We start from the raw sequence: 144179 nt of genomic DNA, 5'->3' as shown, positions 1-144179 counted from the left end.
AATATTTAGTAACTTGTTCTTAACCCAAAGAAATGACTTATATGCCACATATCTCACAATCTTGTCTATCATGCAGGAAACGGCCCATCTGTAGACAACTGCACCAATAATAGATGAAATAGAATGACTCAAAATCCAAAACAGCTTCATTCTGCTTCCTAATCTGAGCAGGAATAAATCATACAAGCAATCGAGTCCCACATTGGGCGCCAAAAAATAAAAATGTGTCAGTGTGAGCTGAAATTTCCCCCGCCTCCTCCACCGACAATAACCAGGCTAGCCCAGTCTGGAAGCAAATGAAAGCTGTATTTACAAAGCAGAATCTACAATCTACGATGAAATGCAATGAATATGTACAAATATACAAAATTCACAACATTTACAAATATATACAATCAACAGAAAAGCAGAACCAATCTCCCTTTGCTTCCGCCCAAAGGGGACCCTTCCCAAAGGGGCCTCCCTCTCCCAGGAGCTTCCCCCCCAGACCCCTCTTGGACAGAAAGCAGAGCTAGTTATAGCTGAAAGTTGTTAACTTAGCTGCCAAGGTCAGTACGTGTTATCTTCAGCCAGAAGAGAAGAAGAATACAGCAGCCAGACAGCCCAGCAACTGCCCCACTGCAGAATGCAGAATGTGCAGAGTGCCTACTTTGTTTTGGGTAATAGTTCTTAAACATTTCTATCTATCCAATGGAAGTGTTTAGAACAATCTGTATTTTGCTTTCTTACACCCAATAGCGACTTATTTACATTCTTTCACTTTCTCTGTTTTGAACTTTGCAAGGAAAAATTAAAAAGACAGTTTCAAACCATCACACAAATAATAGACTACAAAGGCATTGATGTTGTTTTTTGTCTTCCTTTAACCTAGACAATTTATCTCATCATGTTGATTACAAAGAAAACTGTTTCACACTATTCATTATCTCTTCCCTAAAATCCTTCTTCCCCACAGCATTCTGAAGAGAATATGTACTCATCTTGCACTTTCCTGGTTTTATTTAGTATTTCTTGTAGTAGGAAATACCTGAGAGATCTATTAATCTTCATGCTTCATTGGACAAGCTGAACCAGACTTGAGATCAAAAAGATGTTTCCAGAGATGATGTGACATTAAGTTCAGCTCAGTTACTGTCATTTATTTATTGATCTTTTCTGAATCACAATACCACAAAATAACACACTTTAAGGAAATAGGATACCTATTCTGAGGTGCCTGAGTGATACTATTCTTAAATTATAGGGTAGGCTTCTTAATACAGATATTTGATTAGTTTGTTATAAATATTGAAGGCAATGCCTCTTTATATCAGATTCTTCTAGTAAATTGTCAATTTTATTAACTGTTCATTGCTTCCCAAGTTGGTATAAGCTAAAAGTTGATTTAATGAGGACAATCATGTTAAAGGTGTGGTCTGATGAGTCATTTAGCTGAGGCCAAAATGAAAACATCTCCCAGACTAAAAATACTTCAGTGAGATAGCTGTCTGTGACATGTCTGCTTTTAGCCGAAAAGAAAAATCGTGACTGTAAAAGGCTATTTCTGGTTGCAAAGCTTTTGATTTAGAAATTTCTACTATTTAGTAAGGCACTGAAGTCTGAAGTGATCTTTAGATTTCTACTTGGAGGGTTGTAGAAATGACAAAGACTTTTCTGAGAAGGCTATATTGAACTCCAGGAGGAAGTTAGCACAATTTGTGGCAAACAAGGTTAGGAGACTGGTGGATATCTTTGATGATGAGAGAAAAAGCAAGTATTACATTAATGTTCAAATAAGTCCAAAAGAATGGTCCAGGTAACTACAGACCAATCAGTCTCAGTTCACTTTTTGGGAAAATCATTAAATAAGTCCTCTTGGAACACATTTTGGACCACAGGAAAGAGGCTGAGTAATCTTAATCCTTGGAGGTGTTCAAAACCATTTTAGAAAACAGCCTCCCTCAGCCTGGTATGACCTCACATTTGAGCCTACTTTCAAAAAGAGGTTGGCCTAAATGATCTGCATTCTAGTCTGAATTACTCTAGGATCCTATGATACTGTCTTACAAATTTGATATAAAGGAAAAGGGACAATATAATGATCATGGTCCAGTAATGGAATGGTTTCCAGAGAGGTTGTTAAATCTCTGCCAGAAGTTTACTGGACAAGGATGTAAGAACATGATCTATTTTAAAGGTAACCTCACTTTTGTCAAGGAGTTGGATGAGATAGATTTCCAGATGTTACTTCTACCATGAATTATTGTATGAACTCATGATTTCAAAGTAGATGAAATATATCTAAACCATTAAAACTCCTACTGTATTATGGGGGAAAAAAGTATAAAACTAATATTCCAAAAACTCTAGATCAGCATCAAACTAATTCTGGAAATGTTAGAAGTTTTAATATGTTTTCCAGCACCAAATTTTCTCAAATGTTTATAGTTTCTATGGATGTATAAGTTGCTAAAGTGCAGGACAGCTCAAGACTAGTTCATGATTCAGTCCAAGAGACTCAATGAAAACTGTTTTACCTCAGCATGAGCAACTCCAGCTGACAGGCATTTTAAGGAAATAAGCATTGGAAGAGGTTTATAAACAAAGCTCAGAGGCAAAGATCACACAATGAATTACTTATCTTCCTTGTACTTCTGTCATTAAGAAGGGAGAAAGAGATGCAACTTCCCTCTCAGGATTCAGACAATCTTCTGGAGAATTATCTGCATGAAAGCTTTTTGGCTATCCCACAGAGAAATAATACCTTCTAAATACCTATTGAAGCTGCACTTTATATAAAATATCTGGAGTCTAAAGAAAGCATGGAGGAGGATCAGAAAGCTCACTAATTAATGATTACAGTGACACTTGAAAGTGGGGAGATAGTGTCTCTGAGCTTTGACATAAAAGCTGTTCTAGGAAAAAGAAGTTTGAATCTTCATCAGGACAGGTAAGGAATAATTACAAAGATAACTTGTTGCTCTGACCACTAGATTCTTGTATGAACTTGCAATACTAGTGATGTTTTTCAAAAAATGAATTTTTGCCATTTTCTAAAGAAACAGGTTTGGTATTAATATTCAAGAAAGGATTTTAGGCACAAGGATTTTACACAAAGGAGGAGAGCAGATGAAATAACCTTTGGAGGAAAGTGGAACACTAATATCTTAAGGCTTGTAATTTCTCATATGTGAATCTTAGGGAGATACCTACTTGGTATTAATTTTCTTAATTAGTTTCCTGAGATTTTTTTATTGTTGTTTTATGGTTTTGGCTTTTAGTTTTTGTCTTCTTTCACCCCACCTTTCACTCATATGTATGCTTCCAACAGCATAGATTACGTATTTGCATGAACCACTGTGATGGTTTTAAAAACTGTCTTTTTAATTTTTCTTCTCAAAGTTCAAGCAGAGAAAGGTTAGAGAGTGTAAATAAGTCACTATTGGGTGTAATAAAAATAAATAATAGTAATATTTATGTATAACTAAAATATGCTTATATATATGCTTATATAAATAAAAGCAAAATAATGATTGTTCTAAACATTTCCATTGGAGAGGTAGAAATGTTTAAGAATCTCTACTCAAAACAAGGTTGGAGAGTTGGGCAGTTCGCAGCTTGCTCAGCTTCTGTCTGGCTGCTGCCTCTTCTTTTCTGGCTGAAGATAACACACCTGCATACTGACTTTGACGAGCTAAGTCTAACAGCCTCTCTGCTTCTTAACTCTCTGCCTTCTGCCAGGGGGCTCTTGGGAGTCCTTCTGGTGGGGGTGGGGAGAGGCCCCTTGGCAAAGGCTCCTTGGGGGAAGCAAAGGGAGCTTGGTTGTCCTTTTTCTGTGGATTGTACATATTTGTAAATATTGTGAATTGTGTATATTTGTACATATTCATTGCGTTTCATCATAGATTGTAGATTTGCTTATAAATACAGCTTTCATTTGCTTCCAGACTGAGCTAGCCTGGTTATTGCTGGTGTGGGACAGGGATTTCAGCTCTCTCACTGTTAAAACCACTTATTGAAAATTTTAGAAATCATTAAAAATTTGTCATATATACGGCAATAATTTTCATCACGAATAATTGTAAGCTTGCTTCTCTATGTCACAGAAGTAAAAATTACTTAGCTAACAATCTCCTTACATTACCTTCTGGAAAAAACTTTCCTTTCCTCTTCTAACACCCCTTTATTTTGTATAACTGAAATAAACTAAATTTTATTGTTCATGCTTCAGATCTGAGGAAAGACTTGGATACTGGAAGCTTGTCCATATTGGGTTTTTTTTTTTTTATTTTTATTTTTTTTAGTATCTGTTATCTATTTGACAAATTACCATATCTTTGCCTTCTGATCTTGTCTAACTTGCATGTCTGGGAACATCAGTGCAACACTATCATTGCAGCCACTCCCATGGAAGAAGCTGCATCCTTAGTGCAGGGCTAGATATTCACCCAAGGCCAGGATCTGAGGAGTCAGATATGACTTTTAGCATAACTACAGCTAAGCAGATAATTCAGAAGTCAGATTTTTCCTAGCTAAGCCTTTTTAGTGACAAATAAGTATTTAATCAGATGGCAGTTTTTGCATTTCAAACTTGACTAGTGCTTCTTTCTGTACATCTTCATTTTAATTGACAAATTTGTCATCTTTCCAGTTACTAATAACTGAGAATTAGTGATCTTTAATTTTTACAGTCTAAAAAGATAATAAGACACTGGCTATATATTTAGTACTATAGCTTCTTTTTTTTACTACCTTCTCTTACTTGTAGCTTAGGGATAATCCTTTAAAAAGAGGGTTTAGAGAACTTTTTTGATAGGAAGCTTGTAGCACAGCACACAGTTTTATGTTTCGTTTCTTTATTTGAAATTTTTGCTCATGTCTAGGCTATTTAAAATTGGAGATATTCTGGCTGGATATGTATACTAAATGGATATATGCTTCTTTTCTCTGACTGGAAGTATGAGCATTCATGATTTCAAAGGTAAAATTAACCTTTAAAATGCAGTGTACAAATTTCACTGCACTTGAAGTATTTCAAGAGTTATAAGCTGTTTGATTATCCCAACAACAGAAGAAATCCAAACTGTTGTGAATACATTAGACTTATTTCTAAGATTATATATTAATTCTCATTAACGTTCATTATTATTAATTCTATTAGTTCTGTTTTTTATTCTATTGTAAGAGGTTTTTTGCTAGTCTTTGACAGGTGTTCACAGGATTTTCTAAGTTTGATGCTCATATTCTTCCTGCTTAGTGGTAGCTATCTGATCAAGTAATATCTCCCGCTATAGTCAGTATCTTCTTGACAACAATTGAATCCCTTTAAAATATAAAATCATCCTCTTGAGTAGGTAAGCATAACTTCTAATTTTATCAATTATCTGAAGTATGTAATCTTGCCTGTTTCTTGCATATTTTTTCCTTAATGACTATTGCTTAGTGTATAAATGTTAATCAGACATGTATGTACACATTGTTTAAGTGTATGTTACTTTGGATATTACTATCTGTAGTCAGATCATGTAGCATTATGAATTCAAATACTATACTTGTTTCTGCATCTTCTCTGTGTAGTGCAAGTTTCCTGGTTCTCAACAGGAAATCTACATTCAGTATTTAGAAAAGTAACATACTACTGGGTTCCCATTTTGTCTTTTATCCTTCTCTGTGAATGGTTGTGGGCCTGTGTTTGTTTGTTTCATTTTGTTTTTTAAAGTCTTATTTCTTCAGCTGCATTAAAACAAGTTGATAATTCTCTTTTTGTAACCTAAATAAAATCATGATCATTGCTGGTATAATTGTTCCAACCAAACCAAACCAAACAACAGCAAAACCCAAAACCAACCAACCAACCAACCAAACAAACTTAGAGATTTTTTTACAGGATAAGTAGATATCCTTTCTGGAAATATAAATATTTGGATAACATTTCTGTGGTTCACCCTGATACACATTCAAATGTCACACCACAATTCCAGTAGGTATTTTAGTTTGTTCCTGGGAAAGCATGGTCAGGCATGAAAACTGTTCAACTGTAGAACAGTTTCATTAAGCCAAAAAAAGGTTGGATACAGAGTGTGTATTTTAGCAGCTTGGTTAAAAGCAAACAAACAAAAAAATAGAATTGTCACTTGATGACGAAAGAGTGGAGTTTTGCATTAACATATTGATTAGATGTTGAACAGATCTAAATATGACTATGATGATATTGAACTATATTTATAATATCCAGATTAGAGTGTTCATTTAAATAGGCTAGTACTTTGATACAATTCCAATTAGGAACATGAGTTATTCTGACTTCAGGAAAGTATTATTAGCTGGCCTTAGATACCCAATTATTTAATAACTTATTAATAAATGTTTTCTCTGAGGACTGATGTAGTCCCTCAAAAAAATAATAGGAAAGAATATGACTAAGGAGAATAAAAAAAATAGAAATGGATAGATTCAGATTAGATGTTAGGAAGAAATTCTTCACCATGAGGGTGCTGAGACACTGGAACAGGTTGCCCAGGGAGGTGGTAGAAACCCCATCCCTGGAGGTTTTTAAGGCCAGGCTGGATGTGGCTCTGGACAACCTGCTCTAGTGTGAGGAGTCCCTGCCCATGGCAGCAGGGTTGGAACTAGATGATCCTTGAGGTCCCTTCCAACCCTAACAATTCTATGATTCTATAATTATTCATGTGGAAACAAGAAATATAAAATTTTCATTATATGTAAAAATGTCACTCAAAGTGGTCTTTTGGGTTTTGGTGGGGTTTTTTGTTGGTGGTGTTTTTTGTGTGGGTTTTTTTCGGTTTGGTTTGGTTTTTGATTTTTTTTTTTTTTTGTAGGGGAGAAGGATTGGGGATTTCTTTTGGAGAGGAATTCCTTTTTACTTAGGATGTAAAGGTTTGACTAAAACAGAAGTTAAAGTTTGATTCAACTAAACAAATATAGAAATTCCTCTTTTAAAGCAGCAGTAATAACACTGCTTTAATCTACAAGGTGTTGGCTTATTATCTCAGGTGAAAGATTAACTCCAATTCTTCTGCTGTTTGACTGTACCTCTCTATTAGATTAGATTAGATATCCTCACATTTTCTGATGTTTGCTGCTATTTTTATTACCGGACTAGAAATCTACTTTCATTGAAAATATATTTTGAAGTTCTTTCCACAGATAAGCTTTCTCCATCTTTGAAGAAATACGAATCATCTCATCAGGTGATTTAATATGCTCAAGATGCGCTAAAAACATCTGTGATTTCATATAACCAGGATTATTTTCTTTTTGCTTAAAACACTTGATCTACTAACATACTACTATTTTTAAACTACTTATTTAAAAAAAAATCTGAGGCCATTTGAAGGTTATAATAAGAGCAAAAGCATGTAAGAAAGAAATAATTCTTGCTTATTTGTTTTCCTACATTGCAAATAGTTTTTTGTCTTCCTAGGTTCACTGAAGATCAGAGTGCAAGTGGCTTTCCTTCTCACCTCCCTGTACCTATGAAGTTCATAGGTAACCCCTCCCCAGGTTTTTCTTTATGCTTCAGTATCTCCACTGGTGTATATTAAGGTAACTCAATTTTATTATCGTGTAACAGTGTGAGAGCTGAAATCCCCGTCCCACACCAACAATAACCAGGCTAGCTCAGTCTGGAAGCAAATGAAAGCTGTATTTATAAGCAAATCTACAATCTATGATGAAATGCAATGAGTATGTACAAATATACACTATTCACAACATTTACAAATATGTACAATCAACAGAAAAGCACAACCAAACCCCCTTTGCTTCCCCCAAAGGGCCTTCCCCCAAGAGGTCTCCCCTCCAGCCAGAAGGAATCCCCCCAGACTCCCCTGGCAGAAGGCAGAGAGTTAAGAAACAGAGAGGCTGTTAGACTTAGTTTGTCAAGGTCAATGTGTTATCTTCAGCCAGAAAAGTAGAAACAGCAGACAGAAGTCCAGCAAGCAAGCTGAGACTGCCCAACTCTCCAACCTTGTTTGGAGTAGAGATTCTTAAACATTTCTACCTGGAAGTGTTTAGAACAATCAATATTTTGCTTTCTTACACTCAATAGTTATTTATTTACATTCTTTCACTTTCCCTGCTTGAACTCGTGAAGAAAAATTAAAAAGACAGTCTTGAAACCATCACATATCACAATGTATTTTTGAAAAAAATTATCTTAAAATTAAAAAGAAAGAACTTGTTAGAAAAACAATCCAGTGATGACTTACTTGTATGAAACTCTTAACCAGAGAATAAAAGTATTTGTGCCTAACAACACACATTATCAAATGGTTCAGCTATGCAGTTAGAAAAATGTAGTGAAAATCTGATAAGCCCTCCTTTTATTTTTCATGTCAAAATGTTACTTTTTAAATTAATATCTGCTTTGTGTCAAAACAAAACACCTCAATACAAGAGAGATGTCGAGGTGCTAGAGAGTGCAGATGAGGGCAACAAAGCCGGTGAGGTGCCTGAAGAATAAATCTTATGAAGAGTGACTGAAGGAGCTGGGGCTGTTTAGTTTGGAAAGAAGGAGGCTGAGGGGGCAACCTCATTGCTGTCTACAGCTACCTGAAAGGCCATTGTGGAGAGGCTGGTGCTGATCTCTTCTCACAGGTAATTAGTGATAGAACAAGAAGGAATGGCCTCAAACTGTGACTAGGTAGATTTAGACTGGACATTAGGAGATTTTTTTTCATGGAAAGAGTGGTCAGGCATTGGAATGGGCTGCCCAGGGAGGTGGTTGAATCACCAACCCTGGATGTGTTTAAAGGTCATTTAGATGTGATACTTGGGGATATCCTTTAGGGGTTAACCTTGTAGAGTAGGGTTATTGGTTGGACTTGGTGATCCTGAGGGTCTTTTCCAACATGAATGTTTCTGTGATTCTGTAATATAGAGTAAAATGGGAGATAGCTATATCAACAGTTTTTCAAATATGGCAAAATAGATTAAACCAAGTAATTGCTGTTGTTTCAATTACCTGAAAAGCATTGAGGAAACATGATCACTTGTATGGAGGAAAAACGTATGTAAAAATTCTCAGTTTTCTCAGTAGGATCTCACTGCTATCAACATCAAAGTCATATACAAACTTTCCTGGAAAAGAGAGAGAGAATTTCTTTCCTGTTTTCTAACTATTTGCTATTTTCTGCCAATATTTTTCAATGTATGTGCATGGTTTTAAAATTCATACATGTGGCTGAGTGCCAGGGAATTATTTTCTTTGTTTTGTTTCGAGATTTTTTTGAACAGAATTTATTTCCACACTGTGGGGGAATTTAAATAGTTTTTACTCTTGCAATTGATTTTCCAGCATTATTCCTTTAAACATTACTCAAATTTCTCTCCAATGTCATGAACTAAACTTGTGCTGAAATCAGTACCTGAAAACCACAGACCTTCTTTACATCTTGCATCAACTTTTAGGTCTCTCATTGTAATGATTTTATTTAGGTGTTTATTTTGGGGAAACTTTGGCACCTACTTATTAGTTAAAAGCAACCTGCATTTATGTTTAGCTTTTTACAAAACGGCAATAGAGCTGTTCAGAATTTATGTGGTTTTATTTAAATCAATTCCTCTTTTAAAATACTTTACAAGTCTTTTTCTCTGTTTACTAACTTGATTCCTTAATTTAAAAAAATCAAGTAAATAGAAACCTATACTATAAGCATCATTATGTTTGTCAAAAATATTTATGTAAATAATGGAGCTCCACAATACAGATTTTATTATTGTTAAAGAATAGTGAGCTTCTACTATATACATGAGTAATATTCTTTTTACCTCACTGATTACTTAGAAAGTTCAGATGAAAAGTTCTACTAATTAATTAACTTTACTTTACACTAAGGGCTAATATTAAAGATTTTGTTAGTGTCATATGAGACACTAGAAAGATCATATATATGATTAAGATAAAGAATACTTGCTCTTTATCTCTGTGTTTGAGGGTAATGACATTAGGAAAAATGTATAAACAATATATAAGCATGCATAAACTCATCCAAATATGTATATACATTTAAATAATTGAAGGCAATATAGCTTATTTAAAAACAAACAAAAAAACCCCAGACAAACAAATCAAAACAAAAACAAAAAAAGAGTTCTGCTCAAAAGCTGAGAAAATCATATTATGCAAAACAATCACAGACTAAATATATATCTGATCTAAATTGGTTGTACACCTAACAAAGAGATATGCATTTTTTTGATACAACTCCTGCACTGAAATTATTCCAACAAGAGATTCAGTGAACAAATATAGCTCTGACACAGATGCTTCAGACTTCTCTTATAGCAATAACATTAAGAAAAACAAAAACAAACCCTCCACTGTTTCAAATATTCTAATGACTCTGAGCTTAAATATTATGTGAGAGAAGAAGCACAGATAAGGATGATAAAGGACCTAAGCAAGAAAAGAGAAAAAAAGAGCCAAGCAAAAACATTTAGAAACCTAAAATTGACTTATAATGTGAAATATATTAAAGGAAGTATGTAATATCTATATGGAAATTCTGAATGTAAGGATAGGAAAATGCTAGAGGTCTTTTTTATATAACAACAGAAGCTTTTGTTATAACATTACCTTATCAAAAAAGTCAAAGGTTCAAAATTTCAAGTGAAGAAATAATTAAATTAGACAGACCTGTATCTAGAATAGTTAGGAAAATTCCATAACAGTTTCCATATGATAACAATTATAATAAAATAATGAAAATCATAGTAAAATCACCAGATGAATCACCACTCAAAAATGTTTAGATTATATCAAGCTTTAGAAATTGTGGGTACAGCAAAAAGTCTGTAAGGAAAATAAGACAGTCCAGGCTAGTTGTCAAGGAAACTGGAAACCAAAATCTGCAACAAAGAGTTAAAAAAAGGATTGATAAGAGAAAACTTAAAATACTTCCAAAACAAAGTAAGAAAATTAAAATAGCATAGGTCCAAACAGAACCAAACATTTGTAAATTGCAATTAAAAGTGTAAAAAAAATATATTTTTTGAAAAAGATGAAATTAAGTAAGACGTAATTCTTGATCAAAGCACTCAGCACTATACAGGAACACCATTTAGAGACCAAATTAGCAGGACCTGAAATAAAAGAGCATATTTCACTACATATTAATGTAACACTTCTGTTAAGGAATATTGTTTAATTTACAAATGATATGGCAAATATTAATAAAATATTAATAACATTTTGTGCTGGGCCTGTTTGGGCCTACCGTGACAACTTCCAAAACTATAAATTTGTGCACAAATAAACTTTACACAGGACTACAAATTTACCATTTCAGCAGATGAATTTTACTTATAGGAAAGTCAAGAACCAAACTGCTGACTTTCATCCAACTCATAGGAGAAAGTGTATATAATCTGGATGCACAGAACACACAGAAAATATTGATACAAGCACATTCACATGTAACAGGGTACAGGATACAGCTGAAAGATAGTAAGATATCTGAAGAAAGGAAAGACAGGTCACACAGATACAGTCATGGGCTTCACAGACTTACAAAGACTGCTCTTGATGTCTCTGAAAGACTATTTCTGTTGGGCAAACCATAAAGAGACAAATGGTTGAAGAGCAGACTGAAAAGGGATTCAATAAATGTTTATAAGTATATGAGGGCTAGGTGTCAAGAAGGAAGAGACAGCCTCTTCTCACTCACACTCTGTGATAGGACAAGGGCCAATGGATTTAAACTATAGCACAGGAAGTTCCAACTCAGCATGAGGAAGAACTTTCTTTACTGTAAGGGCCATGGAGCACTGGAACAGGTTCCCCAGAGAGATTATAGAGTCTCCTTCTCTCGAGACTTTCGAGACCCATCTGGATGTGCTCCTCTGCAACTTGAACAGGTCCTGCCGTGGCAAGGTGGTTGGACTCGATCTCCAGAGGATCCTTCCAACCCCTATGTGATGGTTCGAAACTGTCTTTTTAATTTTTCCTTGCAAAGTTCAAAACAGAGAAAGTGAAAGAATGTAAATAAGTCACTATTGGGTGTAAGAAAGCAAAATAACGATTGTTCTAAACACTTCCATTGGATAGATAGAAATGTTTAAGAACTATTACCCAAAACAAAGTAGGCACTCTGCACATTCTGCGTTCAGCAGTGGGGGCAGTTGCTGGGCTGTCTGGCTGCTGTTTCTTCTTCTCTTCTGGCTGAAGATAACACACTGACCTTGGCAGCTAAGTTAACAACTTTCTGCTTAACTAACTCTGCTTCTCTGTCCAGGGGGGTCTGAGGGGAAGCTCCTGGGAGAGAGAGGCCCCTTTGGGAGGGTCCCCTTGGGGGGAAGCAAAGGGAGATCGATTGTGCTTTTCTGTTGATTGTATATATTTGTAAATGTTGTGAATTTTGTATATTTGTACATATTCATTGCATTTCATCGTAGATTTTAGACTCTGCTTGTAAATACAGTTTTTCATTTGCTTCCAGACTGAGCTAGCCTGGTTATTGTTGGTAGGGGGGGGAATTTAAGCTCACACTGACACACCCTAACTTCCTGTGATCCTGTGATCCTGTGATTATTTCCACTGGAAAAAAATCAACAGAAAATTCAATGAAGCACAGAAGATCTGTGGCTGTAATTGAAACTTACATTTTTTTGGTTTAGTTTTTTATCAGGAATCTTCATGAGAGAGAGAGTAGAAACCCATTTAGATTACTTTGAGAAGTTGAACACATGCAATTTGTAAATTTCAGTTGTTTGGGTGATGGAGAGAGGGGGGCGTTGTGTGAAATGTCTATATTCTTATGAATATGTGTATGTTTCTCTGCGTTCCTTATGTTACAGACATTAAAAGGAATATTAGTATTCCTGTGCATTATGGTTGTTTAAATACTACCAGTAGTTAGATAAAATTAGCTGCAACCTAAAGGAAGACATGTTAGCCCTTCTATTTTATCATCAGTATGGAAAAAAAAAAAAAGAGGAGAGAAGGTAGGTTTGCAATTTCAAAGAATAAAATATTCCCAGAAAAAGAAGGAAACAAAAGTTGACACAGTCTTACAGAGAATTTATAGAGACTTCTTTGTGACTTGGGAAAGTCATTAAATAGCAAGTAGAGTGTAAGTCCAGTCAGGTTTTCCAATACTCACAACTTTAAAATTAAATTATGAAAGAATCGATACTTCTTAAAGGCATTTTGCACTGGAGCATGCTGAGTTTACATGTAGTGTTAGTATGCTGGAAATTAATGGAGATAATTCATCTTGTGTCACACTGTTCTTGTTCTGGCTAGATAAAGGAAATGTGAGAGAGAGGAAGCAAGAACCAAGTTGCCATACTTTAAGGACTCTTTAAAGAACTAGATAAAGAGGAAGGAGAGAGAGAAAATAATAAATAGTGATAAATAAAGTGATGGAAAAACTATCTGTGATGGGAATAAATTATCTTTGCTCTGTAGACAGTAACCAACAAACAAGACCCTATTGTATTGTAACTCTACATATGTGACTGCTAAACAAGACCCTATTGTTGTTTAACTGTATTGTAATGTAAGAACTGAAGGTTAAAGCACAACTGAAAGGTAAAGATTAGAGGAAGCAAGCAGAAAAACAGACCTCTACCCACTCTGTGAAACTGGGCTGTGTGCCACTGAAACCACAAAGGATGTAATTGGGTGGAGGGAAGGTCATTAGGTAGGTGATGAAGAGGAGGGAGGATGAAGTCACGACCCTCAGGGGTCCAGGAAGACCACCCTTCTGTCATGGTGCAAGCACAGTGGTGCTTTTTAAATTACATCATTAAGGGGCATGCTCTGCCCACGTCCTGGCACGTACTGGCTGTACATGGCAGGATGCAGGTGGTATATAATTAACTCAGAGCTATGGTATGGTGTGGTGACCGATTTCGACCAATGCTGTCATCATGAGGACACTTGTAAGTGTTGGTGCCTTGCCATCTGGGGGGCTGGACTATGCTCCACTGTGTGCTACCATATCTAGTACATGATGGCATGTGTGTAACTATTACTCATTTGCTATGCTAAGTGCTAAGTAATAAATTGCTTTTGCTGTTATAGTTAATAAATTACTTGTAACATTTTACAAGTAATAATAGCGTATATATTTTTTTCCATTGTGCCTCATTCTTTAAGAACCTTTAACTGAAACATAAAATATGCCCTGAAAGATTAAAGCAGTCAGCATTGCCTGTACTGTGTTTAGTAGATAGAAGAATGAGAAACTCAAGAAAAATCACTGAGTCTGGTGCTGTAAGCCCTGCTATATCACCTCTATACGAAATCCGATTTTCTGATACAATGGTTCAGGGACATGGATGTGATCTGGTTGGCACCTTAGTTGAAACAGAGATTTCAAAAGTATTTTATGCAGAGAAAACCCTGCACATGATGCAGTTATAAGATCATTCTGTTCCATATTTCTCATGACTTTGAATACTAATTGATGAGATTTGAGTAAATTAAGCTAAATGTCTTTCTTGTATTGCTGTGGGGGTTTTTGGTGTTATATTTGTTCTTTGTAGGGTTTTTGTTGTTTCTTTGCTTTTTTTTCTTTAACTAAATCTTTGTAGCCAATGTTAGTGTTGTAATTTTCAGAACCATTTCAGATGACCCATTACCTTTTGAAATAATCTAACTCCCTACGGCACTAGAAACGTCATATACATACGCACAAAAGAAATATCATTTTACTAATTTTTATGATGAGACAGTGACTGTTTCTCCAATTTTATATTCTGTAATTCCTTTCGCTCTTCTTCATTATTTCTTTGTCTTCCAATAAACTAAAAATTTAGGCCAATGTTCTCAATTTTCCCCTAAGGTGATTATATCTACTTACAGTTTTTTTATTTTTTTTTTTTAATATCAAAGACAAACTAAGATTAAATTGACTTATATTTGTAGCATTAAATTCTGGTATAGATTCCCAGATTCAGATCCTCTCACTGTCCAGTTGGGAAGGAGTGTGCCATAGTTTGTTACGATGCATCTACCTGAGTGTTTCAAACAAAGAAACCTAACTGTGGGATACAGGAGGAGAGAGGTAAAATTGATAATGAAAGCACTAAATATGTATCTTTGGAGAATGTAAGGTCATGAAATGATCAAAGAACATGGTATGACTTTGTGCTGGTTTGAACTTTAACTAGAGTTTAAAAGCTTGAATGGGAACAGATTGAGATTTCTCCCCCTCCTCCCCCTCCCTTTTTCTGGTAAGGTAAAACAAAAAAGGGTAGGGGAAAAGGAGAAGTAAATTCATGAAAGAAATAGTTGCTTTGGAAGTAAAAGAGGTAAATTTTTTAACAATATATGTATATAGCAATAACAGTGAGGGTTTGCATAAATAGGAAAATATACAAAACCAAGCCTGGATGGCCTTGTATTTCCCTGGATGTAAGTGGATTCAGTTCTTTAAAAAGCATGGATGCAGCTTGGAAGATAGGCCCAGACTATGTGGCCAGTACAGGAAGCAGCAAGCAGCAGATGATCTCTTGAGCAGGTGAGGCAAGGAAAGAGAGAGCAGTGAAAGATGCCTGCCCTTTTTATAGGCTTGCTGGACAGGAAGGGGGAGTGGAATAGACCACCTTTGACCCAGGGGACCCCTTCTGCTGGGAGGGAGAAAAGCAAGTCTCTCTCTGTCCACCTGGATCAAGTTTCTTTTGTCCAATTGGGGGCTGGGTTCTTACAGCACCCATGCAGGATGGGTGTAACCCAGCACAGACTTCAAAAACTTTTGTGTATTTTGCAGTTTGGATATGATGCACAAGATTCTGATATTTTGAATCTTTAACTACTGGCACAGCAAAGATATTGAGGTATATGAAGGGAAATAAAAGATTGCAGGATACCTTATAATATTTTCTTAAGTTTAAATAACGCTTAGTATCAGAGTAGAGGGGAAGGTGCTAAATGTTTCCTTGTTTGAGCTAGAATAAAAACAGTTCTGTTCAGTGATTTTACTTTTCAGTTAAGACTCTTTTAAGTAATTTCATTTTCTGAATTGAAGCAGTAAGTCTAGATGAATAGCATATCCAATTGAAACCCCAGGAAATGTAGGTAGCAGAGCATAATTATCCAAGCTGGAATCAAGCCATAGCAGCAGGAATGAGTCTAATGAAGCATACTATGGTTTTTGTTGCCTGATTCTGTGTACTCATACAAACAACAGGACATCACATGGCACTAAACATCTTGCAGCAAGGGACTGAGGACAAACTTGTGTCTGCTTTTGAAATTCAGAGGCAATTGTAGGGAAAAGGACATGAGAATTCTATATTGTTTGCTGTAAGCAGCCTGGATTTTACTATTGCATTCCCCTTAACTGTATCTCAGTAGCTTTGAGTTGTTGATAAATATTAAAAACTTCCAATGTCAGGCACTGCTTTAAACTAGTAAGGATTAATTCATCACATCTAAATTCAGCCATCTGAAGTACAGTCAAGACTTAACTTTCTCTTTATTCAGTAGAGACATCTGCCCCTCTTTCATTCCTCATTAAAGCTGAATATCTTACTAGATACTTAACCTTTAGGTGGCTAACATCAGAATAAAAGAACTACTGGCTGAGAGGCTGACCTCTCCTTAAGGCCTTGCAACCTAAATTATTAAAAAAAATGGAAAAAAACAAACCAAACAAATAAATGTCAAGAGGCCTACAGTACCAAATAACTTACTTTAAATCATCTTTGTGAGCTGCAGTAAAGGTTGGGTTACGATTGACATTGCCAACACAGTGCTTTGTATCTTGAGTGTTTCAGTTGTATTGTCCGGCGATTGAGAAAAGGGTGAGTTTCCACAGTTAATCCTTTTCAAAAGGACAGCTTCCTAATAACTTCTTTTTTGAATAATTCATCACAGTGGCAATAAAACATGCTCAGTCTGTATATGTCCTGGAAAACCACAGGCTCAGGAACAGTACTCTTCAATTACAGTGACTATTGCTTAGTATTTTCTCTTTCTCTCTCTGTCTTTATATATGTATATATATATATATATATATATATATATATATATAAATTATATATTCACTGTACAGAAGTTCATATCAAAACAAAAAACCCATGGTTTAATGTTCATCTTTGTAATATATGTTGTTCATATAGGCAGGGGCCAACAAACGGTATTTACTTGATGCTACCTGTTACTTGTTGTTTAAAATATGATCCAAGAACAAAATGAAAATGCATGCAGTTACTGCTCAGGCTGCATTTGTTGGCAAAGTTGTGTTAGATTTCACATAAGTGAAAACATTGCATATATTGTGAAGCACATGGGACAAGATTACTGATTTCATGTTTAAACTTCACACTTTAAAAATAATTAAGCTACTACCCAGTAGAAAGATGTTTAGGTTATTGACAGTTATATTAAAATGTCTTTCTGAAATGGCTGGAATATAAGAGGATGCTTTTACGGAAGAGTCATATATCCTTGCCCTCTTCTGACATTTTACTTAGGTATTTGGTTTTGCCTGCTGCCTCAGAGACAAAATACTAGGCTAGAAGGACCTTCAGTCTTACCACTGTGGTCCTTTTTATGTTCTAAAGAACTTAAACATCTTCTTCAGTTCTGACAAATTTGAAAAGTAAATGTAACTCTTCTTCTTCTGAAAGTTGCAACAAATAAAGTGAATACAACTGTAGACATTTCATATATATTTGAAATGCTTATGTGTGAAGATTAAAAAAAGAATAAGTATGACATTGGAAATGTTAAAACAAATCCTAAACAACTAATAACATAACCAATACTAAATAAATCTAAATTTTTCCCAAGAATCCTGACTTTAATTTACAAAAGTTAAAAGTCACTCCATTAGTGATCATAGTACATATACTAACACCTCTAGTTACAAAGCAACTTCTACATTACAAGGGAACTTTAATAATGTATTTTTTTTTTTTAAATCCTTTCAGGAAGGCATTTTTGTTCAATTAACTTACAAATATTCTAGAAACATAGCTCTTCTCCCTCTGTGACCTCATATATTAGGCGGTGTTAGATAAATACAGAAAGGATAAACATTCTTTGTAATTCTATAACAACAAATGAACTATGGCAGTTTCAATGTAATGATATGAGGCTCTGGAGTATTTCTTTATTTGCTTAATTGTTTAATATGAACATCTACATGATAAATTCCTTGTGCATACAGACAGAATGTGTTCAAGGAGTTTTTATGCTGCAGTCATTAGAGAATGAACATATTCATGAAATAAAAGAGTGCATTCAGTATAAATATTTTAATTATAGAACACATAAAGATGCATAATGAAGTGATATTACAAACATGGAATACATCCAAATATCATAAAATTTCATTAGCTTTAGTTTTAATAGTCATTTAAACAGAGTTATGAGAAATATTTCCTATCTTTTTATTTATTTATTGCTATAGAAATGGCTATACAAAAAAAGATAGGGCCAAAACATGGAGTCCTCAGTCATAGCTTTGACATCTGAAGTTTCTTTATTTTTTCAAATGAAATACATTAAACAGAAGGCTGGATGTTCTCAATGTCATTTACAATCAGTGAAGACAGAGGAGCAATTCAGAAGATGATTCGTGCTACTAAATTTTATTTTTTAGGTTTCCACTGGTTTCTCTGACTATTGAAAAAGCCTGAAGTAATTATGTTCCCAGTTTGTGTACTTAAGGCACATAAAAGTTCATTAATCTAAATCCCTGTATTTTTGGTGTACTTTTCTTTAACCATAGATGCCAACACATTTTTAGAAGACAAGTTACATTTTTCTTATCTGTTAAAATACCAAAAAAAATTTTTTTTAATATTTAATTTATTTTAAAAATAAGGTATTTAGGAAAAAAACAAACAATCAATGACAAGTCCTCACTGGTGTGAGCTGACAGGATTCTATATAAAGTTACTACTGAGAATGAAGCATACTGGCCTCTCACGTATTTTTAATTTTCACTACAACTATTAAAAAGATTGATGCAAAACAGAAAGAAAAAAAAAGCTATACCTAGTAATGGCTAAGTAACAGTACTGTAGAAAGGCAAAACACAGAATATTGAAATACGTTACAAAGAACATTGTCACCTGTGTAAAAATTATACTCTGTTTCTTATAAGTTACTTTGTTTGATCTAGAGCCTGAAACATGTTCTTGTTTTAGAAGCTATGTGTAACAGTAGCAAAAAATATTTAATTGCGGAGTTTGCTTTTAATTGAGATAAATAAATAAATAAATCACCACCAGATCATTAAAATAAAACCAAACCACCAACAAACCCACCCCATGAACATGATTGGGTAGAAATAGCTGACAATAAAGAGATGTTAATAACATTTTTGAAACTTTAAATCAAGGAAAACTCTTAGGTTGAGTTGATATGTAATCAAGTCATTCTTGAGTTGGGATCAGCTTCAGATTTCATCTAATTGAGACCTTTTGCCCTGACATACGCCAAATAAGATAAATCAGTTCTGAGGGACGCTGCTAACATCATTGCAAGACTACTCTGTTGTCTTTGAAAGATAAAAGTATTCTGGTGATAAGAAAAATGAAAATGTCACACATCTCAAAAAGTGGCAAGAAGGAAAATCTAGGGAAGCCAATGAACCTCATTTCAGTGCTTATTTGAGTACTCATTTCAGTAGATTCTCTGAAGAAAATTTTTAAGGAGCAGTTAGTGTAAGACACAGGAACAAACAGAATAAACACAGGAAAGGAGAGAAGGGGAAAAAAAAAAGGCTGTATTTCAGTACAAGAACATTTAACAAGGCAGCTATCCAGGAAATGAGTACTTGAAATCAGAAGATAATTACTAAACAAAAACTCATTTTGGACAAAATAATTTGATCAAACCATAAAGTATAGAATTTACATTCCATAATTATAAAAATAATTAAAATATTAAAATGTAAAATAAAGCATGGGGTTTTAAAATTTCAAAGAATGTAACATGTTATCAGTTTGAAGAGAAGGATTTATTGGAGCAAGCAATAAAGCAATAGAGACAGAGTCATCTCATTATGACAAATACCTGCAGTATTCCTCATTAGAGGAATAAAATAAAGGATGAGTTAAAGAAAAAATATAGTTAAAATATTCAGTGTATATTTAGAAAGATGAATATGTGTGGATAAGGGGAGGCAAAGGAAATTTTAATCTAAAAAAGAAAAAAGAAAAAAGGAGGAAAAATGTCTAGAGCAAGTTACATGATTTTTAAGTTAGAGAAGCACAGAAATATTGAGGAAAAAAAAGGTGGCGAAGACCAAGAAAATCATGCTGCCTGTTTTTGATAATTTCTAACATATATTCTTTCTCTTTATTTAAAGAGGTAGCCATAAACACTCAAAATTAGAAAGAGTTACCATGCACATAACTCTGGACCCATAGTTTGGCATTTCTCTAGACACGAAGAATTGCAAATGCAAAAGAATGTGCAATGCCACCTTAATTTTGTACAAACTGTATTTTTTGTCATTTAACTTTGTTTTAATGTAGAGGCCAGACAGTATATAAAATTGCTCAAGCACAGAATTAGGAATGTATTGCATTCAAGGCAAGGAATCTCACTCTCTCTGTGCTGTCAACTAGGTCAACATATGGTGCACAGAAATTAAGTGCAATGTTATTATTATTACTGTTTTCTGCTGCTTCTTGAGGCCTTTGAGTCCTACAATTAAACTTGACAATTTAGATAAAATAATTATCATTTTAACGATTGAAATGAACTATAATAATTATGTCAGATGAGTCTGTATTTCGTCTTCTGGTAATGCTGGTACTAGATAACTGTTACAGTCTTCCATCTCTAATTTGTGTTTTCAAACATGCCATCTGTTTTGTCATTGCATACACCACATACACACATTTGGCATATTTTGTTGCTTTCTGCTTCAAAGTCATTGATCTGAAAGGAGATCAAACAGGCAAAACAAAGAATCCAAGGTGAATACAATAAAGCTGTTGCAATGGTGATGGCTGCATCACCCTAATAAGCACAAGACCTTCAGATTCAAACTCTGATAATGATATTACAGCTACAGTTATGGCTTATTTATTTAACCAAGGGCAAAGTTGTTGAGACACAGTTTCATTTTCAAGAAAGGCCTGACAAGGCAGATGGCAGTAATGGCACAGGACAAATGAACTTCTTCACTAGCTGGCCAGTACAAAATACAGCACAGTTCAGGAGGACAGACTACATGCTCTTGAGGGGAAACATAAACCAACAAAATGAAATACCTAGTGAGCATTAATAAACCCATTAGTGAACATTAATAAAATAAAAACACTCACTCTTTACAGCCCCAGGAGTCAGCAGCTCCAGTCTCCGTGAACTATTTAGTGAGGCTGGAAGAATGATTTGAGGGGGAGAGCTGGGGAAAGAGTAAATCAGTAGGTACATTTTAGTTAATGGGCAAGAACTGAGTATAGCTAAGGGCTGAATCAGCTGAAGTGAAGGTTGGAATGGGTCTATGAGGAAATTAATAATTCTGTATATAGAGAGGGGTTTCAATAGCATGCAGTAAATAACATCCAGGGACACACACTGAACAATGAGGATAAAACAAATCATTGAATATTTCTGCAGTGTCCTTCGTGCCTGAAGAAGGAGGGTGTGAGGTAGAAAAAAAAAAAAAGAAGTTTATAAATGAATATGATATCAGAATTAAGCAGTATCAAGGTTGCTTGGTTCCTTATTTGGAGTTCCCATCCCAGTATATTTGTCTTCTCAGTCCTAATTGAATTTCCTTCATATTAGATCTACTGATCTCTCTTTATTTCTCCTGTCCTGTCTAGAGCCTCTCTATTGATCTCTCTTTATTTCTCCTGGCCTGTCTAGAGCCTCTTGTTTGTTCTTTCCTACTCTCTCCCTAGAGTTTGTCTCTCCTAACCTCTAACTTAGGTATATCTTCTCCTTTCTGAATCCAGCTGAGTGTGGTCCTAAGGCACTATATCCATACTTCCCAAATACTTATCCAAAATCCTATTTACTCTCTGTTCAAGAGAGAGTCAAGCAAGAAATTGCACAGAACTGATTTCATCGGTTTCATGAATGAATTCTGATCCTGCTGCACACCAACCCTTCATGATTCCTTTAGCAGAAAATGAGACATTAATGATATTACAAAACCCAGATTTTTATATTTTAATTTTTTTTTCTGGTACACTTGAAGTGTTGAGTCAAACAGTACGTTTCAGTATATTCAGAAACAATGTTTTGGCAAGGTTGCACTCTTTCTCCAATATGTCAATAATGATTATTCTAAATCAGAAAAGGAATGAAAGAGAAAAGTCTGAGATTAATCTGGGTACCTAGAGAGGTTTTGAAAAACAAAGCCTTCAAAAATAAGTCAGGACAAATCAAGAAAGCCAGCGTGTTGTTTGTTGGGGTTTTCGTTTGGTTTTTTTTTTTTTCCACTTGTAGGTTTGATATATTTTCTTTTTTTCTGAATTTACATTCTGCATAACATGTCCAAACTTTTGTGCAACAAAGGAAATATATGACATGAAAATACATTTTAAAAAACCACAAGACTTCAAAGAACACACTGGATTAGATGTTTTGTATTTTTTTTCCTCAGGGTGAAAAAAAAAATCACAAAAATATCCTTTAGGTAAAATGTAAAAATATCTTCAAATTCTCTTTATTCATTTTGCAGTGTTCCACCTAGTGAATACTATCAAGAAGTAGACATTGTTGATTTCTTTTTCACTTCTAATTCAGCCTAGTTTGTAAATTAACAGGGAATTTTTGAACTCTAACTAAAAACAAATGAATCATCTATAGTTTTGGGTTGATTTTTTGTTTTTTGGGAGATTTTTTTAGTAGCATATATATTGCTTCTAATCCTTGAAAGTTTTGCTTAATGGAATAATTTAAACTACATATATTATATCCATATTATTGCATTATGTTCTCAAACAATTTTGAAAAAGATTTCCGGATGAGGCAAACATGTTACAACTACTAAATCAAGATTGGATGTAATTCACTGCAAATACTATATCATAATTTCATTTTAATTAAAGTCTCATTTATATATGAAGTTATTATAATAACATTGATTTATAATTTATAAAAATGAGATGTAATGTCTTAGGATTGATACAAAAAAAAAAAATGGGGGGGGGAAGACGGGCTGAAGCTGGTATTGTGGCAGGGTATTTAATTGACAGACAGCTAGCTAGTCAAAGCAGCATAAACTCATCCAAAATCCATTGATCATATAAAAAGTAGCTTCAGGTCTTCCAACTTAGTGGCAGAAACCAAGAATAAAGCCATGGAAATAAGCAGTTTCATTTTATAAATGGAATTATCAACACTGCCTGTATTTCTGCCTATAGTGATGTAAACTTCAATGTGTAAAATACTGAAGTCAGATTGCTGAAAGTATGCTGCAAAGCTCCTCAGTGTGCAAAAATCACTGCTCCTAAGAATAAAAATATGAGATAAAGATAATTCCTTACTGAGAAAGTAGATGTAATTCTCAATTTGTTTACATCCATGTGAATTAACTATATACAGTTATGGTAAATTTTATAAAAGAACAAAAAATGTTCTCACTTATTTCAGTTGACATATATCACTACAACAGAAGACTTCAAAGAAAAATTATTTTTTATATTTTCCCAAAATAAATTCTTGCTGTAGTTATTTGAATCAGAATTTGAATCAAAATTAGTTGTAGAATTACTATTTCTTATCAAAAGCCCATTTTAAGAAGTTAGTATTCGGCAGTTTCTTCATAGTCCTTTACTATTTGATTGCTTATATAAAAAAGACTTGTGAGTCTGTAACATTGACTGAAACTCAAAATTATCCTCTTTTGTGAATTTAAATATTTTGTCATCCATTCAAGATGAAAATTTCACTATAGAAAAGATACAGAAATAAATTTAGGCAGATGAGGGAAGCAATAGTTTAATTTTCTAAACCACTATTCTAAGTCACTAGTGGACACTAAGCCACTGTTTGAGAAATTGTGACAGTCCAGTGAAATTCCTCATTTTTTAAAAATGTAAAAAAGAAGACCTGAGGAACTACAGGCCTGGTAGTCTCACCTCTGCAAGTGGCAAGGTCATGGAATGAATCCTTCTGGAAAATTGTAATTAAGAGGTTATTATTTTTTTATTTATGAACATATGATGATTAATTTTTATTAACCTTCAAACTTATTAATAACCATTTATCAATATTTATTGCAGATTCTAGTGCACAGTCATAAGGATATTCCATAAACTGGTACAGTGTAACAGTTTGAACCTAATCAGAAATATTATTACATAATTATTCCATTGAGAACTGAGGGTGCAATTCTGACGCTTGTCCACCAGATGGTGACTCAACAAGAGGGCTGCATCCACTAAGCAACTAAAGAGACAAAATGAGTCAGGGCAGTACAATCAAAGGGACCTTCAGAGATTTAAATCGATTTACAATCATGAGTTATGGCTCCCGGCGCTGCCGAGGTGCTGCTTATATGGCTTAATTCACAACACCATGTGAGCTACAGGCGCGGAGGGTTTAAACTGAACCGTATGTGGTGCTGAACACTGTGCACTGAAAAATACAGTGTATCGCTTGTAGCTAACCTAGTTGCTAAGCGACGCCGGACGGCTGCCGACACTGACTGGCTCCAGGAACCCCTCTGGGGCTGCAGCTGCTGTGGCCATTTGCGTGGCTGGCTCCCGGAGGCAGTCCCTTCCAGGCGTAGAGATGGGGGCTTTCTCCTCCTCCTGCAGCTGCAGGGTGAGGGGGATGAGATGTAGACTTCTGCCAGTTGGCAGGTTGCCTTGGACAGGCTCCCTTGGAGCAGTTCCTCTTGGAGCTGCTAGTGAACGTGGTGGGGGTGGCTCTTCCCCTGGCTAGCTCGGAGCTATGCGAATGCTGACAAATTCCTCTTGGCGGCTGCTTTTTTGTTTCTGAGGTTATGGGCAGTCCTTAGTATGGGACACTCAGAGGTGGTCCTGGTACTGAATCACCCTAGGTCAGCTTCTGACTTAGAAGGTTGCAGAGCGGCACAGGGAGGCGGCTCCTTTTCTCCCGTGACCTGCGGGGTCACACAGGATGTGGCCGGGCACAGTTCCTGCTTTGCGAGCTGGTACACAAAGGGTTGTGGCTCGCCGGTCTGCATTTTGTGGCTGTAGCAGACGTTTGGACTTGCTGATATTCGAGCTAGTCCTCCCCCCAACTGGATTAAAGTTTACCCTCAGGTGTTCAGTCCCTTTTAAGACGGGCTCTTTTCCTATTGGTGGGACTGACCGATTATGACACTAGGCTGTGGTGAAGAGAAGAGAGGACTCTTTGAGGGCTTCCAGGTAAACCGAAGCATGGCATCACTTCCTGGGTTGCTGGCTTCTCTCCAAACTGCAGAGGCCAGTAGTATTTAAGTGAGCAGAGCTTACTAGAAGCAACAGCAAAGAGCGTAGTAGCAAGAGCTTGGTAGCAAAGAGTGACTTGTTTACAGTTTGGGGTATACTTATACATTACTTGGGCCAACGGTCAACCTTGATGAGACCTTTTCAACCTATGACCAAGTGTGTGGCTAGAATTATGCCCAAACTTGGAATGAGCACAAGCTTAGCATGAGCACCCCATACAGGGGCCACATGGTGTTGTTTATCCCAAAGAAGGCAGGTTGGGTTGTTTACTTGGGCTGCTGGTGCCCTGGTCCTTCATTTACTTGGCTCCGGGCTGGAGCACCCACTCCAGAAAGGAATGGGAAGGGGACATGTGGCCAAAACATGTTGAGACAAGTTTTGGCAATATCTAGGGCATAATTCCAGGTGTAGGGTGCCTTCATGACAAAATGTAATAGTATGCTTGGACAATCAGAAGGTGATTGGTGACAATCAACATGGCTTCACTAAGGGTAAATTGTGCCTGATACATTTAGTAGCCTTCTGTGCTGGGGTTACAACACTGATGGATATGAGATGAGAAAATGACACAATTATGTGAAGTTGTGCAAAGTATTCAGCACTGTCCAACATGACATCCTTGTATCTAAATGGGAGAGAATGTATTTAATGGATAAACCACTTGGTAGACAAGAAATTGGCTGGATGGTCTCTCTCAAATAGTTGCAGTCAATGGCTGAATATCCAGACAGAGACCAGTGCTGAGTGGTGCTCCTCAGATGTTGGGTTTAGGATTAGTGGCATTTTATACCTTTGTTGGTGACAAGGGGAGTGGAATTGAATCTATCCTCAGCAAGTTTGCTGACAGTACCAAGCTGTGTGATGTGGCTGACAAGGTGGAGGGAAGGGATGTCATTCTAAGGGACTTTGAGGAGTTTGAGAAGTGGGCCCATGCAAACCTCACAAAGCTCAACAAGGCCAAGCCCAAGGTCCTGTAAATGGATTGGGGTAATCTCAGGCACAAATATAGGCCATGCAATGAGTGGATTGACAGCAGGCCCCTATGGAGAAAGACTTAAAGGTATTGGTGGATGAAAAACTGAGTATGATCTAGCAGAGTGCATTTGCAGCCAAGAAAGCCAACTGTTTCATGAGCTGCATCAAAAGAAGCATGACCAGCAGGTTGAGGGAGGTGATACTCCTTCACTACTCTTATGGGACAGCAGTCAGATCTGGGGCCTCCAACTTAAGGACAGGTTTATTGGAATGAGTCAGGAGGTCCGCAAAGATGATCAAGGGCCTGGAACACCTACCCTATGAGGACAGGATGATATAGTTGGGGTTGTTAAAGTCTGATATTGAATGCCTCCAGGGGCAGGGCCTCAATTACATCTCTGGGCAACATGTTCCTGTATTTTCTCTCTCATTGAAAAGAACTTCCTCCTTATGTCTAACCTAAATCTAAGCCTGCTCTAGTTTGAAACCATTGCCCATTGTCCTATTGCTGCAAGCCCTTCTAAACAGTCCTTCTTCCATTCAAAGCAAGAATGCTTCAGCAAGAGGATTTCCTTGGTCAGGAGGACTGCAATAAACACCAACCACAATGTTTTCTTTGTTGGTTTACTCCTTAATTTTTACCCATAAACTCTCACCCTGGTCATTGCTGATTTGTAAAGACAGTTTTGGGCAGTTAATCTATTGTTTTTGCATAGAGGACTCCACCCTTCTTCCTTGTCTCTCCCTCCTGAACAGTTCATAGCCATTAATTACAGGGTGCTGTCATATGATTCATCCCAGCATGTTTCAGTAATAGCAATTAGATCATAACTTTCTAGCTGCACAACAGATTCAGGCTTCTCCTGTTTCCTACCCACAGGGCATGCACTGGTGTATAGGTGCTTTAGTTGGCCTATTGACTCTATCAGCTTTTTTAGAGGAACATACTCCAAACTTCTTGAGGTATTTCACAAGTTTTTCACAGTTAAGTCCTAATACCTCAGCAGCCTTTGGCTCTTCCCTGTTCCTCAAAACTCCATCCCCTTTACCCATTAAATCTAGTTTAAAGCACTATGTATAAGCTTTTTTAGCTACTTGTCCAAGTGAATCCCATCAACTCCTAACAGACCAGCTTCTCAAAGGTAGAACCATGACCAAAAAAGCTAAAAACTGGAGAATACCACTGCCATGTAGCCAGGCATTCCTCTGTTCAATTAATATCCTCCTTTGTAAATTATACATTTAAAATAATATATATATGTTCATTATTTTTATTATTTTTTGTACTTTAAAAATATATTAGCAATAATAACTATTGTACATTAATTTGAGAGGTATCCTCAAAACCAGCATACAACATACTGAACAATTCTTAGCTATCAGTGCCAAACATCTTTTTTTAAAAAAATTAATCTTGTGAGCAGAATGTCATTTATTTAAGAAAATGGGAATTAGTCTCATGAGCACACATAAATGAAGTGGTTGTATTGCAGATGTTCAACTCTACCAGGAAATACATGATGTAAATAATGATTTGTGTAATACTACAATAAGAAATCTATGCTATAAAATCATGAGAAAATAGCAAATAAATTGAATAATGCATGAGATAGTTAAGAGGTTAAATGGAAGTTTATATAAATTGCTGGAAGGTTTCTGATTCATCAGAGGGCAATGATGAATCTAAAGGTAAATTTTTTTAATTTTTCCTTTCCCCCGACCATATTAATCAAAAATTTCACTGATCAATCTTACTTACTCTACAAAATTATTTTGTTACTAGTTACTTTCATAGCTATCAAAGACCAACAAGAGTTACTAATTTTTAAGCTAAAAAAATAAAAAGAAAGGGAAAGAAAAAGATGTTAGTAAATCATAGGTACAAAGAAATAAGAAGGAGGATATCACTGTTCCACTGAAGTGGCAGAGATTCAATTACAAAAGTGTATCTCTTTTATTATTGTTTGCTAAAAGGAAAAAAATATTTGTTTTGGTTTTTTTTTTAACTTTAAATCAGTTACGAGTTTGAAAATAATTTCACAGTTAGGATATTTTTATACTGTGTGACTATCAATGAAAAACATTTAAGAATTCAAGCAGTTATTTTGAACTCTCTGAGTTCAGAAGATTTAAATTCTTACGCAGTTCTCTTTATATGATTTCCAGTGGGTTTCCACTGCCTTTTAGAAACCGCAGATATAACTTTCTGAAGAGAAAGAAATCTTAAGTCACACCTGAGTACACACTGGAAGTCACATAATGCATTGTATGAAACTGAAGTAATAAGTATCAATTTATTGTCAAAAGATTTTTGTGGTTCAGGAAATCAGTGGGAAAATGTGGTATAAATAGCAGTATAAAAGCTGGAGCTATACAGCCCAGTTAGCATTCAGTCATGGTATAAACATCATTATAAATAGTGTGCCTAATTTCCTTCTCCAAAAACTCATTATATATCTGACATCTGAGAAACTTAGTAAGGGAAACTTTCAACATCCCCATCTATAAAGCTGCTAAATTAATTCTCTCCCAGGTCTGATTTCTGGATTTCAGACCAAGAAATGTATCCTGATGAATATATCTAACTTCCATTTTCAAATGCCATTAATGCTTATACATGGTCAAACACGTGAACATCCCACTTTAGTGCGATGTGCAGGGTACCTGATCTCTCACACTGCATAAAGAATAATTTTATCCTCGGTGATTATCTGGAGTAAGGCTGTCTTCTGATACAGATGCAGCTCTTCTGTGGAAAGAATATAGCTGCATTTAGATTTCCTGCCTTCTTCAAAACCAAGAGCTGAAATAGTCATAAAAATACTGAGATTGCTGTATCACCAATACGCCTAGCCCAGAGAAATATTCAGAAAGTTTTCTGAGTGCTTTTTTTTCTAAGAAGGGGCTGGGGGGTAAAAAAATTTTCTTTGAACAATGTTTTTGAAAAAAAATTCCAAGAGACATAGATAGGGAGAACTTTTACAACTCTTATTTTGCTATTAAAGAGCATTATATTTACCAATATGAGTTTTCTTGTGTTTAAACCCATCCCGAATAACTTTCATAGACTGAATGGTTTGCTTCTGCATTGAGTTTACGTAGCAAGGGTTTAGTAGTGGAAGAGCTACATGAATGCATTTGGTAAGAAGTTGCCAGAATCTTCTCTCCTCTCAAATGTAGCCAGTTCCAGCTCCCTCCAGAGTAGACCCACATCTGGTCAAAGCTGAGACAACCGACAACAGTGGTAACACTTCTGTGGTAACATACGTAAGAAAGAGTAAAAGCTGCTGCCAAACAGCAGCTGAGTGAGAGAAACAACTCTGCAGACAACAAAGTCAGTGAAGAATGATGGGAAGGAGATGTTCCAGGCACCACAGCAAAGATCTTCATTCAGCTTGTAGTGAAGGCAATGGTGAAGCATGTTGTTCCCCCTGTAGCCCATGGAAATCCATGGTGGAGCAGATATCCATATGTAGTCATGGAGGATGCCACCCTGCAGCAGAAAGATGCACCCAAGGAGTCTTCAACTCCATGGGGAGCTTGCACTGGAGCAGGTTCTTCTGACAAGACCTGTGGCCCCATGAGGGAACCATATTGGTGCAATGCATTCCTGAAAGATTACACTCCATAGAAAGGACCCACATTGAAGCAGTTTGTGAAGAACTGTATCTGCAGAAGGTACTGACAGTGGAAAAATTTCTGAAGGACTGTATCTTATGTGGGGGATGCCACACTGGCAAAATGGAAGAAAGTGAGGAAGAAGGACACCAGAGATACAGTGTTACAAACTGACCATAATCCCCATTCCTCATCTCCGAGGATGGAGGAGGGAGAGTTGGGAATGAAGTTAAGCCTGGGAAGAAAGGAGGGATGTGGGGGGTGGTGTGGTTTTAAGTTTATTCTTATTTCTCATTTTCTTAGTCTGATTCCATTGGTAATAAATTCATTTTCCCAAGTTGAGTCATACTTTGCCTGTGACAATAACTGGTGAGACTCTTGTGTTTGTTCTTATCTTGACCCATGACCCTTTTCTTGAATTTTCTTTTCCTCTTTCAAATAGAGTAGATTTAGATTAGATTACCCAGAGGTGGCCCAGAGAATTTGAGGATGTCCAGTTTCTAGAAGTGTTCAAGATGAGGCTGGATGGGGCTTTAAGCAACCTGATTTTTTGAAAGATGTCTGTGCCCACTGCAGGTGGTGTGGACTGATCTTTAAAAGTCTATTCCCACTCAAACCGTTCTTTGATTTTATATACAAGAAACTTAAGAAGAAATACTATAAACCAGCACATTTTTAGCATTAGCTCAATAGTTCCATAATTGCTACTTTAAATTAAATGGATTCATTGCATTCATAAAGTTACTAACCATAACTCTTTTTTTTTTTTTTCCTGTCATAATAAAGGTTTAATTTTCCCCAGGTGAGCATTACAGAGATTTGTCTCTGACCCTTTCATCCTTTGATCTTGGCAAGGGTTTCAGAGAACACTGCCCTCAGCCTTTCAGTGCTTGGTTTCTGACTAAAATGTTTAAGGAAACCAATTTTTCATTAAAAGAATGTTCTGTGATGGCACAATGAAAAAAATGTTATCTAAGTTAACACATTGTGGAAAACGTGACTTTAAACATCTTTCTGTATTTCTCAAAATAAAATCAGAAATTTCATGAGAATACAGTGGAATAAGGCAGATAGGTAAAATTCTGCAAAAAGGTATGGGTACATCAGAAATACCTGCATACAACATACAAAAGAAGCAAACCACATTTAATTTATTCACCTTAGAGAGTATAGTTTCTGGAAAATTACTGTAATATTTCACAATATCAGAACTTAAACAGACCTGATTAGAAAGCCTACACAGCTACTTTATTTCCCACACTGTGCAACTCTCGTGTCAGAATGAGAAGTTTTATGAGTCAGTCAATTTCTTTCTCTTTCCTTCTATCAAAGGACTCTTTTGTTATTAATGCAAAGAAAATGGCATGAGGAGTTACAGAAAAATTAGCCCCACAATCTTAGGCACACCTATTCATAATGAAGGTCTTTCCTGGATTAGTACTACCTCTAGCCATCTGTCTATGAGTCAATAGTCTGATTGCCTATCCTGTGCATGTAGTGCAAATTATCTACAATTTGCATCTGCTGCTTTTTCTTTTTTTTTTTTGTTTACTTACTTTTGTTTTTTTCTTTACTTAGTAAACAACCCATGACAGATGTTGCAGAAATCAGCATCAGCTTAGTTTCACAGATCTCTCTCACTGCTGTTTCTTAGAAACCATGGGAAAAGAGATGGAAAAAACCCGATTCTGTATGCCTATTGCACATACATGTGTACTAACAGAAAATCCAAAGGAAAATATTGCTGAGCATTTAATTACTTTTGACGGTAGCCAAAATTTTTTACCTCTTCTCATTTTTTTTAGGATAATTTTAATGCTGTTATAGCCTCAGTAAGAAAAAGTCAAGACAGAGGGCCTGAATATCATTTCAACATTGAACTGGGAATATGTTTAGATTATGGAGTGAAATAACTATTAAAAGTGGCTTTAAAAAAATTGAATACACACGTAGATTTCTGCTGTTCTAAGAACTGAAAGAGACCAGTCCCACTGCAGTTAACAGGGACATCTCCAACTAGATCACACAGCCCAAGGCCATGTCAAATCTGATCTTGAATGCCTCCAGGGGCAGGGCCTCAATTACATCCCTCTTACACTCTCATTCTAAAAAGCTTCCTTCATATGTCTAATCTAAATCTACCTTACTCTAGTTTAAACCATTGATCCTCCTACTATTGCTGCAAGCCCTTCTAAACGGTCCTTCCCCAGACTTCCTGTAGGTCCCCTTCAGATATTAAAATGTAGCTATAAGGTCTTCCTAGAGCCATCTCTTCTTCAGGCTAAACAACCCCGATTCTTTCAGCTTGTCTTCATAGGAGAGGTGCTCCACCCCCCTAATCATCTTTGTGACCCTCTTCTGAAACCGATTCAGCAGGTCCATGTCTGCCTTGTGTTGGGGGTCCAGAGCTGAACACAGCACTCCAGGTGAGGTCTCAGCAGACTAGAGTGGCAGAATTACCTCTGTCGAACTGCTGGCCACACTTCTCTTGATGCAGCCCAGAATACGTTTGGCCTTCAGGGCTGCAAGTATGCATCGGTGACTTGTGTCCAGCTTTTTGTCCACCAGTACCCCCAAGTCCTCTTCTGCATGGCTGCTCTCAATTCCAGCTACTTGCAGTCTGTGAATCAGTGAATAATGGAAACAATCGTTTTGTCATTATGTCATGTGGCTCTTCTCTGTGTGGGATTATGTAGGGATTTGTTAGTGAATGTAGAAGAAAATAAAATATATTTAAGAACCCTTCCTGTTAAGTTAAAAACAAGCAAACTCTTTTCAGTGTTTGCCAAAGGACAAGGAGGTGTATCTGGGCTTAATAAATCCATTAACAAACTGCTTAATACTGTTGGATATTGTCTTTGAATTAATTTGCCAGATTTTCTGTAATATTAAAAATATCACATTTTTTTCACAAACATGAATTTAGAAAATTAGTAAACCACAAAAAACTATCTCTTTGGGGGGATGGAATGACCACCAGAACCTAAGGAACAGGGTGCATCATCACTGCCCAGGGAAGTGTATGGATGTCTCAGTTGGATTCAGTTCCAGTAGCAGACAATGTTGCTATTTTAGATGCCCCAGAGTATCCATCTTGGCCCCTATATGCCACTTTAGAAGTTCAAAGGCCTTGTATCATAGTTAACAACCTGATATGGAAGTCTCTCATAGTCCAAAGTATCTGGAAAGAAAGTGGATGTGTAAATTTGGAGAATTGTATCACTTCCAGAGAGACGTATTGCTCGCTTTGATTATTATCAGGAGGTGTACTTAATGTCTGTAGAATGTAACAGAAAATGCTCAAACTCCATAACACTTCTGTCATTAATAGAAGAACATTAAAATCCTCTAGGTAACTTTAAAGCATTTTTATAATAATTTATACAGTGCTGTAGTCATTCCTATGTTGTAATGATGCTTAATGGATTATAGCTATAAAATATCGATCTAATCTAAAATTCGTTATGCATGCACTCTAAACAATTCTATGCAATTTATGTCACGATCTTCCTTGTCACTATTTATTTAAAAGAATTAATATTTTTCTGTTTGTTTCCTATGGCCACAGTATGTGCAAATTGCAACTATCGGCATTTCTTTAATTGAGAAATAGTTACTATTTCCTGAATTTTGTGTCTATGGTCTTTTGCTCATGAAAATTTTCACACAATATAGCTCTGCTTCTTAACACCTATGATAAGACTATGTATTTGTTACTCTGGCAGAACTCCCTGGAAATGTATTCATAATATTAGAGCAGTACGCTTTGTGAATTACATCAGGCTTAGTTCTCAGCCATCTCCTCCCAATTACTTCTCATGCATGGTGCTTTACCTTCAAATGAACCCTATGAAGCCACTAGTAAAAAGGCAGTAGAAACTTAAAGCATCAATTATCCATCACTACAAAGTGCTTAAATGCAACTTTAATACCTAGATAGATCATTTAGAACTGAATTTAAAGTACAGTGTGCCAAATTTAAGCAGATTGTACTATAGATTGGGAAGAAAAGACGCCAAGGATGATATTAAATGATCAGAGAGTCTGGTTAAAAATAAAAGACTTACTTAACAGAAAAAGGACATAATGCTTCTATGGGTAGAAGTGCTTTTTCAAAGACAAATATTCTAGAAGAAATCAAGACAACTAAAAGTGCTATGTATGGTCAGATATTTAGCTACATATAGAATCATGGAATTGTTTTGTTTGAAAAAAACCTTAAGGATTACTGAGTTCAACCACTGACCTGAAACCACCATAGCCATTAAACCACATCACAAATTGCTATGTTCACATATTTTCTGAACACTTTCAGGAACGGTGACTACATCACCTGTCTGAGTAGCCTATTCCACCACCTGATCACTCTTTCAGTACACAAATTTTTCCTAATATCCAACCTAAACCTACCCTGGCACAATTTGAAGCCATTTTCTCACATTCTATCACTTGTTACTAGGGAGAAGAGACACCCATCTCACTATAACTTCCTTTCAGGTATCTGTAGAGAGAGATAATGTCTCCCTTTATCTTCCTCTTCTCCAGACTGCACAATGCCAGTTTCCTTAGAAGCTTGCTTTCTAGACCATTTACCAGCTTTTTTTCCCTTTTCTGTTCATGCTTCAGTAACTCAGTGTCCTTCTTGTGAGGGGCCCAAAACTGAACACAGTATTATAGGTGTGGCTTTACCAGTGCCAAGTACAGGGGCACAATCACTTTCCTATTCCTGCTGGCAATGTTATTCCAGGGTGCCATTAACCTTCCTGGCTGCCTGACCACATTGCTGGCTCATGTTCACCCAGCTGTCAACCAACACCCCCAGGTCCTTTTTTCCTGGGCAGCTTTTCAACAACTTTCCCCCAAGCCTGCAGCATTGCGTGGGGTTGGTGTGACACAAGTACAGGACCTGGCACTTGGCTTTGTTAAACCTCATATAATTTGCCTTGACCCATCAATCCAGCCTGTCCAGATCCCTCTGCTGAGCCTTCCTACCTTCAAGCAGATGAACATTCCCCTTCACTTTAGTGTTATTTTCAAACTTACTGATGGTGTACTCAATTCTCTCATCCAGATCTTTGATAAAGATATTAAACAAGACTGGCCCCAAAACTGAGCCCTGGGGATCACCACTATTGACTTGCTGATAGCCGGTTTTAATTTCATTTTCCATCACTCCTCAAGCCTAGATATTCAGACAGTTTTTAATCCAGTGAATCATCCACCCATTCAAGCCATGAGTTTTTCCCAAAGGATGCTGTGGGAGACAATATCAAATGTTTTTCAACATCCACAGCCTTTCTCTTGTCTACCAAATGGGTCACCTTGTCATAGGAGATCAGGCTCATCAAACAGGACCTGCCCTTCATGAACCCACGCTGACTGGGTATGATCATCTGGTTGCTCTGCACATGCTGCAGAATAACACTCAAGATGATCTGATACATGACTTTCCCTGGCACTGAGGTCAGACTGATAGGACTATAGTTCCCGGGCCCTTCTTAAGACTGGCATCACATTTGCCAATCTCCAGTCAGATGGAACCTCCACACTTGGCCAGGATTGCTGGTAAATGATGGAAAGTGACTTGGTGAGCACTTTCACCAGCTTTCTCAGTACATTTGAGTGTATGCTATTGTTACAGGGTGCTCCAAACCCCTCTTCCTCCACCTCCATCAGCAGAGGTTTGAATGGGAGAAGACAAAGGTGTGAAATTGCCTTCCCCTCCCCCTGGGGGACAGGTAAAAAGGCACCCATTCATTCTACCAGGGCAGAGGTCCCTCACGTCTATTTACCCATGGGGGAAGCCATGGGATTTGGAACTGTGATTGGCTGGGTTCTTCGTGCCCATTATATGTTGGCACTGGACACATTGTCTAGAAATGTCTTAAACAGGGTGACCAGGAAGCAGTCTGCGCTCTCTCATTTTTGCACTCATTTGGATTTGCTCTGCTCTCGCTCTGGATTAGTGGCAAAATTGGAGAAATCAGTACTTGGACCTGGCTTCTCCCTGGACCTGCCTGCCCTGGGGTCCTGCTCCCTGCCTGCTTCTGGAGTCTCCCTGCCTGCTGCTGGAGTCACCCTGCCTGCCATAAACTGCAGCCTTTCTTGAGCTGTTCAGATAGTGATACTGCACAAGTTTTCCCTCGTGGCAGCCGTGTCTATGAACACTTTGATATTGGCAGGTCCCTTTTCCTTTGGATTTGTACCATGTTATCTGCAAATCGGATTACAAAACTTGCAGTTCCAGAGCCTGCCACTGAAGAGGGACCTAGGGACCATCTCCAAATTCCTGCTCCATCCTCATGAGTAAAAGCAGCATTCTCATGTTTTTTTCCCTAAGGTCCTGGCTTGCCTCTGATTTATAAGTGGGGTGAAGCTATTTTGTGGCTTAGCCTTTTCCATTTTCTGAATTCTCTGAATTGTATTAAAGTTGCCCATAAGCATCCTGGTAGAATTCATGACCGGATAGAACCTGTAAACAAATTTAATCAGTTTTGTACATATTTTGGGGTAGGGTTTTCAGCAAAAATAAAGATAACTATATTTTTATAATTCCTGCCTCATTAACTTAATAGCAATCAAAACAGCCATCCAGTCCATGTGTTACGTCTGTATACCATGAGACTTTAACAAAGAGGAAGCTGGATTATTCCCATCCTCAAATTCATTGCCTCTCTTCTGAGTACTCAGTAAATACCAAGAAATACATGAAAATTCCTCAGAACAAGAGCAGAATCAATATAAATGTTCTTTTGCATCCTCAAGGAAGCAGCAGTCTTGTATCCCCTGCTCTTCTGCTTTGCTATAATATTCAAAATAGCCACAAGCATTCCTTAGCTGTACATTTCCTCTTCCTCACTGTGCATGGCTATGCTGAGCAGTGCTAGTAAGCTTTCAGCTTTTCAATGGAAGAGGGAGGATTTAACTCCACCTGCAAGGCTATAGTAGCTTTGTTCCAGTGTCAGATTGTTCTCTGTTAACTGTTAATTCTTTCAGAAGTATTAAAACATATACTCATAAGACTGAAAAACTTGTGTGTTCATATTTTTGTGAGCAAAATGAGTTAATACAGCAGATGCTAAGTAAAAGCAGTGAAAGAAGAGGGGAAAAGTAATGCTATTATCTCCATTTTAACTTGTGTGTAAGGAAATGGAAAATCCAAATGTTCTTTTCATGAACGGTAGTTAAAAGTGGACACTTTTGATTGAATTCTGTTTCTTTTATTGGGGATGTATTAAACATAATAGAATGTGCAGGGCTGTGCCCTAAAAAAATAGTATGTGCTTTATAGATAGATCTCAGTAGGTCATCACTTTATATTTACTCTCCTGTGCTGCACAAAATTTACTCATGGAAAGAGATCTTCTGCATTTCTCAAACAATAATATTTTTTTGGATCTTCAGAAATACTTTGAAATAATTTTTCATCTTCAGCTGTAAACGCATGTAATTTAATAGGCATCAAATGGATATTTTTCTCAATTTATTCTTGTAAAAAATGAGGAATATCTTAGGGGGAAAAAAGTAAGGAAAGTAGGAATATGATTGAGAGGTTTTTTTGTTTGCAGTTGGGGTTTTTTATTTGTTTGTTTCATTTTTTTGGCTCTACTTTCCTTGTTCTTCCAGAAATCCTAGTATCAGGTACTAGCTGTAGCAATCATGCTTAGGAGTTAGGGGTGAGAGAAGCTTGTAGAATGGGTTATAAAGAGTTGAACAGCAGCTTTTCTCTATGCTTCCTCAAAAACTACACTCAAAAGAATTAGTCAATATATAATCTTATGCATATAGTTCACTAGTGCTGCTTGTTATAGTTTATGATCAAATTTATAAGCCAGAAATATTATAAAACATGAAATGGCTTATTAGATATAAAAAATATTTTTCCAAGCTAATTTGATCTGGTTCATCTGCCCAGTTGGTCATAGGTTGATTACACATGATAGGATAATAATAGTGGATTAACAGCCTAGGAGAATCAGAAACTTGGAATACAGAGGAACAAACTGGAAACTCTTATAATACAAAAACGAATGGCAGTGCTGCCTCAAGTAGCAAGATGGACTCCTCGGCTTTGCAGTGGAGTTAAGCAACAGGTAAACAGGCTATAAACTTTAGAAATAACCAGGTAAAGTAACTGAAATTACTCAAGCACCGCCGGGCTGCTAATCATCAAAACCTTTGCTGGATGAAGTGATAACCAGAAGGTGTAATTTGTAATCCAAAAGGCAGGAATAATCCAAAAGGTAAATCCCAAAATTAAAGAGAGAACACACTGCTGTGGTGAAGATCTGTGACTCAAACACACTACTGTTAGAAGAAAAGAAGCTAATTGCCCTGGAGACAGGAGCACAATCTAGGTGGTTATTTCCACTTCAAATCCCATTAACAAACAGGGTGTGGGTTTTCAAATCATCCCCTATAAATTCCCTTCTTGAACACTGAACAGCCCAATGGCAGGTCACCTACTCAAATCTAGCCAATCAGTTCAAAATGCTATATGGCAGGCAAACTGCACACGCATTCTCGAATAGGCAACTGCACGTCAGAGGCTATCTGAAATGTTTGACATGGGGCTCAGCCTCCACTCCCCAAAGGCAGCCTTAAAGGCTCCTGCCTATTGGCTCCTTGACCTCAACCTGGACGCTGCAATGGGGAGGGAAGAGAGAGGGCAGTGGCCAGACAGGGTTATCTGGTTCGTTAATGCCTCTTCCAGGACACTGATATAAACTACCAAATAAATTCAAGCTCTACACAGTGAAAATTCAAACAGAAACAAAACGTGAGATCCACTTATCTTACAAATGAGAAGGAGGGCCTTCAAGAAAGCCTCTCATCTTGTGCAACCCCATCTTAGGCAAGTGCATTTTAGAGCTCTTTCTTTGGATTTTTCCACTATATTATGAAATTTGCCTGACTGCAGATGTAATATGACATAAGCTCTTTAACAGCTCATATAAATCAGCATAGTGCCCGTGAAGAACAGTATTAATTTACACCCACTGTACTTCTAGGCAGCTGGCACAGACTGTTCTAATTTGCCATTATGATTATTTTTATTGTTATCCAAATGTCAAAAATGTGCTTAGTATTTTGAAAAACAGGAGTACACAGGGTTGTCTTTAGAAGTATACCGTCACATCACAACCAAATAGTTAACAATGATAGCACAGATTAACTTCAAAATTATGGTTTCAGGTTTTTTCCACCATGGCTTGATTTCTTAAATAGACTTTGTTTTTTTTCTGAAAAGAATATGGTAATACGTGATTAAATTAGAGATTTTAAAGGTGACACAAAGGATTATGACTTCTGTGGTAAGAAACAGGGAAAACACAGTAGCATGACTTCAAATGTTTCCTAATGTTAACATTAATCATAGAATCACTAAGGGAGCACTCAATGCAGATAATTGACAAATATATTAAACAAATCTCCTCTTTTCACTGGACAACCAAAGAACACTTTGGCTCTGTCTTCTTTACTCTCTTCTGTATACATTGAGAAGATACTTCTTCAACTTTCCCTTGTTCAAATTTTTTCTTCAGGAACCATGTCTTTTCTGCATAGCTGCATTCCAGGAGGTTAACATGGCATTATTACTCTTCAGTAGTAGGACTTGGCATTACCTTTTGTTGAATTTCATTAAATTCCTCTCTGCCTATTGCTCCAGCCTATTGAAGTCAAAATGGCAGCATCTTCTACAACCATATGTTGCACCAACTACTCTTCTTGGATTTGTATGTCATCTGTGTATTTGAAGAGGGTGTACTTGGTTTCATCATCCAGGTCATTAATGAAGAAGTCAGAAAGTATTGTTCCCGGTATCAACCCTTGACACACCATTAAAGACTGAACTCCATGTTGTCTTTATCTACTGATCATCATCACCCTTTGCAATCAGCAGTTCAAGCTCATTGTCAGTCTACCTCATTGTCCACCTATCTGGTCTACTCTTCATCAGTTTATCTATGAGTCTATTACTGGAACATATTGATAAAAGGATTACTAATGTCAAGATAACAACATCTATGGCTATCCTTTTATCCATCTGTCCATCTTACCAGCCAGCCAGCCAGCTACTACGTTTCTTGTAGAAGGCCACCAGGTTGGCCATAAATTATTTCCGCTTTTGAAATCCATGCTGATTCCTCCCAATAAATTTCTTGTTCTTCATGTGTTCAGAAATGGTTTCAATGATTATTTTCTCTATCATCTGTCAAGTGAACAAGCTGAGGCTGACTGGACTGTACCTCCCCAAATACTCCTTTCTGCTCTTCTCAATGATTAGAGTGATATTTCACAGATTCACCTATTGCATCGGATTGGAAGGGACCCTCAAAGGTCATCTTGTCCAATCCTCTTGCACTGAGCCTGGACAGCTCTAATTAGATGACAACATACAGGGTCACATCAAGTCTAATCTTAAATATCTTCATGGATGAAACCTCAATTACATTGCTGAGTGGACTCTTCCAGTATTTTACCACTCTTATTGTAAAGAACTTCCTCCTTATGTCTAACCTAAATCTAGAATCATCTTAGAATCATAGACTCATAGAATCAGTTAGGGTTGGAAGGGACCACAAGGATCATCTAGTTCCAACCCCCCTGCCATGGGCAGGGACACCTCACACTAGAGCAGGCTGGCCAGAGCCTCATCCAGCCTGGCCTTAAACACCTCCAGGGATGGGGCCCCAACCACCTACCTGGACAACCCATTCCAGGCTCTCACCACTCTCATGGTGAAGAACTTCTTCCTCATGTCCAGCCTGAATCTCTTCACTTCCAGCTTTATTCCATTCCCCCTAGTCCTATCACTACCTGATATCCTAAAAAGTCCCTCTTCAGCTTTCTTGTAGGCCCCCTTCAGATACTGGAAAGCGACAAGAAGGTCACCTCGGAGCCTTCTCTTCTCCAGACTGAACAGCCCCAACTCTTTCAGTCTGTCCTCATAGGAGAGGTGCTCCAGCCCTCTGATTATCCTGGTGGCCCTTCTCTGGACACCTTCCAGCATGTCCATATCCCTCTTGTAATAGGGGCTCCAGAACTGGACACAGTACTCCAGGTGGGGTCTCACCAGAGCTGAGTAGAGGGGGAGAATCACCTCCCTCTACCTGCTGGCCACACTTCTCTTGATGCAGCCCAGGATCTGGTTGGCTTTCTGGGCTGCAAGTGCACATTGGCAGCTCATGTTGAGCTTCTTGTCCGCTAACACCCCCAAGTCCCCCTCCTCAGGGCTGCTTTCTAGCCAGACACTGCCCAGCCTGTGTTTGTGCTTGGGACAGACTCCACCCAGATGCAGGACCTTGCACTTTGTCTTGTTGAACCTCATGAGGTTGGCTTGTGCCCACTTCTCCAGCCTGTCAAGGTTCCTCTGGACCTTGTTTCCTCTACCTTGTTCCAGGTTAAAATCATTGCCCCTCGTTCTAGCAGTACAAGCCCTTCTAAATAGTTCTTCCCTGGCTTTCCTGCAGGTCTCCTTCAGATATTGAAATGTAGCTATAAAGTTTCACCAGAGCCTTCTTTTCTCTAGACTGAACAGCCACAAATCTTTCTTTAGTTCTCAGGAGTTGTCATGACCTTGAAAAGATAACTGACAGTGTCCTCACAGTGGTATCAGGCAATTCTGTTAGTACTTGCAGGTGTCATAGGTTTATATATGTTCAGTTGTGTTAAATATTCCCTAATGTGATGCGCATCCAATGAGGGTAAGTCTATATTGTTCCAAATTTTCCCACTGGTTTCAAGGGTTTGGGGTTGTTCAATGGTGCATGAAATCCCTCAGATACATGTCTGAGAAAGGTGAATAGTCTTTATTTGGTGCTAGGAGCCACTTAGCCAAAGGCATAAAAGAACTCTAACACTATGTTTTTTCAGGGAAAAACATTTTGTTAATGCTAATTGTGTAGGATACAAAGGAGTGTTTGAACAACTAGCACTGTAAAAAAAAAATAATTAAAAAAGTCATAAGTTCTTTAAAGTGAAAATACCTGCTTGGGATCAGGGAAGATAACTTGATTTTGTCTTGGTGTAGATAGGGCTTTGCAATATCTTTATGTTAAAATAGTAACTTCCAGTTGTTATTTAGTTGTCACAGTGCACTTAGGCTGAGTAGATGTCAATAATCTAGGCATCCTTGGTTTGGCAAACTTATGCAGCTGAAACTCCAATTGCATTTATAATTTTCACATCCTTAAATGACTTAAGTAGAATTTCATTTATTTGTAGATATTAATGGGAAATTAAACATATGCATAAATAGATGATTTTTAAAAAACTATTTCTAAAGCTCTTACAGAGAGTTATTTTTGCAGAAATCAAAAAACAACACGTTGAGTGGCTTGGGTTAATGTCAAAGTACACAGTTGTGTCAGGTTACACCCATCCATGGAGGGGGCTGAAAAGAAGCCAGGCCCCAGGTGGACAGAAGAAACCTGATCCAGGTGAGCAGAGAGAAAGATTTTGTTTTCCTCCTCTGAGGGAGAGGAATCCCCTGCGTCAAAGATCTATTCCACTTCCCCTTCCTGTCCAGCAAGCCTATTTAAAGGGGTCTTTTTGTTTGTTTGTTTTTTGTTTGCTCTTTTTACCCCTGACTCTCCTGCTTGATGGAAGGGTCCCTGCTTCTCCGGCTTCCTGAGTTGCCATGTGATCTGCCTCCATGTTGCTTTGAGACTTCTAAGGACCTTATCCAAACAGAATCTATTTGCATCAAGGGAATCCAATACCAGCTGGGCCTGGTTTTGTATATTTTTCTATTTACCCTTTTCCTTACACCTTTTGTAACCTTCTCTGTTACTCAAATGATGTATAATTTTTGTTAAAATTTACCTTTTTACTTCCAAACCATTTCTTTTGTGATTTCACCTTTCCTTTCTCCTGCCTGATTTGTTTTTACCCTACTGGGAAAAAGGGAGAGGGGGAGGAAATCTAAATGTGTTCCATTTTGGCTTTTGGACTCCAGGTAAAGCTTTAAACCATAACAACTGTGCTTTAGATACAAACACTGATTTAAATATGGGTTCCTGATAAAGTTTAAAAAGTGTCTCCTGAATTGTTCATATTCTAAGTTCCTGTCAGAAAAACTACAGTAATTAGAATTCTTAACAAAAAAGAAAAAGGATATATTCAGTGTAGGTGTCCAGGTGTTTGTAGTAGGGAGCCTGCAGAGTGACCTCTCTGAGAAGCTAAGGTTGGTGCATGACAGACAATCAGTTCCAGCAGGGTCCAACCAACCTATCACAGGGAACAACTGAGCTGATCAGCCAAGACAGCGTTGCTTCAGGAAAAACTAGTTTAAGGAAGGGAGGAAAATGGCACAGAAGCAGTAAGGAGTGAAGAAAAAGGCATGAGAAACAGTGCTGGGGTAAACAAGGTGAGAGAAGGAGGAGGTATGCTAGATTTGGAGCAGAGTTCCCTGAAGCTGCTAGAGTACACTATATCCAAACAAGTGGATTTGCCCTGATGGAACTCCAGCCTTCAGATCATGAGAGATCATGATGGAGGATACTTTTTCCTGAAGTAACTGCAGCCTGTAAGGACTTCCATGGTTTAACCAGTACACACGCATAGCCACAGATGCTTCAAGGTGTACCTTCTCCAGCATGGACTTATCCTTCAGCCACAACCCTTTCAGAGGTATACCTGCTGCATCACAGGCACAACCATGGCTACAGACACTTTGAGATGTACCCGATCTGTTATGAGCTTACCACATCCAGACAGTTCAGTTTGTTCTGCTCATATATGGAGATTCCTCCACAGGTCAAATTCCCACTGGAGTTTCATCCTGTCCAGTACAGCGTCACAGAAACAGCAGCAATGCCCTGGCCATCTGGAATCTCAGGTGCATTACTGGTATCAAAATGTTTCCCTGTACAGCAGAGTAAGATGATCAGCAGTACATCAGTACAGCAAGTGAAAGCAATAAGCAGCTATTAGCAAGCACTAGACTCTAATATATAGTAAGGCAAACACAGAAGCCTACCAATTAATAGTTAAACAGCAATAACAGCTTTAATTTTGATCTAGCATGTTTCAGTAAAATCTGCCATTATCTCAAACCCTTTGACCTCCACATTGATTGACAAAAACAACTGTTGTGGTTTAACCCTGGCTGGTAATTAAACACCACACAGCCACTTGCCAAAACCTGTCCCTCTGGGATGGGAGAAAGAATCAGAAGAGTTGAAATAATGATAGTTTAATAAGGAAATCAAAAGCCACATCGAGAAGCAAAGCAAAACAAAACAAGGAATATATTCACTCCTTTTGCATTGCAGGCAGGTGTTCAGCCATCTTCAGGAAAACAGGTCTCCATCAGGCATAATGGTTACTTATGCCTGTAAATAGAGACAAATATGATCTCTTCAAATGTCCCTCACTTCCTTTTTCTTCTCCCAGCTTTATATGCTGAGCATGACATCATACAGTGTGGAATATGCCTTTGGTTATGTTCCTTCCATTTTCTTCTTCTTCTCCAGCTTGCTTTCTGGCAATGTGATGTGAGAAGTAGAAAAGATCTTGGTTCTGTGTAAGCACTCTTCAGCAATAACTAAAATAACTAAAACATCTCTGTGTTATCAACACTGATTCCAGCACAAATACAAAACATAGCCTCATACTAGCTACTATGAAGACAATTAATTACATCCCAGCCAAAACACCACAAGGACCCATGCTAGAGGAGGGGAAAAGTGTGAGGGAGAAGGAGCAGCAGAGATGAACTAAATGGATAGACCACAACCCCTATTACACATTCCTCCTGTACTATCTGGTGAGGGGGAGGTAGAGCAGTCAGGAGGGAAAGAGTGAAGTTTAATCTAGGACTGTGATGGGGGCAGATTTTTTTTTTTTTTTAATTTGTTTCTCACCATCCAGCTCCATTTTGATTGGGAATAAAGAAATATGAATCGATTTTCCCTGGGATGGCAATTGATAAATGATAACTCTAGTTTTATATTGGTCCATGAGAAATTTTTTTTAATTTTTCTCTCTGTCCCATTGACCATGAAGACTGAGCAAATGCATGGACTGTTGTCTAGCAGCCAGTCAAGGTGAACACATTACAAAGGTTAAATAACATCCAATTGCTCATATCATAAACTTCAATGATGTTATTGCACCCTAGAGAGTGAAATATATGATTATCTAAACTGAGGAACAAATTGTTTCTTCTCCTTTAGTTGTAACTGAAGGGAAGCTATATGCTAGTGTTCACCAAACATTTTATCTAGCAAAGTCAGTGTTTAAATGGAAAACATGAAAAGCTCTTTAATGATATGCCACACCATATTTTGTTGTATATTGTAGGAGAATTAGAGAAAAAAAGGAGTGTTGTTGAAGAGATTGATAGACAACAATCACAAGTCAAATAATTGCTTTTACCTCTACCTCATGGCCTCTCTCTGATGGTCACAAGTAAAGTACAATCTTTTCATATATTGTAATAGAGAGATAAATATGTTGTGTTTGGGGATTTTTGTGTTTTGTTTTGTTTCTTTGTTGTTTTTGTTTGTTTGTTTTTAATACAATACTTCTGCTTCTAAGTATGAAAGAACCTTACAGATGCTAAGTAAAACTATGATAATTATTCCTTATGCATTGTGAACTCCCGATGCTATGATAAATTAACAGGCAGCTAGAATAAAGAGGATTCTTCTTGCCTGTTTTGTCCAGTAGACTCTTGTGGAACAAATATTCTGTCTTGGAGTCTTTGAAGATGGCTACTCTGCAAGCATTTACAAAGATCAATACCTTTCTTTTCTTGCTTATCTAAGAGCTGTAAACACACTGGAAGCATAAGACAACACAGAAAGGGATGACTGTACACTGTCTCTTAGTCTTCAGACAGCAAAGAAAGAATTCACAAAACATTATTGAGTAGAGAACTGAATAAGCAAATAAGTGGGAAATGGGAAAATCAAGGTGATAGACAAGTTGTAAGTGGACATTTTGAGACTACCAACCAAATAAATTCTCTTTCACCCAGACACCAAGCCTTGCGCTGTATTTTATTATTAAAAAATGAAAAAAAAACCAACAAAAAAGGTATTTCTTGTACTTAATTAAACACTTGGAAAGTAGAAATCTGTCACTTCACTTTCTTAACCCAGGAGATTTGAACACAGATCTGCTATAGGACAACCATCCAAGTTAATCTTTTTCTCTTTGTTCTGCACTATTGGGTGTAATTGATAATCAGTTTAACTAATTCTAAGAGGACACTTTTATAAGCAGACATGGAAAATTTCTTATTCCAGAATACCCAACTAGCTGAAGTCAAGCATGTTCCTCTGGGATTAGAACTGACATGAATCGATACAGTAAATCACATGGAAGATAGGATTTAGTTCAGCTGATTAGTATAAGGGTGCAATTCAGCTGCCTGAACACAGGATTCTAAAATAATCCCAGTCTAAATTACATGCCATTTGGTAATTTAAGCAAATATTTAGATAATACTGAATGTAAGAATTAAAATATTAATTCAGTTGCTCATGAGAAAATAAGAACGAAAAAGCTCATGGGCTGAGATAAAGACATGGAGATTGTTTACCAATTACCATGATAGGTAAAAGGGGCCACATGTTCTGACTGGTTCAGAAAAGCCAACTCAGATGAGGGGCTCAGCTCTGACATACAATAGGTGTGTTGGAACTGAGTAGAACTACCCATGTCTGGCATGGGGCAGTCCCACATTCTCCTCACAGAGATTACCGTTGCAGCCTCCCTCCCCTGTGCCAAAACCTTGCCATCCATACTCAATGTAAGCTATTACTGCAGAAGGTCAGGTTTTCCCCAGGTACTCACAGTTATCAATCCCAACTCCCCTGGTGTATTTTGCATACTTTAGAATATCTCAATGAGACTAGACACCTATACAAAGGTAAGTGAAGTGAGCCCTCAATCTCTAGCAAATCTAGTTACATCTACATTATAGATGCATATAAGTTTAGGGAAACAAATCCCATTCAGAATGTTGTAGCATTTCTCAGTTCCTAATTAAATAAAAAAGTCAAGGGTGCTACTAGGTAACTTAAAAAAAAAACAAATAAGTATTGCTAGTCTGCTCTATCACCCCTTCCCTGTTGCTCTTTCACAGAATAGCCATACTTGTCTATCCAGAGCAGTACATGGAGTACAGACGTCAGGACATTAAGAGTCAGGTTGATAACAGCCTCTAGAGAAACATCGTTTTGAAAACATTTAGATCACCTTCTGTTTGAACTGTCACCTGGGAAATGCCTTCTCTCTTGTTCAGGACAAGAGTGTGTGGTTAAATTATAGTTTAATTCACGATATTAAAAGAAAGCACCTGAGTACCGTAAATGGTGAAAACTTGTGATTTCAAAACATAATTGAAGAATTCATCGATTATCTTGGCTCTTCAATTCAGTCCTTAAAATATCCATCTTAACCTCTATTATTAGCTCACCAGTCTCTCTCTTCATTTACACTGAGTGTTGTTATTTGAACTTCAGATGAAAAAAGAGATGCCGAACATAAGTAAGTTCTGAACGAAGTGAATTAGGTAAGGTCTGGATTCATGCCCTTGAGATCTTTATACTAGGAGAAGCAGAGCTTCCTCTTTGTGGCAGGTCGACTGTTTCTCCAAACAGAGCAAAAACTCTGGGGACTTAATTCAAACATTGCAAGTCAGACAGTATATTAGTTGGGCTTCCTCCCTTGCTGTCCGGATAAGACATACACACAGTACAACACATTTCTCAACAAACGTGTCAATATCATATTTGTGAAAATGAAGATGCAATAAGGGGATTGTTTTTTAATAACCTTTTAGGAGGCTGAAATCTAGTAAGCAGATTGCATTCTAGAAATCCAGAAGGATTCCCATTAAAAATAAGGCAGAGTGAGCTCAATGGTTAACTTCTAGGTAGTTCAATGTATGTACTTTGTATGTACAATATGACATTGTTTGCATTCATTTTCTTACCCAGTATAAGAGCTGTTAACTTAGTGCCATAGTAGAGTAGCTACTTGACCGTTGTCCTGGTTTAGCACAGCCTGCTCTCACAAGCCCCCCACTCCCTCTCACAGATGGGAGGGACAGTAACACAATGACTGCTAGTCATTTCATCCATTTGTCCTTGGCCATCTTCCAAGGCTGGATATAAAGACTGAGTGACCACTCCCGGCTCTTTCTCTTGTTCCCATGATGACCTTGATTCATTCTCATCCTTTGCCAGAAGAGCTGTTTTCCTTGTATGTTTCATTTTCCATACAGGGGTTCTGGATACTGGCACAGGCTGGTTCTCTGGTGCAGCTGCCATGCCTGCTGTTGTGGTCTGTGTAGCCACGGTGCTTGCCAGTCTGCCTGTAAGTTCAGAGACCTTTTATTGGCCCTGAGTACTCTGAACTCCTTCTCTGATGAGAAGGACTCAACACATTCCAGTGATTTCTGTGTCTCAGGAACTTCTGAGCTGACAACATACTTTCCCCAAGCATTTCACTAGTTTGTCAGGATTTTGCACTTGTTTGGGGCTGAAATTCCAAAACAGCAGGGGTGACCACCATCCTAGGCACTTGCCCTGTACCAGAGCAAGACAGATAGTCCTCTAAGTCTAAGCTGCACCTGCACAAAGTCTCATATAAGTACTGGAAATGATAGAATATTTCCAACCAATATTAATTCCCAGTTTCCTGGAGAAAGAGAAGTACACTGCTTGTCAGACAATGATTTTGTTACCGTTTGCTACTGTTACAAGTATATTCAAATTTACAATTCTTAGTTTTGTCTAGTAGTAAGGTTCCCATCAATCCAAACTTCTTTTCCTCCTAAAAATGGGCATGATACCAAGTTCCCTTCAATCATTCACAGAGAAATAAAATGTATACGTAAATCCTGTCTTAGTATATCTGGTGTCGCTTTCTTACAAGAAAGTGATATTTTTGCTGCTTTTTGTGATAATGATTAAAATAGTATTCTTTGCACTACTGACAGAAGTTTATATCAGTAAGTATCTGTATGCTTTTACACAGAAAGGCAGTAACTTTTCTGTCTTTTAAAAGAGACAGGAAGAATGAAGCAAAAAGGGAGGAATGGCTTGGATGGTGTTATCCAACATACTCACCAGCTTGATGATATAGGTAGTATTATGCTTCTCATAATGGAAGGAATTGTTTAAGTAAACAGCTTAACTTTCTCCAGTCCCATAGAAAAACTGACAGAAAGAAAAAAATCAAGAAACAAAAAAGGGTAACTGTCAAGTTTTGGAGTCCTTTTGTATATATCAGTATTGAAAACAAACAAACCACTATCAAACAGCAGGTAACTACAAATCAGAATTCTTTCAGAAAAGCAGCTGTTGTTTCTTTTTTTTTCCATTTTTTTCCAGTCAGTATGCTGAATTATAATTACATAATAATTAGTAATTAAATTCACAACAGCAATGAAATTATAATAGTCATTAAAGTTTTTGTTCTTTAAATTACTGTAATATTTGTACAGTCTTATCTTCAGCTCTGCAAACTTTTTTTATGTGCATTTTTTGAAAATTAATTTCAATATCTTCATAAAGTGTGATTCAAAAGGAGACAAATGTGGATGACTAATGAGTAAAAAGGAGTAGCAGTACAGTTCTGTTTTCAAATATGTTCAAAGAATGCATCTACTATTTTTCCAAACTGTAAAACAAACAAACAAACACATCTGAAAAATCAGAGCTCAGCTATTTTGTTTTCCTAGTTTGAAAGGAATTTCAATTTGAATGGTAGCTCATAATAGCTTAAGAGCAATAATTCTTACAATTTCTAAAGTTAGAGATAAAAAGCCCAGATAAAAAGTAGGTTCTTTGGATTGTTTTTATTGTTATGTGTATACCCATAACTGTCATAGTCTTTCTAGAAGACTGGTCATGGAAATTAGATCAATTTGAAACATACAGAAAATATTTACAAATAGAGAAGTTAGAGGATAGTAAGTCATCAGGGCTCTGTATCTCTACCTGAGATATTTGACAACCATCCAATGTGAAACTGCATAACTGATGACCAAGTTATGTAGCTTGTTCTTAAAAAGAGCTACAGTGAGACAACAGTAGTTTCAGCACTGATATCACCACTCTGACAAATGGAGTGGCCAATGTAATCTCCAGTCCTATGAATGAGTCTAGAATTTTTTCAAACTAAACTTCAGCATGAATAAACATAAAGCGATGCAATTAGGGAAAACGATAACTAAAACTTGTTGCAAAGCACCCATGTGATGATAAAATCAGATCTGGCAGCTGCAATTGAGGAAAATGCCTTTGGAGCCAAACTGCGGCAGTGCTCTGAAATCAGTCTGTGGTGGCAGAAAACAAAGCCAGCAAAATCATGGGCATCATCAGTATACACATAGAGAACAACACAGAGGATAATATTTAGCCTTGGTCTGGCTCAAGGTTTGCATGGGAAATCTGAGACAGAGAAAGGAAACATTTTGAGTTCTCTGCAGCTTGTTCCTGGAGCAGAAAATTAAATTCTTACTTACATATTTCTTCTCTACAATATGAACCACTAAAAAGGCATAAAATGATAATTATGGTGATTGAAATGCACTGTGGGTTTGAAAATACTTTGGTGTAGCATGAAAAAAATAGTTCAAAAGAGTATGTGGTAGAGCTCTGCCAAATGATTACAGATATTTTACTAGTTTGAATGTTAATTCAAAAGAGTTTCCACATAGAGATGTAACTGTCAGTAAACTTGCCTAAAATCTTCCATAGCTAATGAATATTTTGCCAGTTTAAAAAAACGTATCAGTAAAGGAACATTTATATTCCAATTGTACATATATTTACAGGACTTTACCTTAGAAACTTCTCCTGATGTCAGGCTGTTCTGAGACCTTTTGTGCACTTTTATATCCTTTGTTGTCTATACAAAGCCTCTAAAGCAACAAATGCTATTCCTGTACATACTGAGTAGGGGTTTTTTTTAGCATTTCATGCACAAGCTGCAGCTAGAAGTGGACACCAAACTACTTTATCTATGATCTTAATTTTTCCTACACTGAAATGAGATGCCTGCAACTTCTGACCTTATTCATTTAGAACAAATTACCTAGGCAAAGAATTGGCCTCTGAATCAACAGGAGCCAGGTACTTAACTACCTTTATAAATCCAAGGTCCAGTCTTTACTTCCAGAAATCTCAAATGCAGCAAAACATTATGCTACCAAGACATCAGCTGAATACTTAACAGCTTGTAAAAGAAGACAAAATAAAACATTTCTTTATTCCTTTTCTCCAAGGTTTCTTTTTATTGGCTAAAGAATGATGAAAATTTTATTCTTTTTAGATTTTTTTTTTATTACCCATTAAAAAATACCCTGCTTCATTCAATGTTCTTCTCTAGTCCTAACATAAAATTGTCAGATGCAAGGAACTGTTGTTCTTGTAACAAAGTGGACCTGTCCATAATAAATCACTTGGAAATCCTATCTTTTCCCACAGATTCTGAAACAACTTTTCCAGGAAGCATTTCTGACCTATTTAGCTACAACTCACCTGTGATTATCACCTGATGGCAGCCATTTCCAATAAAAAGTGATCTACTCTTACAGCTACCTTGTGGGAAAGAATGAACAGATCTGCTTTTCCATTATGTTAAACATGGATCCAGAAATTAATTAAAGAAGGCATAGGGCCTACTTTAAGTATTTTATAGTTTAGTTATAGCTTAAAAGGGGAACACATCACAGTTAGAAGCAGAGCAGTTTAAGGAATTAAGGGAGATGCTAATGACTTATAGAAAAAAATGTGAGAAGCAGGAAAGAAATTACTATACTCAAAGATTAAATAAAGAGAATGATTGTATAACTACTGTATAATGTTTAGAATATTACTGAACTGCCATAAATTAGAGTGCTAGAGAACTCATCACTGTTACTGCTAGAAAGGAGCTTTCAACTCCCATTTCTCTGTCCCTGAATAATCAGTCCAACAGTACAGAAAGAATTTTCATGCTAAAACAGGTATTAAAAAGTTTACAGCCCTTTTTATGTTACTGGTTCTGAGGTTAAGGTTAAGATTCTGTTACAGCAGCTGAAGCCAAGGTGGATGTGAGTCCAAATGTATAAGGTGGGGAACAATCAGGCCCGATGGAAGAAACTAGTTCATAGAAGAAACTGGCAAACTGCACAGAATGCATTGAGACTTGTGGGAGCTGACAATTTTCTTATATTCAGGGACTCCACTGAAAACACAGAGTTTTCTTCAGTCATAGGGAAGATCGAATGGCAGTAATTTCAAATTGCTGAAATGTGGTGAAATATTTCTTCTTGAACTCTAATAGATATATTTGGTGTGTTGAAGTATTAGATAGATAATTAAATGTCTAACTCATAACTACAGTATCAAAATTGAGATTTAAATATTTCTTGCCATCTTACTTTGTTTATACTTATTCTCTGAATCTTCTAATTTTTGTTGAAACTATGAAATTCTATGCCTATCTTATATTGACTATGCTCACTGTATTGATTAGCATTACATATCTATATAAGATACGATCATGTGCATTCTATTGCTTATTTTTGTGTGCATATAGATTTTTACAGGGAGAATATCTTTCACACAAAAGCAGTAGCTGAAGGAGTCTGCAATTATGAAACATAACTGAAGTGTTTGAATAGCCTGTAGTTTGAATTGGAAATATTTTTCTTTTTTTTCTTGTTATAAGAGTGAAACAAAATAGAAGGCGCTTATAAAAGTTTTAAATGGTTGTGGTGCTGTACCGTTTCTCTAATGATCATACTGGAAACAAACAAAAAAAAGAACTTACATAAGTTGGAATATTTTTAATGGAGCAACTTTTGTAAATTTGAAATTGAAATAAATTATGCTTTTCTACTTCAAATATTTTTTTAAATGCTGATTCTAGTGATACTGAAAACTCATTGTTTTTGCCAAGTAAATCTCAGCTTGCACTCCTGTTTTATTAGGGATTACCTTTGAAAAGACTTTAGATATTTTTTTGTCGCACTCATGAATCATATGCAATGTATTTTCCCCTGTATTCCACCACACAATTATCTAACCCTAGAAATCAAGTATAGTTCAGATTCTAGATCATAAATCACCTTTTTAGGTTTTTAAATACATAGACTTCATAAGAAGCAGTAATTTTTCTCACTTTTACATAGTGAATAAGTACAATTGACTGCAAATTGATAAGTTTCTCCAGAACGACATTAGGGCCACCAGGATAATCAGAGGGCTGGAGCACCTCTCCTCTGAGGACAGACTGAAAGAGTTGGGGCTGTTCAGTCTGGAGAAGGCTCCAAGGTGACATACTTGTGGCCTTCCAGTATCTGAAGGGGGCCTACAAGAAAGCTGGGGAGGGACTTTTTAGGATATCAGGTAGTGACAGGACTAGGGGGAATGGAATAAAGCTGGAAGTGGGGAGATTCAGACTGGACATGAGGAAGATGTTCTTCACCATGAGACCCTGGAATGGGTTGTCCAGGGAGGTGGTTGAGGCCCCATCCCTGGAGGTATTTAAGGCCAGGCTGGATGAGGCTCTGGCCAGCTTATCTAGTGTGGGGTGTCCCTGTCCATGGCAGGGGGGTTGGAACTGGAAGATTCTTGTGGTCCCTTCCAACCCTGACTGATTCTATGATTATATGAGTCAAATCATGTAATTCTTTCTTTCTACATCTAATTTTCCAAGGAAGGTCTAAGGACTGCAGTCTATTTAAAAACATTCTTGTGTGAATTGGAACTTAATATTATGTGGCTATCTGGTTCCATATTACTGGAAAAAAGATTCTGTTAATCATAAATATATGATAACTATGTTCCATGTTCTTCAGTATGGCTGTAAAAATAAGATGTTCATATATCTGACAGGTCACACATTATTCTTATATGTATTTTTTGGAGTAAAAAGTAAGCTACAATAAACAAATTTACTGCTATGTATAAATGTATTAGCATCAAATAACACTGTCTACAAGAAAGCACTGTTGCATTTTGTGCTCTGTAGAGCAAGCAAAAACATGAAAAATCACTTTTGATCTCAGAGTATCACAAGCTGAAATATGAGAAGACGGGGATACAGAAAGACACACAAGAAGTTTGTGAAATCTAGAAAGGAAATAGTAGACTGTAGTTGACAGTTAACTTAGTAAACAATTGGGTTCTGCATTTTGTGATTTCAAAGGAGTGAGATCATTGTAGACGTTAAGGTGCTTCCTTCACTTTCAGGGCAGTATAAAAAGAAAATTGTGGGTGCTACTTAAAATCTAAGCGAGCAATGAGAGTTGGAATTACTGATATAGAAAAGGTCAGTCAATTTTTTTACGATTTATGAAGAGAGGATAACAGTTTTGTATTTATTTTAATCTATGTACTATAAAAAGAGAAGCCAAAAGAGACATGTGCTTCTATTGTTAGTACTGGTTCTTATATTCACAGAATCATAGAATGGTTTGGGTTGTAAGGGACCATTAATGTCATCTAGTCCAATCCCTGAAATGAGCAGGGACATAAGGTTGCTCAGAACCCAGTAGCCTGACTTTGAATGATTCCAGAGATGGGGCATTGTCAATTTTCAACTTGTTTCCATAAATTCTGCTAGAAACAGGAACTTCCATTCAAGTGAATGCAATATTTTGTTTAATTGGAAGGAATGTCTATCCTGCCTTGACATAGTTCCTTAACAAACTTAAGGAAAATGGAATGAAATATCTGGGGAAGGTTGCATTTTCTTGTTCTGTCACTGCTGGGACTGTTCAGCAAGAACAATTTTAAGGATGTCATGCCCATATTTTCATTAGCCTACAGTGAAAATAATGTGAAAAGGTTCAGTTCTCTAATTTTTCAGACAGCAGGCATTGTTGCAATTCTAGTAGCAGGCATAGAAGATAAAAATGAAAAAAATAATGTCTACTGATCCACACTGTTGTCTAGAAGGCTATCGTTATGCTGGGGCTGTCAGCAATACCTTTTCGCAAGAAACTGATTAAGTCATTTGGACATTATTTTATTCCTGTAAATTCACAATAAGAAATATTAATTTGGCAGTTGTTTTCTGAGTATAACAGCACATTTTGACCTTTTTTTTTTTTTTGTGTAGAGAAGTGCATACACAGTTTTAGGAAACTGCGGAATATGACTGGACTATCTACACAGAGAGAGGAGCTGGAGCCAGTTGTAGATCTTGTCAAGTTCATCATCTCCTGATTTCTTTGTGTTCAATTAATGATTTGGGAAAAAGAGGAAGGACTCTTGATGCATGTATCTGTCTCGGGTCACTGAGGTCAGGGCATGTATTCAGACCAGAAAGCCTGAAGTTATTCCCTACTAGTCTAGTAGTAGGGAAGCACCCTGCCTTATTAGTTGCAGAGATCAAGATGACTGTTTGTTCACTTTGAAATTATTATATTTCTTTGCTAAAACTTTGAAATCACAAATAAAATAGTTTGTTCTTCTATGAAATTAATACAGCAATAAGCCTTTTCAAAGCTTGAAAATACAAAATGCTGAGAGCAATAATGTGCAGCAATTATGCAGGGCAGTACTTCAAAGCATTTTATTAACATTTCATCCACTTCTAGCACTGTTTTTGAATCCTCTACCAGCATTAAAAAATACTAATAAACACCGTACCTACTAAATTATGTAGTCCCAATTTGCTCATGTATTAAATGGTGCTGAAATGAAAATCCCTAATACAAAAGAAAAAAATAAAATAACCATTCAAAAAATGACAATAAAATCCACATCCTCAACCTGTCTACACTGAATATTCTATGAAGTATTTTAAAACTCAATAAACTCAGATCTAGTAGACTAGCTAAGTAAATGTATTGTAAAATTAAGGAACTCTTATTTAAGAAAACTGAACTGTAAAATAGTAAATGCACTAAAGCATACTGTAATACACTTTGGATAATTGATTCAGGGCAATTACTTTAAGGTTACCAACTTCAGAACTATAAGAAAAAAGAATAAACCTGGAGAAGCTGTATAATTAATAAATAATTTTCTTCTAAATAACTCTTGTAGTTTTTAATAATCTTTTAAAATAAAAAGAGGAAAAAAGAGGAGCTGGAAAACTGAAAGATTAGGTTCCATGACAGGAAAAAACAAACAAACAAACAAACACCACCACCCCCCTGCCCCCCCCCCCCCCCAACAAAAAAAAATCCGAAAACCAAATACCACAACAATCAAAGTATGCAGTTGACTTACAGGTAATTAACAGTTTGGTTAGTTCTATAGAGATTAGATATGTGGCTTTTTAATAGTTCTAAATTTTCTAATTCATATGTAAGATAAAAAAATCAAACATTATTTGCAAATACAGTCCTTTCTACTATATGAGGCCATATCCAATTGTGATATGGAACAATGTGACTACGTAGTCCGGTGTGGCAATATAAGTTTGGTACTCAGAACCTTGCACAAGATTCTGAGTTCATTGTTGTTGGCTGAATTAAATACAGAGGTCAGTTTTAACCATAACTTTCATTGATTTCATGAGCCACTTTTTAGGTCTTTTATAGGCTTCTCTTTGCTTCTAATCTTAATTGATTTCCTGATTATTTTCCCTAGATGTAGTTGTCCTAATTAAATGCCTAGACAAGTAGTCACAATGAGCTAATTAAGATGTTCTGCTTAATCTGTATCTGTAGCAGTTGTTTTCTTTATAAAGGTATGTTATGCAAGACAGCTTTAATCATTTGAAGGCTCTCAAGGATTCTGATATCTACTTTCTACCATTTAAACTCAAACAATATTTGTTCTTAGGATCTCAAAGTACTAAAACAATTTACAGTTTTTGTTCCCTGCTCTTCAAAGGCCAGAAATTGTGTTCTCACAGCAAATTGCCCCCTTTTATATAACAGCAGCTTCTGGTAAATTGCAAATTGAACCTTGATGGAACACTTAGCAAGGATTTTTTGTTTAATTGTATTTTAAGTGTATATTCAGCAAGCATCAAAAATTCTTAGGTCTGAAACAGGCTTTAAATTATAGTACTGTCTTTGGTTGGTTGGCTTGTTGTTTTTTTTTTTAAGCTTTTAAAATTAATATAATTTAAGGATTTTTTATTGTGATATTTGCATAGTACAAGTACGATTTTGGTAAGTATGTAAAAATTATGCTTCTATTTCCACACAGAAAACCAACAGAATAAAAGAAGTGAATAAACTTCAGTAGCATAATTCTTGAGAATTTCAATTCTATCTCACTAGTTAATCATAGAACAGAGAACTCTCTTTGCCAAGCAATTTAACCTTACTCCTGTGTGACTGAGTGGGTGGCCAGGACTGGGACAAACAGTGTGTTATGTAAACATTAGTTAGCTCTTGGGTTGCCTTTTGTTTTGAACCAGCTAACCCAACAAGACTCAGTGCAATTCTAGAGCTTGGTCACTGCAAGTAAGACTTTCAAAAGGCAACACTAGTGAAACTACACTTGATGTTGAATTCTCCACTCTTCAGTATCTTTAAAATAGTCTTCCACTGTTATTGCAACCATGTTGTGCCATTAAGATCTCATCCTCCTCGCAAATTCATTGGCCATTTTGACAGTACATCCAAAGCCCCTCCCCACTGCCACAAAGCCAGGTTGGGGGAAGCAGAGAAGCTGGGATGGAGGGAGACAGGGAGTGAGACACCTCCCCTCACCCAAGGTTGTCACACGACCCCTACCCCTAAACCATGTACTCTGCTAGGCACGGTAAGAGACGGGGTACAAGTCTTGACAGGAAAAGATGGTTAACTGTTCTTGGCACCCACTTCCATTGTCTGTTTATGTTTGAAAAGCTTTCCTTTTGTGACATTTGACAAACTCAGGTTATATATAAAATGGGACAGTTGTGGAGAAGAAGAGATCTCAGGTTTCCCTTCCCATGTGTGGTTACAACATCTGCAGCAGTTTAAGAGGATTCTCTGCTAGAAACAGGACCTTAATAGGCATTTCCACAGTCAGTGAACAGTGTTGGTGAGTACTGACAAATATTCCTGAGTTTCCGGGAAGTTCTTTCCTTTTGTGAGTGGGGTATTTGCTAATTTTGGATTTATCTTTTCCAAATAGTGTTCTCTAATTATTTGCAACCATTATTAAGGTGAAGATAACTCAAAACCGAACATTCAAACTTTATTATAAATTTTGTATTACACTACAAGGCAGGTGGAGCTAATTTATAAATAAAAATTTTAAAAGTGTATTTTTATCAATTCCTCAGCTTATTTTCCTCCTATTCATAACAGCTGTATATCAAGAAACAAAAGTGTGACTTAAAGCTTCCATTTTTGAAATTTTCAGTCAAGTCATAGATGCAGACTAAGTGCACTTGGATTGTTGCATAATAGATAAAGATGGGCCTAGCAGTCTTGGCAATAATGTTATGTATTATGAATGCAGCCAACCTTGCTTTAAAGTGGTTGCCAGGTACTCCATACCTTTTAGCCTGAGGACAAAGGATCTTTTCTTGGGACAAAGTAATTTAACACTGTCAATCTAGATTCGTTTATGCACTTTCTTGTAAGAAATACTTCTATATAATATCTTAGCATAGCGTAACCCTTTACATTCTAAAGGTAGAGACTTCCTGTTACAAAAATGCTGAAACCACAGTGAATTAGAAAGGATAACTCTTACTTGAAGTAAAATGGATTAATTTAAAATTTTTAACACATGTATTGCCACGTAGTTCTGCAATTTCTTCTGACAGCTGAAGCACCTAACCGTACTAAAAATAAAAAATTGTATCATATACTTCTGCCAGTCATTATGCACTTTTAATGGTGGTTTGCCTGTGATAAACTATGAGAAATTATATGAAAGGAAGTAAAACTTGCATATTTGGTCTTAAACTTGAAATTAAAAAAATAGAACTAAGCCATTTTTAACTAATATGGAGGGAAACTAAACTCTAGTCTATATGTGCTGAATATAGATGTCTAAATATATCTAAACAGGTGACCTAGTATGTCAACTTAATCTCACAGATGGAGAACAGTCCTTAATAAGTTAGTCATAACTGCCAAGTCTCTTAGGATGTTTCAGATACCAAGAGAAATAAAACATATAGTCAAGAAGTCATGACTCAGCTGCTGAAAAATGAGCCTTGAGAAGCTTTAAAATATGTAATTCATGCTCTGTGAGGCTGGAAAGTAAGAACTGGACCTATGGAAAACTGGAACCTCTTAAAGAATCAGCTGGATTTATGTCTAGTGCTTTTAAAAGAACCCTAGGTTTCTAAGTTCAGTTTTGTAGACTTCCTCTGCGGAAAAAAAGTCATGGACTTGATTCAGCTTCCTAATTGTAGACATACACAAGACTTGAAACACCTAAGGGTATCTGGACTGTTCTTCAAGTGTCATTCCAGTGACATAGGGGTCATCTAAAAGTCTGACATCCTAAAGCATATGGCTCTGATATCCTATGACATCCTGAGGGGCTTTTGTGTTTAGGACATGAATCAAGTTGTTTTATGCTTTGAATGACAACTCAGATACCTAGCCATCATGAAAATCTGACAACTGTACATTTAGATTTAATTAGACACACTCTGGACTTAAATCTCACCCTTGGTGTTTTCTGCATTAAAGCCATGTACATTTCAGAATACCTAAGTTACTGTGAGACTGTTTTTAATGTGAGGTACATGGTAGCATTCACTATGATTAACAGAAGTAGAATATGGTTAATAATTTTAAAAATTTGTTTAAAATTTAAATTTAAGCAGTAATGTGTTTTCAAAAGAGAATTTACAAAATAATTAAAATTCATTAGGTGTTCTTCCTCTTTTCTTAAAATATTGCTGAGTATAATGTTGCATAATAAAAGGGCTTTATAAAATATTAAGGAAAGCTAGTATGGATGACAGAGAGTTCCAGTATGGTTATTAACATTACTACTACAATATTAACACTCATTATAAACTTAGAATAAATTATACCACAATGTGCATGTATGTAAAACCATGAAGTTATGACTGCATGCTTATTGGAAATCTTGCACCCAATTTAGAAGTGATACCAAGATCAAAAAGATGTAAGAGGCAGCATTCCTCAGTTCAGAATTGCACTGTATCACATAGTACCTTCTTCTCTGGATAGGCCAGACTGGCTTCACATTCAGGTAGTGTGTCTCTGACCATTCTTCTCTTTTGAAGCCCCATACAGTGGCGACTTCAGTGATCTTCAATCATCTTAATTTTATGGTTTTCAGAATGTTTTACACATATTTTCAGTACTACTAAAATGCATGATCTCTTTGTGTGGGCTTCCCTCTAAAAATCTTTCTCATTTCAGATATTAACAATTCAATGAAATAATTATTTTCATCTGCATAACATTATTCACAATTTTTGCTTTGTCTTAAATAGTTGTTATACAGAAAGAAAATTATCTGAAACTCAGAAAGTATGCCTTGAATTTAATCTTCTGGACTTACAAAGATGAGGTTTAAGTATGATTATGAAAGAATGAGAGAGCATTAATTTAACATATATGCTATCAGATTGCAAAGATGTTTCCATAAATCTTTTCTGCCTGAAGGAAAAAAAAATAGAACTTGATGATACATCTTACTATCATTTTAATTATGTTAGTGTCAACCTTCATATGATGTTAATAAACACTTGCCATTATATAGTGCCTTTGTAGAAATCCATTCACTCATTGAGTTTTAGGTCTAAACCTAATATTAAAAAACTGTTGCATAGAATAGATACTATGAAGGTTAATGGAGGAAAAATACCAGGAATTTTACATTTTTATGCAACTATCTCATAATTTATGCTGTAAATTTCCAGAAAGTTCTAGAAGGTCTCTATCTGGGCTTTAACTTTTTGGTATAATATATTGATGTACTGAAAAAACAAACCAACCAACCCAAACAAAACCACCAAACAAACAAAAATGCCCAAACCCCAAAATGAAACTGAAAACAAACCCCTAAATTACAGCAACAATACAAAGTAAACCACACCAAAACAAAAAGCATATCAACATCATCCCAGATATTTTAAAGCATGGAATATCCCTTTAGCCATTTTTGATCAGCTGTCCCAGCTGTGTCTTCTCTCACCTTCTTGCTCATTCCCACCCTCCTTCCTGAAGGGACAAAATAGGATAAAGAGAAAACCTTCCCAGCCAACACCCAAAACACTGGTGTGTTATCAACACTGTTCTAGCCACAAATCCAAAACACAGCACCATATGTGTTTCTCTGAAGAAAGTTAATTCCGTCCCAGCCAGGGATGTAGTACACTCATGCTGAATTAAAATGAAAGGAAATAATAAGCATGAATCACAGAAGGCAGAGCTGAAGAGGGCTGGGATGACTAGAGTGCAATCTATCTCATACAGTTTTAGTTACATGTTTAGACTGAGGTAGTTTTGTTGAGTTTCTAGAGGGGGGCAATACCAAGGGAAAAACTATTGCTGCCTATGTAAAATATTATGACTTGTTCTATGGCGTTGGGCATCTTTCATCACATAATATATAGGTGGTCTAGTGGAAGAATTCAGCTCATCTAACATAGACAACAAAGTTCCTTATGCTTTCTTTAAAGTCAAAGGAAAGAAAACAAATCACTTCCACAGAGTGAAAATCCTAGTTAGCATAAATAACACTTTAAGAAGAGATGGATCACATCTTGGAAGAACTTATTTAACTGCTATGCAAAATCTGATGATGAGAATATAGACTTACACAGTTACTTTGTATATGTTTGAAATTAGAAAAAAATTCCAACGTTGGGTAACTACCAATTTAATTTAGATTTCAGATAGTTATCAAGCCCCACTGTGCTTTCTTGTTCTGAATAATAACTTGCTAACACTCTGAATAACTGGAGAGTTGATGGAAGAAAAATCCCAGTTCGTTAGTACTATATTTGATAACGACTTGACTTTGCAGTAACAGAACCCCCTGTTTAAAGTGTGAGGCATCATTCATAAATTACTACAACATATGCAGGCATAGTAAACTTCCCTGTAGAAAATCAGTGTTAATTTCTCTAGGAGGTATTTGTCAAACTTTTTAGGAACAGATATGGAGACTAAACCTGGACCATACCAGATCAGTGGCATTTTTTTCCTCTGACTTCTGAAAATATATATAATCTGTGTAAAACTGGGAAAATATCATCCAGAATAGTTCTGTCTGGCGCAGAGGGGTTGTATGGTGTGATAAAACTTCTTGTAAAGTATAAATCATGTCTATTAACCATAATGTCCTATATGATTAAATGACCATGTTTATAGATGAGTGGATAATATGCAATGCCTTTTAATACAGTTTTAGTAAGGTGTTTGAGACTGTCTTCCACAGCACCCTTTAATCTAATGCATTATATGCTGGTGGGTGAACAATGAGATAAAAAATAAACAGATTGGCTGCTTAGGCTCAGAAGGTTGTGATTGATGGATCATTCTCTATATCTGGAGTCAATGAGTCAACAGAGTACTCAGCCTGTGCACATGGGTCTTGTAATTACAGACTGGAGGAATAAGCTGTTATTAAAGTAATGACACTCAAAATGGACTAATGTCAAGTCATGCCACTGGGAAGGGAAATGACATTGTTACAAGCTGAGGGACTGAGGGACCAGGGTGCAGCTCTGGAGAAAATTGTTGGGGTCTTGGGGGACATTGAGCTGAAAATGATAAGGCAGTGCATCAAGGATTGTGTTAACTGGATTATAGCCATCAGATAAGGCAAGTGATGATCGTCCTTTACTCTGCACTTATTAGATCACATCTGTAATAAATCATTTAACTTCATGCCTGTAGAGTTCAGAAAACAAGTTCAGCAGATGGTCAGAGCTAAGCTCTTGTTCCAAGGTTGACAGGAGCTCATTCAGCCTGGAGAATAGGCAGCTTAAAAAGCACCTAACAACAGCTGCCCAGTAACTACAGGGAAGTCAGAGAGACAGATTCTGGCTCTTCCCAGACATCCATGGTGGGAGGATCAGAGACAACAGGCATAATGTGAAACAAGAAACAGACTGGGTATAAGAAGAAACTTTTTTGCTAAGTGGACAGTCAGGTCATATATAGTCCACAGAAAATACACAGTCTCCAGCTTTGGAGGTTGTCTAGGTCTGACTGGATAAAGAGCTGACTGTGTTGGTTTGACCTCAAAGATGAACCTACTTTGAGCAGAAGGTTGTCCTGGATCTCTTCAAACTCAAATTACCTTATTGTCCTATGAAATAGTTCTATTTGCTTCTTTAGGCACAGTTCTTAATAGAGTTTCTCTGGAGATTTTTAATAGCATCCAGAGAAACTGTTTATATGTGCATAATTGCTAGTAATGTTCTGCCTCTCCTTAGAGAGAAAGACTTAAAATATTATTGAGAAACAGAAGCTGTTATATCTTTCCACTCAGAAAAAGTTATTACAATGAATATCATTATTCCTCTTCAACTGAATTACTCGCTAAATAGATTGCCCTTGAGAATATCTGAGGGTTTTTTTACAATATTTGATTAAGTATTTGAATATTTTTACTTACAGTAGTCCAAACTCAAGCAAAACTACTATGAATTTGCACCATTACTTTTATGTAAATTTCAATGTTATTTTGAGCCGTCATACAAGAATTTTGTGGATAATTGAAGTAAGCTTGAAGATTCAACTTTTTTTCAGTGTAAACTAGATGATTACTTGGTACCTATGCTTGAGGTAACTCATCCTAGAAGTTACCAGCCTAGTATGGTGTCATGGGCTGAGTTGAATCTGCTGATGTGTATGTTCAATACCATGTTGTCATCATGCCAGCTTCAACATGAAAGTGCTGGCTGGAGCAAAGTATCAGGAGTCTTGAAGTTCAGATTGTAACATGAAAGGCTTCCTGTTACAATTGGTGGATCTTGTTTCTGGTGTTTGGGTTGTTGATCCTTACAGCTGGGCTGGCTGCTACATGCTCATGGAGTGCAGGGAGCATTTTATCACTGATGCTACTTTTGTTTTGTTTCATTTTTCTGCAAACAGGATAAGGCAATAGTACATATTATCATTTCCAGTAAACTCTTAGTCTCAACCTCTATTTTTTTGGGGCTACTTTACTTCCTTTTTGTATGGGGGTAAGGGGCTTGTGACAGTGGGTTCTGTTAACTCAGGACATATGGGTAGTTTAAGAGTAATCTAGCTACAAGAATAAATACTGCATTTGCCTAAAATCATCTGAGATCATTCCAAACTAAATCTTGACATATTAGTAGTATTGGGAAACACACCATTTGGTACCAAAATAAGGAATAAGGTTCAAGTTACATAAAAAAATGTGTTTTTATTTATGGTCTGATCTCGGGAAGAAAAGGGTTTGAGTAATCTCACAAAATACTGTTACTAGAAATATTTTGAAATTTAACTTAGGGGATAACCTTTCCTCACAAATCCCCTCTGTACCAAATTATCTTCTAATTTGCTTCATGAGAATTTGTTTTGTTTGCCACTTCCAGCCCTCATGATAGCAAAACTAAGCAAGAACAATAATTTCCCATAACCTGCAGTATTCAATTCAATGCTCCTGTTCAGAGTTTGTCCTACCAAATAAAAACGTATGTAGCTAATGAAAAATAATTAGAATAATCATTTATTGACACTTAGTTGTACATATTCTGCAAGCTGGAGAACATTGCAGGAAAAAAATAACATCTTTTTCTAATATTAAACTGGTATCTAGTGAAAAGTAAGAATGAAGAACTATAGCACAAATTTACAGTTTATTAGTTTTCATAGTGTGAGTACATGAGTGCATCTTCCAGTCTTCCACACTGTAAATTTGTAACCATTCATCTACTTAATACATTAAACATATCAGATACATGCCAGATGAAAATTAAAAAGCTGAAAATATGTTTTGTGTCTGGTTTCACTGTTTATATTCACTGTTTATAATATTTATATTATAATAATTAAAGCAAAAGAGACAGATATAAATATTGCTTTTGCTGGTATGTGTTAAAAAGTTAAAGTGTTAGCATTACAGAAATGTGTTTTTGCCAATCTTAATATGCAACCCACACCATAGCAATGTAATATCTGTACTTCTTGAATGTAAAATCATTAATGACAGTCATAAAAAAATTCATGCATATCTTTTGATTCTAATGACACAAACTCAACCAATCAGCATCATGAAAACATCAGCATTAAGTATCAGATAATTATATAAAGTATTTATCCATCCTTACATCTTTGAACAATCAGGAAGCTAAAATAGATTTGCATGTAAATTTGTAGAGCTTCAATAATTTAATATGTTAAATTGTTTGAAGCTTGTGTAAGAAAATAATGAAGACCGGGAAACTGGATATTGTGAAACCTGGCTGATTTGTTTATTTCAATAATATTAATGATTAAAAATATCTTTGTGAGGAGCTGAGGTATGACAGCTTCCTGTTTATTTAGATGAGCTCTCATAGAGCTATCTTAAACAAATGCCAGATTACATTTTTGCTCAAAAAGGTATTGCTGATGTTCCACCCACCACTCATTTTACATAAAACATTTGAAAAATACAAAGAATGTGTTTTTGTTTTCTTTTGGTGGGGTGGGTTTATTTGTTTGTTTGTTTGGGGTTTTTTTATTTGTTCATTTGTTTGTTTTTTTAATATCAGCTACACCTAAAAGGCAGTTCAACATTCTAAAATGGATTCTATAGATTATCCTTAGATAATCCTTAGATTTTTTTTTTTTTGTTTGGTCTGGTTTGGTCTGGTTTGGTTTTGGTTTTGTGGGTTTTGTTGGGGGGTTTTTTGTTTTGCTTTGTTTTGTTTGTAGTTGTCAGCTAAGACAACCATTACCATGCCCTTCTTATTAATAAATTGACCCAGCACATGTAACCATATACTCTACAAAATACTGTTTCATTTGAGATAGTTGTTGCAGTGAGTGTTGACAATTAACTGAAAAAAATATTATTTTGCCCAGATGGTTATTTGTACGCACAGCATTCTCATTGAATAATTTATAATAGTTTGTTTTATTCAAACAAAAATATTAATCATACTTTCACACGCATAGACTCATAGAATCATTTTAGTTGGAAAAGACTTCAAAGACCATTGAGTCCAACAATTGATCTAACGCCACCATGACCATTAAACCATGTCTCAAAATGCCATGTCCTCAAGTTTCTTTAACACCTCCAAGGGAAGGTTCTTCTATCGCTTTCATCTCCGTGGGCAATCTATTCCAGTGCCTGACCACTCGTTCCATAAAGAAGTTTTTTCTAATATCCAATCTAAAACTACCCTGGCACAATTTCAGGCCATTTCCTCTTGTCCTTTCAGGTGATACTAGAGAGAAGAGACCAACATCCACCTCACTGATACCTCCTTTTAGGTAATTACAGAGAGTAATGAGGTCTGTCCCTCATCCTTTTCTTCTCCAGGATAAACAATCATAGCTTCCTCAGTCACTCCTGATAAGACTTGTTCTCTAGACCCTTCACCAGCTTCCTCAACCTTCTCTGGACATGCTACAACAAATCAATATCCCTCTTGTAGTGATAGGCCCAAGTATTCAAGGTGCAACATCACCAGTGTGAAGTGCAGGGGCAGGATCACTTCCCTATTTCTGCTGGTCACACTGGTCCTTGTACAGGCCAGGATGCTGTTGGCCTTCTTGGCCACCTGAGCACGTTGCTGGCTCATGTTCAGGCAGCTGTCAACCAAAACCAACAAGGACCTTTTCTGCCAGGCAACTTTATAGCCACTCTGCCTGAAGCCTGTAGTATTACATGGTGTGGATGAAGTACAGTACCTGGAACACATTCAGTACACTTATAAGAATTTATGGAAGTTATTGAATAATGTTATTTCAAAAATCAGTAAAAAGCTCTATGCAAAATTAGTTTCATGGGGATCTGTGCAATATTTAATGCTAAATTTAACAGTATTTATCCAACAGTATACAGAAGAATGCAAAAAAAAAAAAAAAAAGAGAAACTGGCACAGAGAGCAGGCAATATTTTTTTGATTCAAATTCTGCATCCTTGCATCTGACTCAAACTCTTAGGCAAATGTTTTGGGGACTGTAGAATCCTATTCAGCCAAGCTGTGTTCTGTCCAATACAATATGCTCTGTGCTGGGAATGAATATTCAGTGATGTCAGAAGAGCTGCTAGGCAAGCAAAGATAAAGGTATTTCCCACTTATCCCTCCGCTAATAAATTAAATTAATTCATGTGATAGAGTCCACCTTCATTATCTTCACTCTCACTACCTTAGACCTGAATCCACCTGTTCTAATACATGTGCACTTTCCTTCATTATTTCTACCAGTGTAAGTTTGAATAAACTTTTAATACCATTAGCTTGAATGTTCATTGATGACAAATAGCAGAACTGTTCGAATACAAAGAAAGATGTGTATTTTAGGGGAAAATCCAGAACTATTTTTATGACTTTATTTGCATTACTTGGTTTAAATTTATCTTGATTCAGAGTTGCAATTAAGCTGCTGTTGAGGTTGCTCGTAGCGTCCACAAGGTGTGACATCTAGCGTGACCGTCTAGTCTGAGCAGGTAACCAAGCGAAAATCCATCAGCAAATCATTTGAACAGATATATATAAAAAAAAAAATCCTTCACCAAGCAATGTGACAGTACCGTTAGAAGCAGAATGATGCAGGGCACCAGGCTGATCTGACTATGCATGAACAGGGGGCTTGTACAATTCAGGAGCTTTTGCTTCAGTCTTGTACAGACAATCTAGGTAGGACTCCATTCAGTCTATTATTTTTAGGTAACTGATAATTCTCCAGATAGTTTAAGGTTGCAATCTCCATATAAAATTTATTAGTTTTCCATTAGAAGGTATTTCTTTTCATTAACTTGATTCATCAAGGTATATTTTTAGATGACCTAGTCATCAGTGAACCTTTAATCAGGGCTTTTCTTCAACTGCAGATTAATGTTTTAAGGATACGTTTCTTTTTGAGTGATAAAATATGATTCTCAAGCTTTCCTTGTGACAGTCTTGATGATGCATGCATTCTTACGTCATTGTTCCCAGGTTTCAGAAGTTCAAGTTAGATAGCAAAATCAAAAGCACACACAGAGCTACAGCCACACTTATAGCTAGACATAAACAGATAAATTTGATTATCCTTCGACTTTTGATTAGTGACATCTTAACATCTATCTTTGACATAAATGATATCAGCTTCTTTATTTATCAGACTTTGCTTAAATTTGTTACACATCTGTGTTTTCCCTTGTGCAACAATAATGTATGACATTGAAAATGCAGAGATAAATAATATATATGGGGTTTGACTACTGTCACCTTTCATATTACATAATATGGTTAAATCAAACATACAAAGGAAAACAACACTGACTTTGTATCTGTTATTAGCACTTAATTATTAGAAATGAAATAATGTTTTCCTGTAAAACTGAAGTAAAAAATGTTTGGGACTTTCTCTTAGTTTTTCTTTATATTTAATTTTTACTGCCAAAATAAAATACTAGTGTATTTCAAACACTTTGCACAGACATAGTATTTCCTTATCCCTGGAATACCACAAGTATAATATCTGTAAGTAACTATGAGACAGGTACAATGGGAGTTGTGATTATATATTAGTAAATGGATCTAACTTTGTAGGTGATTTCTTGGAACTGATGACAGTGGTGGCCATTGAATACAAATCCTGCTGATGCAGCTATTGAATTTTGAAACATTGAGGTCAGAATACACAAAAAGAAGTCACAGCATGTGATTGTTCCTTTACAAATGGTGAAACTCATCCAAGCAAGCTGCATCAGTTATTCGGAATAGTTTTACAAATGACTATGCCATGTTATCACAAATCAGGTCCCTGGGGTGACAACCAACATGGTCTGTAGTTTTAATGGACCAAGTAAAGACTGATGCTAAATGAGTCCGATTTAATCATACTTATCTTTGAAAAATAATAAAACATTGTGTTTGTACATTGCTTCTTCTAAGTGTTTCAGAATGGATAAAAGTTAAGCAAAGGAGAGTATTGCACCATTTTTGGCCCATGTTTCAAGCAATAAAAGAAATAAAAGGCTATCATTTGCAATCAAGACCTGTACTTTTCTCTATTCATGTTCCTCTCCAAAGTCAAAGGCCAAAGAGTAAAAATACATTTTAATTGAATTTTAAAGCTATACAGACTAATAAAGTGAGTGAAGTGCATACAAATCATATTACCCAATGCTTCTAGAAGCTTTAACTCATTTTCCATTACAGCTAAAGAAAAATGTGCTCATGGTAGGAGTAATAAACATGGCTAATTATGCATAATTATAGAGATTAAGTTCCAATTAAGGTTCAATTTCTGTAATAACCCTATCCAAAAGCCTTTTAAGGTTTTTGGTGGCTCTAATGAAGACCAAGGTAACTCATAGTAGTAAGGATTCTCATGAATATAGACGAAAAAATGATTGCAGGTCTGAGTGTTTTGAATGCATTGACGTGTTAACAACATTAAGTTTTAAAGTGCATGTTTCCTTTTGCTTCAATGTTTCCCTATAGCACCATCATAGATGAGAGGATTTTTTTTTTACATCATATGAAAACACTTTGCTAGCAATACTGAGAGTATGCTTTTCTTATTTTGCATTTGATAGAAGAAAAATTTGCGTGTTTGCATCTCAATCATTTGTATATTTGCCAGTTCTACTATGATGAAAACAGGATTCCAAATATAATTCCACCTAAACTCCTTTGTTCTTGCACATTCATTACTTTATTGAGCTTGAAATATTTCAAAACTTGTTTTATTAATAAGAACAATAAGCATTTTGAAAATTATATGAAGTGAAAAATTGTTGCTCTCAAGAGCTGTAATGTGTAATTTTTTGCAATTATTTTTGAACTTTTCTAACTAAAGGAGGATTTGCTCACGACTAACAAAAGAAGAGTAGGCAATCTAATACTAAGATAAAATATTTATTTGCCAATCACTTCAGAACTGTTTTCTGCAGCTACAGATTTAGAATACAAATGGTTTGATCCATCTACATCTTATATAATGGAGTTTCAAATGATAGCTCATAGGCAGTTTTGATACTATACATGACTGAAAGTTTAAGTCCTTACAATCACAAGGTCTTACAACATTTTCTGTAAAGGGGATACTATTCTACTTTGATAACTACAGAAGCTGTAGTGCTAAGAACGAATCTATTCTTCCCATTACTTAGTCAAACTCTGTAGATACCTAAATGAACACAGGGAAATTTACTTTGTCATATAGCTCAGTGGGAATCTTAAGTGTTGATATTTATGAGATATTAAGGGAAAAAATTAAAAGGTTGTTAGTGTTTTCAATTACTTATATGTATAATTACTTCAATTTTCAGTTAAAATAAAACATGCTTTTATATGAAGTGTCCATTTCAGCAGAAAGAAAGATTGTTCAACATAACTCAAAATATTTTCAAGTTTAGGTGATTGAATACATTTAATTTTATAAATACATACTATGTATAACTTTTAAGAGTTTATATATATGTATATATTTAATTTGTTACATATCTTTAGATACTCAAACATAATTGTTTATATATGTATCAGGAGTCTTTGTTTAATTCTGTTTTAATAACATAAAACTTGATACTTTCTTGTGGAATATTTAGATTTGACCATGATAGAAAAAATGTTTTTATTTATCTGTATTTTTCTGTATTTATCTACCAGTGTTAGTGGAGTTTTTTATGGTTATATGGCACCAATACAGTCAATATCATACAGGATTATGTTATACTCATGAGAGTAAAATGTTTTGTATATACAGCTACAACACAGTATTCTGGTTATGCTTCTCTGGGAATTATTTATATTTAGCAGTAAGACATGCCATTGCCCAGATATGTTTCAAGCTAAACTACAAAAGAGCTCCAGACATGAACACTTTTCTACTTTTGTTAATGCAGAACATCAGAGACTATATATATATGTATATATAATGGAAATAAATCCATTGTTGATACCAATATTCACATATTCACAACTGGACATAATTACCAAGAGTCATAGAATTTATGTATTCACACCTTAATTTGCTTAACTAGGAGTTATTCCTTTTCACAAAAGTAAATTTTATATTACAGAATCACAGAATGTTAAGGGCTGGAAGTGACCTAGAAAGATCATCTCATCCAACCCCCCTGCCAAAGTAGGATCACCTATACCAGATCATAGAGGAAAGCAGGTTTTGAGTATATCCAGAGAGGGAGACTCCACAATCCCCCTGAGCAGCCTGTTCCAGTGTTCCATCACCCTCACAGTGAAAAATTTTTGCCTAATGTTCACACGGAACTTCCTATGCCTCAGCTTCTACCCATTACCCCTTGTCCTGTCATTAGTCATCACTAAGAAGAGCCTGACTACATCCTCTTGGCACTCACCCTTTACATATTTATAAGTATTTATGAGGTCACTCTTCAGTCTTCTCTTCTCCAAGCTAAAGAGCCCCAGCTCCCTCAGTAACTCCTCATAAGGGAGATGTTCCACTCCCCTAATCAATTTTGTGGCTCTGCACTGGACTCTTCAAGCAGTTCCCTGTCCTTCCTGAACTGAGAGGCCCAGAACTGGTCACAATACTCCAGATGCAGCCTCATAGCACAGTAGAGCGGGAGGAGAACCTCTCTCAACCCACTAACCACACCCCTTCTAATACATCCCAGAATGACATTGGCCTTCTCAGCCATAAGAGCACATTGCTGGCTCATGGTCACCCTTCCATCCACTAGGACCCCTAGGTCCTTTTTCCCTTCACTGCTCTTCATCAGGTCAGTCCCCAACCTATACTGATACCTGGGGTTGTTCTTTCCCAGGTGCAAGACTCTACATTTGCCCTGTTGAATTTAATTCAATTTCTCCCTGTCCAACTCTCCAGCCTGTCAAAGTCTTGCTGAATGGCAGCAGTGTGTCAGCCACTCCACCCAGTTTTGTGTCATCAGCAAACTTGATGACAGTGTTCTCTGTTCCCTCATCCAGGTCATTGATGAACATACTGAATAGTACTGGTCTTAGTACTGACCCCTGAGGGACTCCAGTAGGTAGAGGCCTCCAACTAGACTCTGTCCCACTGACCACAACTCTCTGACTTCTTTCCTTCAACCAGTTCACGATTCACCTCACTACCTGATCATCCAGACCACACTTCCTCAGTTTAGCTGTAAGGAGATGGTGTCAAATGCTTTACTGAAATCAAGATAAAATGCGTCCCCTCCTCTACCATCATCTATTCACCTGGCTATGTACTCATAAAAGGCTATCAAGCAGGTCAGACACGACTTCCCCTTTGTAAAACCATGTCGACTGCTCCTAATGATCCTCTTGAGATGCCTAAGGACAGCAACAAGGATAAATTGCTTCATTACCTTTCCAGGGATGGAGGTGAGGCTGACAGGTTTGTAGTTACCTGGGTCCTCCTTCTTACCTTTTTTGAAGACTAGAGTGACATTTGCCTTCCTCCACTCCCCAGACACCTCTCCTGTCCTCTATGACTTACCAAACTTGTGGAGAGTGCTCTGGAAATGACTTCTACCAGCTCCCGTGAGTGCATCTCACCAGGACCCATGGATTTATGGATGTACAAAATACTTAACTGTTCCTTTTCCCACATTTCCCTGGACTCTTGCAGGAGGACCATGTCTGGACATGTCAGGGCTTGTTCTGGGTTTGAGTTGGACCTGTTTGGCCCTACCATCACAGAATATTAACTCTCACATGCCCCTTTGCCTTCTAGTACCCTGTCCCATGAGATTTCTGCTAGCAATTGCTTGAAAAAAACAAAGTTGACCCTGCTGAAATCCAAGATTGTGATCCTGCTTGATATTCTGTTCCTACCACACAAGATCCTGAGCTCCACCATCTCATAATCCCTACATCCAAGGCTGCCCTCAACTTTCACCACTTATCCTTTATTAATATTATTATATTACTAATATAATGAAAAGTTGTGGGGTTTTTTCAAGGAGCAAAAAAATAGATGTGTATTGCTTTCTTATTTACCAGTAACATTGTAACATTCAGGAAGAGAGGAAAATATTTATTTTAGGTTTTTTCCTCCTTCATTATATTACTGATTTCTCTTATTGAAATACTGTTTTAAAAGACCGTCGCCAGGAGACTATAGTTTCTCCCTAACCATTGAAAACAGTTGATGCAAAAAGGGTCCCAGGTGGGATGTTGGTGTTCACCCTGAGTAGAACTCAATCATTGTACATTCCAGAAGATGATTATGTCAGTGTGCAGTGAGTCATGAAATTTCCACTGTGGGGTTTTTTTGCTGCTCATTTCCAGAAATAGGTCAAACTGTTGAAGATACAAATTCAACCATTCTTGTTATTTACGATAAACATGGTAATGGTTATGACTATTTGAAATAAATTCCTTTCCTTCAAAGTAGCTGTTGTTTGACTTTGTCAGGAATTCTTTTTCTCTCTATTGGCATAGTTGTGTTAATATTTTCAGGTGTTTACATGTAAATGTGTAACATATAACAGCTTGAAAGTTATAATAAAATAACATAAATTTATAAAAATTATAATAAAGAGTTATAATAAAATAACATAAATTTACTTAATTGTATTCTAAAGGTTAGCCATGTGTAATTACCATCATAATGCACCATCTTTCATTTCAGAAGTACCTATGCAAATCGCTTAAGTAATAAGGTAAGAGAAATATTAGATAAACATTGATTTACACTAGCAATAAAAAATAATGGTGTGATTTTCATTTAGTCATGCTATGGCTAGAAGCAGTGTTTTTATAATCTGTGAAAATAAGTCTGTGTATTCACTTCCAATTTTTGCTTAATTCAACGTTAGTTGGAATTCTTAATATGTTCACTTTTTCCAGTATTATTAATGTTAATTATTAATGTTTGAAATGATGGCATAAATTTAAGGATGAGAGAAAGCACCTGCCACATTACTATTACAAAAATCAAACTAAACCCCGCACACCATCAGCTGAATGTGGTGTATAATAGGTCATAAAAGAATGAAACATGTAGAAGGCATTTGTCAGACAGAGAGATGCAAAGTCAACTGAATATAAATTCACTGTTGATCTTGAGGTATGATGCAGAATTTGTACATTTCCCTTAGCCAGTAATCCAGATTGCACTAGCACAAAGAAAAGACCAGAGTAATCATAGTGTTATGCATTGGATAAATCTGTTAAGATGCAATGTCTTGTTAAGGAAAAGCTTTCTTTTCATCTTTATAGAAGCAGTATGTGTATATACATAAGACAGAAATTCTCACCACCATTATGAGCATCTTATGACAGGAAATTGTTGTGTCATAGTGACACCCAGTATGAAGCAAAGAAAATGTGGAAAGGACTGTAAAAGTCTGAGTACATTTAGCAATTTTGTGTGAAACTCTATGTATTCCTCTGCAGGAGATCACCTGGTCTGGTCTTGTTGCTCTTGTATCATCTATGCATCTTGTTTCTGTTTTTATGATCTTGATATTCCATCACTGCCTGCATGCAGCTAAGAGCTCAACAAAGTTGTTTGGTAAATTATAATCAATCATGCACACCCACGAGGAACTTTCTTGAGTCATCATGGCTTTTTATGCATTCCAGTTAAAAAGTACAGTTTGGCTTTTTTTTTTAAGAATGTGTCCTTCATTGATCCAAAACTTCATTTCTATTCATCACAGTAATAGAGTCTGGAGGGATGATGAGTATAAAAAATGTTTGCACTGTGCCTTGAAATATAATAATCCAGCTGTTTTATATCAGTAACAGATTCATGATCCCCAATCGAGAGTTCTGTGTGAAATTCCATCAGATACTTATAGTCAGCTGCCACAGATAGTGATGTACAACTCAGAACAGTCTGTGATAGTGCTAAAAAGGAACTAAAGAGAATAGTGAAGATAAAGGAAAGTTCTACCTCTTCAGCCTTGTTGTGGTTTTACCCCAGCAAACAACTAAGCATAACACAGCCACTTGCTCCCTCCCCCTCAGGTAGGATGGGGAAAAGAATCAGTGAGATGAAGTATGTTTAAAAAGTAAAACAAAAGCTGTGCATGCAAGCAAAGCAAGACAGAATAAATTCAATACTTGCCATCTGCAGGCAGGTATTCAGCCACCTCCAGGAAAGTAGGGATCCATCACTCATAACAGTTACTTGAGAAGATAAATGCCATAATTATGAACATACACTTGCTTTCTTCCTCTTCCTCCAAATTTATATGCTGAGCATGGTGTCATATGGTATGGAATATACCTTTGGTCAGTTTGAGTCATCTGTCCTCACTATGTTCCATCCTAATATCTTGTGCAACCCCAGACTACCCATTGCTGAGGTGGGGTGAGAGGCAGAAAAGGTCATTCCTGATAAGCAGTGCTTATCAGTGACTAAAAGATTCCTATGTTTTTACTATGGAGTAAATTAATTCTATCCCAACCAAAACCAGCACAAGCCTGTAATACAGAAGACCCCTGGTGAAGATAGCCTGTAAAGCATAAAAGTGAGATAATAATAAACATAAAACATTTTTTTCAGAATTTGTTTATGTTTTCCTAGTAAATGTTTCTGAGTTGGTATGTCAGTCAACTCTGTACATCTTACCTATGTTGATTATTTTATCTTTTTGCCCAGTTGCATTACAGGATTGGTTTGTTTGCTCTTTGGTTCTTTTTTGTTAATACATCTGACATCTTATTAGGTTCATTACAAACATTGTAACTGAGTCAAATTACTATATTCAAGATCAATAATGTGGAAAGTCTGTAATACTTTATTAACACTGTGCAGCAATGACTGTTAACAGTTCATTTGTTGTGAAGGAACATACAGATTAAGTTATGTGCTTGTGATGCAATGACTTTTAATTGTGCCCAAGGGAAACTAGCCTGCTTGTGTTATTAGGTACCACCTATCCTGGTTTTGTTGGCACAGAATCACAGGCCAGGTATGGACTGCAGTCTGTTAGGAGTTCTGAGTCATCCAGTACACATGACATGAACTGGCTCACAGGTGTATCCCATATTGTGAGCATCCTACCCAGTATAAAGGAGGAAATTTGGTGAAAGGAGAGGAATCTCCTACTTGGACTTCTCCTCCTCTTGACTCTTCTGCTTGTAGTTGTTGCACTTTTGCTGGGCTAGCTATAGCTCTATGTATCTTTTATTGACAATTATATTAATTCAGTGATCTTATTAAAACTGTTGTTTGGGATTGGTTTGATTTGGGTTTTTTCAGCCTGTGGTTTTTCTGTCCTTTTTCTGATTCCCCTTTTCTGCTGGGGAGAGATCAATACATAATAGAGTAACTGCTCTAATTTAGCTCTAGATATGGGCTAAATGTAGACTGAATGGCTATTTCTGTACATGTTGTATACAATCCAAAAATTGAAACAAAATATTGTGAGTAGAGGGACAGACAGGGTAATGAATACTGTGTGAAGAAATACAGCATGAATATTTTTTTCCTGTACATCTGTTGCAGAAGGGTAGTCTCTGAAATTTGAAAGATTCCCTAGCATATTTCAAATTTGATTATATTGGGGGTCACTATTTGGAAATTAGCAAATACCGAATTCTCTTGCTCTTGAGGTGATGGAATTTTTTTGTTCTTGAAAAGAAAATATATTAAAAATCAGTATTAGATCTTTCATGTTTGGTTGTTAAATAAGAGCACTCTTATTGCATAGCATAGAAAGGAGGTGTCATTCTGGAGTAATGAGCTGAACTATACATTACACTGCAGTATTTTATTTCCCCAGAGGAAATATTGTGTTTGGAGACATTCTTCCCTTAAGGCATAGCTGCAAGAAATATGTGTAAGTTCACAGAATATATTGGGTTGGAAGGGACCCTCAAAGGCCATCTTGTCCAGCCCCTGTGTACTGAGAAGGGACACCTACAACTAGATCTGGCAGCATGGGGCAACATCGAGTGACTTTTTATGTCTCCAGGGATGGGGCCTCCATCATGGCAGTCTGTTCCAGTATGTTGTCACTTTCATTGTAAAGAACTTTTATGTCTAACCTAAATCTACCCTGCTCCAGTTTAAAACCATTGCCTCTTGTCTGGTTGCTACATGCCCTTGTAAATAGTCCTTCCCTAGACTTCCTGTAGGTCCCTTTCAAGTACTGAAATGCAGCTATAAGGTCTCCCTGAAGTCTTCTCTTATTCAAGCCAAACAGCCCAAGCTCTCTCAGCCTGTCCTTATAGGAGAGGTGCTCCAGCCTTCTGACCATCTTGGTAGCCCTTCTCTGGAATTGCTCCAGCAGGTCTGTGTGCTTCTGGTGCTGAGAGCCCTAAAGCTGGACACAGTACTCCAGGTGAGGTCCCACAAGAGCAGAGTAGAATGGGAGAGTCACCTCTCAACATGCTGGCCATGCTTCTTTTGATGCAGCCCAATATATGACTGGCCTTCAGGGCTGCAAGTGTACATAGGTGGCTCACGGTCAGCTTTTCTTTTCTTCAGGGCTGCTCTCTTTCTAGCTTCTAACTTAAAAGATATCTTCCTAACATTCAGAAAGACTTGACTCTCTCCAGGTTAGATAAGATTGACCAAACAGACATTCGTTGTTCTTCTGACAATGTCCTTGTTTGCTTGGTCTCTGTGGGTTGTGGAGCAAAGTCAAGCATTGTAATGATGAAGATTGGTACAACAAAGCCTGACTGACCAACCTAGCATCTCTCTATGATAAAGTGACTATGTCAGTAGTTAGGTACAACCTATGGATGTGATCTATCTGGACTACTGCAAGGCCTTTGACATGGTCCCCCATGACATTATACTCACCAAGTTAGAGAGATACAGATTTCATGAGTGGACTGTTCAGTAAATAAAGAATTGTCTGGATGGTCACATCCAGAGGGTAGTACTCAATGGCTTGAAGTCCAGATGGAGAGCAGTGACAAGTGGTGTCCCTCAAAGGTCTGTACTGGGACCTGTACCATTTAATATTTTTATCAATGATATAAACAGTGGGATTGAGTACACCATCAGCAAGTTTGCAGATGACACAAACCTGAGTGGTGGTGTCCATGTGCCAGAGGGATGGGATGCCATCCAGAGGGACTGGGATGAACTGGAGAGATAGGCGTAGGTGAATGTCATGAGGTTCAATAAGAGCAAGTGCAAGGTCCTGCACCTGGGCTAGAACAGTCCTCACTATCAATACAGGATACGGGATGAGGTGATAGAAAGCAGCCATGTGGAAAAAGGCTTGGGGGTGTTGATGGACAAGAAGCTGGACATGAGCAGACAGTGTGTGCTTGCATCCAGAATGCCGATCACATCCTGGGCTTCATCAAAAGAAGCGTGGCCAAAAGAAGTGAGGTGATTCTGCCACTTTGCTCTGGTGAGACCCCGCCTGAAGTACTGCGTTCAGGTTTGGAGCCCTGTCTTGGTCCGGAGGGAGAAAGAGACTTGGTTCTTTTTGAACGTTCCCATGTTATGAAATTAGAAGCACAAATGAGGTCAAAATATCAACAGCAAGGCTGTTTATTAACAGAATAAATTAGACAGAACAGAAGAAGGGGGAGAGAGAGAGAAGGGAAGGAATTATATTACCACACCATCTCACCCTCAAGATGATTTGGGTCTGTGGAAGGGTGCTGCTGCATCTGTGTTGTCTTGTGCTGTCCGCCCAGGAGGAGGGGAAAGAGAGATCCCCAAGTCCAAATCCTTCTCTGAGCAGCCTCCATCGTGTGGTGTCTTCAGTAAAGACATCTTTTCTCTTCTTCATGAGTTGCAGCAGGCAGAACTTAGGGCACAGAGTGAAGGTTCCTTCTGGTCTGCTGCCTCCAGACTACATGGTGATGTCTGTCTTTTTCTCTGTCTGTCCTTTTCTCTCCTTGTGTTTTCTTCTCCTGAGCAGGCATCACTCAGGTCTTTCATACCTTTTCTTAGTCACAGTTTTTTTAGGCATGTGTCCAGGTGTTGTCCCCAGGGAATCTTCCTGTGTGCTTACTGGGGTCCAGTGGATGGTGGGGCCTCCACCTCCTCCTTCCTCCTCCTCCTTCGCCTTTTACCTGCCCATACACACAATACACATCAGGGGCATATCATGCCAAGTGGTGAATCCATTGTGCTTTTCACTATCCTCCCTTTCGGGAGTAGCTGATGATCTTGCCTGTGCACATTCCACAAAGTCCACAGGTATCAGTGACATCCACCCATTACACATTTCTCTGGCCAGAGGGTCTTTTCACCATTCCTTTCCTAGGCAGTTGAAGTCTGGTGAGAAGCAAAGCTGATTTTTTCTTTGTGGATTCACATCAAGAGAGACAAGATTTAGTCTCTTACAAGCCCTCAATATAGGAAGGACATGGACCCGATGGAGTGGGTCCAAAGGAGGGAAGGTGGATACACTTGTCTGGACTTGACTGGAGTTCTGAGAATCCTTCTAGAATAGGTGTTAGAGGCTTCATAGTGACATGATACATACATAGGCAACTAAATTTTGCATTTTATGTATATTTTAGGTTGAGCTGAATAACTCTTCAGGCTTTTTGGGCTACTGCTTTGAGATTCTGAACCTTCCTGTAAATTACCTGACAGCTGTTAAAACCTGGCTGTCTTAGTCATAAGGCCAGGTTCTTATTTGGTTATCATTCAATGTAAGATCAATGACTTCTTGCCTTCTCCTGAGATACCGTTTTTCTCCATGTTCCCTCTGGAGAGAAGTGATGGCTTTCAAAACCATTTTCACAAGGCACTTTTGAATAAAATTGTGTTTAAATTCAATGAATTATTTGTGAACTTCAAATAGTTAATGGATTTGTTCGACAGTTAACAGTCATTAACATTGAAAGTCTATGGACTGCAAAATAGAACTAGGAAGACAAAACAGGATTTGAGATTTCAAAGACAGGGTTTAATCCTTCTAAACAGTTGAAATCTCTTGTGGTTAAAGTTAATGATATTTATTATATAAAATATTTTCAATTTTCACCAAATTGTACTTAAAAGGTAGCTCTGTTATTTTGAATTACCCTAGAACAGTGGGGCTTAGAAGTGGCCCTGGGAGAGAACCCCCTTGCAAAAGTAGGCTTGCCTAAATCACGTTGCACAGGCTTTGAAAGTTCTCAGAGAAGAAAAATCCACAACCTGTCTGGACAATCTGTTCTACTGCTCCATCACCGTCAAAGGAATTTTTTACTTATGTTTATGTTCTATTTTGTACCCATTACCTCTTTTTGTCTGGGCACCACTGAAAAATGACTGGCCCCATCATTTTGACAACCTTTGGATATTAACATTGATAAGATGCCATCTCATCCTTATCTTCTTCAGGCTAAACAACTCCAGATGTCTCAGCCTTTCCTCCTAAGAGATGTTCCAGTTCTCTAATTAAGTCTCCTTCTACAACAAAGTGACCTGCTCAGTGAATGAAGGAAAGGCAGTGGATGTTATTTATCTCTACTTCAATAAAATATTTGACAGATTCCCAAAGCATCCTTCCAGAGAAACTGGGTGCACATGTCTTGGATGGGTGGACAATTTGCTTGGTTAAAAACTGGCTGGATGGCTGGGCTCAAAGAGCGGTGGTGAATGGAGTTATATCTAGTCTGTGGCCAATAGTAATGGCATTCCCCAGCACTCAGTATTGGGGCCAGTTCACTTTAACATCTCTATCTATGATCTGGATAAGGGAACTGAGTGCACCCTCAGTAAGTTTGCAGATAACACCAAAGTGAAGGAAGACTATGCAAAGAGATATGTACAGGCTGGATCAATGGTCTAAGGTCAATTATGTGAGGTTTAACAGGTCCTGCACTTGGGTACACCACCACCATGCAATGGCTGGAAATTTGCTCAGCAGAAAAGGACCTAGTGGGTGCTGGTTGATAGCTATCTGCACATGAGCCAGCAATGTGCTTGGGTTGCCAAGAAGGCAAACAGTATCCTGGTCTGTATAAGCAACAGTGCAGCTGGCAGGAGTGGGAAAGTGACCATGCCTCTATGCTTGGCACTGGTGAGACTGTACCTTGAATACTGTGTTCAGCTTTAGGCCCCTTGCTACAAGGAGAACATTGCATTGCTAGAGCATGTCCAGATAAGGAGAGCAAAGCTCATGAAGGTTTTAGAGAACAAGGCTTGTGAGGAGTGGCTGAGGGAAATGGAGCTGTTTAGGGCGGAGAAGAGGAGGCTGAAAGGAGATCTCATTGCTCTCTGTAATTATCTGAAAGGAGGTAGCAGTAGAGTGAGTGTTGGTGTCTTCTCTCTAGTATCAGGTGACAGGACAAGAGGAAATACCCTGAAATCATGCCAGGGTAGGTTTAGATTGGATATTAGGAAAAAATGCTTTATGGAACAAGTGGTCAGTAACTGGAATGGGTTGCCCAAGGAGGTGGTGTAGTCACCTTACCTGGAGGTGTTTAAGAAATGTGTGGATGTGACACTTTTGGGACATGGTTTAATGGCTATTGTAGCCTTAGGTTGATGGTTGGACTCTGTGATCATAGAGGTCTTTTCCAATCAAAATAATTCTGTGATTCTATGAACTCTGTAGCCGTCAAGTAGGAACTGTCTCCAGTAGTTCTTGTCACTTATGAACTGGGGAGCCCATACCTGAACACGATACTCCAGATGTGGCCTCACTAAATCAATTGGTTTCTATCAACACATTTTTTATCAGCCTAGAAACAAGATTTTTACAGAAATAACATCCCAAGTTTGAGAAAAAGAATGAGTGACAATTCTTCAGTGGTCTGTTTCATCATCCCTAGAAAAGAGTGAGAGAAATTGTAAACTAGATAGATTAAACAAAAGCATGTGCTTTTTATTAGAAGGATTTTTTTAATATACAGAAGTGATATTATGTAATAAACTTCTAGTGATATGTCAGTTAAAACAGTTTTGTCTTAGAACTAAGTCAACAAGTTCTTTTAAAAGTATAAAAATCAAATGTTTAGTTTTAGATCAAAAAAAATCCTATTCATAGCTTTACAAAGAAATCTATTCATACTGTATATAATAATTTGGAATTTTAAATTCTTGTAACACTTTAGGAAGAAATGGTTGTTAAACATTTAGATCTTTTCTAATCATGATTTATATTTCACCTACTAATCTCTATTTTGGACTTGATTGAATATTTCTAATTTCTGTTTCAATAGATACAAATAATTTTAAAAATCTATTGTGGTTAATGGAACAACATCATCTATGAGCATCTATAAGCATCTAGAAGCCTTGAACAAAGTAATAAAGAAGCATATAATTTCCTTTATAATTTTTCGCTTTTAATATTTAATGCAAATCATTGGAGATTAAAAGTCACACAGTACTTGCAAACTGACAAGCACACCCCCCCATAGAACTCTTGAGGTTTTTTCGGTGTCAAAACTAAATTTTCCCGATTTCTTTTTAGTGGATTGCCATTACTGACATACCAAAAGTTACATAAAATGCCCTATAATGAATCACTTAAGACAAGATTTAAAATACCCCATTCGCTTACAATCTTCAAAATTAAGGAAATATTGAAACCGAACATATGCTGGTTTATTTACAAAACTTGTGACAAGGATGTTACAGACTTCAGAAAGAAACCAAACCAAACCTGCATTAATCTTCATATTGGTGGCTACTTGTCCTGAAAAAAATTTCAATAGAGCCAGGCCAAATGAAACCATAGTTATAAATACACTATGAAATAGACAGCTTCCAATTCTAATCTGAATCTGTTACATGTGAATTTCCTTGTGTAAAATCACATTTGTGAACTAGAAATTATTATCAGACTAAGCGTACTATGTGGGTAACACAGTCAGCCATCTAGTTCTGGATCCTTCCATCCTTCCTCATTAAGTTATCAGTTATGCACCACTGAATATTTGCTATGAACATTAGATACTAAATTATTATTTAATTTCTATTAAAGGAAACATCCTGAGATGAATCATTGAAAATACATTTTTAACTCCTAGGACACTCTACAGTCAAATGGTAGACAGGAAAAGACATTATTAGAAATTAACAATTTCTTATGAAGATTAAATTACATAAAACTGTTTGTCTCTTTTTCTCTGGCTTGTTCTTTTTTTGGTTTCACTTACAAAGTCCCAAATGTTGATGAATCTGTCTGGGAATAGGAGATTACAGTTACTATTCTTGCATCATGCAAATTAACGCATTTGAAAATCCTGATGAAGTGAAGATATAGCCACATTAATTCTGTGTGAATGCTACCACTATGACTAGGATTATAATGAGCCTAGGCAAAGACAGAAGCTCTACTTTCTTTCATATGAAACATTTCAATTTTAAAAAAAATCAATACAACTATATATAATGTACCTTCAAATGCATATAAAAATTAGTTTTTACACATTATTCTCCATCAAAAAATCAGCTCAGGCATTTTAAAACTAGTCCAAATACAATTCACTAGTTTATTAATGAAGTTTTAAAAAATCACAGTCTTGAAGTCCAGAAAAACTTTAACTTTTTAAAGTGAATCTGACGTTAAAGCTATTTCTGGAGACATATATGTGATATGCCTTATTTTGTCATATTATTAATAAAAGAAGTTGAAGGCTCTCATGCCTATGTTTGCACTGGAGAGAGAAGGGAAAAAATAAAAAAAAGAAAGAAGGGGGAAGAGAACTGAAGGTATCATCCAGTCAGCTTACCTGTTAGTAGTTAGGCAGCATTAGTCTATATCTATTACCTCCAATTTCTGCACATGCCAACATATCTTCCATAACTGGTCTGGATAGTTTAGGTTTGTGCTTACTCTGCTTCTTCTACAAAACTGGTGGCTAATTTATAAAACTTCTGATGCAGTTTTTACAAATATGTGAATTTAACCATATTTCAAGTTTCCTCAAGGAGCTTTCAGTTTCATATGTTCATATTTTATTATCACTTTAACAGGTGAAAACTGAAAGGAGTAGATGTCATCTCAGTAAAAATCAGAAGCCCACAGCTGTACAGCTCTTGTTCTGGTAATCAAACATCTTCTCTACCTTGCTTAGGTAAAGCAGTGCTGTAGTTCTTCATATATGTGTGTTCCAGATAATTTTAGAAAATTAATATCAGGAAATTTGTCAGAAATTATTATTCCTCTGTGTCCAAAACCAAACTCACCCCACAAATCCAACAGAAATGGAAGAAAATTATATATAGCAAAGATTTCAAGTTGCAGTGATCTACCAACTTTTCAAGGCATCAGTGAATTATGAGTATCATATGATGACTTGTGTTATTATCTTGTACTCTGATGCAAGCTTGTCTGCAAGATCTCTTTGGTCCCATGTGTTTTTTGATTGTTTTGGTTTTGTTTGTTTTTTAATAATCATCCTTAATTATGTTTTGATTTTCTTAAGAAGTTTTATGCACTCAAAATTTTTCTCATTTTTTATTTTACTTCTGTTGACATTGCATTACTGAGCCTGGGAGGCTTTTCTGGGTTAATTAGTCCAGGTGGATTAATTTGGCATCTAATTACATAACTGCTTTTTGACACTGCTGTGAGTTTTTCAGGGTCACAGTAAGTGAACTGCGTTCAGATAATTAAACAACAAAAAAATCAGAAATACTTTCCATTATTTTGTTGATCTGATGTTATACTCAATCCAAACCCTTTTGAAATTAGTGGCTAAATTCTCATTGACTTGATTTGGTGCAGAATCTGACCCAAACTGCATATATAGATATATGTTAACTGGCACATTTTAAATGTGTTTAAAAAAAAAAAAACATACCCTGCCTTTGAGCTTGTTGAAGTACTTGCAGGCCAGTGACAATCTTTCATGTCCCTCTTTTTAATAGCGTACATAGTCAAATATCCAGATGTATCCACACATGTAATAGTAGTTACACATTTAGCTTCTACAATTTCAGTGGGGCACTACTCTTCAAATACATATAAAGTCACTTCTGTGAGCAGTAGATATGGTCCTACATAGGATGTTCCCTTTTTTGTGAACCGATAAATGACAGTTTTGTCCTTACCCTATATCCATAAAGGTTAAGATATTTATGGGGTGAATGTGTTTTATCAGTGATAGGTGTCAGGTGTTTTATCTGCTAATCCATCATCATTGATTTTATGGCATCACTGCTCACAATGCAACACTGAAGAAAGATAGGAATGAAATGCATAATATATTCTTAAATCTGCACATAAGACTACAAAACATATTTTAAAAATTTAAACCATCACTACAAAAAATCAGGTCAGGATGAAAAACAGTCAAAGTTTATTATAATTCTTACCACTTCCCTCTTATAAGCACATTATTTTTCAAATACTTTTGACAGCTAGAAATTGTAGGAACAAGCTATGTATTGTAGTATTAGCATTACGACGTTGGTATAGTAATATACTACTTCTTTAATTAGAGAGGTAATAAATGCCTTAAATAGAGCCATACAAGTCAAAGCAGAATGAACAAATATTCTGACAGGAATATGACAAAAAATAGGAAGAGAAATCATGCTTTTTCTAGAGGATGAGAACAGAGAAAGAAATGAAAATACAAGAAAGGACTAAAGAAGAAAAAAATAATACTCCTGAATCATGCTTCTGCACTACCATTAAGCCAAACGGACATTTTATCTGCAACTGTTCTAAAATGAACAATAAAATCTAGGTGCCGATGACACTGATTAATTTATCTGACTTCGAGATAATCTGAAGAAAGGTGGTTTAAATGCTTGAAGTTTGTTTCATGGGTTGGATTTTCTTCATATTTTGAAATTTCTTAGTGATACAAAAGCATTTGAATCGGAACAGCTTGTTTAGACTTCATTTTTGCCTATACATCTATCATGCAAAATAAAACCAAAACAAAACCAAAACAAAACCAAAATGAAACCAAAACAAACAAACAAACTCCCTCAAACTACCAAGCAAACAACCCACCCACCCCCAACCCACTAAACAAACAAATCAAAACCTCTGGCTATCTTTAGAGCACTCCCATCCTTGGGCATGGAAACAGATACTATGTACACCGTGTCATAAGTAAATTCAACCTGAGCATGATGTTTCTCCTCACTGACTTGACCATGCTTAACAAATGCTGTCTTCTGAGTTATTGGATAGAGAAATTGAAAGCATTTTTGTTCACAACTCCTGAACTGTTGAGTCAATTATGAAAACATGCTCTTTAAAGCATGAGAAAAAGCTTTCCTGTCTAGAATGTCCAGACTTCAGTCTGTATACAGACATCTGTGGGTAATATACTTAATTTATCTGTAGATTTTAAAGCATTAGTAATGCTCTTAGTAAAATACTGAAGTAATAGCTTAAAGTGGTATGTCTGTCAAGTATCATGTCTCCCTTGTGAAAAACACAATGCAGCAGGTTATAAAGGTGGTTTTCTTTGTTTTTAGTGCCTGTATGTTGAAATTAGGTTTTTCTTTTAAGAGGACTGTTGCACCACGCATCTTAGAATAGAATAGGAATTAGACAATTATATTAAGATGGGCAGAATCATAGAATGCACTGGGTGGAAGGGACTCTAGAAGTTATCTAGTCCAATCCCTCTGCAGTGAGTATGGACATCCTCAACTCGATCAGATGGAACAAAACCCCATCAAGCTTGACCTTGAATGCCTCCAGGAATTGGTTTTCTTCCACTTCCCTGGGCAACCTGTGCCAGCTTTTCACCACCTGCATAGTAAAGAACTTAATGTCCGCTCAAAATCTACCCTTCTCTAGTTTAAAAACATTGCCTCTCATCCTATTTCTAAGTGCCCTGGTGAGCAGTCCCTCCCCAGCTTTCTTGTAACCTTCCTTCAGGTACTGATAGGACACTATAAGGTCTCCCTGGAGCCTTCACTTTCCCTTCATGCGTCAGTGTAACTGAAAATACTAAATTCAAATACCAGTACAGTGTGTGCTTGAAGACCAGAAGGCAAATCACATCCTGGGCTGCATCAAAAGATGGGTTGCCAGCAGATCCAGAGAAATGATTCTGCCACTTTGCTCTGGTGAGACCTCACCTGGAGTAGTGTGTCCAGGTCTAAAGCCCTCAATATAGGAAGGACATGGACCTGATGGAGTGGGTCCAGAGGAGGGCACGAAAATGATCAAGGGTTTGAAGCATCTCTACTCCAAGGACGGGCTGATGGAGCTGGGGTTGTTCAGCCTGGAAAAGAGGAGGCTTCATGGAGACCTAATAGCAACCTTCTAGTACCTGAAGGGGGCCTACCAGAAGGGTGGAGTGAGACTTTTTACAAAGGCCTGTGGTGATAGGATGAGGGAGAATGGCTTCAAACTAGAGAAGAGCAGATTTATATTGGATGTTAGGAATAGGTTCTTTACCATGAAGGCGGTGGAACACTGGAACAGGTTGCTCAGGGAGAGATACTTAATATCTTCTTTGCCCCAATTTTCAATAGTAGGGTAGGTTGTTTCCAGACAACTGGCCTCCTGTGCTGGCAGATGGAGTCAGGGAGCAGTCCCCCTGTAATCCAAAAGAAAGAAGTTTGAGACCTGCTGAGCCACTTGGATCTCCACAAGTGAGAATGAGAGAACTGGCAGATGAGCTGGCCAAGCCGCTATCCATCATTTTTCAACAGTCGTGGCTCACTGGCGAGGTCTCAGATGACTGGAAGCTAGCCAATGTGATGCCTATCTGCAAGAAGGGCCAGAAGGAGGAGTCAGGGAATTACAGACCTGTCAGCCTGACCACAGTGTCAGGCAAGACTATGGAACAGGTCATCTTGAGTGCAATCACAACGCACCTGCAGGATGGCCAAGGGATCAGGTCCAGCCAACATGGATTTAGGAGGGGCAGGTCCTGCCTCACCAACCTGATCTCCTTCTGTGACCAGGTGACCTGCCTGCTGGATGTGGGGAAGGCTGTGGATGTAGTCTACCTGGACTTCAGCAAGGCCATTGACACCATCCCCCACAGCAAACTCCTGGCCAAGCTGTCAGCCTGTGGCTTGGACAGGAGCACTCTGTGCTGGGTTAGGAACTGGCTGGAGGGCCGAGCCCAGAGAGTGGTGGTGAATGATGCCACATCCAGCTGGCAGCAAGTCACTAGTGGTGTCCCCAAGGGACCAGTGTTGGGCCCAATACTGTTCGATATTTTTATTGATGATCTGGATGAGGAGATAGAGTCCACCATCAGTAAGTCTGCAGATGACACCAAGCTGGGAGCAGATGCCAATCTGTTAGAGGGCAGGAGGGCTCTGCAGAGGGACCTTGACAGGTTGAATGGGTGGGCAGAGTCCAATGGAATGAGATTTAACACATCTAACTGCTGGGTTCTACACATTAGCCACAACAACCCCATGCAGTGCTACAGGCTGGGGACAGAGTGGCTGGAGAGAAGCCAGGCAGAAAGGGACCTGGGGGTACTGGTTGATAGTAGCCTGAACATGAGCCAGCAGTGTGCCCAGGTGGGCAAGAAGGCCAATGGCATTCTGGCCTGTATCAGGAAGACTGTAGCCAGCAGCAGCAGGGAAGTCATTGTGCCCCTGTACTCAGCACTGGTTAGACCACACCTTGAGTCCTGTGTCCAGTTCTGGGCCCCTCAGTTCAAGAAAGATGTTGAATTGCTTGAATGTGTTCAGAGAAGGGCAACAAAGCTGGTGAGGGGTCTGGAGCCCAAGCCCCATGAGGAGAGGCTGAGGGAGCTGGAGTTATTTAGCCTGGAGAAGAGGAGGCTCACAGGAGACTTTATTGCCATCTACAGCTGTCTGAAGGGAGGTTGTAGCCAGGTGGGGGTTGGTCTCTTCTCCCAGGCAACCAGTGACAGAACGAGAGGACACAGTCTCAAGCTGTGCCAGGGGAGGTTTAGGCTGGATGTTTGGAAGAAATTCTTCACAGAAAGAGTGATTGGCCATTGGAATGGGCTGCCCAGGCAGGGAGTGGAGTCACTGACACTGGAAGTGTTTAAAATAAGCCTGGATGAGAAACTTAGTGCCGTGGTTTAATTGATTAGATGGTATTGGGTGATAAGTTAGACTTGATCTTGAATGTCTTTTCCAACCTGGTTAATTCTGTGATTCTGTAACTCTTAATTGGTATTTCTTTTCAGTGAGAAAGAAATAAAAATCCATGAAAACATGTCTTAAACTCAATCATATGTATATTTAATGCAGACTAAACCCCCTTCACAATATTGCAGAACTTGAAAACCATTTTTTCACCATGTCAGTACTCCTCTGTATGAAACCACATCTCATATCAATCTCTCCTTCATTGTCCTACACTTTTTTCCTATCTGTTTCCCGTCAACATTAGCATTCTCTTGTTTTCAAACAATATACCTTCCTGCCAAGATCTAGAAGCTCATACAGAGCTTACATCTGGGTAATTCAAATTCTGTAAAGATTAATTCATTTTGCTTTGTTGTAGTTTCACTTTGGTTCTAAATTTACCAGTAAACAGTGTTTTTTGTTTTAGATTAAAATGTTTAATCATAAAGCGAGACACAGTTTCCTTCTGAATTGCATTTTACTAGTATGTTTATCAGAATTTCTGCCATTATTTCTCATCATCACTCATGCCCAAGTTACCATCCCTTCTGCAAATAAAATATATCAATTTCTCAATCGTATTAAAATCTAGAATGTTTTACTGTCTTTTTGTTTTGTTTTACTTTAAGGGTTTAAAAAACAAGAGCTTTATGATCATATTATACTTTCAAATCACTTTCTGCTTAGAAATAATTCTAAATACCAGTGGTGCCTTTAATTAGAAAGTATGGCTTATAATTATAAAGTAAATTATACCAAAATATTAGGAGAAGTGGTCCCATCAAATGTTCTATAACAATATGCATGGATTACAATCCATCCTGATTCAGGAATGTCATTGCTGAATTAAAAGTGTAACTGTCACGTACTGAAGGGAGATCAATGTCTCCTCTCTTGTCCCACCTAACTATAGCCTTTCTTCTCCTAAATTACTGTAAATACATTTTTTTTTAACAAAATTTCTGCCTCCTTTTTTCCCTTTTTGTACTGATGGCACCTCCATATTATTATATTGCCAAACTGTAAACCCATATTTTAGGACTACAGAAGATAAATAATGGGATTTTTTAATTGTGAACTATTTTTTCTGTCTATGCATGTATAATGCCATGAAAAGAAGGTATAATTACTGTTGTGAGAAGGAATATTGTTTGGGGAAATAAGCTTCTATAAAAAATACTGTCAAACTATGCCAAAGGCTTAGAAGAGAAAGATGTAAAATAAATACTTCATTAATTAGCTAGGATACTGTAGGGATTGAAGGAAGTTTCTACTTTATCTCCGCCTGAATTACAAATTGCTTCAAATTGATTTAGTTCCTCATGGTGTGGGTTATGTCCTTGGAAAGCTTAACTTTCATGAAATAATGAATACATTGAAAATATACTTGGCTAACTTTGCAGCCCATTTTTGGTATTGCAGAAAACGTGGAAAGAGTTCATCCTTTTTTGGATCCACCCTTTTTAACTCTGCTGGAATCAAGCTAAAGTTGACCTTGGTCTGCTTCAGGGTCTTTTAGGATTCTCAGAACTTCCGATAGCTTCTTGATACAAAGTTCCCTGCAGCATATTTTCAGCTACTAACTTCAAACCCTTGAGTCCTATGATATTTTTTCCTAGCTTTTTTACAATTATGTCTTCCAGCTATAATTTTTTTTCCTAGTCTGAGCCACATGGATCTGGGATTTGGTTTCAACCACGGCCTGAAAGTGAACTAATTGTGTTTAAAATGTTTGTACTAATTTAAATGATTGTCTTGCATGGATGATCTGAATATGTGGAAGAAAATTCAGTGTGTTGGACTTCCCACACACGTGCAAAGCTATGCATTGCTTCTAATACAAAGTTTTCAGTCTAGAAGCCCATGAAGTTTCCAGTATTTTTTTGGATCTTAACATTTCTTTAGGTGATTTTTTGGTTTGGTTTGGTTGGTGTTTTTTTTTTTTTGTTTGTTTGTTTGTTTTTTTATCTTCTACCAACTGTTTCTCAAGGCTGATTAACTTAATATGCTCAGATGTCTAAAATTATCTCATTATCAGCCCAAGAGATTAAATGTTAGGAATGAACAATTCTGACCTTTTCCAAGAAAAAAAAATAATTTGTAGTGGTACTTTTTGATTTTATTCTATTTTTAAGACCAGGTCATTATGATTTTTAATTTCTGCTTCATTTGCTCAGAATGAGTCTAAAGTAATCATTGCTTCATTCCTCATCAGTTGTTCTTTGTAATGTATTATTTTATGTTCCTTTTTTCTAGCTGTTTTTTTTTTTTTAGATCTGATTAGTCAGATAAGTTATACTCTATGCTTAATGTTCTCTGAAGAAAAATGTGAGTATGTCCACCAATATCACAGTATATCAGAGGTTGGAAGGGGCCTCAAGAGATCATCAGGTCCAACCCCCCTGCCAAAGCAGGATCACTTAGGATAGTCCACACAGGAACACATCCAGGGGGATTTTGAAACTCTCCAAAGAAGGAGACACCACTACCCCCCTGGGCAACCTGTTCCAGTGCTCTGTCACCCTCACTGTAAAGAAGTTTCTCCTCCTGTTGAGCCCAAAACTGGACACAGTATTCCAGGTGTAGTATCACCAGGGCAGAGTAGAGAGGTAGAAGAAGTTCCCTAGACCTGCTGGACACACCTTTCTTGATACATCCCAGGATCCCATTGGCTCTCTTGGCCACAAGAGCACATTGTTGTTCCATGGAGAACTTGCTGTCCACCAGCACTCCAAGGTCTTTCTCTGCAGAGCTGCTTTCCAGCAGGGCAGTCCCTAACCTGTACTGGTGCCTGTTGTTATTCCTTCCCAGATGTAGGACCCTGCACTTGTCCTTATTAAACCAATAAAAATATGTATTAGTACGAATGACAACCTTTTCCTCTTTGCAGTTGTGACTAGAAATTGAGCAAAGACATAAACTTACATCTGTTAGCAAATTCTTTGTTATTTATTTTTGGAATCGTCATTATTTTGAATTTTTTTATTCTTTTTCTGAAAGTGCCAATTTGGAAAAGAACTTATAGATTCTTTGTCATTTAAATTTAGTGGGCTTTAGAACTCTGTGGATTTGAGATAATTTGTTATTTTTTGTTATCTTGTCTTCAGAGTGAGAATTAAACTTCTGGGTGGGGTTGTTTTCTTTGGGTTTTTCTAACATAAACATTCAATTAAGGTTGGGACTGTGATACTAGGTATTACAATAATCTCTTATTTAATCATGTGTAGAAAGAGGTGAAGATGACCTGTTTTACCATCTACTACTTTTACTACTTTTTGTGAAATCTAACTTCAATGGATATTTTCACTATTTAGAGTCTAGGGAAGAGTGATTATAAGAAAAATATTTCTTTTAAGATGAATGTTATATGTTAGGTGAAAAAAAAATCTTGTCATAAAGAATCTTCTATATATTTGATAAAGTGTGGTGGTTTGAAACTGTCTTTTTAATTTTTCTTTGCAAAGTTCAAGCAGAGAAAGCGAAAGAGTGTAAATAAGTCACTATTGGGTGTAAGAAAGCAAAATAATGATTGTTCTAAACACTTCCATTGGATAGATAGAAATGTTTAAGAACTACTACTCAAAACAAAGTGGGGAGTCTGCAGTCTGCAGTCAGGGCAGCTTGCTGGGCTGTCAGGCTGCTGTTTCTCCTTCTCTTCTGGCTGAAGATAACACACTGACCTTGGTGAGCTAAGTTAACAACTTTTCTGCTTTAGCTAACTGCTTTCTGCCAGAGGGGTATGGGGGGGAGGCCCCTTGGGAAAGGTTCCCTTTTGGGGGAAGCAAAGGGAGCTTGGTTGTGCTTTTCTGTTGATTGTATATATTTGTAAATGTTGTGAATTTTGTATATTTGTACATATTCATTGCATTTCATCATAGATTGTAGATTTTGCTTGTAAATACAGCTTTCATTTGCTTCCAGACTGAGCTAGCCTGGTTATTGTTAGTGTGTGTGTGGGGAGTTTCAGCTCACACTGACACATAAAGGGACAGTAAATCTTATTCTCTCTAGACATTTTTTCCTCTATTAATGGTGAAAGTATGATCTTAGCAAATGTTAGCAAATGTTTTAATGTTTAACTTTTATGATGTTACTCAGTCTAGGTGAATGTCGTCCTTTGTTCTGACCAGTTCTTTATGGATATCCTGGGAATCAGAAGTTTTCTAGCAGTGTCCTCTTAGGAAGGACTTCAAAATCAGACCAGGAAACAAAATACATTTGACATTGTTAAGATAAGAGATGTTATGCCGCTCACTGTTATTATCTAAAAAGCTAGATTACAGGTAGCCCAGTCCAATCTGTACTCATTTAAGAACAGGGTAGAGAACTACAGTAATCTGAAAAAAAAATCTACCACAAAAGATTAGAATTTTCTAGAAACACTAACACTTGTCTAATGTTTCCCCGGTATTATTGCAAGTTCCTAATATCCTTAGGTTGTTGGCCCTATCACTTTGCTCATCCTTATTACTTACACTGTATCACTGAATTGGGGGAGAATTCTCAGCTGCTGGAGAACATTCTAAATGTTACATTATTTCAAAATGTCAGATTACTTCATGTGAAACATGCTGAAACTGCTGTCAAACTGACTTTATCTTCTAGGAAATTAAGCTGCATTATCAAACACAATGCAGACTTCTTACAAAAGCAGCAAGGCAAATCTAGTGGGTAGTTGTCAGGAGATAATCATCCCCCTTGGGAATTATAGATACTCTGTTAAATCTCATCTTTTACAGCCTTAGGGATGTGATTATATTACGACAAAAATACCCTTGTTACATTGCTTACATTTTTCAGTCAAGGACTATCTGCAATCATCTAGTTGAAATACCTCAAGAGAGCATTTCTTTATGGTATTAAATTTCAAGTTTTAAATAACCTCATGAGCCAATATCCACCATTCAGCTACATAATTCTTAAACTTTGTTAAACTTTGTTACTGGAAAGTATCTAAGTAAGACTTTTCTGTAAGAATATTTATTTTAATATTATACAAATACATTAAGAACTATGCATGTCAATAATCATAACCAAAAACACATACAAAATGTACTGATAGCAATACCATCTAAAACAATAAATTAGAAATAATATTAGAATCAGAAATAACAGTATTTCTATTTTTTAACCCCTAAGCGTGTGTGAATTAATTCCAATGTCAGTAGTAGCTTTCCTCTGAGTTGAATAGAACTCTATAACAGCAAAATCAAGTTGTGGCATTCCAGTGTCTTTTTGATGACTATGTAAACAGTACCCTTCCTCACAGTGTGATTCTATTTAAATTTAACCCTAAAAAATGCTCAGCTATGAAATAATTTAAGCATTTGATTAATTAAATTATGAAAATTGTAGGATAAATTAGTGATTTCTTACTTCAGTGGCAGAAAAGAGAAGCACCAGCAGGGGAAGAAAGAGGCTTTCCTCTTTTTGTGGACATGAAACCCTGGCTTTTAAATTTTGCTTAATTGCAACACTATTTGAAACCAAAACAATGCATCTTTGGGAGATCTGTGAACCAACACATAAAAGAAGGTCTTGAAAATGAAAGTTATCAGTGAGGGAATAAACATCATAATTCATTCAACAGCCTGTGGGGTAGAGCAGCCAGCCTTTAGGGCCTGAACTTACATTCACTTCTTCCCAATTAGGCTTGAACCATGAGCATTATTGTGGCCTTATTGCATAGTGGCTGCATGTCTAACTGTAATAATTGAGCACCAGTTAAAAATATCTAAACTTTGCTTTAACAAACTACCATTTCTGTTAGAAGTACATGATAACACAGTGCTACAGTCAAGTCAATTTGTCTGCTTATTGAATCCTTTAAGATAAATTAGGAGTACAGAGAGAATATAATGCCAAAAAAAAAAAAAAAAAAAAGCTAAACCTTGCTAGTCCAGATATCTCATTGTAGTATTGAATTCTGGCTGCTGTAGGCAAGTCTTTAATACCAATTGAAAGTTTACATGTATTTATAAATAGTGAAGATAGTCCAGCAGAAAGAAAATGTGTTACCTTATAGCTTTGAAAATAGAATACTCTTTCCAAGTTTGAAGACTAGGTTAAATTTGGGTGGGAGCAAGTTAAACGTAATACACAAATTTGTCTAAAAGTAAACGTATCATCATGCAAACTAGTTTTCTAGGATTCCATTATATTTACTAGAAAATCAGCAGAGAACCATTGCTTCCTCAAGTTTCCTTATGATATACTCAAGCTCTTGGAGCTTTCGGAGCAGGTCAGTCTGTATCCTCACAGGAGAATATCTCACAGATACCTGAAAGGAACCTGAGTGCACTTTAATGGCATGGTGCTACCCTTCACCCCTTCCATGGCCAAGCATATTTTACCGCCCCAGGGTAATCAGACCCTGTTCCAGCAATGCAGCAGCAGGACTGGTTTCTAGGTCCCCACAGCCAAGATCTTGCCAAAGCCAACACCACTACAAGCCAGTGTCTCAGCCCAGCCTTTGCTTGTCCCAATGGCCCTGTCTGGCCATCACAGGGATATATTTGACATGCTTCCCAACACCAGGCCTGAGCCCAGTCCCCACCTGTGAGCTGTTATATTGACCTGACCTTGACCCAGTTGTTGCTCAGGTTCATATATAAACACATTTTTGATTTCTTCTAGTATGGAAACTTTACAATCACTCTGGGCAAACTATTCCAGTGTTCGACCCCTCTCAGTGAAAAAGTTTTTTATCATTTCAGTGGAATTCATGTAGGTTTTTTTCCAGTGTGCACCAGTTACCTCTTGCCCTGTTAGTGCGCACCAGTAAGAAGGATTTGGACGGGTCTTTTCTAATCTCTGCTATCAGACTTTTGCATGCACTGTAAGATTTCCTGGAATCTTCTCCTTTTAAGTCTCAATAATTATGTCTCTTTCAACCTCTATCCCTATACCAGATGCTTCTGTTATTTAATCATCTGAGGTCTGGTCTTAAAGAAAGTGCTTATGGGATCATGTAATGGTTTAGTGTGAGGGCTAAACTCACCCACACCCCCCACTTCCCCTCCCATCTACTCTCTTCTGTCACTCCTCACCAGAATATATGAAAGGGAAGGAAGAAAAAGGCAGAGGGAAAGTTTTCAGTTGATTTATACAGAATATTTTACTCCTCTGCTACAAAGGTGTCAGATTACATTAGTACATATAGAGAACAGAAGGAAAAGGGAAAGGAATAGTTGTCCAAATCCCGTAACATGCAAAAATTCAGACACCTGCTCAAGGACTGGAAAGGTGAGAGAGCCTGAGACTCTCCTTTTTATTAAGGTCGTAACGCCGTACAGCTGTAAGTGCTGTAGTTGTAAATTCATGATTCTGATAGTTGGGAATATTGCGTGGTTCAAACCACTACAGACTGTAACAGGTTTCTGAATATTTTCTGGAGTTTTACATCCCAATTCTACCACAAAGATTACAGGGGTCTAGATTACATCCATTTTGACTGATAAACTTAATTCAACATTGATCCAAAACTCCTTAAAATCAAGAAGTCTAAACACCCCTGCCAAAAGCAGGATCACCTAGGGTAGTCCACACAGGAATGCATCCAGGTGGGTTTTGAATGTATCCAGAGAAGGAGACTCCAAAACCTCTCTGGGCAACCTGTTCCAATGCTCTGTCTCCCTCACTGTAAAGAAGTTTCTCCTCATGTTGAGGTGAAATCTTCTCTGTTCAAGCTTGTACCTGTTGTCTTATCACCGTGAACCACCAAAAAGAGATTGACCCCCTCCACTTGACACCCACCCCTCAAACATTTACACACATTGATGAGATACCCTCTCAGTCTTCTGTTATCTTCTCAAGACTCCCCAGCCCCAGGTTCTCAGTCTCTCTTCATAGGGGAGATGATTAAGTCCCCTAATCATCCTCGTGGCTCTCTGTAGGACTGTCTCCAGCAGGTCCCTGTCTCGAACTGGGGAGCCCAAAACTGGACACAGTATTCCAGGTGTGGTCTCACCAGGGCAGAGTAGAGGGGGAGAAGAACCTCTCTAGACCTACTGGGAACACTTGATGCATCCCAGGATACCATTGGCTCTCTTGGCCACAAGGGCACATTGCTGTTCTATGGAGAACTTGCTGTCCATTAGGACTCCAAGGTCTTTCTCTGTGGAGTTGCTTTCCAGCAGGGCAGCCCCAAACCTGTATTGGTGTCTGTTGTTATTCCTTCCCAGATGCAGGATCCTGCACTTGTCCTTATTAAAGTTCATGAGATTTGCCTGCACTCAGCTCTCCAGCCTGTCCAGATCTTGTTGGATGGCTGCACATCCTGAAGGGGTGTCAGCCAACCCCCCCAGTTTTTTATCATCAGCGAACTTGCTGAGGGTACTCTCAATCCCCTCATCCAGGTTGTTGATAAAGATATTGAACAAAACTGGACCCAGTACTGATAACTGGGGAGCACCACTGGCCACAGGCTTCCAGCTTGACTCTGTGCCACTGATGACAACCCTCTGAACTCTGTTGTTGAGCCAGTTTTCAATCCACCTCACAGACCAACCATCTATGCTGCATTTCTTGAGCTTTTCTATAACGATGTTATGGGAGACAGTATCAAAATCCGTACTCAATTCAAGAGATATGACATCCATTGCTCCTCCCTCATCTACCCATTTGTTTGTAATTTCATAGAAGGCTATCAGATTAGTTAGACAGGATCTCCCCTTGGTAAATCCATGTTGGCTACTGATAATCTTCTTGCCTTCTGTGTGGTTAGAGATGAGCTGCTCCATCATCTTTCCAGAGACAGAGGTGAGGCTGAGTGGTCTGCAGTTGCCTGGGTCCTCCTTCTTGCCTTTTTTGAAGATGGAAGCCACATTTGCTTTCTTCCAGTTGTCGGACACCTTTCCTGTTCTCTGTGACTTTTCAAGTGTGTTTGCTGTCCATATATCTGATAAAGTGCTAGATTATGGATTAGCAGTGTTAACTGGTGAAATATGATCTTTAGTCTTAATAATAGGAGGTGGGAAGCAGAATCAAAAGAAACAATGAGACTTTGACAGTGCAGTAATGCAGTTCAAGTGGTAGCATGAATATAATAAAAAAACCCAAATTTTAATGAAGAATGGGAAGCTACCAGATAGGTTATGTCAAGTTAGCTTCTTCAGATATTTTCTATGATAAACTGAAAGTTAAGCAGAGATGGAATAAATGCCAATGTGGCTAGCACTGAAAATATTTCATTATTAACATAGATTGAGGAAGTGGATTGAGTTCCAAATGACAGAAACCTACTATTAGCTATTTGAGTGTAGTATCTAAATGAATGCCAACTTCCTAATAGTCAAAAGAAATCCAATGAAAAATCTAGAAAGCTAATTCGCTAACCAAATATAGAGGTCTAAATTGTTATTTCAGTTAGTATATCCACATCTTCTGTGGAAATGTTTTGTGGGTTTTTTTAAATGGAAAGTCTAAATGTAGTCAGTGAAAAATTATGATAGCAGTAGTACACATAGGTGTAGAGGGGTGTAGGTGTAGTACACATAAGGCGTATTACTGATACTACTGTACTACTGATACTTACAAAAATAAAAAAATAGTTTAAAATTTAAAAATCTATGTGCACAAATTGATTTACAGAACTACAAATATGCTGTGGTAGCATACTGGATAAAAACACCCAGTCTCTTACCCGTCGTACTGCCTAGCATAGAGAGAACTTTCTTTGCAGCAGTTCATAGGCAGCTGCATTTTAGATTCTCTACCAAGCTAATACTGATAAGACACTAGTGGTCTAGATTTTGCTGAATGGGGTTTGCACAACACCAAGATATTCTCTGTTTCTCATTTTGTCAACATAGCAAATGAACTTTGAGGGGCACAAGAGGTTGGGAGGGAACACAACTGGGCAGATGAACTGACCAAAGAAATATTTCATGTATATAATGTCATGCATAGTGAAAAAAAGGGTAAACAAAGAAATTTAGGATGGTTTGGCTTCTTTTGCCAGCGAACTGCCAGGACATCAGTTTGCCTGCAAATTTTGTTTTCCTTTTATTGATTTTAACTCTTCTCCCAGCCTACTTGGAGTGACAGAGGGGAGTGAGTGAGTATGGTTCCCAGCTGCCCATTGAGGTTAGGCCATGACATCTGTCAAGCTGGATGAGATTCATCTCCTGAACAACGCCAACGTAATTGTTTTCTTTCTTGAAAACTATGGGAGGGGCAGGAAATTCACCTTTACAGGTGAGTATCAGGATTCTATCCTATTCTTTCTCCACCGGTACTATTCTGTGGTTTGGCCTTCTGTTTTAATAAATGGATCCACAGATTATAAAACTTGAAGGGGGTACCGATTATCTAGCCTGACTTCAGTACAATCCAAGTCACAGGAATTCTTTGAATTAATCTGATTCTGAACAACAGCAACTCTTCCAGGAAAGCAAACATTTTTAGTGATGGACTCGCCATCACATCTTGCAAATACAGCAAATTATTGCCATCACAATTAAAATTATATTCCTTATTTGTAATATATATATAGTCCTAATGTCTGCTTCCAGGCACTGGGTGTTATTATACCTGAGGCTATTAGCCTGAAATGACTGGACACATTACAGAATGTTTTATTCCAGATCACCATGGGTCAAGCAGAGTTTCAAATGTAAACATTAAAGTTATCACTATAAATTCTTTACTTACCGTTCTCAGTATCTGAATTTTAGAAGCACATTAGAGCATTTGCCACAGCACTCACCAGATTGTATACTTAGTCTGAATGTGTGACTTAACATCTAACCTCATCAATTGATATTGCTTACTGGTTTAACAATTGATCACCCTAATATTACCAACAGTTCCATTCTTTATTTGCCACTTCTTCAGTTTTGATTCGTAAGAACGTTATGCTTTCTTTTGTATCATTGATACTAGCACAAGACCAGAATCAATCCTTGTTATGTACATGGTCATTATCCTTGAAGGATACCAATTTTGACACCAACAGTGAGTCAGTTTTCACTCCATTTAATATTTATCACACTTGTATCATTGTTATTCAAATGTTGCAAAGCACTAAATCTCACATGTATCTTACAATATCTTATACTACAGCTTTATCATTTATATTAAATTATCATAATATCTTTTTTCAAAGATAATAGACAAATCTATTTTCCATACAACCATCTGAACTGTCATTTTTTGACATAATCCTGATTTTGTATTTTAAATTACTAACATATTTTTAAAAGTTTCTCTATAGGAAACTGATTTTTCTCTGATTGTGAACAGGGAGAAATCCCAGTTGCTCATGCTCAACTGTTAATATCAAACTGTTTCCAGTTTTCTCACAAATAGAATTTTAGGTCTATAAGCTACTTCAAAGTGAAAGGGAAGGTACTTTAGCTGTCATCCACTTAGGAGGTACTTTAATGGTAACCTTGAGGTTTGAAGTTTCATTCATAAGAAAGTAAAACACAACTTAGTCATCTGAGTCCATCTTAAATCCTTTTGCAATACCAGCTCTTAAGGCAGCCATATCATGAGCACATCACAGTATCCATGCCTACAGGTTAACCGAGAAGCATAGCACTTTTGACTTTTATCATTCTTCTGAGATTTATGTGGTACACTTAAACTTTCTTAGGGTATGGGACAGACTGTAATGAGTATCTTTATTACTGCATAGCCACCTTGCAGTCACATATATATAGAGTGGAATTTTTGTGGCAGAAAGAACATGATTGAAAACAATCTCAGGTTTCAGTATATTAGCAGAATACAACATGCTTTATTTTAAAAGAACAGCATAAACCTTTGCAGAGAAGATCAAGATAATGGTAAAAGTGCTTATGAAGCTTTATATTCAGAATTAGTTTGCTGCCTGTATATCTTTACCACTTCTATTTCAACACTGTGTATTGAGGAGTCCAATTTTCCAGCATTATTAATTTATAAAACTCTGTAGGTATTAACACCACATATAATTTAATTCAGTTACTAGAGCGATCTCTACAGGGGCACAAAACATAAAAAAGGGCAAAATTAATCTGCCTTACAGCCTAGTTGCCTGGAGTGCACCCCCTACAGGGAGAGTGTAATAATTAAAATTTGAGGTGGGTTCCATTAAGCCTTTGTTGTTACCGATTATATCATTGCCTGATTGATTTTTCAGGTGTGAAAAACAACAAAAATTAATTTCCTTTATCTTCATGAGCAAATGGCATGCATATTGTGAGCTGCAACACGGAAATCTTCTTGAACAGCTGGAGCCTACCTGCTCTTCGTTTTATTTCCCATCGTATTAGCGAACTCATTTTGAGGTAGGGGAAATTGCTTCTATCCACACATTTGGATTTTGTATGTGATCAAGGTAGTAGAGAAAATGAAAGGATTTGTTCTCAATGTAATACTTCCATGTTACAAAAGAACAGCAGAAAAGAAAATGTTTTCCATCATCAGGAAATGTGTTTAAGGAAGATGGTGGGGCAGATTTTACATTGTATTAAATTGCAATTAGCAGTAATAAACAAATCAAGCAAGATAACTGATGAATTTCACAATACATATTATTGCTTCATTAGAAGCATTTTGCTCACATAGATACTGGAAGAAAGTGCATAGATAATGTAACTCATATATTATTTTTCATGTTTGACTATTATTTGCAATATGAACTTTATTGCCATATAAATATTTGATTCAGACACTAAGAGCAGATATATTATTAGTTTACTTAAGGACAAGGCATACAATCTTTTAACAGATTCATACAAGGTATGAATATTGAAAGTACCTAAAATACAGATTAAATAAAAAGACAATATTATTTTCTGAAACATAATTATAGTTGGGTTATTAGAAAGTAACAAAGGACAATGTTTTATTTAATGAAGTCTGATATTATTGTGTACTGTGTATTCTGTAGGCAATACAGTGAATTTTCTGCTCTTTTTAAACAGTTATGCCTTTCCACTACATACTAGTAAGGAAAAGCAGCATAAGTGTGGTTGTGGTAGAATTAGTTTATCAGAGGTTAATCACTTTGATATGCTTAATCATAAATTCATATCCTATATTGTCTGCTGTTGCTGCAACTGCTCTTTAGGTTCAAGGATAAGTTTTGGATTTTCACAAGAGGATCTTCAGGATGACAAAACCCAATTCCAGCATTTATAAAGACAAAATTTCAATTGGACACTCAGTCACAGCAAACACGTACACAGGCAGTGGCAACTTAGAGGAAAGTTACATAAAAACATAGATCTGTTAGACTTCAAAAGCTAAAATTGTGAATTCAAACATGAGTAGAGGTTATGCTTTTGTTACACAAGGTCTCAGTTGCAAAATCAGTATGTAACACTAATACTCATTCAAAGGACAGTTTAGAACAAGCTCTTTATGTTTTAAGCCTTTTAACTTCAATACTAGGTAGTTATCCTGTGTTTGGTATTTCCTATTATCTATTGTATTATTTATAAATATTAAATAGTCATTTGTAAGAAAAACTGTGGGCACAAAAATCAGTGCAGTCTATATTGAATTCACAGAAAGAAGTCAGGTCAGTGAGTCCATAGAGGAAACTTGAAGTTTTAGTGTCCTGGGTTTGGCTAGTTTAAAAGTTTTTTATCTTTCACAAGAAGGTAGGAGAGGCCACAGCCAATATAGCCAGCTGAACCATGGTATTCCATACCATACTGACATCATACCTGTTATATAAGGGAGAGGATGGCCAGAGCAAATATGGGTGCTTTGATCAGGTGGCTGTGGCATGGCACAGCAGAGCAGGATCAGGCAGATAGTCTGGGCCATTTTAGTCAGTATTGAGTTTTCTATTACTTGCTTTATATACTGTTTCATTAACATTATTGTTCCTCTTGTAGTGCTCTTCTATTAAATCTCCTTATCTCAATCCACCAGGTTCTGCATTTTTTTCCCAATTTTCCTTCCCATGCCACCAAGGGTTGAAGGTTGTGAGGGGCAGTTGTGTGTGTGGCTATGTAGGGCTTGTCCGCTGGCTGGGCCTGAACCATGACAGTACTGTGAAGGAAATGGTCCTTTAAGAAGGATGTGCTACAAAATTATGTTTAAGTGTGTTGAGGTCTGACTGAAAAAGATATGCCTTTTTTCTTTCAGAAGCTTTTCTTTCTTGTTATCTACTAGAGTCAGATGTGCATTTTAATATGCTTTACGATTGTCAAGATTCCATAGATTACAGTTGTCACAGACGTGCCTGAATACGAATAAAAGAAATGCTTATCAACAGTTTATCAATATATATGAATTAAGCAGCTCCAGGTAAAATTCCCAAACACTGTTTGGGCACATGGTTGTTTGTGATCTTGCACTGTTAGAACGCTCCCTTGACAGTTTAACTAATAACAGACACCACATTCCTAAATAACTTTGAGGCATAGCTGATAGTTTAGCAGAGGTTGCAGACCCTGAAGTATGCAGTACAGGCAAGGACATGTCACAGAATCAAAAGATCACAGAACATTAGGGGATGGAAAGGACCTTGGAAGATCACCGAGTCCACCCCCCCCTCTGCCAGAGCAGGAGCACCTAGAGCAGATCACACAGGAATGCATCCAGGTGGGTCCTGAATATCTCCAGAGAAGGAGACTCCACAGCCTCTCTGGGCAGCCCGCTCCAGGGCTGTCACCGTCCCAGTGAAAAAGTTTCTCCTTGTGTTCCCATGGACTCTCCTCTGCTCCAGCTTGCACCCACTGCCCCTTGTCCTGTCCTTGGACATCCTTGAGCAGAGCCTGGTTCCATCCTTCCAACACTCACCCTGTACATATTGATCAACATGAATGAGGTCACCCCTCAGATTCTTCTGCTCCAAGCTTAAGAGCCCCAATGCTGGGTTAATGGTTGGACCGGATGATCTTAAAGACCTCTTCCAACCAAACTGATTCTATGATTCCATGTTTCTATGTGCTAGTGCTTTAAGAGAGATCAGGCTTTAGATCCAGCAATGCAGAGGAGGTTGTAAGTTACACCTTCCCAAAGCAGCTCCTGCTCCCTCTACACTATCCTTCACTCTGCCTAAACAGCTCCTGCTCCTCCACCACCACCCTTTTTGCAGCCATCCCAGAGCCAAGGGCAAGACCTTCAACCAACCAAGATACCACAGAGAGAACCTCAGCCCCAGTAAGGAGGCCCAGCCAGCACCCATGGATGATATTGAAGTAGTCATGAACCCTATTCCTACCTGACCAGGGGGCCACCAGGCCCCTTGGCCTTTGTTCCCCCCCCACCCCCCAGTGTTCACCATGGGTACTCACCAGTGAGGAGAGGAGGATCCTCAGCCCAGATGGGGTCAGCTTAGGGCTTCTGCCTTTCCCGGGGAGGTTAAAAAGGGGAGTGGGTGAGAAGTGTAAAGTGGCCACACCTGGGGTGGGAGGAGACTCCAAGAAAGCCCAAGTGCTCTGAGATTTGAGGGATAAGAATACTAGATGATGTGTAAGTTTAGTCAAGGGAAAAGTTGTACATCGTTAAGAACTGAAACAAAACAGATCATGGGGTTATTCAGTATATCAGGCATCAAAACGTTTTGTAGAAATATGTAGAAACTGAAAGGAATTACAGATTCTAAAGGTCATGTGTTACCTCCCAAATTTACAAGGCTAAGCAAGTTCAGAGACCTATGCATATGTTGTTTTATTGAATTTTTGTAAAGTGACAAAGAGGAAGGCAAGAAAAAATGTTAGGGGACCTGCCTGGATGAGTAAGGAGCTCCTAGACACACTGCACACAAAAAGAAATTTTTAAACACATCCAGGGCTCAATCACCTCCCTGGGCAGCACATTCCAATGCCTGACCACTCTTTCCATGAAAAAGTTTTTCCTATGTCCAGTCTAAACCTACGCAGCTGCAGCTTAAGGCCATTCCCTCTTGTTCTATCACTAATCACCTGTGAGATGAGACCAGCACCAATCTCTTCACAATGTCCTTTCACAGGTAGTTGTAGAGAGTGATGAGATCTCCCTTTAGCCTCCTCTTTTCCAAACTAAACAGCCCCAGCTCCTTCAGTCGCTCTTCATAAGATTTATTCTCCAGGCTCTTCACCAGCTTTGTTTATCCTCCTCATCACTCGCTCCAGTACCTCAACATCTGTCTTGTATCAGGGTGCCCAAAAACTGAACAATATCAGATAAGATTCTTCTAATTTAAATCCAGGTAGTATGAATGTCTGCAAGAGTCTCCTCAATTTTCTTCTATTTAAGAGTAAGGTTTTTTCAAAGTGGAAGTGGATTTATTTAGAAGTTTTAAAACTTTAGACAGTTAAGCAAATTTTCTTTTCATTGTTTGATTTTTCTTTTGTACAGAAAAAAAAGTATTTTTTATGTGCATACAAAACCATATTTGACATAAGGAATGATGTTTTGTGCACTGAAAAGATACTGTACTGAACAAGGATGTTAATAACAAAGAGAGTCTAAAATCAAAGTCTGCCAAAGTGAAGCTGGCAAAACTCAGTGTGTTTTGATTAAATGTAACTTATTATGCAAAATAAAATGTACATTCTTCGTTGGAAAAAAAAATGTAAAGGTGCTTTTGTTATAAACTCTTTTGTTTTGCATTATTTTCTGCTCTGCAAACAGTTTTTTTGCATAAAGTAATTTTTACCCTTGAAAATTCACTTGCTTCAAAGAGAATTTTATCTATGTGATAAACAATCAGCATGTCTCCACTATTCTTACCAAACATTAAGTATTTAATTATACTGCCACTGTTCTAATTTTGTGGTGACCTCCAATTTGACAAGTTCCCCAAAACACTTTTGTTGCAATTCCTTACAGATTTTAAAATGTGCATCCCATAATATAGCTAAAACATAGGTATTAGACTTTATTTCATATTTTTCATGCGAACCAACTTATTACACAACAGAGTATTATTTTTTCTCTTTTTTTTCTTTCTAAAATGCATCTCACAAAAGGAACTAGAATAAATTACATATGAACTTGATACTGTTTGCTCAGACTCATTTTAAAAATGTAAGGAAATATGAAAATGCTAATGAATAGTCTGCTGAGCTCTGATAAGTGACTCAGAGCAACTTCAAATGTTTCTATAAAGTAAATCACTATACTTCTCACTATTGACATGTGTTATCTATTCAGCCACTGCAACATGGTGCCCTTTTTGTTTCATGGCATGTAGTACCAGCCTGTAGAATTTTTTCTGGTAGTAACAGTACAAACCAGGAGCTAAAAGCTGCGCTAGCAAGCAGCTGTGTTAATCTTCTGACACTGCAGAAGTGTCAGATACACTCATTGTGGCAATGAGTATTTGGTGTTATAAAGTAATTAAAGTTGTTATTTTGTCATATTATTTTATAATTGCTAATTAGAGATTAGTGTCTAAAATGACCAACACAAACCTAGAGAAAAAAAAAAAGAAAGAAGTGGTGAATTAATGATGTAAACTAAAACTAAAGTCTAAAAAGAAATTATGAAAATGTAAACATTTTTCAGTGTATTCATTTAAAATGAAAAAAAACCAAACACACACACACAAAAACCAACAACAAAAAGACAAATAAAATTTGTCCTACATTTCCTTTGTGAAAAATCATTGTATTATGATGTTATCAAATATCTGTAATATATAAACTCTTAATGAGTCACTGTAGACTTGTGTTTACAAAAATGTAAATGTAATACTACTTATTTTAAAAGTTTCCTATTTATATGGAAATCTGTTAATCAGCTTCCAAGCTCAACTACTTGTACTATATACTGGAGATTAAAACGATAATTTGACTATTTAAAGACAGCAATACAATTACAGGAAACTACAATGAATCTAGTAGGTAGATTAGGCAAAATGATATAAATTGTAGGAACAAAATCCAGTAAAGGCTGGACAGAAATATTCATATGAAAGGGTCTGTTTGGTCTTTGTTAAATGACTAGTGAAGGTGAGTTTATTCTCTCCTTCACACAAGAGTAGTTAACCCCAGGGTCTTCAAATGGAGAATCACGATCAATCTCAATCTTCTGAAGAAAAACATGTGGAAATCCCATTTTGTATTGTGAATAAAGCAGCTAAAATTATTTTCAAATTGAGTTACTTCTGCTTGCAGTATTCATAGATACAAAGAAAGCTATATAGCCTTGATTATTTTAGTAGTAAAAGGAAATCGGAGGGTGATTGTCAGGCTTCTTTTCATTTTTTATGACATGTAACTTCTTGTCCTTCTCTCATACCGTATTTCCTTGGTTAATCCTTGATTTTCCCTCAAATGGTACATCTTAATTTCCAGAAGGTTGATGGACACTTTAGTTAGTTACACTTAAACTCTATACAGGCTTTTTATTTTTGTGTTTAAATTCGCTTCCTTTTTTTTTGACTTTCTTTTATATCAGCAGCAGTCTGACAAGGTCTTATTTTTATCTCAATACCTTGCATCCCTTTTTCTTAATTTTCTTTTACAAGCAAATTATTTTGAAATTTATTCAAGAGGTGGTAGATATTATAATCCTCATTAAATGACTCTATCATATCTGAAACATCATGGCAATAAGGTGAAGTCCTCAGCAACTGGAAAAAGGGAAATGTCATATCTGGTTTTAAAGAAGGTACAAAAGAGGACTCTGGAAACGGCCAATCAGTGTCAGTTTGATCCCAGAAAGATTGTCCTAGAAGATGTTGTGAAACATATGCAAGACAGGGAGGTGATTAAAAACAGTCGACATGGCTTCATCAATGCCAAATTGTGCCAGACTAATTTAGAGGCCTTGTACAATGGGGTGAATGCATTAGTGGACAAGGGAAGAGCTACTGGTATCTACCTGGGATACTTTAAGGCTGTTAGTATGGTATTCCCTAATATTCTTACCTCTGCATTGGAGAGATGTGCGTAATGGCACTCAAGAGTATGTGAAGTTTGTGAAAGATGGATTTCCTTAGAAACACAAAGGAACAGAGGGAAAGAGAAGACTGTCCAATAAAGCATAATCAATCACAATGTCAGAAGAGATAGAAGAGAGGACCTGAAGTTGCAAGGAAAAGATCAGAAGATCAACTATCTAAATAATACATGAGTTTAAGGATGAGATAAAGTAGTGATGAAAAGATTGTTAGAAAACTTAGTAGCCATGCAGAAGAGGAGTAAATTTCAGATTATACATAAAAGGCACATTACAAGATATTTTCTAAGGAATGATAAGACTTATCTGTGAAAGACATCTACAACTTTCTCTTTACTACATAGCTTCGTACTAGGTTTAGAATGACAAAGATGAGACAAATGATAGAAATGTTTGTAAACCAAATTATTTTGGAATAAATTTACTTCTGAATAACAGAACTATGCAGTGTTGTTACAATTTGATAGCTAATATACCAGTTTTTAAACAGTTGCTTAGTAAGCAATAAGTAGTACTCATACTAAAGCAAATATTTTTTGTAATATGAATGACACTTTAAAAACAAACAAACAAACAAAAACCAAACCCAAGGCACAAAAAAATGTGGTAAAATAGAAAAAGTAGGTGTTAAAAAAAAAATCCACCACACATTTGCAAAGGCACAGGTACTCATTGTCAGAATAAAAAATAGTGCCACCAGAATTTATATTAAATATTGTATGTTAAATTCTGTAAATATACATATATTTGGAAATTATTAAGACAGTTATTAAAAGAAAAAAACAAAACATCAACATCAGCAAGTAGATCAGATAATCTTTTTCTCATCAAGTTGTCAGTCCCAGTATAGAGTTAGTTTTTGCCAGCCACGATCCTGCTAGACTGAGAAATATTCAACCATTTGGACACTAGAACCAATCCTTTAATTTCTTATTTGGTATTATACATGAAAAAATTATAAACCAAACTCTTAGTCAATTCAAATCCCCAAGTCTCTGATCACTTTTACTGTGCTTTGCTTTATGTATTTCTTGTCTGTGAATACAGAATTTCAAATGAATTCTCAGCTTTTTTTTGTATACTGTCACTAACATTTCTCTAGCCTCTAGCCCTACCAAGATAGATTATTAGATGTAATCCTAAGCTTACATTTCCCTCTGTTTTCCCTTATCTTTAGGTGGTGACTGAGTGAAACATCCAGAAGAGAAATCATGACTTCAATAATATTGTGGGTGTGATTCATACAGCCAACATCAGATGTTCCCATTTGAGAGAATAATTCAAAATTCCTAGTAAGATTTAGTTAATATCATCAACAGGGGCCGAAGCATGTTTCATCTCATTCTAAAAATGATATGAAATTTCACAATGAAAATGTCTATTTCTTGAGTACAGAAAAAGTCTAAACTACAACATAGACTGCTGTAGCTGTCTACAATTTAGATGTCTGAAACAAGATTTCAAATTTTGACACAACATACTCTAGCACTTAGTATTACACCTTTTAATTGGTAGAATTTTTTGTTACAGTTATATTGCAGAAGGAAAGAAATAGAAATTTGCTCTCTGTTCTTTTTATTTTCAGTCACTTTTCTTCACATCACAGTTGGAGCTGGCCAAATTATCTGATCTTTCTTTCAATTAGGGATATGAACATAGTAGGTATCAAATTATTTAAAACAAATTAAACAAATATGACTTAGTCTACTCTATTTTCATTCTGTCAAATTAATATCCAGGAAGTGCCAAAGCTTAACTTTTCTGACAGATGATAAGATGTTAAACATCTTATACAAATTAACAATGTATATTCTCTACATTAGTTCTTAGCCAAGAACAAATTTGAATTCTGTGCAAACAGATAACAAACTGTGAAGTACTGGCTGTTCTGAACAAGACTATGAACACCAACAGTGGCTTTTTTAACTACGCATTTTCAATTCAGCCAGAAAATGAAAAAAATGTGTAACTTGTAGCCCAAAAAATGTTTACATATATAAGAAAAAGTAATTGAACTTTCCACCATAAGCAGTGACAAGCAGACTTCTACCTAAAACATGTTTAACAATGTTGATTTTTTTCAATTACTAACTTTGAGGTACTACAATCTTATTACTGTATGTATTTACACATTTAGAAGACATGTCTTAAGGTGTAGTGTGTTGAACATATTCTGTAACTTTGGTATAAACTGGTCCACAGCAGATTTATATAAGAAGATGATTTGTTCAACAGGTCAGATATTATCCAGCATTATTATTATTTTTCTAATGCAATTATGATTTTACTTTGTCCATAAAGTACCAGTGGTCATACAGAATAAAACCTTATCAACAGATACATTCTCCCATATGACATGAAACCTCTGGACTATCCATACTTGGAAACAGATTCTGAGAACAGGATATAGCTGGTTTACCTTTCTGTCATTTTAAGAGAACACTACCTTTTCCCTGGGGAAAGGTCTAAAAATCTTCTATGGTATTTTCTAAAATGCTATCTAGTATATTCATATACTAATTTTAATATATGAATCAGGCCTTTTGTGGAATATATCTGAATGACTATAATTTCAAAGTAGATTCCTGTGTATAATGCATTGTTTAGTTCATCAGGAAAGTATTGGATATCTACAATGAAATCACTGCAATAGGGCTATGTCTCATCGGTGGTGATAATTCATTAAACTGGAAGAGAGGGGTGCAGTATAACAAGACCAGTCTGATGAGTCAGTGTTTACCAGACAGTGCTGCTAAAAGACTCAAATATTCATAGAATGACTACTGTTTTTTTAAGTGGTCAGTTTCCTACATTGCACTTCATATCTTAGTTTTTGCACTGAAGCATATTTCTTAGATGCTGGCAATATTAACTGTACATTTGTCAACTTTTTTGGAAAGTATAGGAAACTAAAGTATATGATATAGATCCTGACATTGTATTACTGTGCCCTCATGCTGTCACAAGCACTTTGATACTGTAGCATCCTTGCAGCAAATAGATGATTCCTTTCTGTTTCCTTTTTTGTTTTCCCCTAGTTGATTTATTGTCTTTTTCTTTTCTTCTTCTTTTGAAGAAAGGTACTGATGGCAGATGAGCTGGCCAAGCCACTGTCCATCATTTTCCAGTCCTGGCTCACCAGAGAGGTCCCAGATGACTGGAAACTGGCCAATGTGATGCCCATGCACAAGAGAACCTGAATGGAAGAACCTGGAAACTACAGGCCTGTCAGCCTGACCTCAGGGCCTGGCAAGATTATGGAGCAGATCATCTTGGGGGCAATCACAGTGCACCTGCAGGACGGCCAAGGGATCAGGTCCAGCCAACATGGATTTAGGAAGGGCAGGTTCTGCCTCACCAACCTGATCTCCTTCTATGATCAGGTGACCCACATGGTTGATGTGAGGCAGGCTGTGGATGTAGTCTACCTGGACTTCAGCAAGGCCTTTGACACCGTCCCCCATAGCAAACTCCTGGCCAAGCTGTCAGCCTGTGGCTTGGACAGGTGCATTCTGCGTTGGGTTAGGAACTGGCTGGAGGGCCAAGCCCAGAGAGTGGTGGTGAAAGGTGCCACTTCCAGCTGGCAGCAAGTCACTAGTGGTGTCCCCTACCATTGGTAATTTTTCAGCCACATTGAATGGCAGTTGGAGTTAGGGCCAGCCTCCCTCTGCTCTCTCCTGATGAAATGGCGTTAATAGCTGCTGTTAATTGTTCTAAAGAGTCTTTTACAAGCCTTGCTGTGGTCGAAGGGAGGCTTATTTATTAATTACCCTCACAACAATAATTAATAAACAGTATGGGAAATGGGTATTAATAAAAATAGTAACCCTTTATTATGAAATGTGCCAAAACTCATTAAAAGGATCGTTGTACGGTTGGAAGATATATTTACAATGGATTATACAGTCTCAGGGCAAATGCAAACTATTCTATGCAAATTAGGAGGCAACAACTTGGAAAGAGAAGGTCCCTGAGAGCAGTTAGCGCTCACTTATGGCGGGGAGAAGGATCGATAAGAACCGTTAAACCCAAAAGGCAAGTGAATTAGTTACTCACAGCTATTTTCACCCATATAAGGGATGCTGCTGCTGCATTGGCTTTAGGGCGCTCTTGTAGGCGCAGCACAGCAGATTGCTGGCAAGAAAGGTTTACCTCACGGTCCAATGCTGGTCTGGCTTCAGCGGACGGCGGGCAGTTAACGATGCTCTTGGCGACAGGCGCTTGTGTGATTCCTGGGTAAACTGAGGCACGGCACGATTCTGGTGGCAAGGGGAAGCAGGCTTGGGGGCTCTCGCTGTCTAGGCTCTTGACTTCTCCGGCTTGCATGTGTATGGCTCGTGGCTTTATCCCAGGATCCGGACCAGACACTCGAGGCGAGGCAGGGCAGGGCAACTCGAGGCGGTGATGCTTGAAGCAAGGCTTGGAGCAAGGCTTCAGAAGATTTGAGCAAGGCAAGGCTAGGCTACCTATCCACTTGTATATATGCAAAACGCCAGAGGTCAATTGGTCCAATGGGGCACTGAAGCTAACGTGTAGCTGCCCAATGGAAAGTGTTCTGCCAGGCTATGACCATGAAAGGCAGAAGCAAGGACCTTGTATCTGGCGTAGCAGTGGTCAGCTACATGCTCTGATCCTAGATAAGCATCTTGTTTACCAGACAGGCAGGGGTCCTGTCCCCTTTGTTCCTTTTCCCGCATTGTCCTGTTTTTCTGCAGGAAGGAGGGGAGAGAAAGGGACTGTCTAGACATCGTAAGGCCTGTCTGGATTTGTACTGGGCCATGTGACGGCCCTACCACAACAAGCCTCCATATTGTACGGTATGATGTTGCAGCCTGATCTCCCTTTGTAGCAGCATCAAACAAAGCTTTCCCCCCTTCTGCCAAGTTGAAATTTCAAAGGCAGTTTGTGTGGTACAGCCTTCTGTATTTTCCCTAAGCCACACAAGCAAAGCAGAAAGTTTCTTTTCATCATAGTTTATACCTCTTTTCTTCAAAATCTGAGCAAAAACTCCAACTATAGCTTTTTCCTCTTTAGACATATGATTCCCCATTTTTGTGCTTGCCAAAAAATAAGTAACCCCTTTTTGTTTTTTTTTTGTTTGCCCCAACTGCTCACCTCTGACCTTTTGCTTGTCGTTTCTTCTTTTACTTCAGTTTCTTCTTTTTTCTTCTTTTTCCCAGAGGTGCTTTTAAAGTTCGTCTGGACTTTTCACGCTTCCTTTCAGCGCCTTGTTAAGCTAAGCTGGGGAACATCAGCGGCCACCTCCCCTGGTGGAAAATATTCCCTCGAGAACCCCACAAGGATCACACTGGGGTCACCATTACTGACGAAAGCAAGCACACATCTCCACAGGCTGCATGAGGCCCAGTTGTTTCCGAGTGAAGACCTTTATTATGTTACACAGACAGATTATATACTTTTCTTTAAGCAGACTTGGCATATCCTAATTGGCTATGTGTCGGTGTGAGCTGAAGTTCCCCCCCCACTGACAATAACTAGGCTAGCCCAGTCTGGAAGTAAATGAAAGCTGTATTTACAAGCAGAGAAATGCAATGAATATGTACAAATATACAAAATTCACAACATTTACAAATATATACAATCAACAGAAAAGCACAACCAATCTCCCTTTGCTTCCCCCCAAGGGGACCCTCCCAAAGGGGCCTCTCTCACAGGCTATTAATTACTGACATGCATTTAAGCAAAGTATACAATAGGTTAAAATTATCAAACAAGCTTTTTAACACATCCAACCAACTTCTGCCTAGTCTTTCTCTTCAGTTACAAGATGTTTGCATTCTTTCCCAACTCAACGACTAAACAAATCCTTCTCCAATTGGAGTAAGGGCCAGCCTCCCTCTGCAAATGGCTATATCAACTAGACTTCATGAGATCACAGATTCACAGAAACATTCAGTTTGGAAAAGATCCTCAGGATCACCAAGTCTGACGAATAACCCTACTCTACGAAGTTCACCCCTAAACCATACCACCAAACGCCACATACAAATGATCTTTACACATATCCACCTCCCTGAGCAGTTAATTCCAATGCTTGGCCACTCTTTCTATGGAAAAATTTTTCCTACTGTCCAGTCTAGTTGTAGCTCAAGGCCTTTCCCTCTTGTTCTATCACTAATTACCTGGGAGAAGAGACCAGCACCAACCTCTTCACAACATCCTTTCAGGTAGTTGTAGAGGGATGAGGTCTCCCCTCAGCCTCCTCTTTTTCAAACTAAGCAGCCCCAGCTCCTCATAAGATTTAATCTCCAGGCCCTTCACCAGCTTCGTTGCCTTCCTCTGCACTCACTCCAGCACCTCCACATCTCTCCTGTATTGAGGTGCCCAAAACTGGACACAATACTCGAGGTGTGGCCTCCCCAGAGCTCAGTACAAGAGGGCAATCACCTCCCTAATCCTGCTGGACACAGCATTTCTGATACCATCCAGGATGCCATTGACTTTCTTGGCCAGCTGGGCACACTGCTTGCTCATATTCAGTTGCCCATTGATTCGAACCCGTAGGTCCCTTGCTGCCAGACAACCCTCCAGCCACACTTCCCCAAGCCTGTAGCATTGCTTGGGATTATTGTGACCGAAGTGTAGGACCTGGCATTTGGCCTTGTTGAAGCTCATCCCATTAATGTTGGCCCATTGATCCAAACTATCCAAATCCCTCTATAGAGCCTCCCTACCCTGGTGCACATCAACACTCTCACCTAATTTGCTGTCCTCTGCAAACTTACTGATGACACACTCTGTGTCTTAATCAAGATCATCAATAAAGATGTAAAACAGAAGTGGTCCCAACACTGATACCTGAGGAACATCCCTTGTGACTGGCCACTAGCTGGATTTAACTACATTGTCTACAACTCTTTGGGCTTGTTCACCCAGCCAGTGCTTTGTCCAGCAGAGCCTGTGCTCATCCAAGCCATGAGCATCCAGTTTGTCCATGAGAATTCTGTGGGAAATGGTGTCAAAGGCGGTTCAAAAGTCTAGGTAGACAATATCCACAGCCTTTGCCTCATCCAACAGTCATAGAAGGAGTCATCATGTCATAGACAGAAATCAGGTTGGTCAGACCAGACCTGCCTTTCATAAACCCATGTTGAGTGGGCCTGATCCCCTGGTTGTGTAATGGTGCTAGAGATGATCTGCTCCATGACCTTCCCTGGTATCAAGGTCAGACTGACAGGTCTACAGTTTCCTGGGTCCTCCTTTCTTCCTTTCTTGTAGATGGGTGTTATGTTTGCTACTCTCCAGTCCACTGGGACCTCCCCACTTAGTTCGTTTGAAGAATATCTTCATAATACAGGAATGGTTACAAATAGTTTGAGAAAACAGTATTTGGGAAAGACAGATCCAAAAGCAGTATGTTGCCCCTACTAATAAAAGGCAGGTGTTTCCCAGAGACTTAGGAATATTCCAATTTACTGACAATGCTGTTTGCAGTTTGTGGGGATTCCTCTGGTGTCTCTTTTCATCAGAAAATCCTCCTGTAACTGTGGCTGCTTAGTTCACATGTGCTGGGGGAAGGAAACCCAACAAAGAGAGAGCGAGTGCTCTGCAGCTTACTCGTTTAAACACTCATCCTAATTCATGTCATAAATGCTACCAGAAAGCACATTCCAGAAGCCAAAAAGGGCAGAAAACGATTACCATCAGTTCTCTGTTTAAACCTGCCTAGGCTTGTCCCAGCACGGGGCTCTGCACCTGATGTAGCCTGGGGACAAGAGCCCATGTGCTTTGTCCGACCATAGCCTTGGGGAGGGGAAGGTGCCTTCCCCCTGCCCCCTTTTCCCACGTTTCTCTGTTTTCCCCCTCTCCTGGCTCTGCAGGGGCAGGAGGGAGGGGTTTTGGATGTACTGCCACAGTCACATCTACTTTTACAGTCCATAAGGAGAAAAATAAGTCTCCAACCCCTTGACAAACATCACAGACAAATATATTCAATTTCCCATCTTCTATGACCCCATCTATTCTCTCAAGATTTTAGAGATAGTGCAGTGATTATAAACGACTTTCCTTAAGTTCTTTGACATGCTCCAGTGAATTATTTCATCTGGCCCTGGGGAACAGAACACAAATGCCATAGCAAGACATCCTTTAATTTGATTTTGATGTGTGCAATTTTTCCTCCCCAAAATGCCAGCTTGAATCCTTATCTCCTTGCTAAGCTTCATATACATGTAATCTAAGAATGCAATGCAACAGTCCCACAACTTTTCAAATTTGAACCAAGTCTGCTTTCTTGTGCATTAAGCACTTATAAAGATTCATGTTGTTTTTTCTGTCTCTAACTAGTTAAAGATGATTTTTTTCCCCTCCTGATTATCCCAATATGAATTATTGGTACGAAGCTGGGGGGAAAAAGATATCTAAATAACACATTTCCTGTTTAACCTTACTTTGCAATCCCAGGTAGAAAGTAAAACAAAATTATGTCTATGTCATGTTATTAAGGATACGTCCATCAGCATAAACAGGTGGGTTTGCTTGCTAAGGAGTAGGACTTCAGAGTGTAAAAGAAATGATGGAAAAAATGCTGTACTTCTCAAAGCTTAGAGAAATCAAAAGTATTTAATCAAGAGTGATTTTCCAAAATCAGTTTAATTTTCCTTAATATTTAACTAATCAACTCTTCCTAGTAAATTTAAAAATATGTATAAAAGTTTGAAGATTGATATCACTGCAAATGTTCATAGCTCATGCTATCCTTTGGTTGATTTCAAAATTTTTTGCCCTTATTTAGTTAAATACACACAAACCCCACTATTACTAAATGCTTCTCTTTGTATTTTTTACAGGATAATTAACTGGAACACTGGAACATCATAATCCTGATGCTTAGAGGTTTGTCTTGGTTAAACTAACAATGTTTGTTTAGCAATTATTGTTATATAAATTTCTGCTCTACATTACGAAACCCAAGTTCGTTTTAGAGTTTTCATAAGAATTTTGCAATATTTTGTGCATATTTTGGGGGGGTTCCTTGAGGTAATTTGGTGCATTTTTAAAATATTCAACATGAAACATAAGCAAGTTTTAAATTGTGAAATAAATTCTGAGTAAAAAGAGAAAACATATTTTGCTTAGTACATTTGCAAAATAATTTTATTGTATTCTGCTGAAATGGTCCAATATTTTATAAAAATAATAGGAAAATGTATTTGAGAACAAATAATAGTAATATAAAAAATCTGGAATTGTTTAGGGCATTCTCTGAATTCCAGTACAGAATTTTTATAAAGATTCACCTGAAGCTCAAATACAAACAAGATGTTCATAGCACGACTAATGAACTTACCTTCCTAAGCGCTTTGAATATGACTGTGGTTAATTCATACTAACAATGTGCAGTGCTTAATAAGGACAGAATGTCAGTAAGTGTCTCTTACTTGGAGATTCTCAACTGAGATTGACTGAGTGAATCTGAGTGTGTAATTTAATGTATTCAGGCAAAGAAACAAGGAATTTCTTTATCTATGTACAGTGGTTGAAAGTCAGCAGGACAAAGACTTACTTTCTAAAAACATTCGCTTTTTATTTAGGCTTATTAGCTGAACAGTAGTGTTCTATGATTTTATAAGTGAAGTTGAAGAAGGGGCTTATTTCCCTTTATATGGTTTCCCATTTATGGAAAAAATGGTATAGTATAGTTTGAAGTTCTTGTGGTTGAGTTCTTGGTCCTCGAAACTAACTAACATGAATTGCTTTACACTGACTACAGTCAGATTATGCTGTCAAATTTTCATAAACCCAAATTTCTTTATGAACTGTCAATAACTTTCACTAAGCTCACAGCATCCTTATTGTTACCCCTATTTTATACTAATTTATGTACACTTATTCACATTTATGTTTTTTTATTGCACATACACACATGGGAGAAAGTTAAGTATCTCCATTATTCTTTATGCAGAAAAATCATCTTAAATATGACATTTCATAAACATAAACATGCTAAATAATGCTAGTATGCTATGACAATTTGGCTTATTCAAGATGATCACTGTTCAGTATTTTGCCTATTCCCTGAATATTATAAATTCTTTTTAATAGTTACCTTTACATAGTGACTGTTATCATGAAACTCGTGACAATAAAATTTGTAAGACAGTATGCTTAATTGGAGTTTTTAAAGGAATATAGCAAAAGGAGATATAAGGTTTTCATGGAATTCTGTTTTGCACATAAAGCAGGATACACAGCTCTTTACTACTTAGACAACGAGTCATAATTTCTGGTTCAAAATTATTTCATTTCAGAGTTCAACATAAAATATCTGATAATATTCATGCAAATGTGTTGATAATTTGAAACACACATCTACATTTTCATTTTGATAGGATTCTCACCAAACCTTAGAAAGCTTCAGTAAGGACATTTCTCTCTTCTGAGTTCAATGACTGTATTTTCAACTAAAAGAAGTGTATCGTTTACTTCAGTCAGAGATAGTTTCATTGTAGATTTCCAAAAATAAGTGAGAAGAGTCCAAATATTTTTTACCTCACTTTGCAGCAATAATAAAGCAAATGAGATTTTAAATTTATATATCTCTGAAATATTCATGTCGTTTGTCTAATTCTATTGATTGTGTTGAGTAGTGAAAAGGTTAAAGCAACTGTAAGAATATTGCCTAAAAAAGTCCAATTAATGTTTTAAGTAAACAGATTATCTCAAACTGGCAGAATTATATAGCAAGAAATAGCTCTAATCTCTGAGGTGAAGAGTTTTTTGGATAGGGATACCCACTAATTTGACTGTTTCTGTGCTTTAAAATCTCAGAGACTGAACACTGTCCAGATGTTACTTTTGAAACTAATTTGAAAGGACATCCGTTGCTGTTGTCTATCTCAACTTCAGCAAGGCTTTTTACACTTTCTAATATAATATCCTAAATTAGGAAGTGTGTGGGTTAGATGAGTGGACAGTGAAGTAGAGTGAGAACTGACTTAATGACAGCTCAGAGGGTTGTAAGCAGCATCACAAAATTTAGTTTTGGGCCTGTATCTACTGGTGTTCCCAAGGGGATAATACTGGGTCCAGTCTTGTTCAACATATTTGTCAATGAGCTGGATGAAGGGGGGTTGTAACCTCAGCAAATCTGATGATGATACAAAACTTGGAGGAGTGGCTGACACACTAGAAGGCTAGGCTGCCATTCACCAAGAGCAGAACAGACTGGAGAGTTGAGCAGAAAGGAACCTAATGATGTTCCACAAAGGTTAAGTGTAGATTCCTGCACTTCAGGAATAATAACCTCACACATCAGCATAGGCTAAAGGTTGACCTGCTGGAAAGTAACTCTGTGAAGAAGGACCTGGGAGTCTTGGTGAACAGCAAGTTCACCATGAGTCATCAATGTGCTCCTGTAGCGAAGAAGGCTGATGGCAGCCTGGAAAGCATTAAGAGTTTAGCCAGCAGGTTGAGGAAGGTTCTTCTGCGTCTATATTCTGCCCTGGTGAGACCACACCTGGAGTATTGTGTCCAGTTCAGGGCTTGCCAGTTCAAGAGAGACAGAGAACTACTGGAGAAAGTACTGTGGAAGGCTACAAAGATGACTAAGGGACAGGAACGTTCCTCTTATGAGGAAAGGCTGATAGACTTGGGGCTTCTTAACCTGGAGAAGACTGATAGGAGATCTTATCAATGCTAATCGATGTCTGAAAGACAAGCATCAAGAGGTTGGAGCCTGACTCTTCACTGGTACCCAGAGAGAGGACAAGAGACAATGGTTGCAAACTGAAACACTGTACATTTCACCTGAACATGAAGCAAAATTTGTTTACTTTGAGAGTGACAGGGCATAGGAACAGGCTGTCCAGAGAGGTTGCAGCATCTCCTTCTTTGGAAATATTTGAAACCTGCCTGGATGTGACCCTGTACAACCTGCTTTAGGTGAACCTGCTTGGATATTGGACTAGGTGGTGTCCAGAGGTCTCACCCAAATCCTACCATTCTGCAGTTCTGTGAAACAGTTATTACGGATTATTTGCAATTCATTACAAGGCAAGTAGGAGTGAGAACACAGACTAAAAGTAGCAACTTTCATGTAGACCTATAGGATAGATTCAAAGAATTAAATGTCAGAGATAGGTAAGACTTATTTAGAAGAGCAACATATTTAAATATAAAATCTTTCCTATTTCTTACCATAATCCACAGATTATTTTGTTGTTGTTGTTATTCATTTGATTTGTTTTATTTTAATATAAACTTAATAAAGTTGGTGGACATACAAAAGCTAATTTATGGACAACTACACATCCATCACGTTTTGGTGTCTAAATTAAAACCAAATTAAAAATCACTGTGTAACTCCCTTAACATTCTGAGTATAAAAATAATACCACTTTTGGTCATTCCTATCTGACACAGCCATATCTGTTCATTATATGTAAAATAAAGGTTGCAAAGAAATATAGCAGTTTTCCATGTTTTGGCTGGATGTTCCTCTGCAGGTCCTGTGTTTTGTACAAGAGTGAGAAGTGAAATAAAGAATGAAAATATGAAAATTGAATGGTGAACAAGAGGAGCCTGGGCGTGCTCACAGTACAGGACACAAGCATCCTGGTAGAATTCACGACCGAGTAAGAACCTATAAATAATCTAAATCAGGTTTGTACATAATTTCAGGGCAGGGGTTTGGGGAAAATAAAGATAACTATATTTTTATAATTCCTGCCTTGTTAATTTGACTCCAATTAAAACAGCAGCTTTTCAATTTTCAAACCACCTCACTGTCTTCTCATCAAGAAACCTCCAGCACCAGTTCCTTTCCTTTATGTTTAATTTTCGCTGCAAATTCCAAAGAATTTCTTTCAGTAAGGTCTGACGATTAAACAGTTGTCCAGATGAATTTGTCCTACTGATATATTTGCAAAACTAAGTGTAGTACAACTTCAGGAGAGGATCACAATCATGTGGTAATGGATTAATCAGTTAAATTTTTTACTGTTTATTGAAAAGAAAAGCAAGATATTTGAAAATATTGAAATACAAGATCGTGCTTTATCATAGTATTTGTTTGACCTTTTGCTTGTGGGCATGATGAGCCTTTGTACATATTTTATTTACATGCAAGTACAACCTCCTAGTAATTCCTAATATAAGCCACTTGTAATGAGCAGCTACTTTCTTTTGCTCAGACCAGACTGTAGCATGAAGTGATGTGCTTCTCCTCACAGAGAGGATTATTAACTCAGGAAGTACACTTCACTAGACACAGACATACTTCTGTTGTTGCTGTTTAGAGCTAGCTTGTATCTAGTAGGGCAGAATGATTTACAGTGTTGGATATTTTTATTTCTGCCTTTCAAAGGCCTGTGAGCTTTGGGTGTTTTATGGAATAGCTATAAACTGTTGATTTAATATGGTCTTCATTTTCAATAGAAGTGAGAAAATGTGAATGACATAACAAAAAGCATTCATATATTGCATATCATTTTTATTGATCTCATATATATATATATATATATATATATATATAAAGAGGAATTAACAAGGCTTAGATGAGTATCATGGAAATAGAGAAGCTGTATCAAATCTCATCAGCAGGTTTCAGAACTTCTCCCTATGGTTTATATCACAATAAACACAAGGGAGTGTATGATTCAATGTACTATTGTAATCTCAAAATCAGTTTTGTACCACTTATTTAAAAGTGAACTTCACAGAGAGATGCAAAGACTTGTAATGTTAACAATTATATAAATAAGGAATACAAATAACAATTATTTATGTATTATGAAAACTTAACATATTCAAATAAATAGAGCTAGATCTTGAAAAGTGTTGGGACATTTTAAAGGATATTACAAATTTTAAAATTTGTGATTTTTTTTTACAAAAAGGTTTTTTACATTTTCAGTTAAGATATATTACTTTGGTTACAGAAGTTTTATCAAATAAAATTTGAGATTTGAAATGAATAGCAATTTCTCTGCCATAAAGATCTACAAGACAGAGTCTGTCAGTTGCAGACCAAGAAAATCAGGAAACTGGAATTTCAATGGAAGATAAAGCTGAAACACTGCATCAATGAATTAAAAATGCAGAAAATTCAGTGTTTCAGAAGAGAAGAGGTGCAGTAGCAAAGAATGCTAAGACTGATATTTGTGCTTGCCTGCAGATACAAACAGCAGGAGAGTTCTCTCTGCTGAAGTGATGAATAATTAAAACATGCTTAGAACCTAGAATATAGTGGCAGGATGTAAACAGACTTACCGTTGGAGACAACAAAAATGGCATCCTCTTTACAGGAGCAGGTTGCCAAGGGAGGTGGTTGAGGCTCAGTCCTTGAGGACATTCAAGGCTGAGATCAGTGGAACTCTGATCACAGTGATTTAGCTGGGGATGTCCCTGATTACTGCAGGGGAGTTGGACTAGATGACCTTTATATGTCTCTTCCAACGCATTGCATTCTATGAAGCCTTTCTATGATTGTGTGAAGTTGGTGCACATATTCAGTAAACTCCATTTGTGGGGAGTACCCCAAGGGACTGGAGACTACAAAAGGCACAAAGGTACCCTGCCTAGGCTGGCTCCACTCCACCTTGGAGACTTGGAGTTGGACACCATGCTACTTAATGATGGAGCCTGGGGTGGTGATATGAGTCATCTGAGCAAGCTGAAGAACACCTTCTTTACTGTGTTGTCATTGAAGTTTGTATTCAAAGAAGAGTTCAGCTGAATAGGAGCCTGGTGCTGGACTGGTCTTTGTCCATGGGGGATCTTGAAGTGTGGCCCCCTTAGCCCAAGGTTTAAGGCTTGGGTTACACAAGCCATTTTTTAAGACTGCAGTAACACTGTCTTTCCTCCAGTCCTCAGACACCTTGCTTTTTCTCTATGACCTTTCAATAGTAATGGAGAGAGCTGTAGTCATGACCAGCACTCAGGGGTGCATCCCATTAGTCCCCATGGATTTGTTAGATACCCAGCTTGACTAGGTGATCTCGAACCCAGTCCTCACTGACCTCTTTCCTCCAGACTTTTTCTCTTACCTCCATGGACTGAAGGTAGACCTTAGCAGTAAAGACTGAAAATGATATTCAGTAACTTTGCGTTCTCTGTATTCCGGGCCCCAGGTCACCTATTCATTCAGCAGTGGACGCACATTTTGTGAGGTGTTCCTTTTCTTACAAGAAGCCCTTCTTGATATTTTTTTATACCTTTAGCCTGACTTAATTCTAAGAGGCCTAAGAGAGCCTCATAGCATCCCTACACACTCTAGCAATATTCCTATCTTCCTCCCATGTGGCCAGTCCCTTTTTCCACATACTGCAAACTTCCTTCTTCCACTTGAGTTTTTCCAGAAGTCTTTTTCCAGAGTTTTCTTTTGGAGGAGATGATGCTTGAATATTAACCCTCTGTAGACACCAACCCATGTGATTTCAGTCCCTGCATTAGCTTCTAAAACTTTATTAATTTGTTTCACTTTTGTGGTGGCTTGGCCCTGGGTAGGAGCCAAATGCCTACCAAAGCTGCTCTATCACTCCCCTTCTTAAATGGACAGGGGGGAGGGGAAAATATAACAAAAGCCAGTAATAAGATAGAAGCAATTTAATAATAATGATAAGCAAAAGCAATAGACTGTGTGGAAGCAAAAGCAGAGAGAGATGTTAGCCTCTACTTCCCATCAGCAGGATGATGGTTGGCCTCGGGAAGCAGGGCTCTCTATACATGGTGGATCCTCTGGAGGACAGATGACATGGACAAATCTCCCCCCACCTGCCTTTCTTCTTTTACTTCATTCTTATATCTCAGCTGACATCATATAGCATGGAATACCATTTTGGCCAGGTTGGGTCATCTGGCCCAGCTGTGTTCCCTCCCAAGATCTCACCCACCCCTCAGCATACTCTTGTGGTGGGGAAACGTTGGAAGAACACAGCCTGGATACTCTGTTCAGCAGTAGCCAACACACTGGTGCGTTATCAACTACTGCTGCAAAACACAGCACTAGAAGGGTGCTTTGAGGAGAATTAACTCCAGCTCAGCCAAACCCAAACCCTATTAAAAAGTGTCTGAAACTGTGAGGAAGAGTAGAATTTTTCGCATTTAATTTTGCCATTTCTATATCTAAGCTAATTAGCTACAATTTGGTTCAGAAACTCACTGATTTCCTTGTTGCCTGTCCAAAAAGATCTGTCTTCTATTTTGTAACTTCTGAAGATAGAATAGTTAAGCCAAATTGCAGCCGCTCTGGCCGTTTATTTGTTAGTAGTTTGATTATTTGCATGGGATCATGGGTAAAACATATATAATATATCTGACTTGTAAATTGTAGTACATTGTAGAAACCAGTCCTTCAGATAGTGCAGGACAGCTGTTAATTCATCATTATTGAAGATAATAGCATAACAATGATTAGCTTCTAATAAAATCAAAGCTGAAAGAATCATTTCCATTGTATCAGAAATTCCCCTAATTTTACATATATATATAAATAAATACAGATAATTTATATAATATATAAATATGTTATATATAAATAATATATAAAATAATATATAAATTATATAAAATATATAAAGATATATTATAGATATAATTTATACTTATATTTATATAGATAGATATTAATTTTCACACACACATACAGTAGTTTAATTAGCTATCCAGACAAATAACCATGCAGTTTTTCTTTTACTTTTAATAAAATTATTGTATTTCATTCTTACTTGTTTTTTGACAAGTAGTCAAAATCAGAAAATGTTGTCTAGCCAAAAACATGTAGCAAAAAATGAAATAAGCATCAAATACAAATGGTTATTCTGTAGTCTTCCCTTCAGTTTGATTATTGAACCTTATCAGCACAGTTAGGTTTGACTGAGATGGAATTAATTGTCCCCATGGCATCTTTCGTAGTGCTGTGTTTCGCAGTGGTAGCAGTGTATAGGTAACACTAGTGTTTTGATTATTGAGGTGCCAAGCACCGAGGCTGGGCTTTTCCAACATTCTCCAACCTCCACAACCTCAGTAGGCTGAGGGATGGGCAAGATGTTGGGAGGGGACATAGCTGGGCCAGGTGACCCAAACTGACTAAAGGTGTTCCAGACCATTTGATATCAGCTGAGATATAAAAGCTAAGTGAAAAAAACAAGTGTGGACATTCGTTAATGGTGTTTTTCCCCTAGAGCAGCTGCTACGTGTATTGAAGCCCTGCTTCCCAGGCAGTGGCCAGACATCTACTGATGGGAAGAGGAGAATAATATTTTTGTGTGCCTTTACTTCCACAAGTGGCTTTTGCTTTCACTTTGCCTTATTAAAATTTCTTTCTTGACTCACAGACCTCTTGTTATATTTTCCCTCTCCCCTGTCCACCTCTGAAGGGGTGTCATAGAGTGGCTTTGGTGGGCATCTGGCCCCAAGCCAGGGCCAAACTTTCACACCGTTACTATACCAGTACAGCTGATGAACTCGGTAGTCTTTGCTAACCATTTGCAGGTTTACATACCAATTAGGAACAATAATAAAGTGCATTGTATCTATAAAAATAACCACTGAATGGCTGTTTCAAAAATATTTGTGCTGTAAATACATGAAACTCCTTTTTCTGATTAGATACAATAACATTTTCTCTTAGAACTTTTACTGAAATTTCCAAGCTGGTTTTTAGTAAGAAAAACCCAGAAAAGCAAACAAACAAACAAAAAAAATCCATTTGTTTTTCAGTCTTTCAAGTTCAAAAATAAAAGTTGTGAAGTCCTAAATGTAATTAGAAAAACGTGGCACAGAGAAAATATACTTCTAAAATCATGGATAAAGCAATATAAAAACCATGGAAAATCCTTTTTCCTCGTTCCTTTTTTTCATCCAAATCCATTTCCTCTGTTAGATGACTTAAACACAAATAGCTTCCGTATTTGCTACCACTTCTAATGAGGAAGAACACATGGACTGATTCTGGTAAGTGTAACTGCTCATCTTAGATAGGAGTTGAAGAGAGAGAGAAAAATGAATGGAAATAGACACAACACAAAGTATGTAAGGAGAAAAAAGGAAAGGAAAAATTTACCACAAGCACCCCCATTCAACTTTAGTCATATCATATGGGTCATATCTTGTGCCTGAGAATTGGGAAAAGAGAGTTTAACTGACTTAATTGTGAAGGAGTAGAGACATTAATATTTAAGTCAGGAAGAATTCACTTAGTGTATCAAATTCCAGCTCACACATTTTTTACAGTAGGACCATCACTTGAGAAACAAGCAACAGAGAGTAATGACAAAATTTAGTGTGATAAATTGACCTTGGCTGGCCACCACATTCCCACCAAGACAGTATGTCATTCCCTCTCCTCAGTACCATAGAATCAAAGAATTGTTTCAGTTGGAAAACACCTCTAAGATCGAATCCAACCATCAACCTAACACCACCATGGCCACTAAACCTGTCCCGAAGTGCCATGTCTACATGTGTTTGAACATCCTCTGGAACAATGACTTCACCTCCCTGAGCAGCCTATTCCAATGCCTGGCCACTCTTCCAGTAAGAACAAAAAAATCCCTAATATCAACATAAACCTCCCTTGGCACAATTTGAGGCCATTTCCTCTTGTTGCATCACTTGATACTAGGGTGAAGACACCAACATGCACCTCATTACATCCTCCTTTCATGTAGTTGTAGAGAGCAATGAGGTCTCCCCTCAGCCTCTGTGAGTCTTCGAGTGCTGGGGTTGTCTCAAACAGTGCTACTGAAGGGCGGGTGTGCTCACAGCCTGGGGGAGCTGTCCTGGCCTGTGCCTGCCCTGTGGGCAGCTCTTTAAGGAAAATAATTATGTGATAATTCTTAGCAATACAAAGTGTCTTACTATTCTTATCAGCTGTGATTCCTGCTTCATATTGCCATCGTTAATGCATTTCAGTATTTCAGTTTTATAAATAAGACATTTTTATCTGTTACACATTTTCTTGCAAATTAAGTGTCTTGAAAATTTTTATTCTTGAAATAAGTCAGTATGAGGTACAATATGCATTGTTCTTTAAGGAAACATTGTCTAATATTAATTGTTTAATTCTTGATCAAACGGTCCTATCTTTGCACACTGTCATTTGCAGTAGACTTAACAGCTAAAGGTTTCTGTTAGTTGTTTTCTATAAAGTAAACATAAATTCTTACAGATGGTAACAAAATGTCATATGCATTCTCTGAATTTTATCTTTTCAGGAAAAGAATACCGGAAGTTAAATCCTGACAGAGGGTGATTTCTGCTAACTCTGTGCAAGTGCATGCAGATAAGTTACAGTTTAGGCTTGCTTTAACATGATAAAAATAACCATCACCTGAACACTAATTTAACAGTTAGTCAATTGTGTCACTTATATAATTGAAGTTTATAGTATCTTACATTATAAAAATTAATTATCACTTTAACAAATACCTGTTTTCACCTGTGGATAATGAAGTCTTTCTCTTGTATGTAAATCTTCTGAATAAAGAAAAACTTCTGAGTTAGGTTGTTACATGTTCTGTATATTGTTTTCACTGCAAAATTGATAAAATTAATTTAAATGAAAATCACCAAAACACTTCTGTGGATGTATTCTGAAAAATATCTGGCCCTGAAAAATCTGAAGTTGAAATGTTTTTATAGGGAACTCTACATCTTTTTTATACTCTTCTTAGAAACACTGTTTTTAAAAATATTGAGGTCATGAAACTCCAGCATATTTTCAAGATTATTATTATGAATATATGTTTTATATTAAGTGGAGTGGAGGGTGCAGGAGGGAAGTCAAAACACTAAATTCCTAAATATGATGGACAATTTAGAATATAGCTTGATTTAAAAACATATGGCTACTCCAAAGTGAAAAACAAAGTTTCAGACTCTTCTTTATTACTAAGCGATATGAACACTTGCTAGCATTACCATTTAAAACAAATTGTAAGTATAAATTATAGATTCCTTCTGGATTCCTTCTGGTGCTGATTCCTACTGGAAATACTGCAGATGATAGGAAGTAACTTGACTGTGTCTCATTCATAATTTTTTCAACAAGAAAAAAAAATAAAAGGACTGCAAAATAATAATAATAAAATAAGGCAGTTTCTAGATTTTATGAGATATTTCTCATATATTATACAATATTTCCTTTTCCTTTATCACTACTCTTAAGAATGTTTCAGAAAAATTAGTTTTACATTACAGATCATATTTTATGTAGCTGGGGGACTTGACTGCTGTAAGGTCATCTCCAAAACATAAACTTTACTACATTTAAATTTATATTGATTCAATTCTTTATTGTGAATGAAGAATATGGGCATGTGATCATTACAGGCATAATTTCCTTCATACCTATTTGATTTATATGCATGCATAGGGATAACTTAATTGTCAGGAGAGATACAAGTAATTTATTTCCAATTAAACTAAACCAGGACAGTAATTTCTCTGACTTTTGATTTAATGCATAAATGACATTTAACAGTGCTGAAGAGTTGCCATTTTGGTGTTTGTCTCAGAGCTCTTAGATATTTATTTTCTTTCAAGGTTAAATTTCTTGCCTTTTACACATGTGTAGAAGTAATTCCAGTATTAAATGGAAACCAAATGAAAGACAGTCATTGTTGACTTTGTTTTACTTAAATTGGATAGTTACTGTACTACTGTAAAAAAAGAGGATTGAAAATATTGCGGTGTTATGAGGTGATTTGAACTCAATGTTCGTCTTATGCTTGTCATTCTATATAATCAATACATTTCAATCTCTGGAGAATTCTGCTTTAGAAACAAAGGACTGCAAAGTGCACAGTTTCTGATTTTATGCAATATATTGAAAAAAAATAAGTGATACTTGTATTCTATGAACCATGAAAAAAAAATTTCTATATTCCTTTCTCAGCTAAATCCCAGTGACTTATGTGAAGTTTAGCAAACATTCGAAAAAGTGTTTAAAAAGGGAGCAAATGATCTGTACTTTGATAAAGAATTCAATGATTCAAAATAATCAGAATAAATATAACTGAACATTTTGGTTTTTTTTTTCACTCCTAACCCTGAACTGAATCCAGAATTGGTAAGTGAAAAATCTGCTCAAGGAAATTTGAGTAAAGTCAATATGAAATATTCTTACATATTTTTCATGGAGTTGTAGTTAACAAGGACAATAATTATAAAATCATAGAACCATAGAATTGTCGATAGATTTATAAAATTGTAGAATGGTTTGGGTTAGAAGGAAATTACCTAGTCTAATTTCCTGTCACAGGCAGGGGAAATACTGCAATGGATCAGGTTACTCAAACCCCTCTTCAGCCTCACCTTGAGCACAGTCAGTGTGGCATAGATGGTTGGTCAGTGAGGTAGATTGCAAACTGGCTCCACAACAGAGTTCAGGGGGTCATCATCAATGGCACAGAGTCAACTTGGAGGCCTGTGGCAAGTGGTGTCCCCCAGGGATCAGTACTGGGTCCAGTTCTGTTCAATATCTTTGTCAACGACCTGGATGAGGGCATTGAGAGTACCCTCAGCAAGTTCGTTGATGATACAAAACTGGGGGGGTTGGCTGACACCCCCTCAGGCTGTGCAACCATCCAACGTGACCTGGACAGGCTGGAGAGATGGGTGCAGGCAAACCTCATGAAGTTTAATAAAGACAAGTGCAGGGTCCTATGTCTGGGGAAAAATAACAACAGGCACCAGTACAGGCTAGGGGCTGCCCTGCTGGAAAGCAGCTTCACAGAGAAAGACCTTGGAGTGCTGGTGGACAGCAAGCACTCCATGGAACAACAATGTGCTCTTGTAACCAAGAGAACCAATAGGATCCTGGGATGTATGAAGAAAGGTGTGTCCAGCAGGTCTAGGGAAGTTCTTCTACCTCTCTACTCTGCCCTGGTGATACCACACCTGTAATACTGTGTCCAGTTTTGGGCTCCCCAGTTCAAGAGAGACACAGACCTGCTGGAGAGAATCCAATGGAGAGCCACGGGGATGATTAGGGGACTTGAGCATCTCCCCTGTGAAGAGAAACTGAGATCCTTGGGGCTGTTCAGTCTTGAGAAGAGAAGACTGAGAGGGGATCTGATCAATGTCTATAAATATCTGAGAGGTGGGTGTCAGGAGGGGGAGCCCAGGCTCTTTTCAGTGGTACACAGTGATAGGACAAGGAACAGTGGGTTCAAACTAGAACATAGAAGATTTCACCTCCACCTGAGGAGAAACTTCTTTACAGTGAGGGTGACAGAGCATTGGAACAGGCTCCCCAGGGTGGTTGTGGAGTCTCCTTCTCTGGAGAGATTCAAAACCTACCCAAATGCATTCCTATGTGGACTCTCCTAGGTGAACCTTCGTTGGCAGGGGTGTTGGACCTGATGATCTCTTGAGGTCCCTTCCAACCTCTGATATACTGTGATACTGTGATAATGATGCGACATTCACAATTTTCCTGGGCAACCTGGTCCAATGTCTCAACACCCTCATCATAAAAAAAAAAAAAAAAGTCTCTCATATGTCCATTCTAAATCTGTTTATTTTTCAATTTAGAACCATTACTCCTTATCCTGCTAAAGGTCTGACTCCAGTGTGTCCATATTTCTCTTTTATGAAGAGGAGCATAGAACTGAACACACCACTCCATATGTGGCCTCACCAGTGTTGAGCTGAAACCATCACCTGAAGGTCAACCAGCTGACAATGTCCTTCCTAAAGCAGTCCAAGAGACTGCTGTATGTCTTTGAGGCAAGGGCACACTGATGGCTTAAAGTGATTTAGCTCTTTCTGCAAACCATACTCCATCAGGCTATGCTGTTGCTGTTCCTCCCAGGTGCAGGATTTCACATTGTTGAACTTGCTGATATTCCTGTCAGCCCCATCTCTTCAGCCTCCCAAAGCAATACCACATTCTGGTTTATGTAGGTCAATTCCATACTAGGTCAGACTGTAAAGGCAAGCTGAATCTGGGGGTGCTCCTCTTATTGATAAGTACAGATAAGAGCAAGGCTTGAGATGTTATTCTGAAGAGGTACAAACAGGACCAATCAGGACCCTCCTCTGTAGATGACTTGCACTTGTGATCCACAAGTTCATGCACTTCCATGAGTTCCTCAGATCCTTAACCAGAACTGAACGCAGGTCCTGAGCTCCATTATCTAGCCTTCAGCTTCAGCCTTGGATGTTTTCAGATCCTGTTCTCCTCCTACTCACTGGGCTAATCCAGACTGAGTTTGAAATGGAATCATGTTCCTCCCTCTGCCTGTCCTTTATCTCCATAATAAAGAATAAGATCACACATAAAGTAGGCAAGAGCAGAATTAAATAAGATACAATAGGCTGTATTAATTGGGCATGGGGGATGGCCAGATTAGTGTGCTGACCATCAGTTTGCTTGTACATGATCAACCTCTTATTTCCTTTCTTCTTCACTTTCCCACTTGTTATTCCCCAATCTACTTCTATCCCTCATTTTACCACCTTTTGTTCTTCCCCTAAACATTCCATAGTAGGTTTTTCACATGCCACTTGTTCCTTAAAACTTCCCCTCGTATGTTTTATATTATCCCACAAGTTCTTTGAAATATCTCATAAACTATTTGTTCTTGCTCATGAGAGCCGTGATAATCTGGTCTGCTCACTTCTTACCAGTTGCAAACAAGTTCTTTCAGTGGCTGATCAGTCTGTGGCCTGAGACATATGGTCCTTGTTATCGTCTTTATCACCCCCTGTTCCTTAGACTTTGTGTATTTAAGTGCTTAATTTGTTACTTTTGCAACCTTCTAACTATTTGTTATATTTAACCATATTCCATTAGATTTCCTCCCAAACCTGGTATGCTTTACCTTCCAGCTATCCACATATTACTTACATTCCACATAGTCCTATACACAGTCAGCACAAGGGAAATAAAGTACCTTGAGTTAAGCACTGAAGTTCTCAATATATTAGATAGTCTAACGAAGTCTGAAAGACAGACAGCATATGGGGCACCTTTGGTTTGTGTAAATACTGAAAACACTTTTTAGATTAATTTCACATTTCATACTCTTCCCTCTTTTTTGAGGGGAGATGCACTTATAGTTTTGGTAGTAGATTTGGTTTGTTATTATTTTCTTTTCCCTAGGAAATAGATCTCTATAGATAACTTTCAAAGAGTGCCAAAAGACATCAGTCAAACATTCCCCACTCTCTCTGCTATCTAGAAAAAAGGATCAAAAATACTCTCTTAGAATGGCACTTGTGTCTTCCTTCTTCTTTTATTGCCATGTCCAAAAATACAAATTTATTTCCATGCTTATCCTCCTGTGACTTCTCAAGATACTAAGTAATAGAAAGTGATCAGGACTGACAGGATGCTCTCCTTTCATATAAAGTCATATCTACATTGATCATTTGCTGCCAGGAATCTGTCTCCACTGATACAATTGCAGGTTTGTAACTTATTGTAACAATAATAGAGAAAAATGTAAAAAAAGAATATAAAGGAATTACAGAAAGTTGTAGAAAGATTATTATAATAAGATTTAGTTGAACTATAAATGAATTACAGATGAGCTCTTGGCCATTTGACACTTTCAGTGATAAAACTAGTGACTACAAATAGTGAAGAGGTCTCCTGCTTCTTAAATGTCATGATCAGGATTTTGAACTGATGACAACCTTAAATCTATGTCAGAATAAATATTACAGTTCAATGATAATCCATGAAGGGTGACAGATCTTGTCTTAAGACAGAAAAATTATTTTTTGTGCTCATTACTTTATAACTTCTGTTCATACTGGGTTTTGGGGAGGTTTTGTCTGTTTTGTTTTGGTTTTGGGGTTTTTTTTTTGGTCTTTGTTTTACTGCTACTGGCAAGCTATGAATGACATCCACTTTTCCTTTACACATCACATAAATAAACCCACAATGTATTAAGTCTTATAAGCTCTACATATTTCTACTTCTATTATCTGTAATATAAGCATAAGTCTTAGGACAATAATTTGAGTCAGGTGGAAGAAATTATTTATTTTAAAAATATAAAACTGTAGTATAATCTGAGTTTAAAAATCTATAAATATATTTAACATTCCTCTTTTTGATTTATGACAGTGAAAAATCCACGATGAAAGTGAAGTACAAAAAAATGTTTTCAAAGTGTTTCTCTTGCAAATGTCAACAAAAACAAGGAAGGGGCCAAAGACTGTCAGACAAAAAAAAAAAAAAAAAAAAAAAAAAAAGCAACAAAGAAAAAGAAATAACAGTGCTGAGGGATTTTTTTTTTTTTCCACTGGACTGGTATAAATATTTTAGAGAAAAAATACTTGTAATAATTTATTGTTTTCTGTGATTTACAAAAGGTGATAATATGATGTCAAAGCATATAATTCTACCAGTAGTGACTTACATAATTCCCATTACTGCTAATAGTAGTTATGTACATAAATCTCTTCTTATCTGAAGGGAGAAAAGATCTCTATTTTTTGATAACACATTTTACTTAGTCACTAGACTATAGCAAGACTTCAAGAGTCATAACAGTCCATTGAGTAAATTCCTATGTAAGTATTTCATGATGGTAAATTTTTAACTTATCAAACAAAACCCTTCTTATTTTATAGTTTTGTTTCTTCTGAACCATTACAATCATTATTAATCTGTTTCAGGTACATGATTACACAGTTGTCAAGCTAAATTTGGAATGTCATTCTTTCTGAAGTTAAAGTAATGTACAGATTGCTGGCAATCTTACAGTCTCTCTGCTCAGTAATCCAAAGTAAAAAAAACCAAACAAACATCTTTTAACAATTTACACCTGATAAAACTCATATAACATACAAGTGTACAGCTAAGCATCTAAAGTACTTCTTAAAATTTTTTCCCTTGGTGTGTGATTTTACTTCCCAATAGGGTAAAAACAAAGGAGAAAGAAGATAAAGAAAATTACATTACTGGCTATGTTTTTGTGTGGGGTTTTTTTTCTTATCCTTTTACGTTTGTTTGTTTCATTTTACTGACCGATTCATGGGTAGGATACATTTTTTTTATTTCAAGTTACATCTTCCTAGACCTGTTAGAAAGCTTAATGAAACTAGTGTCCTCAGGATTCAGGCTTTCCATCCCAATTTCCATCAGTATTGGGTTTACATTGCAAAGTTTGGGTAGAGGAGGGGGTACACATCTGGCTTCTGTGAGAAGTTTCTAGAAGCTTCTTCTGTGTCAGATATAGCCAGTGCCAGTTAGCTCCAAGATGGACCTACTGGTGGCTGAGACCATGACAATCAGCAATGCTGGCAGAGTCACTGTGATAATATATTTAAGGAAGGGAAAAAAACCCGTGATGCAACAGCAACCAGGAAAGAGAAGTGAGAATATGTAAAAGAAACAACTCTACAGTCTGTGCAGAAGTAGTAGTGTTTTGGTGGGCACCTAACATCCTGTCAAGGTCAACTCCCCACATTATCTCTTCCATAATTACAGAAATTCCTGCTATTTTTATGACTGTGGTTACATAAAACTGCAAACTCAAAGCCACCTATCTTTGTAAAATGTATCTTTTCCATGCAGACATCTTCTCCTCAAATAAGAATTTCCATTTCTTAATCTTTTTTTAACTTAGCAAGTACCTGATGCATGATAAGAGACTTGAAAAGCTTCCTCTGTAATGTCCTCTAAGAAATTATGACATGAATACAACATTAAGAAGTAAAATCTCAGATTAATCTTTTTGCCTGGTATAAACTGACATAATATAAATGCTGAGCACTGATTTGGGAATACATTATCTGATAATATTTTGATCCAAATTTCTATATCTCTTCCTTTATTACAAAAGCATCCTATCTGGAGCAGACGCAGTAGGAATCTGCAATTCTTTATAGAATCATAAAATAACTTGTTTTGGAAAGGACCTTTAAAGGTCATCTAGTTTAACCCCTCCCTGCAATGAGCATGGACATCTTCAGCCAGGTGACCTTGAATGTTTTTCAGGGATGAAGAATCTACCACCTCTCTGGGCAACCACCCTCATCGTAAAAAATGTCTTCCTTATATCTAGTCTAAATCCATCCTTTTTTTGGGTTAAAACCATGACCTTTTGTCCTTTTGCAACTAGTCTTTCTTAGAGGCTCCCTTTAAGTACCGAAAGGCCTCACTAAGTTCTTCTCAGAGCCTTTTCTTTTCCACACTGAACAACCCTGACTCTCTCAACCTGTCTTCACAGAAGTGTTCCAGACCTCTGACCACTTTTTGTGGCCCTTCTCCACACCGCACCTGCTTCAACAAATCCCCGTCTTTCCTGTTCCAAGGACTCCTACTCTTGCAGAGCGGTTGGACCCGATGATCTCTTGAGGTCCCTTCCAACCTCTGATATACTGTGATATTGTGTGAAACTGTGACTCCAGAGCTGAACAGTAACCCAAGTGTGATCTCACCAGAGCAGAGTGCAGGGGAAGAATCACCTCCTTTTACCCGATAACTACATTTCTTTTGATGTAGCCCAGGATATGATTGGCTTTCTGGACTGCAAGCATGTAGTATCAGCTCATGTCCAGCTTTTCGTCCACTAGTACCCCCAAATCCTTCTCTGCAGGGTTGCTCTCAATTGCTTCATCTCTCAGCCTGTATTGATATCAGGGGTTGTCCAGTATCAATGAGTTATATTCATGAGTGATATTTTTTATGAGCTCTTCCAGTTAGGAATGGAAAACACAAACAGCTGCAGAGTTTCTGAATTAGGCATATTTTGGGGGTTGACTCTTCAGAACATCCATCTGAAGACAGACTGTAATAATGGACATATTAGAGGCTGCCACATCTCCTCTCTCTCTTCTCCTCAGGGCACAGAATATCCATCTCCTACTGTTGTAAAAGGGGATTATTGAGTAAATTACTCTTACAAATAATAATAAATGATATGGCAAACAGGTATTAATAATAATACTAGTAACCCTTTATTAATATGAAAATTGCCAAAACTTGTTAAATAGGATTGTTGAATGGTTGGTATATACATATTTATAATGGGAATGTACAGTCTCTGGGCAAAATACAAACAATTATATGCAAATTAGGAGGTAATAACTTGGTAAGAGAATGTCCCTGAGAATAGATAGCGCTCGATCACAGCAGAGGGAGACCTTTATGCCAAAAAGGGGCAACGAATTAGTTACCCACAGCTTGTTTTACCCACACAGGGAATGCTGCTGCTTTGTGCTAGCTATGAAGCTTTGGGGCACCCTTGTACGGTTCTGGCATGGCAGATTGCTGCAAGAAGGGGGCCACATTGTCCCAGGCTGATCTGGCCTCAGTGGATGGTGGGCAGTTAATGACACTTCTCATGATGGGCACTTGCTTGGTTCCTGGGTAAACTGAGGCATGGCATGATTCTAGTGGCAAGGGGAAGCAGGATAGGCAGATACAGCTTCTAGGCTTGTGGCTTCTCCAGCTTGCTGTATATGGGCTTGTGGCTTTATCTCAGGCTCTGGACCAGGTGCTTGAGGCAGGGCAGGGCAACTTAAAGAAGCTTCTACAAGACGGGTCCAAGTAGGCTTGAAAGCAGGGCTTAAAGCAAGGCTTAAGGCAAGGTTTGAAGCAAGACAAAGGCGACTACCAAGTCAGCCTATATATATACAACTTGCCAGAGATCGGTTGGTCCAATGGGGCACTGAAGCTAACACATAGCTGCCCAATGGAAAGGCATTCTGCCAGGCTATAACCATAAAAGGCAGAAACAAAGGCCTTGTTTCTGGGGGAGCAGTGGTCACCATATGTGCTCTTATCCCAGGTAAACAACTTGTTTAGCAGACAGGCACTGGTCCTGCCCCTTTTGTTCTTTTTCCTGCATTGCCCTGTCTTTCTGCAGGAAGGAGGGAAGAGTGAGGTACCATGTCTAGACATCTTAAAGCCTGTCTGGGTTTGTATTGGGCCATGTCATGGTCCTACCATGACACATACTAAAGGAAATAAGGGAACATTTTAGTGATGGAATGTATAGTGATGGAATGCATAGTGTTGTCATCACACCTGCATTCAGAATTAACAGCCATTTCTGGAAGGCAGATAACCAGACTGAAGAAACACAATCAGTGAAACTTTAGACCAAATGCAAAGAATGATAATAAAATAATATTTAGATGTGTGGCAGAACAATGTAAGATATCAGTGTAGGAAGCAGTGGCTACTGGTGCAAATAGTAATTTTTATTAAACATTCTTTAAAGACAACTCCATATCATATCTTCACTATGCAATTAATTAACATAACATCATTTGATTTTCACCACAGCTTTAACAGCAATTATTTGTTGGTCACACTAGCTTTGTGTTCTCTGTTTTTTACCTTGTTCCTGTGCTTTCAGGCCTTCTACTGTCTTGCATTCCCGGGGAAACAAGTTACAGCCTTGTGAGTGTTAATTTATGCCTTCTTATTCTAAAGTCAGTGGTAGTTCAGCATATAAAATAAAATAAAGGTCTTTGAAAGTGAAGAAACAAAGTGAGGGAACTTGCAATATTCCAGTTTGTTAGTATCTAATTACAGCATGTTACTTTTTTTGTTGTTGTTATTTGGGTTCTATTTGCACTTTTTCTAATGGTCTAAAGATTTGATATAAAATGTTCTTTTTTAAATGATACTGATACTGACTTATGTAACAAAAACATAAATTAATTATGACATTAAGAGGAATTATTTGCAAATAACTACAATTAATATGAGAGCATTTAACAGATAATTCATCTATTGTAAATCAATGTGACCTAATAATTAAAACCTTCTAATTTTTGCATGTATTTACCCCTTAGGAAAGATCTGGGAGTAAAAGTAAAATATTGAAGATAATTTTTATGGATCTGCTATGCCTGACACAAACAAAATTTACATCAAATAAAACAAAATTTCATTGAATGAATTTACTGAACATGTATTTAACAATGACAGACCTTAAAATTTTTCACTAAAAACAATCCTCAGTTCTGTTTTTGCGAGATAGTGTGGGGGTTTAGCCCTGTCTGGGGGCCAAATGCCTCTCAAAGACACTCTATCACTCCCCTTCTTAGATGGGCAGGGAAGAGGGTAAAGTATAGCAAAAGGCTGTAGTAAGATAGAAGCAATATTAATAATGCAAGGCAAAAGCAAACAGAAATGTTATTCTCTACTTCCCCTCAGCAGATGCTGGTTTTGTTCACTCCCAGGAAGCAGGGCAGGGCTCTAACACACATAGTGGTTGCTCAAGAGGACAGATGCCATGGACAATATCCCCACACTTCCTTCTTTCACTTAGTTTATATATCTGAGCTGGCATCACATGGTACAACATACCCGTTTGGTCAGTTTTGGTCAGCTGGCCTGGATGTATTCCTTCCCAGTATCTTGCCCACTGTACAGCATACTCTTGGGGTGGGGAAATGTGGAAAAAGCACAGCCTTGGTTCTTGATTCAGCAACAGCCAAAACACTAGTGTATTATCAACACCCAGCTACAGCGCGGCAAAATTCAGCACTAGAAAGATGCTCTGGGAGAATTAACTCCAGCTCAGCCAAACCAAATACAGATAGTTTTCGCACATGCACAAGTTAAACTCTAAGCCACATTGTTCTTCCATTAATTACACCAACCAAATCTCCAAACTTCCCTCTCTAATCTCCAAACATTTAAAAGTTTTAGCCTGGTCTTTCCTTGACAAATCATTCTTTCGTTCTTTTTATTTGTTATCTCAGCAGCAGGAATAAAATTGATTGTTATTAACCAAGACTTGACAGTTACAATTTTTGGTTACTTATGCCTTAAAAGACTTCTTCAGAAGACAGCTACAGATGTTGAGTTTTGTAAATATTTCCTTTACAGTTGTTCTGTTATTTGACCTGTTTTGATTCTTTACTGTGGTTATCTCTGTTGCACTTCATATTGATTTAAGCATTGCTTTATTCTTTATAGTTGTATTCATAACAGTAGCCTAAACAGAAGAACTTCACCAGATCAGGGAGAATCATCCTTATCTGAATGGAGGTGGTTCATGCATCCAGCTGGCTATGATATTATATGATCAAAAACAAGTAATGTCTAAATTCTGACCCTGTAGTTGAAGATAGCTTTTCATTATTTTCCCATGCCCTATTGAAGCAGATATACTGTGATACTGTGATAACCGTAATATGCCCATTAGCAGATAAGTATTGGCATTGCTATAATATACTGACATTTAATAGTAAAAGAAATATGGAACTGCATTGTTTGAAAAAGCAGAATGTATAATGAACTTTTTATCTTGAATCAGTTAATTTTGCAACAAAAGCACCATCACCACCACCTTTAATTGTCACAGTTATTGGTAATCCAGCAGAGAGGTTAACAACTGGAGTAATGTAGGATTCCAACTCTTTTGAGACAAGGCTTTCAGAAGAAAGATATTAAAGCATATTGGAACAATAGTGTAACAGAAAATGTTATATGTTCTCTCTCACCTGAATTTATTACTTCAAATCACTGGCTTGTGTTGAAGAGGATTTTAAACCTTTTCTATATTTCTAGTGCCTGGCTAAAAATCTCTTATCTAGTATTTAAGATAATAGAATTAGATGAATTTTGATCACAATTCTAATGTAAAAATCATACTACATGAATAGAACCAAAAACAGGTTTTCACTGTACTATCTTTGTAAATTTTTTTAATAAAAAACGGTGAGTTTTATAGACTTAAATGGATACTATTTGTAATGATTTAGATCAGAACAAAGACAGTCTAACCTGACCAGCTGGTTAACCTATTTCTATTTTCCCAACACAGAAGTGAGGGAAAATTAACACACAAAATCTCAGGATTGAGATGGAAAAAAGTGAGAGAAGAATAGAGTTTACTGAACAAAATCAGAAAAATATAGTACAAAATGCATAATTACCTTAGCCTATTTGCAGAAGAAGCACGGTGCAAAGCATCAGCAAGCTGAAGCAAGCAAACCAAAAGACCAAGCCAGAAAACTACTCCCCCATCCCTCCTTGACCTGCTGCCACACCAGTAGAAAAGACCAGCACCCAAGAACCTGGAATCCAGGAGCAACAACCGAAACGGTAAACCTTCCATGTTACAATCTGAACTTCAAGCCTCTTACTACTTTGCTCCAGCCAATACTTTAGTTTTTGAAGATGTCATAACTGCAGCATGTTATTGATAACAGCAGCAGATACAGCTCAATCCATGATGCTAGTGAATCTTGGAATATTGACAAAATCTGATACAGTTTTATGTCCTTCCAAGGTTCACATCAGAATTCTGGTCCAAGCGAAGAACTGCAGATTCTTTTCAAATTCATATTTGCATTCCAGTAGAGGTGATCCTACTCTGGTGGGGGGTAGGCTAGATGATCTTTCAAGGTTCCCTCTATTCTCTAACATTCTGTGACTCTCTGATAATAAAATACTGTTATAAAAGCACAGACATTGTGAAGTCTTTCTTGACATTCAATATTCACTAAGATTGAAAGCATTTGAAATGTCTCTGTTAATGGATGAACACTGGGTCTGAAGACTGAAAGTGTGTTTTCTGGGGAAAGCACTGTACACACAAATAAGAACAGAATATAGCTATAAATAAAATCAACTTTCAAAGCAATGAAGAAGAAAAAGGCTCAGTATGTATGACCCCTTAGTAACAAAAAAAGTATTAGTTTTACTCAGTATTTGTCTGCCTTTCTAGTTTCAATGAAGGATAACACCTACTAAAAAGCATCTTCAAGTTTATTAAGAACATAGGCAGAATCGAGAGTTACAATGCAATATTGAAAAATATCAAGATCCAATTTAAGACAAATATAGTTTTGATGTGGATGGGAACCCATCCTACTGAGTAATGAAGTATGTGGATGTTGTAGGCAAGCAAAACTGCATGCATACCCTTGCTTTTAGAATGGTCAATAATAGAATCATAGGAGTTGGAGGAGACCTCCGAAGGTCATCTAGTCCAACCCCCTCTGCAGTAAGCAGGGGCATCCTCAACTAGATCAGGCTGCTCAGACCCCTATTGAGCCTCACTTGGAATATCTGTAGGGATGGGGCCCAAATCATCTCCTCAGGCAACCTGTTCCAGTGTTCCACCACCCTCCCAGTAAAAATCCTCTTCCTAACATCCAATCTAAATATTTTGAAGCTATTGCCCCTTGTCCTATCACCACAGGCCTTTGTAAACAGTCTCACTCCATCCTTCTTGTAGGCCCCCTTCAGGTACTGGAAGGCTGTCATTAGATCTCCCTGGAGCCTTCTCTTCTCCAGGCTGAACAACCCCAGCTCCCTCAGCCTGTCCTTGTAGCAGAGGTGCTCCAATACCCTGACCATTTTCATGTCCCTCCTCTGGACTCTCTCCATCAGGTCCATGTCCTTCCTATATTGAGGGCTCCAGACCTGGACACAGTACTCCAGGTGAGGTCTCACCAGAGCAAAGTGGCAGAATCACCTCTCTGGATCTGCTGACAATGCATCTTTTGATGCAGTCCAGGACATGATTGACATTCTGGGCTGCAAGCACACACTGTCTGTTCATGTCCAGCTTCTCATCCATCAGCAAACCCAAGTCCTTTCCACAGAGGGCTGCTTTCTATCACCTCATCCTCTGGACTGTAATGATAGTGAGGATTGCTCCAGCCCAGATGCAGAACCCTGCACTTGCTCTTATTGAGCCTCATAAAGACACCTTGAAAGATCATCCAGTCCCACCCCCTGCCAGAACAGGATCATCTAGAGTAGATCACACAGGAATGCATCCAGGTCAGTTTTTTTCAAGGACTGAAGAAAAGTCAAAACTTTAGAATATGTCACAGTATTATAAAATCTCTCTTCAATGTCCTGTGAACAAAGTATCTGCATATCTGCAGTGGCTGGTCCACCTCCTTTATGAACTATCTCATGTACCAGAACAATTTTTTTAAATTATTTTTTTTTTCTTTTTTACTAGCACTTTAAGAAATAAATTTGTATTTCCTCAAATCAGATAATTGGACTTGAAAAAATCCCTTCCCCTTGTAGTTATTCCATTTCTACAGAATGAAACTGCACTCAGTTCTTTTCATTGTTGCGATATATTTTGCGTACTTTAAATCAAACATTTAAAAATAAATTTTCAGCCTTTGTTAACAAGATACATAATCTATGGGAAAATATTTAACTGTGGGTAATTGTGTAACATGCTTCTCTGATAGGATTTCAGACCAACTTATTCACATAGTGCTCTAAAATATGTTCTTTTCAAAACAAGACTAATGAGATGTATTATTTATAGTGGCTCTAGTATTCTCTCAGCATAAATAAAAACAAATACTGTATTTAATCCTTTTCACTGCTAGCTGCATAACTACTGTAATACCAAGATCATTCTAACTGTGCTTCTAGGCTTAAAAAATTAATAGAAATATGTTTGACAAGGAGCTTCCTGTGTAGTATGAAGACATATTTTTACGGCTTGCTGCTTTTTTACTGTGGAACACTGTATATGATTCAGACTATTTTGTACAGATTATTTTCGGTATAAATGGTTAATGCTTCAATGTTGAGCAAAAAGAAGTTTCCTGCTCTAACTCCTTTAGGTTCAGTCAAATCTAATTATCTAGATAGTTACTTGTGTGGCAAACTTCTCCACCTACCTTTTTTCCTCCTTTAGGAGATTTTTCAAGCGGTTATTTGAAAGATCAAGAGCAATTCATGGATTAAAGAGAAGACTGGTTGAAAGTTAAACTTTATGGGAATGGAAATTCCAAACATACATGGAAGAAATCTCTGAAAAATAAATGTTTCCATGTATTACTGTGTCCAGTTGGAATAATAAAGCCCATTTTCTGTTTGTTTAGATGTTTAGAAGAAAAACAACTTCTGTTTGTGTGTGTAGAGAAAATAGTGTCCTAAGCAACATGTACCATGATTAATTTATCATCAAAGTAAGAAATCTGAATGATGCTTCATTCTTTCTTTCTTTCTTTCATATTTTGTTTGCAATCAGGGTTCATCACTCTGACCAGGAAGGTAAGTGGAACATTATTTATTTTGAATTGCATTAAAAATACTTTTTTGTCAGAAATAAAAGAGTTACTGTTGAAATACATGATGTCACATTATTTCTACAGTTCTACACATTTACACACTTTAAATAAACCAGAAAAGACACTTTCTCTGAAACCAACAAATATATTTCTCCACTGTGTCAAGGTTTTTTACATTTGGACCTGTCAGAAACACTCAATTTAAGTATTATGAATGTATGGTTATTATTAATATTTAATAGGCAGAACGATTAATTAAAATATTAATAATTGTATTAATAAAAAATCCCACAGAAAATAATAATGAAACCTGTTTATTGGTTTGAAATATTCAGTTGTGGAACAGATACTGCGCCAGCAGGAACATGTAACAATTTAAAGAATATCAGCAAAAACCCAGAAACAACAAACAGAAATTTAAATTCTAAAGAAAAATGAACACTGGCAACACGTGGGCTTTGCCCACAAGGGGGCGAACTCTAGAATTCTTAAGGGCAACAGACCTTTTAACAGATGCTTATAAAAATCAAATTTCATAGATTACTCACTGCAAATTGCTTTAGTCCAGTACATTCAATCGCCACATTGATAATCCACAGATCATGGCACCGCGTGGCATGTGCAGGGTTTTAAACAAAACCCAAATGGCGTCAAACAGGTGAAAGCTGCAGGAATACAGTTTCACTTTCTATTGGCTTCTGCAGCTTGTTGCTGTAGGACATACAGGGTTTATCTCTGAAGGTTTTGTAGCTGAAAGCTTTGTAGAAAAGTGGTTGCTGTCGAGGCTTGCAGGGCTTGTCAGCTTTGTAGCTTTGTCTGTTATGGAGAAGTTCTTCCAGCTGCAACCTTCGCAGAGGTTCTTGTTGCTTCTTCCAATATAACAAAATTGTCCCCGGGGTGTTGACTCCTCCAGGGTTTGTCTCTCATCCTGGCAAGACACATCTGTCTGTTCCTGGGCTTTACAAGGTGTTACTGTGAGGGGCATTTGCAGTCTTTCTGGGTAAACTGAAGCACAGCTCAGATTCCAAATTACAAGGTGAGCAAGGTTTGGCTTCTTGGGCTTGCAGGGTTAAGGCTTGTGGCTTCTCCCAAATCTTGGACAAGGCAAGGCAAGTCAAGGCACTCTTTGGGCCAGTATTTATAGATTTCCCGAGACAATGACAGCCAGTAACAACAAAGATTAAGAGACAGAAACCTGGTACTTTAACCCATAGAATCAGTTGTCTCCAAACATGGCCAAAGGCACACACACCTGGCCCACTTGGACCTCAGGGTGCATGTTCAGACAAGCCTGGGCAACGTGGGCAATCTCCTGAAAAACCCAGACCTCCTGGCTCCTGCTTCATTGTCTGGTTCAGGGCATTTTTGAGGCTTTTGCCCCTTCAGGACAGTAAGATGCTTGCTTTAGGTTCTATTATGGGTATGAACTCTATAAAAGCAGTTACTGGTGAACTGCATCTGCCTTTTTCAGTCATTTTACCTACCTGGACATTCCCTGCTGCAAAACAGACCTTCACATGGATTTATCTTGCAAACTTCAAGCACACATTTAAGAGCACCTTTCACTGTT

The sequence above is a fragment of the Indicator indicator genome, chromosome 1 (genome assembly GCF_027791375.1).
Source record: "Indicator indicator isolate 239-I01 chromosome 1, UM_Iind_1.1, whole genome shotgun sequence".
In the NCBI taxonomy this organism is placed as follows: domain Eukaryota; kingdom Metazoa; phylum Chordata; class Aves; order Piciformes; family Indicatoridae; genus Indicator; species Indicator indicator.
This window is presented reverse-complemented; position numbering follows the sequence as displayed.